Genomic DNA, 102,657 nt, shown 5'->3' on the forward strand with positions numbered 1-102,657 from the left:
TAAGATTAGTATATAGGTTAAGAATTTGTCCATACACCACAATGTTAGTTGTACGCTACAAAAGTACAAATGTACGTAATTTGATTGTTACAGAGTATTATAAGCAACATTCGACAAATTATAGTTCATGTATGAATGTTGTTTACACAATTCTGAACTGGATTGCAAAAGACAGCAATTAAATTAATCAAATTAAAAATTGAACACGGTTGCATAATTATAATTTATACATTCATGATGTCGTATTAAGATTGTGATATTTGTAAAGGACAACATAAATCTTATCAGTAATCTATTTTAATATATTTGAAATTATTAAAGTTTAGTGTGAATTGGAGTACTTTTTTATTTTTAATGCAAAAGTTTGATGAAGTTTAATTTACTGATTATTTATTGAGCTAATTGATCAAAAGCCTTTTGTATCTCGAAATTAAACTAACTTATTTGTTTTTTCTTATTTATTTTCTTAAACTTAATTTATATATAAATTGTCCGAACTTTATTTCTTGTAAAATAAAAATGGATTGTAGATGAGTAAAATAAAGCCTCAACTAATACAAAATGTGTTCTATACTTCTATGCATAGTATATTAGTATCAAGTAGACTCTTTTCTTGTAAAAAAAAAAAGTAGACTCTTTTCGTTCTAGATGGCTATATATGTACTCCCTCCGTCCCCGAAAGAACGATTCTTTTGGGTTGATTTCGCGGGTATTAAAAAAGTTAAATAAAAAGAAGTAAAATTATATTGAAAAGATTTGGAACTAAAATTAGGTCAAAAGGGTCGAATTTTTGGGAACAAAAGGAGTAGTACTTAAGTACATTATAGGTGCGTGTTGTGCTTTGAAATGGTACTTATGATTTAATGGGTGACTATATTTTGCCAATTGATTTAATAGTGTATCTGATTCTTACACAAACTTACAATGGCCTATTCTTTATTAAAATTAATATACTAGTACATGCAAATACTGTATATAATATTCGTAGTATGAACAAGTCATATTTAATTTATATATTCAGATAATGTAATCTAACAATAATAGCTGAATGAATTATTAATTTAATGAAATTTCATTAGTGGACCAGTGAGCCTCGTAAGCTGTTGACAAATGACACTGATCCATCTCTTTAAAATTACAGCAATTATGTATACTAACACTTGCAAGCTATGTAATTTTGATCATTAAAATTCCAAAATATTCTCAAAAGAAAAAAAAAAAAAAAAAAAAAGTAACTCTGATCATTAAAATGTTAAATCAAGTAAAATTACAGACTATAAACTCATACGAAGTATACAATAAAGAATACTTAATTTAGTGATAAGGATTGTATCTCATAAATATGAGATTGTGAGATCAAACCCGATTAGATATAACACAGAACTAGAGATTTCCTTATCCTATCCTCTACTCCCCTTTCTTATTTTAAATACTTCGTACCAAGTAATTTATAAGTACTTGATTATTGAGCCGATTTATTTATTTAATTATTCATTTTGAGATGGGAAGAGGGCGTACAATTGTGTTATTGTGTACACATAAGATTAACGTTGGTTTGACGAACACGTACGGTAACTAACCGTTGAACAAGATTGGTATAATTATGATGTTTGTCTTCTTCACTTGTTCTTCTTGATTTATGTTTGTTCTGTCCCCTCCACCCTTCCCAAATTTTACTTATTATTATTAGAATTTTATTATTATATATTTATCGAAATCATACAGGATTTTTTGTCAGATTTCATCCCAAATATGTTACAAATAAAATGGGAAAGTATCTTAATAAAAACAAATTTAATTAAAGAAAAATATTGTTTACACGTGAAATAAGTCTTTTTCGAACCTAACTTCATCAAGATCGAATTCAAATTGGACCAGACAAATTATGCTCAAACAAAATTGGTTGATCAATATTGTTTTCTTTCCTTTTTTTTGGTACGTGGGTGTGGGAGGTAGTGCCCTAGAAAGTTTTGTGACATAATGTTTACAGTATTTTACAATAATTTTAATAATAATACAAAAAATTAAAGATGAGATATGTGCATGATTTACTTAATGTCACCCATAATTGAAGATATTAACAAAACCACAAAATATTAAGAAACTCTATAGGGCCTATAAGTTTTGAACCACAATTTGGTAATATGTATTTTCATACACTATTATTTTTGTTCAATCATCACTAAATCCAATAAGAAGTATGAACTAAATTAAAGTTTTGACTGTAAGATTGACGGAGTTGAAAATGTTATTCTAATTTTATAACAACTCATGTGAACCAATCTATCTATATTATTTGTGTATATAGTATGGGATTATGTAGTAGTTAAGTAGTCAAATATTATGAAGTTGCGACATTATTGTTCATAGATGCTCAAAACAACGTAATTTTAACAGTTTGAGACTTGGAGTGGGGTCAGAAGGTAAGTAAACTAACACTATGTGGACAAAGATAATTACTAAACACGGCATTTTCTTTTACCTAATTCAAATTCAAATAACACTAACTTCAAGCTAGAGTTGAAGTCGAGAGTTAATTGCATGATAATGGTAGGTAAAATCCATTATTAGCATGATAATATAATAATGATCAATACAACATGATTAGCAAAGTAATAAACAAATAATTAATGAAAAGGCAATTAGTAAACACTAATCAGTAAATGTTTTGTGCTTAGTGAACAACCCTAGAAAGTCCCCCTCTTATTCAAAACCGTCCAAAAAACATCCTACCAAACCAAATTTCCAAGTTTCTTCCTTTTTATATTTTCCCTCTTCTCTCACTCCTTAAAAAGTCTTCCTTCAAACCTTTCCTCCACCCTTTATTTTCTCTTTCAAAAAACCCTCAAAAAAACCCAACAACAACAACAACAAGTTTGTAGAAATGAGCAACAAAAATCATGAAACAGGCTACAAAAGAGTAATAGGCACAACATCAAGGTGTAACAACAGTTTTCGAGGTTTTCGTCTCAACATTAAGAAGCTGTCCATCCAAAGACTAAGGGTAAGGTTCATTCATTTCTTCAGGGTGTTGTTCAAGTGGAGGAAATCCTACGACCGCGTCGTAAAATCTTTCAAGAAAGGGATATCAAGCGGGAGAAGAAATTGTTATACTATTAATCACAACAGCAATACGAATAGCAGTAATCATGGTAAAAGTCGATTAATATCGGAAGATCAAAGAAAATTGGATTGTAGATTAAGGTCTTTGGGTCGGACCAACTCCTTTTATACTGAAGCTATTGCAGATTGCTTGGAGTTTATTAAGCGTAATTCTTATTCTGCTGATGAAAATGAAGCTGCTCCCATTGTTGCTGCTCTTAGATAATTTTTCTTAAACTATATTTAATTATTATTGTTTTTTTTTTTTTTTAATATTTGGATTAGATATGAACAATTTTTGTAGATATTCATGTTTATTTTCTGGCTTAATTACAAGCCCTTTCATTTTTCTCCTTTTTTTAAAAAAAAAAATTAAAAAAATCCCTTAATTTAGAAGGTTAAGTTTTGGGATATGTAAATTTGGTAGATGATGCTTTAAATTTTGTTGAAACTTTGGTTTGAAAAAAAATCATGTAATTTTGTTATAAATGGATATAATTAAGTGAAATTAAATTAGTGTACTGCAATATTTTCAAATATGAACAAGTGCTTACACTTTACAGTTTAGTGACTCATTTTTAGATTGTTTACCAGTTACCACCAAACACCCTACTCTTGCAGGGAAAATAAATAAATAAATAAAAAAATAGAGAGAGAGAAAAATTAATATAAAATAAAATTAGAAAAAAAAAAAAAAAAAAAAAAAAAAAAAGGTAGAAGTTTCAAAAAAGAAAAAAAAAAAAGTAGAAGACAAAGAAGAAAGCTCCATTTTAGCTGCAGTAAGCCAGTAATTAAGTACTTATTATTGTTTCGTTCATTGTTTTATTTTCACTCATCCCTATTTTATTTTTTTTGTTACTTTCAATTCGGCAACGGATGGTCTAGTATATACTGATCAGACTGAATATTTAAAGTATAAATGACGCAAAAAAAATATGATTATTTTTTACTATACAGAGTAGTTTAATTAGCTTATCTTCGTTTTTATCTTAAATTGTCCTTTATAGTTTTAAATGTCTATACTTCATAGTACTAGTACCTCAATAGTTTAAGTGATCATTGTTGGAATTTGAATCAAGTGTCTAGTAGGAGGACAAACTAAGGACTTAGATTTCTAGTTTCTAACAATGATCATTTAAAATATTGAGACAACTTAACTATTTTTTCGCGCTTGATTTTTTAATTTGTTCAATCATTTTCAAATTAATTATGCACATACTCTATAATCTCTAGTACTCTGCATCAGTGTCAATGTATGTGAGCGTATCAAAAGAACAAGATCGAACAAGAGTTTACTAATACGAAGTGATAGAATTAGAAAAAACTTGATTAGGTTAAGCATTGTCAAAGGATTGGACATTAATAGTTAAGTATGAAGAAAAATGATGATTAATGAATAATCATGTTAATGTTGGTTGAAATTTGGGGGCTGCATATGAATTATGCACTAATCTAGGGAAGCAATTGTTCCGGAGTTTAAGGGAGTTTCTGGGTTGGTTGGTGGGAATGAAGAATCAAATAAAGCTGTTTAGCCAGCACCTAATATGGTTGAATTATTTGACTAACCTTTAATTAAAACAATTTTAGTAGTAAATAATAAAAATAATGTATGTACGACTTTACAGACTTATATTTAGAAAATTGAATGATAGAAAATTATAAAGGAAGTGGAGGAACTACTTTTTGTTGAAATTGAATGAAGATTGTTAGAAAATTAAACTATGAATTGTTTTTTGCTTTTTGACTGTTCATCATATCATGATACTAAGGACCATCTTAAAGAATTATTTTTAAATTTGTGTCATATGATCGATTGTCTTTAAATTTACATTGTTACATACATATGCATTTGTATACTTCCTACAATCCTACATGATACATGTCCAAGTTGCTTGTACTCGTATCACTTATCTCTTGTTTATTGTTTACTGTCATGCACAAGTTTTGTATTAGTAGTACGGTTTACTTTTTAATAAAAGAAAAGTTAATAGGATAATAAAGGGTTATTTTTTATAGTTTTGTATCAGTAATACGGTTTCTAAGTTAGCAACGAATTTTAAATTCCGTCCCTGATTTGGAGACGGAATTTAATTCCTCCCTAAATTAGAAACGGATTTTCGATTTCGCCTCTAATTTAGAGATGGATATTTAATTCCATCTTTAATTTAGAAATAATTTTTCTTAGTCAAATTATGCAATTTTCGTTTTTATATTAGAAACTGATTGAATTTTGTCTCTAGTATTCCGTTTCTATATGGACAGTTTTTTGAAGTGATTATTTAACAATATGTTCTTTTCACTCTAGTATATATTTTAATAGTATGTTATTTTCAGTATAGCTATATATTCATGATATTTTAATAATATGTTTTTTCGGCTCACATCTTCAGCAGGCTAAGGTTCGCTATAGCTAGAGGAGTAGGGGCCCAGATTGTATCTCGGCTCCCCACTAATTTCTGGTAAATCTATTGACTTTGTAGGTTTTTGTTAATAGTTTAATAATAATAACAATAACAACAACAACAATAATAATAACAATAATAGTGATGGGTATTAAACATCGGCTTAATGTTGTTCGTGATACCCTTGTTGATATTTGTTTTTGCTCTGGGAGTTCTGCGAGAAAGAAGGTTAACGTTGGGTTAACCGGAGGGAACGAAGAGGCTTTTTCGACCAGCAGATGTGTTGCTTTATTCCCGGGACAAAGGCCTTGATGTATGTGTTGACTTGATGGGGTTTTCTCCATTGACACAATATGGGTTGTTTGACTTCGTTCCTTTTGTGTTGTGTTAGTTACGGCTCCGCGAAAGCAGGATAAGTATGGAATGCGTTGCAGGGCTATTGGCTACGGGTTTCTTCCTTTCTCCTTTTCTTCATTAGGGGAATTAGAGAAGGATGATGTTGCGTTGCTGAAGAGGGTTCAAACGTTCGCAAAGACTCGGGATATTGGTGCTCGTGCAATTGCTCACATCTTCAATTGGATCGGATTCGCTATAGCTAGAGGGGTGGGGCCCAGATTATTGATATGTCCATTTTATATAGTGTTGTACCCTCGTCCCTTGGTCATAATTAGTAGTGTTTTTGGCTCTTTAGAGCCACTTTTATTACTAATTAGTGTTTTCTAGTGTTTTCGTAGTTTTGGTTGAGTTTTGTAGGAAATTGCATCTTTGGAGCTTTTTCCCGGGATTATTGCGGTACAACTACGAGCATTTGAAGGCATGACCGATTGCATTTATTTGGACATCGAGTATTCAAGACCCGAAGTGAAGATTCGAATTGGGCCAAGGATGAAGCCCAATCCAAGTCCAACATATAGCCGGGCCCGATCGAGCGAGATTTGGCCCGATCGGGCGGATGCCCAGAACGAGTGGGCGGAAAAAAAGGCGGGCCCGATCGGGCGCGTGTTTCTGAGGAGAAGTTTAAGCGTCGTTTAAGTTGTTTTAACTTAGGATTTTCGAGCTTAGTATATATACGCTTTTGTTAAGCGAGTTTAGTAATTCTTTTCTCCCTTCCCTTACTTTCTCCTCTTAAACTCTAGTATTATTTTCTCTCTCTACAACTCTTTGTTTAATTCCATCTCTTGTTTCCTTCAACTTTGGTAACGATTTCTTCTCCTTTAATCTCAGTTATTTATTCTCTCTCTTTCATCATGACTTGTTTAATTGCTTTGTTTAGTTTATATTTAATTATGCGTGAGTAGTTTTCTTTCTAGGGTTATGGGGATCCATAAATAATATGAAGGGGTAATTTATTATTGTTAATTGTCAATGCTTGATTAATTTCCTATTGATTGATTTAATACTATGCGGTTAGATTTGGCCAGATTTAATTTGTATGAGTTTAGCAATATTGATTCGAGATTCGAGAGATGAAAATTGATGTTTAGGCTTAGTTTCAATAGGCAGACTAATTTATAAATGGTTAGGTCGAGATTCAAGAGATGAGATTTAATACCGGTAAATTAACTTTGTGATTGTAATACGTAGCGAAAGCCTTTTATGATTTGATTAATTGATGCATTGATGATTGATTGTTATATTTTACCCTGAAATATTATTTATTGGTGAACCTATGCCCTAGGTCTTTTATTATTTGATTTCTCCCTACTTTTATTTCTCCCTACTCATATTCTTCGTAGTATAGTTCCTTTAAATAACAACTTTTGGTTACTTAATAATTTAGATTATAATAATTAATTAGGAATAGAAAGACTCGTTTCCCTGTGGATTCGACCGTACTTCCCTATCTATTATTGGTTAGTGGTTTTAGGAATTACTTTTGATTAGGTGATACGACTTAAGCCTGTCAATTGTATCTCGGTACTCCACTAATTTTTTGTAATTTGATTGATTTTGTAGCTTTTGTTTTTAATAATAATAATAATAATCCTACGTGCCGCTCTACTTAATTTTACAAAACTATAATTTTAAGTACGTAGCGCATTTAAAAAGTATAATCCTACGTGGCGTTCTAAAATCTTGGAAAGATTAGGGTTTAAAGAGATTAGTTAAAGAGATTGAGATTTGATGGATTAAACTTTTATGGTTTAATAGGAGGTGGATGAGGACGAGTATGTATGATAGCATAATTTAGAGGGAAAAAAATTAAACTTTGAATTACTAAATACTTCGTAACAAATAATATAATCGACATGTGACGAGACACGATTTTAACCATCAATATCTTTTAACCAGCTATTTACCAAACAGCTCAAATGTGTTTCAAATGATTAAACTTCTTTTTTTTTTTCCACAAAAAAACTCTTAACTAAACACCCCCAATATATCATTGATCACTCCATAAAAAATGATACGGATTAAAAAAAGACCATAATCCCTACTTGGCTACCTAGATTCGTTATAAATTACAAACAACCCAATAACTTAAACCCAGCCCAAAAGATGTCTAATTTTTAACTTGTTCCACAGGCAACTACCGAATCCAATTCCATTACAACCTTTCTTTCATCCTTTTCCCATTCCAATTACAATTCCAATTCCAATGTAAACGCCGCAAAAACGAAAAACAAAGGAAATGAAAACCCCGTTTCGCGCCTAAACCCAAAAAAGAAACGCGCCCATTTTTTCAAAAAAAATGTCTCCCTCAAATAATTCAACCAACCAAATGTCTCGCTGTCTAAAACTCCGAACTCTCTTTAAAAAATCCTTCAACTTTCTCCCTCCTCTCCTCAACCCTTCTTCTTCCGCCGCCATTTCCACCGCCATTATTAACCCCAGTTCATCTATGGAGGATTTCAAGGACGTAATCCGAACCCGCCTCTGCATCATCGGGTCTGGCCCGGCGGCCCACACCGCTGCTATCTACGCTTCTCGGGCCGAACTCAAGCCCATTCTCTTCGAAGGTTGGATGGCCAATGGGATCGCGCCAGGTGGCCAGCTTACAACCACCACCGACGTCGAGAATTTCCCCGGCTTTCCTGAAGGGATTTCGGGTTTGGATATTACAGATAAGTTTCGCCAGCAATCGGTGTGTTTCGGTACGCAGATAATGACCGAAACGGTGACTGCTGTTGATTTCAAAACGACGCCGTTTAAGGTGTTTTGGGGTGATGCGAAGAAGACTGTGTTAGCTGATTCGGTGATTATTGCGACTGGAGCTGTTGCGAAGAAGCTTGATTTTCCGGGATCTGGTGAAAATGGAGGGTTCTGGAATAAAGGGATATCGGCTTGCGCTGTATGCGACGGCGCGGCGCCGATTTTTAGGAATAGGCCGTTGGCGGTTATTGGGGGTGGTGATTCGGCGATGGAAGAAGCGAATTTCTTGACGAAATTTGGGTCGAAAGTGTATATAATTCATAGGAGGGGTGAATTTAGGGCTTCGAAGATTATGCAAAAGAGGGCATTGGAAAACCCTAAGATTGAGGTATTGTGGAATTCGACGGTGGTTGAGGCGTTTGGGGATGTTGAGAAGGAGAATAGGGTTTTGGGAGGGTTGAAGGTCAAGGATGTTGTTAGTGGGGAGGTTAAGGATGTGCAGGTTTCTGGGTTGTTTTTTGCTATTGGACATGAACCTGCTACTAGGTTTTTGGGAAAGGAGGTTGAGTTGGATTCCGATGGGTATGTGGTTACAGTTCCCGGGACGACGAAGACGAGTGTGAAGGGTGTTTTTGCGGCTGGTGATGTTCAGGATAAGAAGTATAGGCAGGCTGTTACTGCTGCTGGGACTGGTTAGTGTTTGTTTATTGATTTATTTGTATTGTGTTATTACGTACTTGCATTGTTGTTATGTGAATGCTTGTGTTGTGTAAATATAAATTCGATTTATTTGGAAGGTGTGTTAGTTTGAGCTGAGTTTGGTTATTATATATCATTGTGGGATTTGTTAAGACATTACTATAGCGAACTCGAGCCAGAAGATTCTTGAACGTTTTGGGGTTGTTTATATCCATAATCCATTCCAAAATAGCTGTATATATTCATGTGGTCGAAGGGCTCGGGTACTGTTGTCCTATAGGCTATAGGCCCTGGGGATAATGGAAAGAAGCTAGAAATGGTAGAGTGTGCATAAAAGTTTGTTTACAAATCTAAGATTGCAGTGTATATAATATAGGTTAGAGGTGTACTTAACCCTGGAAGAATAGGTTTAGTTGAGCCTTGATTAGGCATACATCTCTGTCCTGTATTTTACTACCAAGACATTGGTGATTTTTCAGTTTGATTTGCTTGTGTTGTTGCAAAATTTGCAATGTTGTGTTTTGATGCTAAAGCTTGTTAAGCTGAAATTGCAATTTTGCCAGAGGTATGATTCACTTTGGGGATGGGTGTAGTTGAGCTTAGGTTGGACATTTGTCATTGTAATTGTTTTTGGTATTAAAATTCTGTTTGTACTTTTGTACAATAAAATTTATAACACCTAGCAAGTTGGGTTGGATGAGTTTTGAAGATTTGGGTTGTTTAACTCTGTTTTTCGGAGAAGGTGTAGGTTTAGAGGTCTGAAGAATTTTGGTGTTTCTTTTGCTGTGTGTGATAGGGAGAATGTGTAGGCTTATAGCCCATTAAGTTTAGCCTTATTTATTGCCCCTGGAGGATGAAATTTGCTACTGATTATATCATTGAGAGGCCGAGTTTCAATTCACTGTATTGCTATGATAGCAATGGCACACTTTGAAGAATACTCTTTGTATGAACCCAGAAGAAATGCCAATTCACATAAGTTTTCTGAGAATTGATTCTTGTTTATTTTAATGATGATAAGTTGATGTCCACTCCCACTGCAATATCACGGGGAGAGTCAAGAGTGTAGGATCCTATATTTTCTGTCAAATATCAGTTCCCTTGGCTGTTAATCCTTCGCATTTGGCTGAATAGTCTGGCAGTGGTTACTTTCTGGTTTTCACCCTTTTTTTTTTCAATGGTGTGGTTTGATTTGTTTATGTGCTGTTATATGTCAAGTAGCTTGCAATATAGCTTTAGATGTATGATGGTCTTTCGTGAGTGGGTTTACTTGAGCTTTGGAAGGAAATATGTCATAATGTTTTTGTCTTGATTTTCTGGTGTCCAGATAGAATGTTGGATTTGCTAAGACGTTCTAGTTGTTAGTATGGTTTGAGAATTCTATAGGTGTTTCCTTGTTGCTTGGAGATTCTGTAGTTTTATATTTATCTTTCCCTGCCCCTTTGTTTTCATGTCAATGGTTCTCTGTTGCTGGTATGCTGTTAGTGAAAGGTGACATACATGTTTTCATGCATTCAATCATCAACCTATGTGATAAGGTGAATGTTAGAATATCAGCTGAAAGAATTATCACTAGAAGTGGCAGTAATGGTTCACCAAGCTCCTCATGGATCTTTATTGGCAACAGCCACTAGGGTTGATTAGGGGAGTAGACATATAAAGCTTTGGACATTATTCAATTCGATCCTGATTTTGCTAGGATAGCTATCAAGCATGTGTTAACTTACACTCAAGGATTTTCCCCTTGTATACACTGTTCCATGTCTTTCATCCATTTTAATCTTCTTTTCTTTCCTTCTGAATTTGAGAGATAATATACACACCATCCCCTCTCACGGAGGCAGAGCTTTTCTTCTCTTTAGTGCGTGTGGGATTCTTTTTTTTTTTTTTTTTTTTTATTTTTATTTTTTTATTTTTATGTGCTTGCCTGTGTGTCTATTTATTTATTTATTTATTTATTTTTTTTTTTGGTGGGGTGGGGGGGGGGGGGGGGGGGGGGGGCGGTGTTAAATGATTTCGAAAGGCTAGTGGACAAGTTGCTGCTTAATTGCCAATTATCACTAATTCTGCCCAAGGGCTGCAAATGAGAGAGATAGCCATATAGGACTTATCCTGTCTATTTCCTTCGACATCCCATCTGTATTGCTCTCTCCATTTATTTTGGATGTTTTCCGTGCTAAAGTCAAAATAACTGCTGCTTGCCTGCTTGTAGAGTTGTAGACACTTGTAGTACTCCGTAAATGATATCTTGATGTGGCTAGTAGAAATAGATTGGTTTTAGCTCAGTAGTAATTGAAAGTGCTTTGCATATAATGAGAGGACTCTAGTGAGTTATATTCTGGGTCTTTTTTTTTTGAAAAAAAACTTAGTTTTGATTGTGATGATTCAGGTTGCATGGCTGCCTTAGATGCGGAACATTACTTGCAAGAAATTGGTGCTCAAGAAGGCAAGAGCGATTGACTATTGAACAACACGGAATGGCTTCCAGTTGAAATTGTTTCTAAAATTTAGCCCCTGATATTAGGCTCCAATTCTTCATGAAATAATTTATGGATTGTAATTGATAGACTCCTTATTTGTAACAGTTCAGTTCTTAATGCTATTAAAGTTTCCTCTTTTTTTTTTTCCTTCCCCAAATAATGTTTTATTTTGTCTGTTGCTTTGGTTTATTCTGCATATTTTGACCTCATGGTTATCGACAGAGTGAGACAGTGAAGAAATAAACAAAAAAAAATTCTCATTATTATTATTATTATTATTATTATTATTATAATTATATTAGACAAGGTGCACGGGGAGCCTACTCCTATCACAAGAGGGGGATGAGATTCGAACCCCTGTCACACGGGGAGAGATGGAGGGAGCTCCATCTCCTAGATAACATAATATTATTTATTTTTATTTTTTTTATTTTTTGAAACCAAGTACATAATATTTAACTTGTCACAAATTTATCGCTTTTCAAAACATAGAAGCAGAATTCTAGCAAGTTCAAGTGTGTTTTTGTTACAAAAATTGTGGTGCCACCATTTCCCTATACACAAAAACATCATCAAATGGCTCAACCAACTTTCCCTAGTAAACTCGAAGGAGGTCTTGACCAGTTTACTTTTGTTAGTGATCATTCCCTAATGACCATTATAATGTTCATCAGGAACTTTCCTACTATCCCTTTCACAACTCTCCATGAACCTTGCCACGTCGGATTCCGGCCCAGTGAGCTGTTGAACTATCTCCCTAAACTTTGAAGAACAAATTGTAACCTTCATGGGGGTTGAGATGTACACAACCTTGATCGCTTCTTTTCTCGACGATTTTCTGCTCAACCTTCCATTTTCTGATCTTCTGCTTCTTTTGTCATTCTGTAGTTCTCTTTCTTGCCAATTGTGACCTCTCTGCATATCCATCTTTTTTCTGATAACTTAATAATATGATATGAAAAGTGTATGTCCGACTTCAAATGAAGATTTATTGCTATGCTAATTCTTTTATATAGGATATTAGAAAATGGAGGTTTCGTGGAACTGTGGAAGGGGTATATAGAAAAATAAACAGCAGGTTGATTCTCTAAATAAGATACTATTATGACCCGTAAGCTTGATGTAGATAATTCAAAAGGCTTGGAAAATTTTCATGTTGATTTTGTGGTTAGTTTGAATAATATCATTATTTTTTTTTTCTTTTTGTTACAATTATTTAAAGATTTTCGTAGGAAAGGAGACAAAGCCACTTGAGATCATCTAGTGGCAAAATAATTCCCAATATCTTTGATAATTTTTTCAGAATTATTACGTAGTAATTTAAATATTTGATGGAATTTACAAGTGATACTCCATCTGTTTCAAATTAGTTGACGTATTTTGATTCTTGACATTGTTCACATATTTTACTTTGACTAGCTTAAGAAAAATATACTAGTAGTTATGTGGATTAATCTATATTACAAAAATCTTTACGATAATTTTCGAGTGGGTTTTAGAATTTAGATTGAGTAATTCAAATTAAGTAACTGATTTCAGATAAGTTTTGTCAAATGCCAGAGTATCTTGAGAAGTCAAAAGGCAAATGACCAATGGGACTATGGGAGGTGATTTAAAGAATGCGGGCTTATATTGGAATGCAATGGAATTTGGGGGATGTACAGTTTATCTGCCATAAAACACAATCAACAAAATTAGTAAGTAAATAGTGGTGGCTGCCAAATAATAGTCTTGTACTTTTATGTCGTGAGAAGTTAAATCATCCAGATTCTGATTTTGATTTATCAAGTGGGAATTCTAATACAGTATTCCAAAGTTGAAAGCATTTATATCTGAATTATAAAGGTTTTTCATATTTCTTGTATACTTCTGTCGTTTCTTAATACATGCAACATTTCGACTTATTTTTTTTACTATTCACGCACATCCAATTAGGATTGTCCATAATTCTAATTAGCGAACGTTAATCAAGCAGTAGTAAGTTGTGATATATGCTTGGTAGATCTGTTGTATTTTAAGTGGCTCTTAACAAGCTGACCAGCTGCAATAGCAGATAAGAGAGAGAGCTCCCCAGCAAGAACAGAAGCAGCTACAATTGTTGCCAAAACCCTTGAATTTTCTCCTTCTTTCTCTTTGTTTGCCCCTTTTACTCCTAGTAGGTTTAAGCATGCTGCTTGTGATGCTAGTTGGGTCCCTCCTCCCACTGTGCCTACCTGAGAAAATTTTTCATTTTAATCATATTATTAATCATATAATCCTTATTATCCTAGTTAAAGTAATTATTAGTAATAAATAATAAAGTCTCTCTCTCTTTTTTTATTTAATATTAGGACATTACGTCACGCCTAAAATTCAATGTTGTACAAGGAAGACATACAACGGTTGCATAATAGTTTCATTTCATGGAGAGTAATTGTTTAATTATTTAATGGGTATTTCGTTGTGCCACGTAAGATATATAACAGTTGCTTGAGATATTTTCGTAATATTATAACAAGGGACCAACGAGGTATATATGATACAATTGTTGTTAATTAGCAGCAGAATTTACAGACTGAACCTTAATAATCAATTATACAAGTGGATGGTTCATGCATGGAAGTACAAGATAAAGGTGTCATTCATGAAATAAGATTTTCATAGTTTTACTAACTGGAATCGTTGTCAGGATATGATCAGGTGGTTTAACACTAATTAAAGCATTAATTTCAACACAAACAAATTGTTCATTCTTCCGAGCAGAGCTACATAAATGGGAATGTGATTATTGTACGTATCAAGTTTTCGATCGATGCATTCTTATGAGTCGTGTACTCGTGTGTACTATAGTACTATATACTCCCCCCATTTCATAATACTCACGAGTCATGATTTTCAAGCTTAAGCTTTGATCGTTGGTTATTCTTGTATTGATAAAATTTACGAGTACTTATATTAAAAGATGTTGGACTGTTGGTAGTTACCTCAATAGAAGGCATGGTAACAGAAATATGGAGGTCCTTGCCATGATTAATAGCTTCGAGCATAGTAATACAATTTGAGCTCTCCACATTTTGAGCAGGATCTTGGCCTGTTGCTATGAAAATTGCAGTAACAATATTGCTTGAGTGAGCATTATATCCACCGAGAGCCCCGGCCATCGCCGATCCGACGAGGTTTTTGAGGGTGTTAAGCTCAACCAAGGCCTCCACACTAGTCTTCAACACATTTTTTACCACCTCTTCATTTATGGTTGCCTCACATACCACTGATTTTCCCCTGCCTTCCACCCAGTTCACTGCTGCTGGTTTCTTGTCTGAGCAGTAATTTCCTGTCCCATATTATGTAAACACCAAATAATCATCAATCATTTTTATTATTATAACTATTTGAAAAAGTGTGATACTACTTTCATCTCAAAATAATTGCAATACTTTACACCTTTTCATGGTCAAAGTTCATCATATTAACAACATATACTTTATAAAAAAACATTATCCTGTAAAATCTCGTTAGAACTCAACAATTATTATAAATAAAAATATAGTCCTAGTTAGATTTTTTAATAACGCATATCATTACGTAATCAAGTCATGTGATAGGATAGTCAAAATATGCCTTGAAAACCATGAAAAGTCAAGTATATGTTTATATACCGGATATGCTGATAACATCCATGTCGGGGAAGTGGGCATGAAGGTGAGCAAGGACATTTTGGACACCCTTAGAGACAATATCCATACCCATTGCATCACCAGTGCTGCAGCTAAACCTCATGTACAAATTCTTCCCTGCTACAATACTTTTTATGCTTTGCAATCTTACAATACCACTTGATCTGCATATATTACAATGAACTTTGTAAACAACTTGAGTACATTTGCTAGTACGAGTAGTAGTTTATATTATAATAAAACCATAAAAACCTGGTAAATATGCCAGCAATGGTATCAAAATTTCCAGGATCCTCCAAGAAGAACTTAACCTCAGCAGCCCTCTTAATCGACCCGAACCGCGCCACAGGGGCCCGAGTCATCCCATACTTAAACACCCTACTGTAAGCCCCACCGGATTGGTACACTGCCTTGCATCCTCGATTGGTGCTAGCCACCAGGCACCCCTCAGTCGTGGCCATCGGAACATAATACTCTTTCCCATCGAGCAACAAAGGCCCTACCACCCCTACAGGCATCTGCACGTACCCCACCGCCATCTCAAGATATTGCCTGAACGCAGCCTCGTAGTCAAAGCCCTTTCTCGTGGTTTGCTCTTCAGTTTTCCATCTATCAGTCACCGCCACCACAGACTCCACATAGTCTGAGGTGGCGGGGACTACAGGTTCTTCAGCATCTACTTTAGATTTACGTGGGAGAATAAAGTAGATGCTGAAGAACCCAATGAAGTAAACAAGAGAGGCAAGAAGAGAGAAAAAAACAATGATCTCAAACAAAGAAATGGATAAAGGGACAGGCATCGTCGTTGTTTCATAATCATGTATGTTAACTCTCCAACAGCAGAGTAGGAAGTAGGCTGCAAAGAAGAACAATGTGAGGAAGAACGCATTGACAAGGTTGTTGAGAGGCGGTTTGCTGGCGGATCGCCAGCGAACAAGGTACATGGTAAGGGAAGGAAGGAAGTAGATAGAGAGATGGATAGTTTACAAGGAAATTGGGAGGATGTAGAGAGCATGAACGAAGGTTAAGGGAGGATTGAAGAGAACAAACTATAGGTTTTTCTACCTTACACGCAATTTAATAATTAATTAAACATAGTATCTTGTGGTTTTGTGAGTAACGTCAAGCTTGTTTTATATAGCTGACCACGTAAACTTCCTGTCAATAAAATAGACGTACTATTATACTTTATTAAGGATGTTAACTATACATGTGCAATGTAACTAAAAGATGATATCCACTCATCTATATAGCGTTGATCATTAAATAATTTGTTAGCTACATCTATAAATCTGGGAGAATTAAATTATATATTGAAACATGTAGTATGACTATAAAAATAAGATAATTGAGCACATGTTATTATACTAATAAGCATGCTGATTAAAAGTCAAACTTCAATATTAATTAATATTAATAAACTAGTCCTATATTGTTACATTTGACATATTTTGACATGGTATCTAGCTTATAATTTTTTGGTCCAGTATTTGTAAAAATACTTTAAAAGTGAGGGAAAATGGTAAGAAATCCCCGTCCAAAAAGTATCTCTAGTGAGAATTAACCATTGAACCTTAAGGCCACATCTATCCTCCTACACCAAACTTAGCTTGGTATACATTTCGATATGATTATGCCACTATAACAAATCGGGTACATGCAAGTCCACCCAAAGGCAATGCCAAGAGTAATGGTACGTACTGTGTTATAATTTGTATTGTCCAAAAGGGATTCCCACCATTAATTAGTAATCACCCTACAATATAAATTCGAATAAAATGTATGGAAGTAAATTAGTTAGGCAAAGGTTCCAACCTTAATAAGTTAATAGATTACCTTTACTAGAACATAAGAGTTATACGAAGCAATAAGGCCACCAAGCCCACCTTTCCATTGTAAGACCACACTGGAAGTGAGTTGGGTCAAGGGAAAAAAAAAACCCTACGATAGTCACATATTTGCTATGATTCACAAAAATAGTTTTATAAGGGCGATTTTATATAAAAACTAGATGAAGCCCATGCACGGTTTGTTTGAATGGTTTAAAATAATTTTTTTTTTTTATATATATATATTTATGTGCTAAAATTTGTTATATATTTAAATAAAATTCCTGACATCAAAAGATAATATTTTATATTTAATTAATTTAAATTGGGAAATCTCATTCGCCAATATTGCTTACGTGTCATTTAAATTATTTAATTCTAAAAGAAATTAAAAATCTCGTATTAATTGGCTACCACTAAAATGTATTATGTTACATGACGCGCTGAAAAAATTAAATCCTACGTAGCTCTCTAAAAACTCGGGAAAAAACTCCCCTATATATATATATATATATATATATATATATATATATTAGATTTCCAAAAAACCAATCATAAATAAGGAATTTTTTAAAAAGAAAATAAATAAACTTTTAAGTGGCTATAGTTATAACATAATTAAATTAACTAATGATAGCCACCATAATTATACTAAATCTCAACCCTTAAACTTTAAGGATTTTTTTTTACCAATTTCCTTTAAATTACTCAAAAATAATTAAAAAAAAAATAAAAAAAATAAAAGTACTTCGATAATATTAATGATTCATAATTATTGCCATAATTTTAAGCCATTGTCAAACTATCCCTATTATATTCATCTAATATACTTTCAAATGTCAACTTATGTTAGAACAAAATTAGCTAGTTTTGCCGGCCAATTTGTCGCTTAATGTGCTTCAAGATAAATTGCGGATACATTTGATCTCTTCTTCCGAACTAGTAAAAACAGTTACGAAAATACCTGATCTTAATCATTCAGTATCATTTTAAAGCCCTGAAAATTTGAAAGATACTCGTCACTAATCTCACCACCAATATACTGTAGCAAAATTTTGAGCCGACGAGAAAATAGAATCAAAATCTTCTGTCCTACTTTTGAGTACCATATGTAGGTCAATTTTATACATACATCAAACCTACTTTATCAATAAATAATTTGTATTTTCGGGTTCGATAATCCTTTTATCTCCATACCTTCCTCAACAATCAGACAAAATATATTCATAGTCAAAAAAACACCCAAAAAAGATACCAAGACAAAAAAAGATGCTGCCATTGTTAAGTTTATTAAACGGGATTTAACGAGACAAAGATTGATAACTGATCAACAGAGAGATTCTTAGAAGATTTCAAAAGAATCTTAAGAGTGGAAAAAAAAGAGAGCCTTTAGAAGAATCTTCAGGAAAGTGTCAGATGAAGTCAAAAAGAAAAATAAGATAACATAAGAATAAAAAAAAATTAAGCAGCATAATATGCACTCCCCAGGTTACACTTACTAAGACACAACTAGTTAAAAATAAAAAGAAATGATGCTGCCTTTACTATCTGCTATTTGTCTGTCTGCCATACAAGGCAGTGCATAACTGCATCTCGTGCAGTAATTGAAGGCATATAGCAACCATACAAGACTCTGCATCTCATGCAGTAATTGAAGGCACATAGCGACCTCACAAATATACAACTAAGTAAGTTCAGATTTTGCAAAGTTCTTTTTAGTGTATATGAACACAAACAAAATCAGAGAGGCAGAAAATACAACGATGAATACATAGTAACAAGAAACAACTGAAACCAATATTAAGCAGATTGTTTATCCTGTACAACATCAAACCATCGACATATTTGGCATCTAATCATTCAAGAATAACACCAAATTGTTCAAAAAATAGAGTTGAAAAGGAAGGCATACAGAATTATACCTCTACAAGCATGGTAAGAGCCCAAGAGGCAGTGATGTTGGTGTTGTGAAAATTTGCCCTCTGTCTACAGACATTTGTACAGTCAAAATCCTAGCTAATTTCTCCCCAGAATAAATCTGTGAATGCCAGATTCATTTTTTCATGTGAGTCAAGATCCTACTAATGAGAGCTTCCTTTTTCCCAGTAACAGGAAGTTTGTGGGCTGAGAGGTAAAATTTAAGCTCTGGCACTGTTAAATCTTTCAACTGCCACGCAGAAAACAGAAGCAAGCAGGAAATCGAGAGTAAGAGACCAAAAAAATGGGAATAAAAAGAAGCAAATATCATCTAAGAAAGTGTATATACGGCAGAGCATTATGATGAACAAGAGGATTTCAAATTAAGATCAAACCTTTCCATTATCAGCAAGATCATCCCAGTCATAATTAGCAGACTCTTGTACTGCCTTTTCAGCGATAGCTTTCCGTTTCTTGGAAGCTTCAGAAACAATACTCTCTCCTTCTTCATACTTATCTCCGTAGACAGACAACTTAAATTCTTCTATTGCATTAACAATACCAGGCCTGTTGTGGATATAACACAGCAGATTCAGGTTATGAATCACAAATGAAAAACAAATAATTCTCTGTGGCCTCAGTCCACTTCTATTTGAGAATAACAAAAAAAAAAAGGTTGGATCTTTGTAGATAATATTCCTTCCCTTTCATATTGATGTTCCTAGTAGGAATGTCTCGGTTTATGAGGAGAATGCACCCTACCAGAGTTGAGTGGTTGAGCCTCGGACTGGTTGTTATTTAGATGAAATACTACAAGAGGGGGGGGGGGGGTGAATTGTAGTATGGAGCTTGCTAGTCATTTTTCGCGGAATTAAAAGAAACTTAACGCAATAGAAAAATAGTGCAAGAGAGATTTTACGAGGAAAACTTCCTAGGCCAAATAGGAAGTGAAAAACCTCGACCCCAAGGGATTTTGACTCAAAACATTCCACTAAAATAGGCCAACGACTCTGTTACAACCTATGAGGAACTAGAGCCTCTACCGAGTTCCTCAACGAACTCATATCCCCAACAACTATTCCCTCTAATAGTTGCTGCTCGAAATCTTCCCTCAAAGACCTCTCTTCTCACTCAAGACTTCACTCAAAGCCTTACTCTTTCTCTTTCTCTCAAGCTTCACTCAAAGCTTTCTCTACATACAACGAACTCACTCAAGTTCTCACCCCAATACAAGAGTTCACTCAAACCCTTATAAATTCCCCATTACAAGAGTTCACTCAAACCCTTAAACAACTCTCAAATACATACAAAAGATATAGTGTATAAAACTAATATGTTGGACACTTTGAGATATGTAAGGAACTTGAAACCTGGAAGAACTGGCTCACCAACGTGGAGAGAAAATATATTTCTTTTCGATCTACTGCTCTACCACTTGGGATAAACTCCATTATGGAATGACTCAAATAAGCCAGACAGTTTGGAATGAATGAAAACTTCTCTTTTTATAGTGCTTCAAAGACAAACCCATTCACCCATGATCTTCAACCATAATAGTAGTGCTTCCTAAATTCTAGGCATTATCTCCATTAACTCCATGAACATAAGAAGTAATGGAAGACATGGATTGGAGTTAAAAACATGTTCTCCATGATCTCCTTATTTTTCTCCAGTAAAAAGCTGTTTCAAATTAAACGTGAAAAGTAATTTTTATTTTTCCAAAAACTTAATAAATAAAAATAGAAAATATAAAACAATTAAATCCTAACCGAATCAGATTTTTATCAATTAAAAACTGATTCGGATTTTATTCATTAAAAATAAATATTTTATAAAAACTATTTTATCCTAAAACAACTAACCCATTTAATTTGAAATATTAAACCAATTAGAGATTAGATAGGAAGCAACTTAAAATAAATCCCTAAAATATAGGAGAAGATAAGGAGAATAAAATATCTTTTTGACTAACAAGAAAATCAAATTTTATTTTAAAAACTTATCTTTTATAAAATAAAATCTATTTAAAAATAAATAATACTTAGTCAAAACTAATTACCTAAAAGGTAGGCATAGATAATGCAATTACTATTAACGTTGAAAACTGACTTTTAGAGCTGTGCAAACTCGCGTTTCTCCTATACACGAATTTTAGACTAACCCGTGAGGAACTGGCTGGTCAGCAACACCCAGTTCCTTCCAGACTGTCAGTTCCTTCGAGATTAAAGTTCCAATTTAGTTCCATAGGCATGTTCCAAACAATTTATCTTGTCCAACATACTTACATGATTCCTAGAAAAATATACTCCTATTTTTTTGTCTTCATGTTTCTTCCGATGCTTCTGTTCCTGTCAAGGAACTTCTCTTTTCTTGTTCCCCCTCAGGAACTGCTGCTTATTCCTTGCAAAGAACATCTTCTCATTCTTCTTAGGAACTGCATGTAAAGTCTAACTATACGTTTGTACGTTTAGACTTCTTCTCTTTGTGTTCCCCTGAGGAACTCAAGCACGATCCATACATTGTATGTAGGGAACCATCTTCTATAATGATCTAACCTGTACTCAATCATCTTCATGCTTCATGACTTGTTCATGCACATCTCAATGAACATATTAGTTAGATAATCATCATTTGTTCATGCACACGGGCAAGGCCCCTTGGGAGTGGGAGGGGGGGAGTAAGGGAATCCCCACCCCCAAGTTGCCTCTACTGGGGATTGATCCCACTACCTCATGGTTATGAGCCAATATGTTGACCATGCATGAATACTGACTGATGCGTAAGAAAAAACATACTCATAGTGGAATGACTAAAGTCTTGCGTAGTTTTCAAATATTAAATTCTCACGAGTTTCAAAAATAAGTAATATGTGTAATTAATGCTCAAAGCAAGCAGGAACAACAAAGTAGAGTAGGAAACAGGAGGGGTACAATATTTTTTTAAATGAAAAAATCCAGCGAGCCTGGCAATTAGGTTTGAAGAGCCGGTGAAGAAATCAAGTTAGTTGCATAAGCTAGAAACCAAATTAGTTTAGCACATTACCTGGCCATGCCCTCTTCATCAGGAAGGGTATCGTCCTTAATTTCTGGTATTTCATCTTCTTCCAGAGCTAAGGCCTGTAATACTGCGTAGTGCTTCTGCAAAGCTGAGAAAATAAACCTCATATTTTGAGAGCCTTTTACTAGAAGCTAGAGCAACAAAAAAATTAAAATGGAAGGATAAATGTGATAGCCAACATATGGCAAAATCGTAGTATGGATATTCCCAGCAGCATACACAATTTTTGCAACAAAATTTGGTTAGTGCGAAGAGATGATGATTTTAGATAAAATAGCTAAAAGTTGTGATGCAACACAAATCTATAGAATAACTAAGAAACATCAAACTCTATGAACAATAATACAATGTAAACTAAGACAATATAGCCAACTGTATATCCTCTAACAAACCAACTCAATCACTGCCATAAACTAGGAAAATAAGTGATCAAGTGTTTCTTCTTGTTCACATGCTTGAATAAATTGAGACAATTTCTGTTTAACCTATAACATGGGGATATCACCTGCATTCACCCCTAAGTTCATGCAGTTTAAAGCTATTAAATATTAAAAACAGCATTGTCATTCTTTGTAACTATTATCTATTGCTTGAGCAGTTGAGCCCTAACTCCCAAGTGACCAGAATGTGCATCAATTAAGAACACGGTTATATAGTGGGCACCGTTTGAATAGTAATTACCAGGATTAGGAAACTGGCATACTGTAAAATCTTTTAAATTTACACGGTTCATAAGAACTGCAGCCTTCTGAATATCTTCATTCGATGCACGAGGGGTCGTAAAAGTGACATCCATATGAAGCTGCAAAAGATTGAAGAACATTTCCCAAACATCAATTAAGCAGAAAATTGAGAGAAACTGGCTTATATACCTACAAATTAATCTACAAAAATTATTCCTTGCCTCTTCAGGGTTTCGTATATCATCACAATATGGTAGGTAAATCATATGCATTCCAGGAGGCTCAACCTGACCACGTGCAGTAATTACTTCATCCTGCTTTCAGCAAGAAAACAAAATCAAACCAGCATTGAGTTTGTTTCATGGCATGCGAAAAATGATAGAGCCCACAGAGGGGATGCGTGGTTTTTTTTTTTTTGCCTTAGGGAGGGGAGTGTAAATGAATGCTAAAAGAGGATAGAAATTGAAAATCCAGATAGACATAAATTTAAGTTGTATAATCCAGCATTTCACAAAAAACTTAATACAGCATAAACTAGTTAGGTTCATAGTTAACTACTGTAGCTTTAGTCTGGATGATGTGCTCTGAAGAGAACATGAAGCTTTTATCGGTACCAGAAAATGAAGCAAACTACTTTGTATATTACTCTATACACTGATGATATGATATCTGCCTTTATGAGTCCACTCTCTTATTCTTCATTTGTTTAGAAGTATAAATGCATAACGTACAACAATTTTAAACTGAAATGATCCAACCAGACTTCACTATATATATTTCAGAAATGAGCAAATCCAAAATAAATAAATTTATAAAGGTTCATTTTAACTCAGAAAACCCTCTACCCTGCTTATTTGAGCAGAACCATAAAAGGGTCAGATCCTGTTAAAGCTGGTAACAAGGAATTTCCTCCTGATGTAATAGTATCTTAGAACTAGAGTTTTGAAGTTCTCATACCTAGGGAATTAAGAAAAATATTACTTCAGATAACCATATATATCTGGAATCTAACTTTAAAAAGAAATTTGAAACAATACAAATGAACAAAACTTACTTGAGCAATAAGTGCAACCAACTGAGGATGTGTTGAACTGCCAAAGTATGCAACTGCAAAGCTGCATCATGAAGACTAAAGACTGAAAAGCTATAACAAGCCAGAAAGCTACAGAAGCAACATTGACACTTATTATATTTGACTTTTACAAACATTTGCTTTTGGAAAATGCACTCTCTGCATGTCTTTCACAAATATCTATACTAGTCTTATCTATATAAAACTTACAATGGAACTTCATATACCTAGCAACTAGTTAGCTGCATTACTTCAGGAAAAAATGTGTAAAAATCAAAACCTGGCAATTCTACAGATGACAGGTCACCAAAATGTGTATTTGTCACTAGCCTTAATCTCATAATCGACGAGTTGTGTCAAATCTACCTCAGTTGAGGTGGTCATGCATGGCAAATTACTACAAGTTGATTGCACAAAGATCAAAGATTAGGCTACTGACCGTCTAAGCCGCAACATAGATCTATGCAACGCGATGAAGATCTTAGTGCTGCCAATTGTATCCTACAAAGCATACACATAATTTATGATGTTTTCTCAAAGAATTTTGAGAAACAAGAATTTGAAAAAGACCAACAAAAACTAAATAGATGAGAGTACCAGAATGCAATGAACTGATGTTAGGGAAGAGAGGCAAGTTAGGGAGTATCATAATAAAGTTTTTAGTAGCTTGAAGGAGAAGTTAGTTAGTTTGTTATGGAAATGCTCTATATATAAAGCTAAATAGAGAGAGATAATCATGCAAAATATAATCAAATGTTTTGGGTTAGCTTTAGAAGGCTAAATTAGGAGAGAATACACCTCTCGAAAGTGGAATTCTCATACAAAAGTGCTGTGATTCAGTTTATTAATCAAAATTCACCATCTTCTTCCTATTTTCTGCCATTTATGAAGCTCAAGCTATGATAATCCATAGCACAAAGCCCTCCTTTTCTTTCTATGTTCATCATTTTGCCATGATGTGTATGAAGACCTCACAAACATAATTCTGAGATTGAGATGTAAAACGCCCAACCATCAGAATTTTGCATAACAAATTGAAGGGAAAGAGAATAGCTATTGTCTGATACTGCACAATATAATCAAAAAAGGATAAGAATAACCTTGAACCAGACACCAGTTTTTCCACAGCTGAAAGTCAGATACTGCAGTACATATTAAGCACCATGCTTAAAGCCAGAGAGCAAAGAGATACGGCCAAGATTTGACCACTTGTTTATTTGGGCTTACAGACATAGTCCCAACTGCCAAATGATCTTTCTACTCTTTTTTCTGTCCAACCAAAACATATCTCTCTCAAAGTGTCACAAATCCACAATGCTCGATTGCCTAACAATTATGTCTTCTTTGCTCCATTCTACTTCCAAAATTATTGGTTGCTTCCCAAAACTAGGCCAGCTCAACAATTCCTTCCTCCTACATTTTGTACACCCCTTGAAACGTTAGCCTGCCCGCGGGGGGGGTGGGGGGGGGGGGGTGGGGGGGAATGACCAAAGAGACAAGACTGGTTAAGTCTGATCTGGTGTCTAATGGAAAATTAAAGCTTTACCAATTATCTACTATCTTAGGAGATTCCCAAATGAAACTCGAATTTTATAAACCCAAGTCCTCCTACACAGACCCAAAGGTAAGTTAAGAGACTCAATGACACAACTTGCCAAGAAGAAAAAGCAAGAGTAAAAGAATATCATTACATCCCGAGTTAATCTTAAGCCTTGAAGCTAGCTCAAATTTTTTTATAAAAGTCAAAACAAGACCAAACTTCTCTATGCAAGCTAGGTTGCACTGATACGGATACGGGGACAAAAACGGATACGGATACGGGTACGGGATACGGCAAAATCAAAATTTCAAAAAACGGGTACGGCTCGGATACGGCAAAAAAATAAATATATAATCCATAAAAAAGTTTTGTTTTAAAAAAAATTTAATCCATACAGCACAACTTTAAAATTAGATTTTTCTTTTTTAGTAAACTTTTAAAATTATTAGACTTTAATTGAAAAGTACTCCATAATAAGCTATCTAACCAAAAAACAAATAAAATGCTATACTGTACACTACCCTCAGCACATAACTAAAAACTAGGCACTAAATATAAAATAAAAATAAAAAGAAAAGATAAACAATTGTACACAGTCAACAATCTCAACATAGAGTAAAACTAGGAGTACTAATAAAAAGAAAAGATAAAAAGGGCGGGGTCCACCACTCAACCATTATGTTTTACTGTAAAAATCTAGTTAGCCGTCAATGACCTTCCTTCTACTCAATTCTTTCTTCATTTTCCTCCATTAATGGACTTTGAAGCTTTAATTAAATCTAAAAAACTTTAGAAAATAGAAAATTATTTCGCCTATAAAAACACGAACCAGATCGCGAACCACCACAAACAAAACGCGTCGTCGTTCCGCGTTCCGTGTATCAATGCTCTGGTCGCCGCCTTGAATCAGATCCAACCGTTGGAGGAACAAAATCAGAGTTTGAAAGTTTTAGGGCTTTTAAGAATTGGGGAAAATCGACAATCAGGTAGGTATTATACTGATTTGGGGTTTTTTTTTAAAAAAAAAATATGGGTGGGTTTCATAGGAAACGTCAGAATTTGGGTTTTTTCGTACCCGATACGTTTCCGATCAAGATGCTAAACGTCCCCAAATTGCCTTGGCGTACCACTTTTGAAGGGGACGGTTTGGGGACGTATCCTAGGCGTACCCGTACCGTACCCGTCCCCGATACGTTTCGGGTACGGGAAACGGCACTCCATTGGCGTACCCGTGCATCATTGTATGCAAGAGATTAATATTGGCCTGGTGCTCTATATTGGCTCTGTATTTTCCTGCATGCATTGTTGTGATGTATATGTTCATATGTTATAGTGTAGAATTATAATATTGTTGTTTTCAAATGGAGTTTGTGGATGAGTAGGATTGTATGATTAAATGTGCAGCCGTAAAGACCGATGATCAACATATACTGCAAGTATACCAAGTTACCTCATCAGTTGGAAACAAAAACGTTGACGGCTTCAGATTATGATGATCCTTCAAGCAACTCAATGGCTTGAATCCAAGAAGGCAAAGTTGTGTTAAAGAGACTCTTTTAATCTGTGATATCTCCTCCCTGGAAAACTTTATTTCTTGACTGCAGGGCACATTTATTCAAAATATTAATCAATATAGTACAAATCATAAGAATCTGAAAAACTAAATCTACTAAACTACAGCATTGCTTTTATATTAGTTGTATAAAGGACCAGGAAAAAACTAATAATAGGTATATGTTTTGGACCTTTTAATCAAAAATCAGTACAGACTTACTCCCTATAAGCTTGAAACTGCTTGGGAGCTTCTTGCATAAGTGCACCAGTATCGGCACAAATTAAGGACCTTTCAGTCTGCACAAAGTCAATTTACAAAATAGTAAACACTACGGATTCCTGTGACAAGGATTTAAAACCCCCTATATTTTTCCAAGATCAATACAGCAGTTAACATACTTCAACTTTTAAAGTTTTAATGAGGATGGCATTTGGACGTCCTAACAACAACATTTATTTGAGCAAATTTTGAACTTAAAAAAGACCCAACAAAAAGAAGAGAAGATGACCATTACAGTAATAAACTTCTGAAGATAAAGAAGATGAATCCTAACTTCCTTTAAAATTGGACCTAAACTTCAAAGTGAAATGACTCGAAAATTAATGTTTTCTTTTACTCGCATGTTTCCTCACATTAGTCACCTAAATTTGGCAATCATATGCTCAATTAACCGAGGTAGTCAAACCACTGAATCATACAATACAAAAAAGCAACTTAAATCTCTAGTTGACATAAAAAATAATAATAAAAACATTAGCTTATTATAACTTGAACATTATCAAACATCCCAAAGTTTTCAATCCTATCTTTCACCGGAGAGACTGATTTATAGATAAGAAAGGGCCCATACACATATCTTCTCAGTTTTCACTTTCATGTTGGCTGAGGCTTTTAAGTTGCAGACTTCACTTCTAAGATAATTGGAATTTCTTGTGATTTTTCATTTCATCATACGACATTTTGCCCTCTTGCTTGTATTCGCTCCATTACAGCTAATATATACTCTTTTCCTTATTTAACACCAACCTCCTCATCCCCCTCCCCCCCAACAAACAGGGTCCACCCCTCCCCACCCCCTCAAAATATAAAAGTGTTGAAAGATAGCAATGCTATAAAACATTTATGCTGATAGGCATTCAATTATTCCACCCTCAATCCTATATTCCTATCTTACAACGAAGCTCATGAGTTCCATGAGTTGTAGACCATTGCATGTAATAACAACTAACAGCTAAAAAATAAATGTTGAATTTTAAACATGCTAAAAGCCCAAGAAAATATATAGTTATAGGATAGCAAAAACAACCTTGAGAGGAAGATTGGTCGTAGAATCCAGCCAAGTAATATTTCCTAGAAAACCAAAGCAAGGTATCATATTAGGGGATAACAAATAGGTTGAGATAAAAGTTTGGAGAATAATTAAAATTTAAAAATTAGGATGAACAAACCTGGAACAGTAGGACGAAGTAGAGCATATGCACTCATTTGTATAGATACACCACTCGCAATTGAAAGTGTATATGTTCTATATCTACGTTTCTTGAATATACGCTTTCTCAGCTGGTCCTTCATGTCTTGCAATCTGTATTTCATAAATACATGAGAATTACGCCATCTGTGTTATGATATACAGAAAACTAATCTCACAATCTCAGCAAATTATTTATAAGTATACATGAGGGGAACAAACCTTCCTTACATAATTTCATCAAAGGTAACATACACACAGGGGGGGAAAAAAAAGCTTTATTGCAATAATATGCCCATAGATCATGCAAAGAATGAGTAAGAAAACCAGGAAAAAGTTTTGATCTCAAACCTCTCTATAGATGAGGGAACGAATTCAGCTAAAGCATCACCCTCCAATCCAAGCATGACCTAAGCCGGCAGTGGTTTTCAGGTATTTATATGAACCAAAGAAGCTAATGGAGAACAATGTAAGGGAAAACATTCACATACAGCATAGAAAAAGGACATGTTGAAATTTCTATCAGGAGTACTCAGGGGAAGAAGTTCAATTGAGATACCAAGATCTTGTGCATCCTGAAAATATGCAAAACAGTATTAAATAACAGCGACATCTCAGCCCACAGCATAATAGTTGCTCAATAGATCCTGAGGATTTTACTTTAGCTCGTTGCAAAGTAGTCCTTGTCATGTCTAGCTTTGTTACTCGGTTCAAAGTCCCAAATGGATCATCCTCATTTGTGAACAGAAGCATACGTTTTTCAGCTGTCTTTGTAGATCTGAAGAGAACCCCTTCAGTCATATTTTCAGTTCAAGAGATACAGGTTGAGCAACAATGACAACGAACTGTTCAGAAGATAATATTACCCTTTGCGTAGAAGCGCTTGAGCAACCCAAAGGGCATTGTAGAGGGAGTTCTCTCGTGATCCAGACACAATGCCATACTGGCTTCCTATGTTTTTCATGAAGAACTCTGAATGAACAAAAAAACCACGTGAGGCAAACATGCTGATCATATTCATATAGGCCCCCAACTATTTAATTGCAATACATTCATAAACAAAAGCAATGTCACTCTACATCTATCCATCCCACACATTTCATTTCCCCCGCTTCCTACATCTCTAGATCCCTCTATGTGCACCTTTATACTTTCTTCCATACATAGTCATGCCTTATCTAACAACAAAGTAAAGGCACTGATACTGAAAGATGCTTGATAATCAAATAACATATATTATCCAAGTGATAAGTTAACTTTGACATGTGGATATGCCTAAAACACAAAGAAATTAGTAACTAATCCTTAAATGAACCAAAACCATATACTTTCTCTGTTTATATTTGATTATCCTATTTGGAATCTTTATAGATTTAAAAGAGATTCAAATGCTTACGGAATCTAATACTTCATACGTAGTATATATACATAGTCATGTGGAATCTTCGTAAATTTGTCTCGATTTTAAGCTTCCAAATATGTAACTTTTTTTTCTTTTTTTTTTATTTTTTTTGGTAATACATAGCTTGAGATATTTTAATTACAATATTGCACTAGAAAATGTGCAAAAAGCAAATAGGGCAAACAAAAAGATTTAGGAGTAAGACTAGACAATGCCTAAACTTATTTTCATTTTATTCTCAGCAAAAGTGTCCCAAGCACGTCAAATCACTCTTAAACATGAAGTGTTGTCCAGAGTATTTAGACGCACAAATCTTATTCCCCGGGATGATTGTGGTCAAGAGGGCATGGCTTATCTTTAATTTTTCATCCATTTCTCTAGGGAAATAACCTTCCATCTTCATGTTGCCAAAGAAATACTTTTCCTTCTATGTTTAATACGGAAAGACCAACTGGCACATAAGAGTTGACAGGGAACAAAACCAGCAGAACAAAATATCCCACAAGCCCCTAGATAAACTTAGATCAATGCTCAAATTGAATAAATTGCTTCCACTTCTAGTGATGAACCAACAAGCCTCCAAAGTCTTAACTGATAGCACACGCAGTACCAAAACAATTCATTCCAACAGGCTTGACAATACTGCCAGACTACCACTAGGGAGAAGCACCAAAGAGAGCAAAAGAAAAAGAATAGTTTTAAACTTTTAACATTACTTAACTCTAAGCATTATATCCCCAGAAACATGAAAACAGAATATCTAAGATAAAATCACTTTCAAACTAAGAACCCTTCACAACCCGTCCAATATATCAGGCACACTAAATACTTGAAATGGTAGGGAAGGTCACACTAGAAGACCCAAGTTAGACAATAGACAGCATGAAATAAGTTTCTTCAGACCTAGGACAATGAGTTTGACAATTGCTACATGAACCTATAATAGCTGATTATCTTCTCATACTTTTCGTCTTCTTGTAACTTGAGAAAAAGTGGAGAACATTGTATAAATGAAAAACCATAAAATTATTAGAACTATGGCGTGGCAAATCGAATAAAAAAAATTAGTGGTTTCAAAAAATAAAATAAAAAAATAAAAAAAATAGTGGCTTTACCCTCAATTTGATCAAATTCTTTTATTAGCCTGGCTGTTGGCCTGCCAAGACCATCTTCACCAGCAACAGTAAATACAAAAACCCCATTTATATCCTGCAAATTCTTCTTTTCTCGCTGCAAATGATGAATCGAAATTTTAAAAAAAAAATAAATAAATAAAGCATAGTTCATATTGAAGCACATAGAACTCATTCAATTCTTGCTACTTGCGATGACCTAGAAAATCCACTGAACCACAAATTACTTAGCACATTAAGATCACACTCAACAATGACCACAAAACGTATAGTATATAATTGAAAAGACTGGAGTAAACAGAAATCACAGAGGAATCACTAGCAAGCTACAGCAATTTTGATATGATTCACATAGAGTTATAACTGGAAAAGACATATCAATTCACTGTAAAAATTCCTTTTACAAATATTGATGGATTTCAGAACACGATGCAGGGCATAATAAACAACCAAACAAAAAACAAAAAAAAAATCCAAAATGGCCTTGATGCACACATAGAAATTTAAAATAACCTTTCTCTAAAATCTCCTATTACAGACCCTAACTCTTTTGCTCCTTGCAAGAGTTGCAGGTTGAGGGTTACAAGGCAACAGGCTAGCAGTATAATCTTATCTCTGACAAACTGAAGGATTGCAGGGGTCAATATCAGTCACATTTTTTATTTCAATGAGCAACCAACTACAGCATATAGAGGTGCAAGTCACAATCTGTTTTGGAAAGTTTAGCTAGTTAGCAACATGTCACAAGAATGTACAGATGCAAGACATTTAAACTTCAATTGACTAATCACTCATGTGAGATAGACAAGCTGTGCCAAATGCATCAGCTACATTCAGGACAATATCCAGTGAAGCATGAAAATGAATGCGCGAACTATCGGGACAAACACTGCAATAGTTTAAATTATATAGTAACAATAGTTCCAAAGATATAGCTCATGGTAGAACTATGGGTCAATACTCAACAGATTTAACCAAGCATTGGAGAATGTCTTACAGTGTTGTAAAAACAAATTGCGATCTCATCATAGGAACTATTAATAATACGAATCTTCAAGGACTCGGAGATACAGCTGATAGCCATTTGAAAATGAGACTGGTCTTTTTTATCTTCCTGCGAGGGGGAAAAAAAAAAAGGTTATGTCAACAAAAATGAAATAAGTCAGTCATAGATGTGTGGTCAACTTAGACTATCACAATGCTCACACTCTACAGATAGATAAAGTCATGGTACACACTAGTTCAAAACATTTCTATGCATCCTAATCTTCTTCCCTTCTTATTTAGATGATAGACATTTTCATAGCCCAAAATTAAAAACTACTCTTTCAATTTTAAGCCATCAAAAAGCAATTACTTTGCAAGATACGACACCCCCACCCCCCCCTCCCCGCTCAAGCTTTTGTAGGCTATGTTGATATGTCCAAGATAATAGGCCATTTTCCATATCTAGGTAGTTATATTACATACAGGCATACAGCTCCCTTTGTCTCAGAAAGATGTTCCGGTACAACTTCATACGCACATCCTATGTTCTTCATTTCACCTCGAGTGCCCATGTTGGACCCTTCATTTTAGTTCAAAACCATGGAAAAGTTTCACAAAAAAGGCGAGTCGGACACTTGGATCCATACCCATGTTGGACATGGGCACTCAAGTCCAAGTAACATAGACACATCTTTGACCATCAATAATTCAATTTAATAAATTTTATGTAATTAAAAATTCAAGACGAATCTAACAAGACCCCCATGTGATTAACTTTTTCTTATATCAATAGGTATTGAGTACTGCTCCAATAACCAAGGTTCTGGATCCTTAGTTGATAGAACTCCAAACAAGAACGTCTTTCTAGATGGGAGTATAAAACTTGATCCGTAGCACTACCTCCGTTTCTAAAAGTTCGAATCATTTACTATACCCAGGAACGGAGGGAGTATATATAAATGAGTATGGTATTTCAAGCAAATATAACTTCCAACGAAAAATCGAGAAAATTAGGCAAACAACACATGCACTAATATATAAATTTGATAAATGAGCTTAATTCTCTATTTATATTCAACAATGAAGAAAAACTTACAGCAGGACAAGAAGTGTCGAACATTTTGGGAGAAGCGTCAACAACGTAAACCACATACTCTTTGCTTGATTCTCTGTCCTACAAACTCAGAAAACCCCAATTAACACAAATATAATCAAATATTGATAAAAATTGTGTTAAAAAAAATAGAGAAAATACAAGAAGAGAATTTGCGTGGAGATCGTCTTCATCGTCGGCGAAAACTTCGTCAGGGTCTAAATCCAATGTTGACATTGATTCAGCTTGCTGTTTAACTCTAACTTTAAAACTCAGAAAATAATTTTTGGAGGGTTTTTGGGAAGAGAGGAAGAGTTCTTCGGGAGCGGAGAAGGCGGGGGGTTTTGTTTTCTTTTTTTTATTGTTAAATAAAAGGCAAAGAAATGGTTTCAAAAAAAAAAAAAGGGCAAAGAATTGGAACATCCAAAGTGTACACGAGAAGATTGGTCACGATTTTTTTTTTTTTTTTTTTTTTTTATTGTTAAAAGGCAAGCCGTGTAAGAGAACCAGCATTCAAGAGTAACCAATAATCCTTTCCCAATTTCTCTCTCCTTTCCTCCACTTGACACATCACACTCTCTTTCTTCCACATCACTTTTCATTATCTTCATCCTTTTACTTATCCTCTTTCTTAAATATTTCCAACATTAATGAGTATCCTTTTCCATATACTCTCTCCTATTTACATATACCCCACCATATATTCTCTCTCCTATTTACACACTTAATTATTATTTTAGTTTGTAAAATATGTTTATTATTATTATTATTATTAATAATCGAACGAAAATACGTCAACTAATACATTTTCACATTAATATAAAAAATTAGTAAAATACGAAATACATGAATTAAAAGACATAAATTAAAAATATGAAATACACGGATGAAAATAAGCAACGAAAATAACACACATAATTTAAAATTATTAAAATGCTAATTTTTAACCGAGCTCCTTGACCTTGCCCATAAAAGCTCAACCAAGTCGTTCTTTAATGGCTCATGAACTTGTCTATCGCGAATCTCCCCTCTTGAAGCTATCAATCTACTAAAATTATCAGGATCATACATCCTAGGAGTTACGGTAAATATTGTTGCATTTCTGGTTGAGGACGACCCTGGCATATTTTCAGGATGTTCTTGGGCGAATTCAAGTGGATCTTTATAGTTTAAGTATGTATCACGCTCGTCTTCAACTATCATGTTGTGCATGATGATGCAAGTCATCATGATTTTCCACATCAACACTACACTCCATGCCAAAGCAGGCTTCCTAATTATTGTAAACCGAGCTTGTAACACACTAAATGCACGCTCAACATCCTTTCTAGCACTCTCTTGACGTGTAGTGAACAATTTATCCTTTAAGATTTGTGGGACTGCAATAGCGTCTATGAATGTCGACCATTTTAGATAAATCTCATCTGTGAGATAATATCCTATGTTGTAATTATTTCCGTTAACAGTGAACAGAACTTGTGGAGCACGATTATTTATTATATCATCAAACACCGGAGAACGTTGAAGTACATTAATGTCGTTGCAGGATCCAGGCGTCCCAAAGAAGGCGTGCCAAATCCATAAATCCCTGGAAGCAATCGCTTCTAAAATAACAGTCGCCGTTTTAGATCTTCCTTGATACATTCCTTTCCATCCAGCTGGACAATTTTTCCCAACCCAATGCATGCAATCAATGCTGTCCAACATGCCAGGGAAACCTCTATCCTCCCCTTCTCTAAGGAGGCGTTGGATATCTTCCAATGTTGGCTTGCGAAGGTACTTAGTTGCAAATTGAGCAATTACTCCGTCGACAAACTGTGCAAGACATTCTCTAGCAGTGCTTTCACCGAGCTTTAGATACTCATCTACTTGATCAGCAGAACAACCATAAGCTAACATACGTATGGCTGTTGTGCATTTCTGAAGGGGTGAAGCACCAAGACGCATGGTAGCATCTGGGTGTTGTTGGAAGTAACGGTTAGTTGCACTTAATGTGTTGACAATGTGAAGGAAAAGGGATCTTCGCATACGAAACCTCCTTCGAAATGTGGTTTCATCGTATACTGGTTGGTCACTAAAGCAATCTGAAACAAAATTGTCGTGAGCTGCTTCACGATTTCTCGGCACAGTTATTCTTCATTTTCTTTGACGTTTTTGTTCATTTTGTTGTACTGAATTTTTTACAGCTACAAATACTGCATTTTGCATTACTTGTAATCGATGACTCTCGTTGATAAAATTCATGACCATTTGATCATAGATTTCATCAGTTGAACTTGAAGACGAAGAAGAAGAACTTGAAGAGTTTGAATCGAAATTCATATTATGTTTATTACCAAACAATATTTGAAATAGAAGGTTTTGGGTTTTTTTTAAAAAAATGCTAAAGGGAAAATAAGGTTGATATTGATAGATGTAATGTTATTAGGAGTAATATTATAAATTTTATAGATAAAAATAGGATAAGATTAATCAGATGATAATATTTATCCCAAGGATATGTGGTCATAAAACAAAGGATGTCAGAAGATAAGATTTCGGTAAGATGAAATGTCATGAGAACAATATGATAAATTATCTAGACAAAAAACAATAAGGTTAGTCAGAAGATTAGATTTCAGATAATGATATGTAGTCATAAAACAAAGGATGTCAGAAGATAAGATTTTGGTTAGATGAAATGTCATAGGAGCAATCTGATAAATTATCTAGATAAAAAATGATAAGGTTAGTCAGAAGATTAGATTTCAGATAATGATATGTGGTCATAAAACAAAGGATGTCGGAAGATAAGATTTTGGTTAGATGAAATGTCATGGGAGCAATCTGATAAATTATCTAGACAAAAAAACGATAAGGTTAGTCATAAGATAAGTTTTCAGATAATGATATGTGGTCATAAAACAAAGGATGTCAGAAGATAAGATTTTGGTTAGATGAAATGTCATAGGTAGCAATCTTATACATTATCACAATAATATAAAGTAACATTAACAGACTTGAACTCAATTTAGTAAACATAAAGTTCATATTAATACGTAGAAATTACATTCATATTAAAAAGGTACATTGACAATAATTCTGCAAAGTTACAATAATAATAAAACATACAACTCATAATTCGTAATAACAAATCATGATTACTCGGTACAATCAGGTAAATTAAATCAAATCGAAAATCTACTAATGAATTCATCTCTAAGTTTCTTATACATTTCTAATTCAACTTCATCAAGAACGGCCTTCTGCATTAATCTTTCTAACATTCTAAACTTCATGGCCTTGTCCTTTTGCCTTTTCTTTTCTTCAACTTGTGCTTTTTTAATTTCATCTCTTTCCTTCAACTGATCCAGAAGTCGCCCACCCAAATCATTCAATTTATCACCAACTTCGTTAAAATTTGTGTTTAACGCTTCAAGATTTATACTTGAAGATGAAGTAGTAGATGCTTTACCTTTCATCTTTGTTTGTTTTATGCCAGCAGGTCTTTTACCTCTTCCTCCAACCTCGGATGGTAAATCAGGTTGTGATCTTTTACCGCTTCCCCCACTTTCGGTTGACATTTGTTGGCCACCGGGTAACATATTCGATTGATCTTTGGCCAAAGATGGATCCCATTTTGGATATTTTCTCAATTCCTCAAAACAGTGCAATAAACAAAACATCTTGTTGTTAGTTGCGTAATAATCTTTGTGAGCAAATTTCTCCAAATTTTGCTCGGACTCACCACTACCCTTGGTTCGATAATGATACCCATATGCATCTACCCATTTACTACAATGTAAATTGATATGATCCCAGCGATTTTGCATAGATTTAATGTTTCTTACCTTTATTTCATCGGGATTTTCTATTCTAGAACGTTCGTAGCAGTTATAGATGTCAACCCATAACCCACTTCTCTTTGTCTTGGTTCCTCTCACTACGTCACCCCCTGTGTTTATGTAGGCCAATACAAGTGCTTTGTCTTCAGCTATGCTCCATGATTGGTTTTTCCTTTCCCCGGTGGTATTGACATTTTGTTCGGAAACAATTTCGACATCAACATCGTTAATGTCTTCTAGATGTTGCGGCCCCACTAATTGTTCCACATGTTCATCACCACTCTCCTCTATTAGAGTTGCATTGCTACCACCAAAACCTCCCGGTGATTGATCCATGTTATGAGTGAAATGTTCAGAAATGGGAAAACCCGACATATTACCAAGAGATTGTTGAGATGACGAGATACTTTGAGGAAAAGGGAAAGAAGGTTGACATTGTGGAATATTATTGACATTTATTGGTCTTGATTGACTATTAAACCATCGCAAAGCAGCTTGAAAATGAGGATTACTCAATAAATTTGGGTCAAAAGGAGGATTATTTTTATTATATTAAAAGTTTAGATTATTTGGAAAATTCATATTATTCCCGTAATTTGAATTATTACGATCCATATGAAGGGTATTTGAAATTGGAAGTGACATTTGTGAAAAAAAATTTGTTTGAGTGATATTAGATGTTTTCGACAGTAGATGAAATTAACGGGGAAAAATGCAAAAAATGAAAGTGTGTGAAAATATGGAAAAAATATACTCATTTTATACAGAAAATTTTTTTATGACCGTTGGTGTTTTTGGTTTTCTGAAATAAGTTACCGTTAACAAGTTATAGCCGTTTTAGAGATTTAAGTCACTAAAAATACGTGACCTCTAAAGCTGTGACAAGTGTCACAACTTAACTTGTGCATGCTTTGCCATTTGACCGTTCTTCTTTGACGTTGGTTTGGCATTTTGCTCCCAACAGTTACTTTTCCTTTTTATTTTTCTTTTTCTTTTGTTTGCTTTGGCACGTGGGTCGAGGCATTATTTCCTTTCCGTGGAAAGGAAATGCTAGTTTCCTAATCAAGAGAGGATCCTTTTAGCTAATCTAGCATTCAAGAGGAAGCTAAAAAGTACATAAAAGGATGGCTAAAAGGAGAATAATCCTCTCCATTGTTGATGCTCTAAGAGGTTATAGAATTTGTTAGACCATCTCCTTTAATGAGACTCAACTTTGAGTATTAAAATACAAAATGAGTTTTTTTTTCCTCTAATGATGATACCCAGAGACGAAGCCAAGAATAAAAATCTAAGGAGACCAAGACTAGATAAAGTTAACCCAAAAAAATAATGAATCAAAAAAAATGAAGGAAGAAAAAATATGCCCAAAGTGGGGGTCAAACTTAAGACCTCTATCACCATGTAAAGCTCATCTTAACAACTGAGTTACATTGACAACATAGTAGTTAAGATAACTGTTTACTATTAATAGTTACTTATGGGGGCCAGACTACATAAAACACATAACACGAGTTGGGCCACGAGGGGTCGGGCCTCCACCAATCCCCCCAGCTCCGCCTCTGGTGATACCCAACCCATTTCTCAATTTAACAACTCATGTGAAATCTAATTTCTCAATGGTGAGACTCTCTAAAGTATATTAATGTCACTTTTTAATTTATGGCGCACCAAATCCATGTTGTAAGTTTTTTTTTTTTTTTTTTTTTTTTTTTTTTAAAAAAAAAAGAAATAACTTAAATAAATTACAAAATATATTATAATATTAATAAAGGGTCCACACTTTTTGTCAAATGAGACTCGAAATTGACTATCTAAACTTAGCAACTTTCTTTTGGAGTTGCTAAGTTTAAATACCAATTTATTGGTATCTTTTGCAAAAAATACTCTCTCTCTAATGAGTTCAGTTCAGTTCAGTTTAGCTCTAATAAGATCAGTTCAGTTCAGTTCAGTTCAGCTCTAATAAGTTGAGTTGAGTTCAGTTCAGTTCCTAATTTCCTTCTCTTATAAAATATTCATTTCAGCTCAGTTCAGCTCTAATAAGTTCAGTTCAGTTCAGTTAAGCTCTAATAAATTTAGTTTATCTCAGTTCAGTTAATGAGAACAGGCTTTAAGAATTAGTGGCATTTTTTAATTTCTTTAGCAAAATGTACTTTTGAATGCTAGTATGAATTCTGTATGATTTTAAAAAATTATTGTTAGGACAAAACGTTGAAAATTTTGTACGATTTGGTTATTTTTATGAGAAATTACAAGTTATTCAATATAACAAAGAGTGTCAATTTAGGACTTCTCGAGTTTTAAGGAAACAAATAAAATAATAATCGACTAGAACCTTAGTGTGAACTTTGGCAACTCACGAGCATATCACTATGCACACAAACCCCTTAAACCATGTGTTCATATGCTTCTTATTTCTATTTACACCTCTTCACATTGTTAATAATGTTAGTTAATTAATGATAAGTATTCCACAATAATCTTGACGAGGTTGATGGAACAATGATGATCACCTTCCATAATTTAGGTTTCTAGTTTGACAAATTGGTAGCTCCTTGGTTATTCTATATTTTAAAGGAAATAAAATTCACCTTTGAAAAACTTGTTCAAAGGAAACACTTGAGTCTTAAGTGAGCTCAAAAAATAATGGTAACATGGAATGTCAAAGTGTGGTTGTAAGCCACCATGAAACTTAGTATCATCACGTCATTTTTTCGATGAAAGCTCATTACTTAAAGATTTTTTTTAAATTGACATAACTTTAAAAATCCGTATATAGTTTGAGCTAAATTTTGGTGTACTAGATAGACTACCTAAAAAAACCACGAGAATTATAGTTAAAACTTGCAACTTTGTATTGTTAATATTTGTTATTATCACATTGTTGATGGTTACAATCGATCTCGAAAAACCGTTCTTCCACAAAGATTATATAACTACGTTTATTAATGATTAAGTTATTATTATCCACTGATAAATTTAAGAATATGAAAATTCTCATCAATTTATCAAACCTCAATGGTTACAATCGATCTCGAAAAACCGTTCTTCCACAAAGATTATATAACTACGTTTATTAATGATTAAGTTATTATTATCCACTGATAAATCAATCAATCAATTAACCTATACTAAAAGCAAACCTAAAGAGACACTTGTCACGATGTCATTACAAAATTTCCAGCCTTTTTTACTTTTTTTTTTTTTTTTTTTTTTTTTTTGTGTGTGTGTGTGTGTGTGTGTGTGTGTGTGTGTGTGTGTGTTTGTTGTTGAAATTTAATGACTTCCATTTTATAACATACAAATAATTCTTATTTCCATTTTGATAGCACATTTAATCCAATCATACTCAATTAATTTTTTTTAACATATATTCTTTCTATATACGAGATATCTATTAATTACAAATATTGAAATATACTATAGATTAAAAATAAGGTATTAAAATACATCATTATCTAAGATTATTATAATATTATCAATTTTTTTTCCAACTTTATCATTTGACAGTCTAATTTATTTAAATTAAAAATAGAAAAATAATTTTGGTAGCATACTTTGAATAAATCTTAAAATTAAATCTAATGTTTACAAGAACAACTGAACAAAATCATAAAATCATTCTATTATATTATACTCCCTCCATTTTTTATAAGCTAGAATTGTCGAGACACAACTTTGACCATCTATATTTTTAATTAGATATTATTAAAATTATGGAAAAATTTTTTATAAAAGTAAACATTATGACAATAATCCAACAACATAGGATGTGTATGGTAACTAGCTTATTTGACCTACATTAGCTTATTGACTATTAAATAGGTCAATTCAAGGTGTTAGAGCTTATTCCACTAAATAAGCTCTTTTTCAAAAAGCTCCTTTTGGGAGCTTTTTCAATTAGCCTATTCAATTCTTATATTGAAATGACACTTATACCCCCATTTAATTAAAATTTCTAATATGAACTACCTACCCTACAATTATTTTATTGGTCAATTCACATAATCAATTAGCTTTAAACAATCAGCTATTTACCAAACACTTTTTTACAATCTAATTACTCTGATCTATGCATTTATGTAATGTAAAACCCCTACTACTCACTAAAAATATATATTTTAAAAAAGTTAATTACATAATACTAATTATCATAAAATAATATAAAATCCACTAAATTTTTATATTATGCCGGTCAAAGTGTGTCAACAAATTACAAGGACAAATGTACATGAGTTCATATATGGGTCAAAGTGTATGAACAAATTATAAGCTAATATTTTCATTTTCTCATGTAAAACCTTATAGCTTCTAAATTTCTATTACTATATTATTTATTTTTTTAATAAAATTCAATTCAATAACCTTTATGAATTTGGTATTAATTGGTATAAATTAAAATTCAAGTTATTTTGTTATAATTTTTTTTTTTTTGGATAAATTATTGTTGAATAATTAACACCATCATTTATAATTTTTGTTGTAAAGTTTAATTATGAACGTACATGACACGGGACTTAACCTAGTTTAAGAATATGACAATTCTCATCAATTTATCAAACCTCACTCGTTTGCATAAAGAAGAAAAATAAAATAAAAATGATTGTGTTGAAAATTATTAACAACACTTTATCTTACTACGTATTATGTTATTGTATCGGATCAACTTTGACTAGATCTCCCCCCGCCCTCACCGCGAGCGTTCACCTTAGCCCCATTTCACAACTCCTGGACCACCATTCACCTTCACTTTCAGGCAAATCAAACTCGGGTCAAATACACCACAACACCCCATTTCTACACTTTCTCTCTCCTCTGTTCATCCAAAATCGATGATTGATCCAACCCCACTTCTCTAAATCACATTCAAACCCCAAATCACCTCAATTCAACAACAATGGAGGAATACCCAGAAGAGCTACGAACACCCCCAGTACCATTGATAACCTTGGTGGGTTGCCCGGAGCTCCACCCCACAATCTCCGCTCACCTCAACGCCGAGAAACCACCGATCAATACCCTAGCATTGCCGGATTTCGACAAGATCTCCGTTTTCGCAAAACCCATCGATTCCGCCGATTCTTCATCGTCGCCGCCTGCCGGCATTCTCAAGCGAGATTGGTTGCTTAAGCATCGCACTAAGATCCCTTCTGTTGCTGTCGCTTTATTCTCTTCTGATCATGTTTCTGGTGACCCTTCTCAGTGGCTTCAGCTCTCTACTCTTCTTGATCATCTCAAGTAATTTCCCTCTTTCTCTCTCCTTTTTGACAATTTTTTGATGAAGCCCTAATTTAATTTGTGAAATGCTTGAGTTTATAGCTGGGATTTGAATATATGATGACAAGTAATGCTAATTTAATTGCAATTTGTGTTATTGTTTGCTGAATGTTGATGGGTTGGAATTGCAATTTAATCGTATGAACTGGTATTCCATAGTTTCATGCTATTCAATATTTCAATGCAATGCTATGACACTTTTTTGCCCTACATTATATTTTTGTGCAGTAGATTAGTAAGTATTAAATCATACCATTATGTAGATTGCTTAGATGGGTATAGTTCGGATTGTTAGGCCGGGCAAGTCATGGTAATTCCACTTTTAAGTACTTTTTAAATGTAGTGTTCGACCTACAAACCTTCTAGCTAAATCAAGAAAACACAGGTGAAACTTAAAATCTTGTTGGTGGCTTTGAGCATAATTTGATCTAGTAGATGCTAGCTACTGCAGCATGCTTGATTATGACCTAGCTTTTCACTCTAGTGACTCTGATATTAGAAAACTTTTTGAGAGAGGATTGAGATATACGAACTGGAAGCATAGTTGGATGTGTTGTGTAAATATACAGTACCGTGGTTGCTATTTCCTTTTGTTTTAATTATTAATTCTAGAAAAATTGCTTAGGTAATTTCTAGTTCGCCCAAATTATATGATCTAAGAGTTTCTTTCTATCAGGATTTTTTTTTTTCCTCTGTTGGAAAGAGGGGCAGAGGAGGAAAAGTTAAAAGGTGAAAGTGAAATGGGATATGTAAGTTAGGAAGAATGCAATGTCAATCTCATTGGTTACTCCTGGATTTCACCATATCTGTTTCTTATGATTTCCTCACTTGAATGTTCCATGTGTATTTTATTAATATCTCATATTTCAACCCTTCTTTTCCTGTCAGTTCTTTCGGTAGTTTGGATGCGTAAATAAGAGTAATTTAATGGTTAAGGACATGATAATTTTTATAGTTTCTTTTTCCTCACTTTGGATTTATTATCGTTGGCAGAACAGTTATTCGTACAAGGAATACCAAACTGGTTGTGGTGGTGGTGCAAACATCTCCTGAAGGTAAAAGCTTGCTGTTGAGGGGTAGATTTTGAATCTTCAGTAGTTGATTTTATACTATGATTGTCTTGAACTAAATGAGCAACAATTGCTGTGCCTCAAACTTATGCCCATAGGAACCATCATGACATGCATTGGAGTCCATGTGACGGAATTGTTATGAATAATGGAACTGTATCTTGAGCCGTGGAGTATCTTATGAATTATTATTAACTTGCTATTAAACAGATGATATGAATGAAGATCGTATGGCTGCCTTGCGCAAACGCGTGGAATTGGATTCCAAGTACATTGTCAACTTTTCTATGAGAGATTCATCTGAAGTGAAGCAGTCCCTTAACAGGCATGATAGTCATCTTGTTTCTTTATCTTGCACATCTTTTTTCATCTTGTGTGTATTCCTTTCCTCATATACTTCTTTTGCAGGCTAGGAAGCGTGTTGGCCGACTTAATACACACATATTACCGGGAGGAAGGAAGACGCGTAAAAACACGGGTTGAAAAGAGAAATTTCAACTCTGCAGAATTGCATATCCGCTGTTGCTTCAAGGTGGATCACTCATCTTTACTTTACTAATGAAAGAGATGAATATGCTTTTTAGCTGTATTATGTTGTTATATGAAATGGATTTTAAATGATCACTACATCACAAATTTCCTCTTTTATCTAGCTTTTACTGCTGCTTTAGTTTGTTGGTAACTACTGTGTGAATGTAAACCTTCTTCAGAAAGTGTCAGATGAAGTTAAGACACTACAACCCTGAACAGATTCACTTGGCTCTGTACATTTTTCCCTGTATAATTCCATTTGAGGATAAGGGAAGTTAGGCTCTGTAAATTTTGCCAAATTCCATTTGAAGAAAAGCTTTTTTTTTTTTTTTTTTTTTTTCAACATGGAATTGATCGCCTTCCTATTATACATTTGTATCCTTTTCAATTAATACCTTATACCTATCAAACGATCATAAAAACAGAGTGATAATTACCAATTTTAATTCATATTATTATGTTCTTTATGGCACCAAAATATTCTGCTAAAGGCAGAGAGTCACTGTCAAATACATCATCGATCAATCTTTGAATTTTAAGAGTTAAAAACAATTTCTATCTAGTTATTGTGTCATTAATTTTGCAGGTTGCTGTATATGCAGAGTTTCGTAGAGATTGGGTTGAAGCACTAAAGTTTTATGAGGATGCATATCATGCATTGAGAGAGGTATTGATACATATACTCCCTTTCCATAGAAGATCCTGTCATATATGTTAAGTTCAATTGCAACTAGTTGCCCTTGAGTAATAAATTGAATTAGGACAACCATTTTACTGTGATAATCAATTGATTGATTTTCACAGCCCTTGTACAGCTTTATTGAAGCTTAGGCTGTAGTAGGTGCAAATGTAACTTCTCTACCAGATATGGCATATTATTTTTGCTATTAACCTTTTTCCTAGAAGAGAATTGCCTATTATGGATCCTCTGACCAATAGGTCAAAGTCATCTTACTTCTTTATCACATGCAGTGATCCTTGCAAAAAAAGCTTTACTACACACTTTGATGGTATAATTGAACATATAAATTGCCTAAGCAATGTTCTGCATGCACTTTTGTTTTATATACTATTTTTTCAAGTTGAAATGTTGAATACTGATGTATCTTTTCTTTCAAATTGACACTTGGTTTAATATACAGATGGTTGGGACATCTACCAGGCTGCCTGCTATACAACGCTTAGTAGAGATTAAAACACTTGCAGAACAACTGCATTTCAAAATATCAACTTTGTTACTGCATGGTGGTAAAATTGTAGAAGCAATTTTATGGTTCCGTCAGCACTGTACCTCTTACAAGAAGCTTGTTGGAACAGCAGAAGCTACTTTTCTTCACTGGGAATGGCTAAGTAGACAGTTTTTGGTCTTTGCCGAGCTACTAGAAACTAGTTCCAAAAACCTTCCAGCCCTTCCAGCCCAAGTTTTGGGCGTCAAAGACAAGGCTCTGACTGAGTGGGAACTTCAACCAGCTTATTACTATCAGGTGATTAACTATATCATTTTGTTGAAAGCGGGTGAGGACTTAAATTATATTATGAAGTCCTGCCACTAAACAGTGTATAAACTCTAATTGAACAATGCTACTATTCCTGTTTGGGGGTGCTCTGTACTGCAGAGGACATCAAAATTCCCAACAGCCCACGTGAGCAACTTCTTATTGTTGCATAGAACCTATGAGATCAGGAAACTTGTGTTTTTCATTCACAAATCCATCTTTGTTTATGCTGCTAACTCTCAGTTTGACCCTTTGCTTCATTTTGGTAAGGAATAAGGCCAATAGGCTTGCATATTGTAGGTTTCTGTCATAAACTTTGCCATATCATGATGATGTGGATCTTTATTCAAGGTCTTGTTGATGTCTCATCATTAGAAGACTGGACAAGTAATGAAGTTATTAAAACTCATTAGTGAAAGAGCCATCCATATAGCCATATGCACCTGCATGTTGTAGAGCAGCATTACTTATGTCCTTGGAGGTGTCTATATGCTTCATTATTCCTTCTTCTTGAGCAAAACCTTGATGCTTTCCCTTTTGTTCTCTTCTTTTGCTTTTCTTTCTGGTACATGAGCTTGTATCAGGTCTCCTTCTACCACCTGTTGATCACATCCTGTTATGGCATTGCCTCTTGCAGCTCATGCATTTGTAATATTTCACTGACATGAGTAGATTCTTAATGGACAATAATGGTGAGAAGAAATTTGTACTCTATATCCTGTTGAATGTGCCGATCCTAGCATGTTGTGCCCATCTTCAAATAGGTTTCTAATGAGGATTTGAAGTTTTGTGGTTGATTTTTTAGTTGTTCTAATATTTGTTACTTCTTGGCAGCTGGCATCTCGTTACTTGATGGAGAAGAGATCTTGCTTGGAACTTGCTCTTTCCATGTGGGAGATTTTTGGTGAAAGTAATAATCCTGCTGAATCAGTTATACCTTCTACTTATGTTGGGCAGTTTGCACGATTACTAGAGCAAGGTCATGAGGAAGTGGCTTTGCAACCGTAAGTTTCAATTGCTGCTGACAGAGTCTTAAGTATTTAGCTATAGTCTATTATACTAATGTTGAATCTCCTTTTTCATTGTTTCTCTGCAGTCTAACGGATGAGGAGTTCATTCGCTATTCTATTGCAGAAGGAAAGAGATTCCAGGATTCTTTTGAAATCATTGCTCTTATGAAAAAGTCCTATGAAGTTTACGCTGGCTTAAAATTTCCAAGGATGGCATCATATTGCAGTTTCCACATTGCCAAAGAATATTATTCTCTCGGTGAGATAAAAAATGCAAAACAATATTTTGATTCTGCTGTAAAATTATATAGGCATGAAAGCTGGACAACGCTGCTTTGGGAAATTTTGGGTTATTTGCGTGAGTGTGCTAGTCAAGATGGTTCTTTAAAAGAGTTTCTTGAGTATTCACTTGAGATGGCTGCATTGCCGATTACATCTGGAGATTCTACTTATAAAGAATGTGGCCCAGCTGGTCCTCCAAGTTTACAACAGAGGGAGATCATTCACAAGGAGATTTTGGGCCTTGTTACTGGAGAATCCGAGTTTGCATTGAAAGGTGCTGATCAGAATCTTAGGGTAACTAACGATTCTCCTCTTCACATTGAAATTGATCTTGTCAGCCCCTTAAGAGTTGTTCTACTTGCTTCGGTTGCATTTCATGAACAAGTAGTCAAGCCAGGCATGCCTACACAATTTACGCTGTCTCTCCTATCGCAACTGCCTCTCCCTTTTGAGATTGATGCAATAGATGTCCAATTCAATCAGTCAGAATGTAATTTTGTCATCCAGAACTCTCAAAAAACTTCATCACCTGCTAATTTTACCAATCAAGCAGGTTATCGAGTAGAGACTGCTCCAGCTTTGGCACTTTCTACTAATAAATGGCTAAGGTTGACCTATGATGTTAAATCTGGTAAGTATTGTAGCATATTTGCTTGTAATTCATTTCAGATGTTACTTTGTGTTTTTGTAATCTGTCTAAAACCTTGTCTTGATTTGAAAATGGGGAAAAAAAAAAGGACTAGAGTGATATAAAAAATGTATAAAACTCAGGGAGGTAAAGGAAAGATGAGTCAGTGTAACACTTTTCTGTATTATTGGAAAATTGACAGTGGCACATGATGTTCACTGTGTCTTATTAATGGTTCTTGAAGTGTTGCAAGGCAGAAGAGATATTGCAGTTTGCTAATTTGATACGAAGTATTTTGTATATGAAATAATCAAACGGTGAATGAATTAAACTCCCAGATTTTATTCACATTCACTTTCCATGTGGATTCTACTTGGAAAATTATCAGTGTCCAAAAGTCTTGTAGTGTATCCTTATTAGAAGTTGTACACGCTTCATCTTCAGACGAGGTTAAAGAATTCTGTTCATTTACAATCTTTGTCAGGTTTTGCACATAATTTACTGTGTCCATAATTGGCTCAATACTAATGTTTCCCTTGACTATGGCCTTTTTTTTTTTTTACAGATCGAAGTGGAAAGCTTGATTGCATATCGATAATTGTAAGAATTGGATCCCACTTCACAATCTGTTGTAGGGCTGAAAGTCCTGCCTCCATGGATGATCTACCACTTTGGAAGTTCGAGGAGCGTTTAGAGAGTTTCCCAACCAAGGATCCTGCTCAGGCGTTTTCTGGTCAAAAGGCGATTCAAGTAGAAGAACCTGATGCTCAAGTTGATCTGAGTGTGGATGCTGACAGTCCTGCATTGATTGGTGAAAACTTCATAGTTCCAGTTACTATATCCTCGAAGGGCCATTCTGTTTACTCTGGTGAATTGAAAATAAACCTTGTAGACACCAGAGGGGGTGGACTGGTGAGTCCAAGAGAATTTGAGCCACATTCAACTGAAAGTCATCATGTTGAGCTCCTTGGAGTTTCTGGACCAGGTGATGAAAATTCTCTTACAATCTCTGACAACATCAGAAATATTCAGCACTCATTTGGATTGATATCCGTTCCATTTCTGAACGGCGGAGAATCTTGGTCCTGTAAATTAGAAATAAAATGGCACAGGCCAAAGCCGATTATGTTGTATGTTTCCTTAAGCTATTCGTCTCAGGGTCATGATGTTAATATGCAAAAAATCCATGTTCATAAGAGCTTGCAGATTGAAGGGCAGACTCCTGTTTTGATTAGCCATCATATGAGACTGCCATTTCGGCGTGATGCACTACTGCTTTCTAGAGTTAAGCCCGCTGCTGATGCTGAGAAGATGCCATGTTTGCCACTGAATGAAACAAGTATACTTGTTGTCAGTGCTAAAAATTGCACTGAGGTGCCATTAAGGGTATTGTCGATGACTATTGAAAAAGATGATAATTCCTTGGAAAACTCTTGTACTGTACATCCAGCCAGTAACCAACACACGGATGCTGCACCACTCAATATTGTTGTGCCAGGTGAGGAATATAAGAAAGTCTTTTCTGTCATCCCTGTGGCTAATACCCCAAGGACGAGAATTGGTACAGTGTGCCTCAAATGGATGAGAGATACAGGGCCACTAAACCAAGGAGTTTCTGGGGTTTTGACCAAACATAAACTTCCTGATGCGAATGTGGAACAATCTCCACTGATAGTGAGCTTGAAATGTCCACCTCATGGTGTCCTTGGAGATCCTTTCACCTACTTCATCATAGTGCAGAATCAGACAGAGTTACTTCAGGAGATAAAGTATTCATTGCTGGATTCACAAAGCTTTGTTTCATCTGGGTCACACAATGATACAATCTATGTCTTGCCTAAGTCGGAGCATATTTTAAGTTACAAGCTTGTTCCACTGGCCTCTGGTGCGCTACAGCTTCCCAGAGTTACTGTGACTTCCTCAAGATACTCAGCTACATTCCAACCTTCAGTCGCCGCCTCTACTATTTTTGTGTTCCCTGTAAAGCCTCAGTTTGAGATGAAAACTATGGAATATAGTGCTGAACCTATGACGCTTGCTGCTGAATAGATTTAGTGTCATCATATAAGTTATACTTTTTACTTGGGATCCATGATTGCGCAAGTACACCATTTTTTCACCTTTTGACATGATGGGTCTTTGAGGTCAAATAATCTGAAGATGGCTGTTGGCCTGTTGTAAGAATCATTTCAGTCTACAAATCAACACTCTGAAGATAGATTCTAATGTGCCACTCTGACCTTGTACTTCATGTCACTTTGTTGCTTATGGTGTTGCTAATGAGTGTTTGAAAGTTGGTATTTCCTTGGCTGACTTGTGAAAATAGTACAAGAAGAAATCATCACCCAGAAAGGTGCAGAACGAACCTTCATTCTTTGAAACAGACAGTATATGCTTAACTTTTCGGAAGGCTTGGTAAGACTTCACGCTGTTATGATGCTTGATTCATGAATTGAATTGCCAAGAGGTTTTTTCAGATTTTCAGAAGGATCTGCCCTAATACATTACGCACAGTTTAGCATGCCTCAATTACCTTAGATACTGTGAAGTAGCCAAGAGTGATGCCAATTGGCACTGGTACTGGCACATTGAGAATCATTGATTGCATGTCTCAGAACCGAAAAGTGTTTCTTGAACTTGGATTGTACTTGGTTACATTTCAATAGTGAATTTTTGTATCATCTGCTTATATCACATTATCACCGAGGAAATGATCGAGAACTGGGGCATTTAGCTGCTTGCTCTTATGTCTGAGCTCGATTTTACTGGTGGTGTCTTGTTATAATTTAATGTTCTTTACTGATAATAACACTTCTTTGTATAGAATGATTTTTGATTTGTAGGATATTAGGGGTCCCCCGTGCTAGGGGGTTATCAAAATTTTCATACGTCGTTGGCAAATGGCAAAAACACCATCTTTGTTATCATATTTTCAATTTATTCGATTTATTAAACCTATTTCTACTATTAATGGAATATTATCTCATGTGCACTTATGTTTTTAGGCTTATTTTTAGTTCAGTTTAACTCAATTTACCACATTCTACGCTTTTTTTTTTTTTTTTTTCCTGTTGACGATTAGCGGTCATTTGAAAAATGACTACCATATTATATTAATGGTATATAATATGATCGGTTCATTTTTTTCACGTTACAAAATGACCACAATTAACCTTATAGTAATTTTGAAAATTTTAATTCAACATAAAATAAATATTTTTTGAGAAATTATAAAATTAGAATAAAAATTACATAAATGACACTAAAAATTTGATAAATCAAAAAAATGTTGATAATACTATTTAACACCATTAATAAAGTAATATAAATAATTATTTGGAAAAAAAATATGTAAACTATGAACTATATAATCATTAAACATTATGGTGGTCATATTTTTAAACAATTGCTGTAAAATTTTCATGCAAGACAAGAAAATAATATACTTCTAATCAGGTTTGATAAAATAAAAATCTCAATATCTATGTTTTTTGAATCCCAATATCTATGTTTTTGTATATGATCAAGAAAGTAACAAACAATTTATCATTTCGTTCTGATTACGTTACTAACCTCATTTGTAATACAACCTATAAATTTATAATCACAATACTTGTTTGGAATAATGACTAGTCTATATGAATTATTCCTCCAAAAAGGAACCTTGAAAATATAGACCTACTTTTAGTTGTACACATACTAAAGACTTGAGGCTTGAACTTGAAATTTTTCAATATGCTTCAATTTTTTTTAAAAAAATATTTTTCATAAAACCACCGATGTACAATCGAACTTAGAAATCCCAATTGTACAACATCAATACGCGTCATTTTCATTTTTTTTTTCTTTGTAATATCAAATCCTCGGTCTATTAACCTTATCTCTCATGCGCCCGCAGACCCGCTACATATAATAAAACCTATAACGGAGTATAAGGTCTATACTCTATAACAATATGTATCTTGAAACTTTGTAAAAAATAAGAATAAAAATAAAAAATATATATGTATCTTGAAAATAAAAGAAAAGAAGATCAATGCAAATTAGAGTATACTCCGTATTATAGTTTTCCTCCACAAGAGAGACCCACCAAATCACAAAATCTTTTCACCAAAACGGTAAATTAAGAAACAAAATAATTTTGTACACTTTTTATCCTCGAAAATCGAAATGATAGCATCAAGATTTTTTCGTATAGCAAATCTTCAGAAAAATAAAAAACACTACCCACATTCCCTAGTTTGGCTCACAATTACCCCAACCACTAAAATTTGCAGAGTACAGTAATATTTTTTTTCTTCTTCTTATTCCTCTATATTCTCACAATTTTCAAAAAAAAACCGTCTTCTTCTAGGGTACTCGTAAAGGTATACATACTTCTAGAGTTCTTCGTTCTCAAGTCTTTTCAACATTTTTTTTTGTACTTTAAAGTATTTTTTTTTATTTATTTGAGTTTTTTTAAATTTTTATTTTATTTTACTCTTTTAGTCATTTATTGTTATTTTAAGTTCTTTTTTGACGGGATATTTTAAGTTCTTGATCTTCAAGAAACTATGTACTTTAAAGTAGTAGTAGTATTGTCAAAGAAAAAAAAAAAAAAAACAGTTTATTTAGAGCCTCTTAGTTTTATCTATAACCCTGTACATTACGAATTTTACAGAATAAGATTCAGAGTAAATATAATCTTTGACTGGTAAAATACATTTTAAATAGTAAAAACAATTTTGATATTTAAAAATCATATTAGTTTTAATTACTTTTTTGATAAATCAACGTGCAATTTTGTTTGACTCGTCTCAACATGGAGCAGTGCCCAGTTAATATGGCATATTGACATAACATGTTAATATGATGGCATTTTTGCAAATACAAGCACTTGTTTCTATTATTTTAATGTTTTCTACTTTTCTGGTGATGTGGCCACTTAACTGGGGGGTTAGCTAAGGGTTCACGTCTGTTTCCCCTTCTTCCTCATCCTTCCTTCTCAACATAACAATGGCAGAATTTTTACCAAGATCTCAGACAACAACCCAACACCACAACATACATGAACCCCTGACCCACCAATTCGGCGACCGTTCCCGGCGGCGGAGCCATTCTACGAAAACCCTGAGGAAAAAGTGAGAAATAAAGGGCATTGTTAACCTTAAAGGGTAGGTATTTTACGTTTTCTTGCGAGCTTTCCCTCCTCCATTGAAATTGCTACATACTACCTTAATAACCTTAAAATTGATGATCCTCGATTAACAGTAGATTGTTAAATTGAATTTTAATATCTAAGTGAATTACGATAAAAAAAAAATCGCAGCCAATCTTCAACCTTGCAATTGAATTGCAGAGCTGCGAATTGGAGAATTACTTGACAAATTCCCAGAAATGCAGGTGCTGCAAATCGGAGAATCACTTGGCAAATTGCTCGAACTACTTGGCGAATTTGATTTCTGCAGTACGGGATTTGAGGAAAGGAGTTATGAAGGGGCTTAACGATCGTTAGACTGTTAACGATGGTGGTCAACAAATTTACGAAACGACCCTTACTTTACTAAGCGAAATGACGTCTATTGTTCCCATATTAACATGTCTCGTTAATATGCCATATTAACGAGTATTTTCTCCTCAACATGTATTGTCATGTCATGAATGTTATTAATATTGACATTCATAACTGTTTTATATAAGGTGATTGAAGATATTAATGTTACTCACTCCGTTTCATATTTTATGTTCTTGGCTGGAATCTTATAATAATTATTAACAATAGGGAATCTGACATTGTCAAGTGGAGTCTTGTTTAAAACTATTGAATCTCAAAATTAAAAATCACATTGAAGGAATATCATTTAGAAACGAAGGGAGTGGTATATATAAGTTTTGTTTATTAAAATAGTTTTTGATTATTAGAATTGATTGAGATTTAGATTAGTTTTTAGTGCTAAAAGTTTTTTTGTGCATAAAAATCAGGTTGAGTTTTTTTAATTTCATCCAATAGCTTTTTCATGGACTTTTAACATGTAAATTAAATTATGCCTACAATGGCGGAGAAAACCCAGTAGAATTTACTATGGTAAATGTTTGTTTAGTTTGAAAAATGGTGGGACTTGGGGGCTTAATGAGTGTGCAAATCTTGATCTTGATATTAGAGATGATTCTACTGAAGATGGAGTATCATGGGGATTGTGTGAATACCAAAGATAGTATTCCTAATTTAGAAAATATTAGATAAGAGACGTTTTAAATTTTTAATACTACCTAGATTTTGATTTTGGGGTGATAAACTAATGAATGCATAGTGTATAGTATCGAGTTGTGTCGTGTTAGGTGTTATAGATATCTTATAATCTCATGCTTTCTGGTGATAGATATGCATGTTTTGCCTATTAGGGGGTGTGTATCAGAGTTCGTTAGCATCAGAGGTGTTTGTCTCTTTAGCTACCTTGGTGTTTTGAGCTTTGGTTTGCTATTATAATAATTGGACTACAATTATCGAAAAGTAATTTATGGTTGTAGAGGAACAAAGCACGGAGATGGACAATGCAAAATATTATTATGGAACAAGCAAATAAGTTAGTTAAATAGACAAGTACTACATAAGATTGGTGAGAGTATATCAAATGTACTTTTAGACTCTAGCTATGCTATTTTTTAAAAAATAATTATCACATTTTTTGGTGTTATTATTATGGATAAAACAAAGTTAGAGTGACAAGTACTACATATGAATGGTGAGAGTATAGTATTTGTACTTTAGCCTCGAGCTAAGTTTGGTCATGTGATAACTAATTAACTATGGTACTTCTTTTCACATTCGTGTTGGTTATTTTATCTTGCAAACATTTTTTTTATGGTCATAACCTAGTACCATTCCCTTGCTCTTGCTCATGCATATTGTATATATATGTATACTTACTAGTTACTACTCACAATATACTCGTGCCTATTTCCAGCTGTAGTTTACATTGAAGATTGAGATGCGTATAAATGAATCATTTTACGTGGAAAGAAATAGCTCTTTGCCAAAAAGACTAAGAAGGAATCAAGGGGATTACATTCAATGGTACCAACAACGAGAGTGTTCAAGTATTTTAGTCCCTATTGATGATCATGGACGCTCTAGAAGTTTTGGTTCTTGGTCCCAGCAGCTAGTGGATGATTCTGAATACCCTGGAACATTTCACCCTGATCATTCTATGACAGTGATAAGACCAATAAATGCAAGACCAAGTATGATTTCTGTTAGAGATTACGTGGAAGAGGATGTGCATCCGGATCAACCTTTATCTCGGTCAGAGTTTCTTCATAGAGGAGAATATCCTGTTGATCCATCTTATATTAGCTGTGAGTGTTATTTCATTAGTTTGTTTTCAATTTACTTTGGATGAGAGAAGCCAAATTAAGTATTACTTCTGCTAGGTTAAGTTGTTGCATGTTTAGTTCAAATTACACTAGTGACAATTGGTTCTTGGATGGAGGGATTATTTTTGCCTTCCTAACTTGTTTGTTAATTTGTTTTAGATCACCCGGAGGAGAAAATGGTTCTAGATCAACAATCTTTACGATCACATATTCCTGAAAGAAGCAGATATGACTCTCCATCTTATGGTAATTGTGAATGTAATTTTATCACAAGTTTGTTTGCAATTTATTCAGACAAGAGAAAGTCATATAAGTATCCTCTTCTGTTCAGTTATACTTTTACATGTTTAATTTAAATTACACTGTTAGTGTGATGTACACTTCTCTCAGTTTCTTTCCCACTCTAATAATGGAACTGTATTATTGATAAAGTATACATTGTAGTGGAAAAGGCTTGGAGATAGGGCTATGGTGCTAGATTTTAATTCATGACCGGCTTGTTGTGGCCTCATGGGTGGAATTTGGGTAAAGGAGGAGTGGAAATAGGGCTGTGTTTGGTTGGAGGAAATTCTTTATTTATGATAACTAATTTTCACATTTTAATGCTACAATTATTATGAAACAATCGAATAAGTTAAAGTAACAAGTATTGCTCGAGCTAAATCTGGCATATTATAGTTAAGGTATGATGTTTCCTTTGGGAATTATGTATGTTGATTGAGTCATTTTACAAATAATATACAGCAATGTTTCTGTTTTGCTCATGCTTATTGTATATAGTAGCTGTGAATGTGCTTTAGATGGGAGAATCCAAATCCAATACTATTCTGTCTGGATATAATTGTAAAATGTTAGCTCAAATTACTCTATTAAGGTGACAATTAAGGAGGGTTCAATAGTTTGCCTTCTTAATTTGTGTGCTGATCTTTCTTAGCTTGTCTGGAAGAGGTGGTTCCGAACCAACCAATTTCACGATCAAGTTATCCTGAAAGAAGAGGCAGATATTCTGATACTCTGGGTCCGGATCAACCAATTTTACAATCAGGTTATCCTGGAAAAAGGAGGAGATATTCTGATAATCCATCTTATGGTAACTGTGAATGTTAATGTATCACAAGTTTGTGTTATTAATTTAAGTAACGCTATCTGAATGATAATACAATTAGATTCTAGACAAAGGGAAGAATTTTTGCCTTACTTTGTTTACTCATCTTTTGTAAATCAGTATAAATAATACCTCCCGTCAGTATTTAGTTTGTCCAACATACAAGTATATGTTTTAGCATGATAATTAAATCTGGTCAGAGAGAGTAACTGTTAGGCTTCTTAATTTGTCTATACTGCTTTCTTTAGATCGACGAGACTCTACAAAGTATGAAGACCCTTATGAGGAAGCTAGACATCCAAGAAATTACAAGAGAAGGAATAATGAATATCATGCAAAACGTTGGGAGGACACAAAAGAACGTGCCTTTCATGGTCGAGATAGATTACCACACATGCGAAGTAGAATCACTACTTCAAACAGATCTTTCAAGAAACCCATGTCTAATTCTGCAAAGTTTGGTGGTACGTCAGAATTCTCCTTCATATGATTCGAAAGGTAACTAATTAATGTATGCAGCTTGCTGATTATATTTGTATGTATTGTTTTTACTCTGCTTTATTTAATTTTTTTTATGTATAGAGTTGATCGTAATGCAGAAAATTTTGTTTTAAAGTGTATGCTGAATGAATGCTTAAATTTGTGCTAATGCTTCAAATGTGTAATTCTAGTCCTTTTGTCGTTGTCGCGGTGTTTGCTGTAATTGGTGGTGGTGCCGTGGTGGTGGATGAAGTAATGTGAGTGACTAGGCCTGATTTTTTTAATGATCTTCGTATCATGACGGAGAAGCGCTATGGAATTGTAGTTAATTGAGATTAATAGCTTTGATGAGTGGATGAAGAATTGATGATTGTTCCATGCAATTGTAGTTAATTGAGAGTAATAGCTTTGAAGATAGGACGAAGAATTGAAGAATGAAGATTGTTCCTCTGTATGTACTTATGTAATACGTGCTAGGCTTTTGAAACTAAATTATGGAGTATTGTAGGGAGTTTTGATGTGAAGTTATTTGTTGTAGAAACGCTGAGATTTAAGAATTTAAGCATGTTATGAAAGCGGACTTATAATTTTTCAGTATCAATACAATTAAAGTTTGATGAAAAATCAGAAGATTTCGTTGATTTATCTCAGTCAAAGCTCACAAGATGTTATGTGAATCTATGACAATCTAGTGTAATTTTGTAAGATTCAAGCGGTGGAGCCGGAAGAAGTGCTTGAGATTGGCCTTTTCTAGTTTATTTTGCTTTATAGTGGTTGTATGCCTTTTATAGTTTTATCATTTGTACATATTTCTACCTCCCTTTTCTCACATGTTTAAGTTAGTGTTTGTAATACTGCGTTATTATGGTCTTCTGCTTGTTTGTTTGTGTGTTAATTTTTCTTCCTAGAAGCAACTCTTGGCAGAAACCATTTGTCTTGATGAATTTTGTTTTTCTAATCATTATGATTAATTTAATTTTATTATTTTTCCTTTCACTAGGTTCTGAAATGATGGAATTGAAGGCCAATTTTTCCTCCAAGAAAGGTAAGTCTTTAATGTGGATTGAGTTGATTTTTATTGAAAATATAGTTGATCAATAATATTGTTTGAAATTTACTCAAAATTTTTTTTTTAAAAAAAACTTTTTTTATGAACTCACTTAGTGATAAGTAATTTGAGGTCTTGAACACCTATCTTAAAATTGGCAAATTTATAATCCCCTTTTTCATTACTTCTAAAATGTGTAATTGTTTTTTATCTGTGGCTTTTGCAGATGCTTCATCATGTTACATTAAATTGAAGAAAGATGGCAAATTTATTTGTTATGCAAAATGCACCAATTCTCTCATTCAACAGTATGTGCATTCTTTTTATTTTCATGTCATGATGAATTTAGTTTGTGTCCTATTGTACTGCATAATAAAGTTGAGCTAATTCACCCCACTTTAATCAATAAATACCTCTATTTAGGGCCAATGTGATGTTCTGATTTATGTGCTATTGCCTATTAGCCTATTAACACTTATTTTTCCTTCTGTTTTTGGATATTGGTCATAAACCCAAGAAATTTTGTCACAAACCCAAGTTATTTGAAAACTCTTGGTCATGCTCATTCTGGTTGGATCTTTGGTGCAATTGCAGAGCTTGTTGATAATTCAAGGGATGCAAGGGCATCAAGGTCAGTTGAAATAGTGTCTTCCAGATAATTCACCCTTCTATTTAATCTTTTGTTTGTGTCAAATGAAAAACTTTTTGAGAAACAACAATATTTAAGCTGATCTTATAGCTAAGTTTATGTATTTTTTTATAACTTTGTGCAATATCATTGATATGAATTTACTTCAGGTATAAAACTTCTTTTGTCCTTAACTAATACTCCCTCCGTCCCCTATTGATAGTCCCTTATGGGCATTTTTCACGGGAATTAATAAACACAAATAAGATTAGTAAAAGTACATTGAAAAAGTAAATTGACATTGGGTATGCAAAAAAGTAGAGAGAGAAAGTAATAAAACTACATGGGAAATTTAAATGTGCACAAATATTGTTGCAAATTGGAGGGAATTTTGGTAAAAAATAATATTAATGGTTGGAAAAAGCAAATGGGGTGAACATTTTGGGACTAAAATTTGCCCATAAGGGACTATCATTTGGGGACGGAGGGAGTATGCCACAGCTTTACTTCGGCTTTCCCAAAATCTGTGCACTTTCTAAATTTTAATCTCTAATTTGTTTGTATTACCCTTAATAATAGACCACATTTGAAACCTATCGTGTGCCAAGGTAGAAGGCCCTGTTACAAAAAACCCCCCCATCATGTAAGAAAACAACAGGGGCATAATTAGCGGTGGCGGGTAGCTTTTAGCAGTTGAGTAGCGGGCAGCTGTGAATTAGTTGTGGATAGAGGTTAGCTGTCAATGTAGCAGTTAATAATATGAATGTTTGGCAAAAATAGCTGTTGAAATTTTTTTTTTACATACATAATTTTTAATCAGGTACACAAAACTTGATTAAGGCTTTGATTGATTGTATGTTTGTCAAATTCTACTTGCTACCTTCAAACGCTAACCTTTTTAATGTTTGAGAAAAGCTACCAAAACGCTACCTCTACCACTAATCGTTACATGAAACGCTACGTTATCAAACACGGCTGAAATGTAATTTGACTTGGTCCAAATGCTACTGCCAAACTGGGCAGAAATGTAATATTTTGCATAGAGTGTTTTGTATTTATAACTTTATTTAATTCTCTCAAAATGACCCAATCAAATGTGGCTTATCATTTAGTCATGGATGGAGTACTACTTTGCATCCTATTATCTGCTATGATTAACATCATTTAAGAAATTTTTAAACAGGCTAGAGATTGCTGTTGAGACTATATTTGATAAGACTGCGGGATCTGAGATTCCTATGCTATCTGTAATTGATGATGGTGTTGGAATGAACCACCAAGAGATATTGAGGATGATTTCATTTGGGCACAAAGTAACTGATGAAGATAATCAAGATTGTATTGGAAGATTTGGTGTTGGTTTCAAGGTACTTTATCATCAAATTGTTTTAATTTTACATTGCCCTTGGGCAACCAGTGGAAGAGATGATATAATGAATACTGTTGTATAAATAGAGGCTGAAATGAATTAGTAGATGAGATTATGTTGAGCCAAAATGCGTATCTGAGCTTTCTAGCCACTATGTCATCTGCTGTACTCTATCTTCAGTTGACTTCAGCATGGATTTTGTATGCTCAATTCCTGCTTGGTAGCTCTAGCTCCCTGATGCATTGTTGTCTGCAGGTGACTTTGTGATGACAGTATTCACGATAAGGTAGGTAGTTAGGATTCCCCATGAGGGGGAGGGGGGGGGGGGGCTTTTTTTGTTGCATCAGAAATTTGAATAGGAACTATCTGCATCATATAGTTAAATACTCTGCAGCCACCACAAACTCTTCTCCCCTCTGCCCCTCATCCACTCCCTTGTGTAAAATCTCTCTGTGAAACTCCCGACTCTTGCTTTGTACGTGTATACAATGTTGTTATGTTGCTTTTCTTTTGCAATCTGGGGTTAAAAATGTACCCCACCAATCTCTGTCTCTCTTTCCTTTAATTCTGTGACTTTGTGTTAACTTAATTTCTTCTGTGTTGCCTATCTTAATAACATCAATCGAGGAAAACCCTCCTCCCCCCCCCCCCCCCCCTCTATGCTTGTGTGTATATGTCATGAAATCTAATAAAAGGTTTTGCTGTATACAGCAGAGTTCAAGTTGGATTAACAAGATTCATATAATCTGTTACAAAATATTATTAGAGTTGTTACTGCATTAGTTGGTAATTTCAGCTGCTACAAATTTTTTGACTTGTATTAATAAGTTATGGTCAATTTTAAAAGCACTTGAAGTAAGAAAAAGACTGTAGTTTCCCAAATTTCCTAGTTTAACTGCCTCATTGCACGAGTATAAATTTTCAAGATGATGCTTCTGTAGCCCATGGGCATTACTTAGTTGTTCGTAATTTTCTTATCGGCATGTGTCTTCCAACGATGCAGAATGTGGAGATACCTGTTGTCAGCTACTGTCGACAAGCTCAGTGCATGGACATTGATACAAGTGTACATTCTGAAGCATTAGCAAAGAACGACCTGAATGCGATAAAGCAATTCTCACCATTCAATGAGTATCTAATTGGTGAAAAGGCTGGCCTGTTTAGAGGAAATACAGGAACGCAAATCTATATATGGAATTTGGATAAATGGGGCGCAGAGTACACTTTGGAATGGCAAGCAGGCTTGTGCGGTGGGAGTACCTTTCACCAGGGTGACATTTATATTCGTTCTAGACGTGTCAGAAAACGTCCTGGACAGACAAGTCTAAAGGTGTGGAGCACATTCTCTTCTAATATTTCTTTCTTCTGATGCTATTTCTAAACAGATTGTAGGTTTAATTTTGCAAATTTTGCTTAGTCTTGTATTCTGACAATAACTTCTTTGTGTTACCGTAACTTTTATTAAAGATTAGATGCTTTTCCTTTTTCTAGAGTATGTTTCTGTTTTATCATTTTTGATGTTGATATTTAAATTATTAGTGACGTACCTGGTCAGCTTTATATATGGTAGTTAAGTGGCTATGCTTTTATAATTACAATTAATACTTATTGCATCTTTTCTCCACCTTGTTCCTTTCCAGGTTTCCTTAGATTATTCACTTCGTTCATATTTGGAAGTCATATTTTTAGAGCCTAGGATGAAGATATATGTTCAAGGCTCACTGGTAATTCCACTTTCTCTTGTTATTTTGTTTTATAAATTTCTTTTTGGTTATTGGAGAACTGTGACTCCATTTGAACAGGTTAGAAGTCGGCCCTTGACCAAATCTCTAAATAATACTGCTCACCATAATGGCGAAATAATGGGCAAACAAGTCCGGCTTACACTTGGTCGCTGTCAGATAGAGTGGGATGAGGCGAACTGTGGAATATTCTTATACTGGCATGGCCGTCTAATAGAGGTCTGCAAGATTTTACTCATCTAAATGTGAATGGCTGGAGATTTTTTTTTTCTTATTGCATGCTTCCTCATTTCCTTATCGTTGAGTTTCAATTTTATGGGTGTATCTTATACGTCATGCTAGCTCTTCTAATCTAGTGTAATTATGTTTTTGGGAGAAAAAATTCATTTTAACACCAGAAGGTGCCTGCTTTTGTTTGCTTTTCCTATGACAGGAAAGTGGTTGATAAATTAAAGTATCGATCTACTTAAAAGCTACAGCAATTTGTAATCATTATAATGCCTACTGTTCTTCTGTTACCCCCGTTCTTCCTCTACCCCTAACCAAAAGCTACCTTATTTTCTCTCTTACCTTCTTTTTTTCTTTCCAGGCATACAAAAGAGTAGGAGGCATGGTTCACAGTGCTGATATGGGTCGAGGTGTAATTGGTGTCATAGACGTTACTGAACTAATGGTGAGCCACTGAGCCCCACCCCCACCCCCCTCTCCCAAATAATTTACACCATGACATCACCCATGCAATTGGAATCAAGTCATTTATAACAGAGTATTATTTGAGCAAATTATAAGTAAATTCGGTTTGGTCTGCTGTAATTTATTTCTCCAAATATTCTTCCTGGCTAACGTTGACAATGCTGTACGTGTCATTATGTAATCATGTATTTTACAGTAAAAAAAAAAAAGTTTGTCTTGCCTGTTTATAATTATAGTGTGCAGCTAAATTATTGTTCTTTCACCTTTTGGGCACAGGATGATGGGAATGATGGTGTTTGGGTTCATAACACTAAGCAAGGATTTAAAGATTGTGAGCCATATGCTTTGCTTGAAGAATGGTTGGGAAAGCAGGCAGATGAATACTGGGATAAGTTTTTTGATCCAGTACAGCTGGTATGTTACCTATATATTCTACTTTTATGATTTCTTGATTTTTCTCTCTATGCCTACACTTGTTATTCCAGATGAACAATGATTACAGTTACATTATTATACTTAAATATTGTTCAAACTGCTTAAATGTGTTGTTGGTATTTTAGTGGCGGTTCATTGATTAGGCTCACTTGAATATTATATGTTGGCTAGCTTGGAAATTTATTAAGCCTTAGCTCGTGGATAAATTAATATAACGATCAAGAAAAAAGAAGAGGAGCAGTCTTAGTTTACAAGACTAAAGGTGGAATTATGGACCTCAGTTATGGCAATTTTTGTGGCATAAAGCCACTGAGTCACTCTGATGTTCTTTTTTTTTCCCCCCTCCTTTCCTTGCTGTACCACTGCAGCTCTACTTGTGCTTTGTCAACTGAAATCTAGTGTCATTGTTGGCTAAGAGCAATATTCTGCCGTGGTTGGAAGGAGTTCAGAAATAATAGTCTTTCATGCAAAATTTATGTCTGAATTCACCTTTTTTTTTTTTTTTAAAGGGTTGTGCCATCCGGCCATCCCCTCCTGGTAGCTGTGTTGGCTATCTTGAAGATGGCAATAAGATTATGGTAGAAACAAATGATGAACTCTCTGGGGAAGGTTTGTTGATGGGGGTTTAAAAGGTGAAGGTTGTAGAATCAGATAGAAAAGGAAGAGAAAGACTATAGGTGTAGGAGTGGTAGCAATAAATGGGCCACAATGGCCCATGATTGGCCTTGGAGCAACTTTACTCAGGCTTTTCAGTGGCCTTCAACCCCTTTCTGATCTATAGCCGGCAGATGGGTTTGGGGGGAGGTAACATTCAACCCCCCCCCCCCCCCCCCACACACACACACACACACAGTAATGAATATTCTATAAGCTAAGTGTTGGAATGCCAGCTGGCTGCTTTTAGTCATTTAAAAAGTAGTCGGACAAAGCTGTTTCTTTTACCTGCTATAAGCGTTATACAATTTTGATGGGCAAAATTGCCTAAAATAATTCCACCTTTGAATTATTTTTAAATAATTTGACCTTTACACCCAATCTGCTCAAAATAAAAAGTTAAATTTAAAAAAAAGTTAGATTTTTGTAAGGAAAAAATAAAAAAACCACCCACCACCCAACAGCTGCAGCCTGAGGCTGATCTCCTGCCCCGCGGCTCCGACCCCCCTCCACCTCCCTCACGAAAACCTAGGCAGTTTTTAGGAAAGCCCAGGCAAAGCTCCAGCGATCCACAAACCATCCCACACGCCCTTTTCCAGCTACCTCCCCTTCCCCACGCCTCAACTTCGGTCCCAATTTCTGTCAAAGGTGTAACTTTGCTCGTTTAACCCGGTATTCGTTAATGGTAATACCCGTAACCTAAGCGCAGGACTGGGCAGCGATGGCTCGCATCGGGGCGGGGTTCGACGCTTCCATTTCTAACCAGGGGATTGAGGATTTTACAATTTCACCAACATCTTGGACCTTTCCCGAGGAGATGGAGCCATCGGAGAAATCAACGGTGAGCTAGGTTCTGGTTGCGGTGGGGATAGATGCTTTGGGCCTCGTCTAGGCGGTGGTAGGGGTGGGGAGATGGTTGGGGTTGCGGTGGGGCTAGGAACTGGTTTGAATTTTATTTTATTTTTTTTAAGAAAAAAGTTAAAAATAGTTCATTATTGTTAATTACTAATTATCATTTTTTAAAACAAACATAAAATTGAAACTTATTTTTTTGACCAATCACGTGATGACACGTGTAAATTAAATTTAATAAAAGAAAATTACTTACTAAACCGGTTACAAGTCACTTGGGACCAGTTTGAGCGAATTGGGTATAAAAGGTGGGATTATTTTGGACGGACGCCCTAAACGTGAGATTATTGCGGGCAATTTTTCCTCATGGGTTTAAATGTCAGTCTGTGGTTTAGTAATTACAGTAAATGATCATTTGACTTCGGCGCTTAAGATTCATTGGAAGAAGAGTTATTACATAATCGTTCCTTGTATTTTGATAATTCTTTTTTTTTTTTTTTTTTGTTGGTAATGTAGCATTTTTAAGATTGTGAACCATGTTTATTTAATCCTTTTATTGTCTGTTAATAGTATTGTCTAGTGAGGTGCTATATGGTGAACTGGCCTGCAGTATGAACTAAGAAGTGTTACTTACCTGGTTTTCTGTATTGCTTTTGCAATGAGACCAGATAAACTTGTTGCACTGCTTGTTTACTGTCCATTTTATGTATAATTATTATATCAACCATCAACTATCTAAATTGCTGACATTATTTATAGACATATAGTGGTGCTTGAAAGCCAATGAGATTTTTCAGCAGTTTAGGTTGTGTAACTTGATTTTTGTTTGTGTTTGTGTCAGAAAAAAGGCCATGCTCGATACAAGCCTGATAATAATTGGGTGCAGTGTGACAAGTGCAGGAAGTGGAGATTATTGAACGCTGATTTTGACAGCATGAATCTACCTAAAGACTGGTATTTTTCCTACAATGATTTCTTTGAATTATCTTATCTTTTGCTTTTCCTGTTGCCCATGAGAATGGTCAAAGTTTCTAAATTAAGCTGTACCAAATTTTTGTAAGTTGTCTTTGTGGAAATGACACTTGCGTAGTGCCGTGGTTGCATAAGTGTTAAGTACAAATTTTAAACAACAAAAATAAGAAAAAAAAATTCAATGATTTTCACTTCTTACATGTTTCAAATTCTAAGGAATTGCCAAAAGGGCAACATTTTTGTATTAATGTATATCAAGTTCTGGTTTTTAAGCATTATGAGAGTTCCTGTTAAATTAATGTCATGTACCCATAGTGCTGAAGGTTTGATGATTAACTGACACATATGTATATGGTTGAGTGATTTTATCCATTGCAATTTCAAACTCTCTTTTGCTCATTTTGAGTAGGGGTAGGGAGTCATCTCTGTGTACTATTTCAACACAACTCCTAATTAATATAAATGCGATCAATGGGACAATATTTCAAGTACGGAAAGAATAGGATTTTTAACCAAGATGAATCGGTCTTTTTTCCAAAAATTTCAAATGTTGTTAATGGTATGGCTCAATTTTATCCTGCCCTTGGCATCCAAAGCCAGAGGTATTGCGATATTGATAATGTGTTCTCATTTCTTCTTTTTTCTCCCCCTTTTTGTTCTATTTTAACAGATTCTGTTATATGGAACCTTTCAATGGAAGATGTGAAATGCCTGTAGAGAAGCCTGGCCATGGGGTAATCACAGTGGGGCTGAAGAGGTCATCTGGCCATGATCCTAGCAAAACTGCTGACTGTCAAGGCTTACAGATTGATAGTGCTAGTCCTACAGCAGAAGGTATGTACTAAGCCTGCGTTGATTTCTTTTTATTATGATGGATAGTCCATTTGAATTGATGGCTTGTTGCCCGATTATTTCAAGAACTTGAAGTCAAAGTTATAATTTTATACTGAAACACAAACACTAAGTTGAACTTCCTTTCCTGTGGGTCCCTTCTGCACCCATTTGTGCAAGTATGCAACACCTTGAGTCTGGGGGTGCTTTGTGGCAGTTAAGACCACAAGGAGAATGGATCTGTTTGGCTGTATTGGTGTGAGAGTGGGCCATGGGGGTAAAGTGGGAGGGTTCCAGAACTCCATTTCATAAATCAAGGTTTTTGATTAGAAGAAATCCCGTCGTCTCCTTCATACTTTGCCACTCACCACTTCCTTCCCTCTCCATCATCTCATACTCTAGTGCTCCTTGCTCCCAAACTCCTGATGATCTCACCTATATGGCCATACCACAACCTAGGAATCCTAAGCCTGAAAGACTGTGCTTTCTCCATAGTGATACTATCTGAAAATATGTGCCTGATGAATTATATTTAATGTGAGATTCAGCCCACCAGCTTGTGGAAATGACTGTACTTCATGTACATTGTTATTCTTTCACTTAAATGTGCTTTCTTGCTTATCCAATCTTGATTTACAATTACATGTGTATTCTATCTTTTAGGAGTGGGTGAAGACAAGTCAACCCAATCAGCAGAGGGTGATGAAAAAACTCCCGTTAAAAAGACCAGAAGAGGTGAGTCGATTGCTTGGATTTATATGCAGGAATTATTAACTTTATCACCTTTTTTATCATTTGCAGGAATTTTGTTTCGTTTTAGAGTATATGCTTATTTTTTTACTCCCTCCGATTTATATTGTTCTTCTCCATTATAATCTCTTAATTTCTTTGCGAGATAATGGTCAAAGTAAGAACAACAATATGAAATGGAGGGAGTAATAAAATGTACTTTTGCATATCCACTTATGACTTATTTGGATCTTATCTTAGGAAAGGGTCAAGACAAGTCAACTCCACCAGCAGCAGATGATGAAGAGATTCCTGTTATTAAAAGACGTAGGAGAAGTGTGCAAAATGCTAGGAAGTACATACAGGAATAGTGAGTTTTAGCACATTTTGAACTATTGATACAGAAGATTTGCTAACACACGTACTTTTTGGGTTTTCTCGTGTATATATGACTATTGGGTGATCTTCTGCTAGATAGTAGTCGCCATTTTGTCTTGATATTTTCCATTTTGGCTTGTGTATACCGCATGGTAGATGAAATTATTTTGTATAGGAAGTTCGTTCACAATTTCTCATGCACATCAAATCAGGTGAAGAATGTAAAGCTCATTGCTGTTACTGAAATTTGTTTAGGTAGAATTTTTTGGCAAGCTCCTCGGTCCTCAGTGAATAATATAGCTTATGATTATGATTGTGAATATAGCTCATTGCTGTTGCTGAATTTTTGCTTAAGACAAGTACAAGCTTATGGTTACGTTATGTATTGAATAGTGGTTAACTACTCAACCTAGTGCTAATTTTTTGTTTATATTCCTAGCTCCACAACTTTGTGTGAAGATAGGTTTTCTTATCGACCTCATCTTAGGGCTTATGTCCTTTGGTAAAGATGGCATTGGTCGTGCGCTCGTGCCTTATCAATGATCCAAGGGCTTAAGCCCTCGTGCATACTTTTGTTTACATGATCAACTGGTCAAGGTCGTCATATTCTGGGCCTTCTGGCACATGAAGAATCTGCCAATTGAGCAATGTTTTTTTTTTTTTTTTTTTGGTTAAACGGATCAGAATTTAATTAATTAAGAAACTACCCCTCCAAGGTAGGAGTAAAGTATACAGAGTCAAAAGCATACAACTAGAGTTAAGATGGTGATACATCACCCAAATAAGCCTGCCATTTCTGGCCAAAAGAACTACAGTTAGCACTTGATACAAGTTCAGTAGTAGAGGGAGGGGGGTTACAAAAGTTAAATTCTGAGATCCAGCAGCTGTCTTCCTTTCTCTTAATCCGAGTAGGCATTAGATGCAACCTGGCTTGTCTGGCCTGGAAATCTGCTTCCTCGACTTGCCTCCTCAGAACTTTCACAATAGAGCTGTTCCCTGAAAGTAGCATTAGGTCCCTGCACCATTTAGAGAATAGATAACCTTCATCAGGGGGAGCATCCCACTCACAAATACTGTTAACAGCACGGTGACAGTCAGACATAATACTAAAGTCTGTCCAGCTATTATCCTTAGCCCAATGTATAGCAGCTAGGATTGCAAATAGTTCAGCCATGTAGGAGTTGGGAGCAAAGCAGTGCCCTGCAAGGCCTTGAATCCACTCTCCAGAAGTTGTTCTACAGATGCAAGCTATGCCCGAAGAAAGTGTAGAAGCAGAGAAGGAGGCATCCACAGTAATCTTGATCTGGAAGGAGGTACTAGGGGAACTAGGAGTAAGAGCATTTTGGGGGGAGAGGATAGATGGGGAGGAGGAGAAGTAGAAAAGTTCTTTCATGGTGGAGATGACAGATGCCCAGAAACTTGGTAAAGGTTTAGATGTTTTTGAAAAAACCCAAGTGTTCCTTCTCATCCAAATGCTCCTTAAGATAATTGGGAAAGAGAACTGCCATGGTATGTTAAATAGATGGGGGGGAGGTGTAATCCAAATTTTGAAGAATCCAAGACTGGACATTTGGTTGGTCAGAATTTGTTGGGGGATTAGCTAGAGCCCAGACTTCCTTTTCTCTGGTACAGTCTCTGAGGACATGGATACCATCTTCAATAGAACCAGGGCAGAAATAACAAAACTGGGTTGGAGTGATGTGCTTAATAAAGAGATTTTTACAGGTAGGAAGTCTGTCCCAGAGGCACTGCCAGAGGAACATTCTTGATTGAGGTGGGAGGTTGGAGTTCCAAAGAGTGTCCCATTTGATGATAGGGGCTGATGTAGTTTTTGAGCTATGCCATAGGGAGGAGTAGGCTTGAGAGGCATCAAAAAATTTACCTTTGGACAATGAGCAAAAGGGGAGATCATCTCCTTCTCCTGTGACAGGAGTGGAAGTGATTAACATTTGAATGTTTGGTGGGAGGTTAACACTTAAATTCTGGAGGTTCCAACCTCCTTCAGTAATGATAGAACTCACAGTTAGGGATTCCTCATGCTTGTTCAGAGGGCCTTGGATTAAGGTTCTAAGGGGGCCAAGGTCTGTCCAATTATGATCCCAAAGTAAACAGTGATTCCCACTCCCAATGGACCATTGAGTGAAGGATTGAAAGACATCCCACCCTTTACCCATGCCCTTCCAAATATGGGAGCCATACTTGAAGGAGTTTAGTTGGGGTCTAGAGCAGTACTTTGTTTTTATAATTTGTGCAGCTAAGGAGTTTGAGTGGCACATGTTCCAGCACAACTTGGCTAGTTGGGTCTTGTTTTGAAGTTCAGAGGATCTAAAACCCAACCTCCCCAGATCTTTTGACATGCAGATGCTATCCCAACTTATCATATGGCACTTCTTCTGGTCTTCAGAAGATCCCCAGAAGAACCTACTCCAGATTTGGTCAATTTTTTTGCAAACAGTAGAGTGGAGGTGGATGGTTTGCATAGCATATTGAGGGATGCTAGCAAGGGTGGATTTGATTAGGACGGCTCTTCCAGCTTTAGACAAGGATTTAGCTTTCCAGGCTGAGAGTTTAGAAGCCATGTTCCTAGCTATGTAGCTGACTTGGTTGGGAGAGGGTCTCTTGTCTGTGAGGGGGAAACCCAGGTAGGTACCTAGGTCAGAGCTAGGAGGGACATTGAATTGAGATGTGAAGAGGTTGATGGTAGCTTGGGTGGCATTTTTTGAAAAATAGAGCTGGCTCTTGGAGTTGTTCATTTTCTGACCAGATATTGAGAAGAAGGTGTCCAGAACATTAGATACAGAATCCAGGGTCTGTTGGCCTCACCAAACAGGATCAGGTCATCAGCAAACATTAAGTGAGAGACAGCCACAGAATTTCTCTTGAACCGAAATGGTATCCATGAGCCCTCATCACAGGAATCCTGAATCAAAGGGGACAGAAACTCCATGCAGATAATGAAAAGGTAAGGGGAAAGGGGGTCTCCTTGCCTTATTCCTCTAGAAGCATGGAAAGTGGAAGAAGGGCTTCCATTTACAGTGACTTGGAAGGAGGGGGTTGTTACACAGCCCATGATTAGATCACAGGTATCCTTATCAAACCCATTCCTAGCCAAACATTGTCTAATGAAGCTCCACTCAAGCCTATCATAGGCTTTCTCAAGATCAATCTTAAAGGCAAACCAAGATCTGTTTCCAAATTTCAACTTCATAGAGTGCAATATCTCAGATGCAGCTATGAAGTTGTTCTGGCAGCCCCTGCCTGGCAGGAAACTCCCCTGAGCAGGGGAGATATTTCCATTGAGGAGGGGTCTTAATCTTTGCACCAGAATTTTGGTGACAATTTTATAAGAAGTGTTACATAGACTAATAGGTCTATATTGCTTCATGGTCTCAGGGAGGGCAACTTTGGGGATGAGGCAGATAGAAGTTTGGTTGATATTAGGGGGAAGGTGTTTTTCTGAGAAGATCTTGTTGGTGAAATCTTGGATATCAGGCCAAATGAGGTGCCAGTGATCCTGGAAGAAGAAGGGGTGGAAGCCATCAGGCCCAGGGGCTTTGAATCTACCCATGGAAAATATGGCTTGATGGATTTCAGCAAGGCTAGGGGGGGAGGAGATACAGATGATAGAAGAGTAAGACAGGGTCATGGACTGGGGGGAGAGGATTTCAGAGGTGAAAAGATTTGAAAAGTAACTAGCAGCATGATCTAAAATGAGAGATTCAGGAACCGGTTCACCAACTTCATTTCTCAGGTTTTGAATCTTATTTCTTCTTCTCATAGTCAAAACAGATTGGTGAAAGAAGGAGGTATTTCTGTCCCCTTGAGTTACCCAGTTAGTCCTGGCTCTAATAGCCCAAAAAGCTTGTTCCTGACTGTACAGTTGAGAAAGATCAGATTGAAGGGATTCCTCCAAGTTGAATAAAAAGGCATTGTTTGGTACTCTTTCCCTAGCTTTTTGGATTCCATTTATCCTCCTGAGGAGTCTAGAGATGCATTTGTTTGGGTCAGGAACATTCACTTTGACCCAATCAGAGATTTTTTTTGAAAGCTGACTCAGTTTGGGTTGTAGTTCTCCTAGAACAGGGGACCATGAACTCTCAACAAAGGCTTTGAAACTTGGTTGGAAATACCAGTGAGGTTCCATTTTGAAATTTTTGGGGGTCTGAATGAGTGAAGGGGGTTTGAAACAACACAGTTTTATAGGGCAGTGATCAGAAGAGTCTCTAGGAAGATGGGTTAATGTTGAATCAGGAAAAGTGGAGAGCCAGTTTAGATTGATAAGAGCTCTGAATTGAGCAATGTTTGCGTTGAAAGTTTATTCATATTAAGCTGTGTCAAATATGAAATAAAAGAACACCATCATTTGTTAAAACTTAAAAGTTTGACATTAATCCAACTTTTAATCAAGCTTATTGATACATTTTATATCCAATTATAGTATCCATTTTATATCAAATTTTAATATACTTCGTACTTTATTAAACTGAAAGTGTAAATGGCATGTGAGTCCTTAAACAATTCTTGAGTTTCAGCTACTAATACACCACCAAACATTCAAAGTAGATCATATTCTATAAATCAAAATTTCTGTTTACCAATAAAATTTAAAAAACTTGCTAATTTAAAAAATGTAGGTTCCAAATGGAGCAGATGTGAGCATAAAAAGGAACAACATCTGTAACGATGAGACCCTGAATTATAATTTACCAGACTCGTAACTGTATCAGCTACTTTGATTTAAAAGTCATTAAATCTGATACTTGACTAACGTCTGGCATTATGCAACATTTTACAGTTTCGACCATGACATCAAATTTCGTCATATGTAATACCAAGGGCTACGTTAAATGGACAAAAAGGTAAAACTATCACCAGCATTTCAAAATTAATAGCCGTTAAAATTTCTAGGCCTAAGCTAACTATCATTAAAACCGGACCATAACAAAATGGGCCTTACCCAACCCACACATCTCACCCACTTAACCACTTGAGCTTCCCTTACTCTCTTTATGTGGGATTAGTGGTTAGAGCTTCCCTCCAGTCCCAGGTGATCCTAGAATCTATTCTCATCATCTGCCTTGTGGCTCTCTAAACACCAAAAAAAAAAACTATTCCCACACTAAAAATTTGGATTAAATCAAAAGAAACTAAAGCTAGACGTTTTCAAATTGATTAATGGAAGAAGGATCAGAAAATTGGCTTGAATTCTCTCAATGAAGAGAATAAAAATAGCTCAGTAATTTCAGCTTCGATCATCTGGGGAAATAATCATCACTTCCAACTCCAATTTTTCACCTTACAATTAAAACCTAATCTAATCCAATTAATTGTTCAGAATCATTAATCATAATCTATTGTTAATGTCCCTCCAATTAGCTCGGGTTGGAATTAAATCAGGTTTCGAGTAACAAAGAGACGGATCAGAAATCTGGCTTGAATTCTCAATAAGAGAATTAAAATAGCTCAGTTATTTCAACGTCGATCATCTGGGGAAATAATCATCACTTCCAATCTCCTTGTCTTATAATTAAATTAAATTAAGTAAATCATAATTAATTATAGGAACGTCTGAATGCATAAACCATTAATAACAATGGAAAATGCCAGAATCTTTAATTCCCATATTATTATTGGCAATGTACAGCGCTAAAAGCGCTATTGTAACTAAGCGCATCAGAGACTCTAATTTATTGCCGCATTTTTATTTTATTTTCAATTCATAATAAAAAATTTTAAACAAATAAATTTGGTTAAAGGCTTCAGCGTAATTAGTGATGTCATCAAATTAAGCTTGAAGCTTTCGGAGTTTGATGGTATTACATAAACATCACAGCCAATTATATTAAAAAAATTAAAATAAAATTAAAATTAGAAATACATTTGATTGTTTTATTGGCCTCGGAAAATTTGTTAAAAATATCATCAATTTCAGATGGTACGGACAATTTGATAAATCCTTGGCCAAAAATTGAAAAAATAAAATGAAACTTGAAAAAATAATTGAAGAAATTTACTCAGAAATAAGGATTTTTATCTCATAGGTTGCAAGCAACCTCCGAAGTCTGACATGTGAATAATTCCATAAATCATCATCGTAAAAAGATATTCAATTAAAGAAATTACAAATTAAAAAAATCAATTTAATATATAGCAACTCTCATAAAAGTTTATGAATGACAACATAAATGATTCAGAATAGCGTATATTGCCCAAAAGGCTGAAAAATCATTGAGCCGCAATAAAATTAAGAAATTTGATTATAATTAATTGAGATCAGAGATGGTTAATTGATATCGGTCACGGTAAATTCAGAAACACGGACCAAAAGTTATTCATCATTTCTCATAAATCTTAAAAAAAAAAAAAAAATTAGGAATTTTGAAGATGAAAATGCTATTTGTTTGGAGAAAGATCAATCATCAGAGACTTAAATACAAAAATCATGAAGATTGAAAATCAATGTCATATTGTTGCAGTATTTTTCTCATCAGATGATTGCAAAGAACTTTGAGATACAACACCTATTTACAAGAATGAAAGAGAAATTGAGAGAAGAATTGTTTACCAGGAGACGGTGAAATGGGCGGCGAAAGCAGCGATTGATGATGAAGAATGAGGGTTTAAGGAATGTAGTTATATGAGTTTGGGATGAGTGTTGAACTGTGAAACCCTAGATCGAACGGCCGTTATGTGTGAAAATGGGGTTTAACGGCTATTAATATTAAGGAAAATTGGGGAATGAGTGGGTGAGATGTGTGGGTTGGGTAAGGCCCGTTTTGTTATGGTCCGGTTTTAATGATAGTTAGCTTAGGCCTAGATTAAGCTTGTCTTCCAAAATTTCTCTACACTACATCACCAGCATTTCAAAATTCAAGAATCCAAACAAATAAAATCATTTTTATTTAAAAACCATCAAAACCCAGAAAATTAAAACCCTAATTTCAGAGGAAAAAGATAAATGTATCAGATCGGGACAACGGTGGGTTGCTAGAGAAAAAACACCCACCAAGTCAGATGATCGAAATCCAATTTGGCTGGTCTCAGGAAGCATCTAACACTGGATTAATCTAGATACCGCTTTTCCAGCAATTTTATTTACACAAAATCGAAAAGAAATAATAGAGATTTGGGGTTTTACGCAATAAAATTACAGAAATATAAATAAATTTGTACGAAATAAAAACAGGATAGAAAAAAAAAAATTATGTTTTATAGATTAAGATGTGAAGATGGAGATTCATGGCGTCGACTGGTAAATTAAGAGAAGTGATTAGCATGTATTTATATGAAGAGAGAGAGAAAGGGGTTTTAGGGTTTTGAAGAGAGGTTTATTTGGGTTTTTGGGTTGTTTCTTGTTAAGGTTGATTGTGGGCTTTGTTTGGATTTGTTCTTCGTCCAATATCTTCATGGGCTTATTGGCGTGGTTGTGCTGATTTTCTGCCAGCAAAACTATAAACACCATTACATAATAAATGGTGAAAATGCTAAGTGTAAGAATGTGGATGAATCCAATTGTTTGTTTGTTACTTACTTACCTGAGGGAGGTGAAAATTCTACAATGTCATTCCTTAAAAAAGGCGACACAATATGTTGACATGGCGAAAGGTTATGGCGTTCTTTTTTTTAGGAATGACAACATTTATAGTTGAGATATTTGAGTTTCGTATGCAATAGGTTCTGACCATGAGGTTTCGAATGAAAGAAAGGGTCGACTATCTAATGGTAATAAATTTTTGTTTAGCTTCGTAAGAAAGAAATCTCCTGTCTTTGTATATTACTACATATAATGGATCACTATTCACAAGCAATATCATGGACATTTGACACAAGTATTATCTTGCAAAAAATATAACGTAAATTTATTGTCTTGATCATTGTATACTATCGCGTAACAAATGAGTCATGTGGATATACTTTTGTTTCCTCTAGTCCCTCTTTCTTAGCATTTGTAAAATACAGAGTATACACTACCAATTTCGCAATTTATCATTTATAATAATTTAAGATTTAAATTGCTAACTAGGTCTTGCAATTTATGGGTCTGCCTTCTTATATCTCTTATTTTTAAATAATTTTCATGATTATAATTAAAAGTAGAAAATAGTCATTTTTCAAAATCGGATAAGATTTTGTGAAGAGCAAGGGTCTTTACTCCATCATTTATGCTGCCTAAAATCAAGCAATATCAACTGAGAAATAAGATGAATAGATAAGAGCGCAATTTAAGACTTATCTGGTTTTAATAAAACATGTAGGAGTAACTAATTTAATTTCGTGATCAATCTACTTACATTTATCTTGAGTTATAGAACAATTAGTCTCCATCACGCCATCACCTATCTACTTGCATAGGTTGCACATATAGTAATCCATTTTCAATAAAATGTACAATTCGTACAATAAACACAATTAGCTGCGTCATTATCTTTGATTATAGATGGAATTTATTTAGTTTGATTTCAATTGAGATCAGAGACGGATTCATTATCAAATCAGAAAACCTAGATAAGATCACTTGATCATTTTTTCAATGTTTATTATAGTGTGTGAAAGAAAGGTATTCTATGACTATAAATATAATTCAAAGGATATAATACTTCTTAGGTAGCGTATAATTCAATGCATTTGGTGTCAATCTCTTTCAAAACGTATACAAATATATATTATGTATTTGATCTTACTCGTAACTCGTGATGTATATATTTGGCTAAATATTGCATGGCGCAAACATGACGCACCTAATATTTATTTCATCATGTACGGTGTATACTTTACTCTATCTCCTTTCAATATAAATCTTAATGACTCATTTAATTCAAAGTTTAAGCTTAGGTAAAGTGTAATGGGTCGTCATAAGATATTCTTGATTTTTTTTTTCTTTTTTTTTTTTTTTAATACTTGTATATATTAGAACTCTGTTGAATATGGTGTGTTAGAAAAATGACAAATTACACTCCCTTGGTTTTATTTCATTTTTAGTTTCACTTTTTTTGCACAATTTCAAACATGAAACCAATAAGTATGCATTTCAAAGATAAAAATAGTAAAATAATTACATTTTGTAATCGCGGTAACTATAATTCACTTTTTTTTTTTTAGGAAAACGGATGGTGTGCCTTATATTATTAAACTATCCATCAAAGCATACGAGGAAACCTCACTAGGAGTATGGTTTTCCCAAATTTGTTCACAGCCAAAAGGCACTAAACGAGCTAAATGATAAGCTACACTGTTGCCCTCCCGTTTTACATGTCAGAAGAGAAAGAATTGAAAAAATTGCATTTTGAAATCACGGTAACTATAATTCACTTTATTTCCACTTATTTTAAGCTTATTAGGAAAAATAAGTTCTGATAAGGTTTACCTAAGTTTAAATATAATAACTAAAATAAGCTTTAATAAGTTCATACATTTAAATAAGTAAAAACTATATAAGTGAATATAACACACCCCTATTTGAATTCAACAAATCATATGTATATTTGTTATACTATTGAACAAGTGACTACAAATAGCTAGCTAAAAAAAAAAAAAAACAAAGACAAAGACAAAAACCAAAAAAAAAAAAAAAAACATCAAATTAAAAAAATAACCAAAAAAAAAAAAAAAAAAAAGTTTATCATAGATAAGGGCCTGTTATATTTACTGAACTGAGCCGAACTGAACTGAACTGAACTGATTGGAGCTGAACTGAACTGAACTGATTGAAACTGAACTGAACTGAATTAAGCTGAAATGAATATTTTATGTGAGAGGGAAATTAAGAGCTGAACTGAACTGAATTGAACTGAACTGAACTGAACTGAACTGATTTGAACTGAACTGAACTGAATTGAACTGAAATTAAATAAATATGAACAGACCCTAAATATATACTATAAGTTCTAAAGGGCTGTCATTAAAGTATAATCTCCATTTTTAATTTTTTATATAGTACATTAACTATCAATACTTTAATTTATAATCTATAAGTTGCATTGCTTTATTAATTTTGTAGAAAAATACATTATTACGTGAGCAATATAATTATGAAGAACAACTTTCCACAATAAGGAAGTTTCCAAGTGTTGACTCAAAAAGTGGTATAGTTATGTGTGAATGTGTGTGTTATGTTGATAATTGAGATATGAATTATGAGAATTGAGTGTGAGAATCGTAGTCGTAATTATTTAAAGGCAGTGCACGTGAGGGTGCATGGGGTGAGATGCACCAGAATAATAATACTCCGGAAGAGATGATGAGTAACGGTTATTCGGGTGGGTGTAGTGTTGCCAGCTCTTTTACACTTGGATTTCGTCATCTCTTCTCACTCTTCCTGTCCTTCTTCCTCCAAGCTTACATCTGGCCCCTCTCTATACTTGACATCTACACGTATTACGCTTTTTTTTTTTTTTTTTTCAGAATTAATAATCGCATATACTCGTACTCCGTACTATTATCTTCGTTTCATATTAGTTGGAACTTTGGAATATTTTATATCTCTCAAATAATACCCAAGGTTGCAACTAATACGAAACGGAGGTAGTATATTATATGTTAAAGGACCATCTTAACTAAAAGCTTAAACTGATGATTGAGACCCAAAAATATGTTTTATACTCTATCATATCCCCTTACATATACGAGAGTCCATTATTAGACTTGTAGTGTGGATGCAACATAGACCTTTCTCACACCCTCCGCTTAATGCCTTAATATTCCACTTAAAAGTGGAGGGTGGATGAAATTCAAACCCTTGACCTTTGTATTACGCTGGCTTTGAAACCACATTAAAGGACCACCTCAACCAAAAGGTTAAGTCTGTGGTTGAAATCCAAGAATATGTTTTTTACTCTATCACTATACAGCTCATTTGACTTTATGTATAATTTTGATATACCTTAACTATATGGAGTAAGTCGTACAATAGCATTTTTAAAACGTTTAGTATGTGGTGTATATGATTTAAAATTAATTAATATTTTTAAATTAGCAAAAGAGGTCGAAGCTTGATTAGTTGATTATGATACGATTGACATGTCTCGCATAAACTCCAATTGTGATAGCAATGTAGCCTTGTTGTCATTAGAATAACAAGTAGTCATCTTAGTTTTCATCGTTTACATTTGGGAGGTGTGATTATTTTGCTAATAGTCAATGACAGATAATATAGGTTTGACTTTGTTGTACTTGTGATAATTCTGCTAAAAGTCAATGATCATAACAGATAATATAAGTTTGAACTTGTTGAACTTATTATACCGTCATAAGATGTGGTATATGCGGATGTTCGGTCAAGTAGATAGTAATGTTTTGGGGACGTATATCCAAATACTAAACTAGATTTATACAAACATCAACATCTTTTAAGACTCTTCATACACTATCGTTAGGTCATATTAAAAACAACACATATGTCAATTAAGACCAATTCCATCGTTGCACGTTGTAAATGGTAGAAGTAGAACAACCCTTACTATTAAATGATCATAAGATCAGATATTGTAGATATATATTTACATGTCATGCTTGCTATATGTCAAAATCCTTAAAGAGATTCTGGACCGAGTCAAGTGATGCATAAAAAGGATTAGTTTATCTAATTTTATTCAAATCGTGCAAATCTAATCCCTTGCGTATAAACATTTGCATTTAATTAAGTTGTCGATAGAAGACTCCGTAGCAAAGTAGCAATATTATTTAACTTGGTAACATAAAAGAAATATACAAATTCATATGCAAATACATGGGTGAATCCACTTGTACTATTAAATTTACCAAAGATAGAGGTCTTGTACTTGTAGTCGTGGTTAAAGAGATTAGTATAAATCATGTGAATAGTGTGAAAGTCAAATATTACAATAAATAAAATAAATAAATAATGAAGGAGATTATTGAGAAAACACTTGTATGTTGTATGAAGTATCTAGTTAATTGTCGATCAAGACAAAAGCAATACTATTTATTGAAAAATATTGTACCTTCTAAGTTATAATTTAGAGGTTGGGGTTCAACTCCCATTAGGGACACTTTGAGGGTGGAAAATCACTTAGACCAACCTTACCTCCTCACTTTCAAAGTATTCAACCCGTATATATAGAACCAAAAAAACCAAAAGCTAGGGCTAAGTTAAAGCTATCATTTGACACTGTTCTACATGACACATGAGGTTCTGCTATTTTGTTTGCCTTATCTCCATTTACTATAGATAGAATATATCCATATTAAGAGAATTAATAAGTTCATATAAGATTATCGTTAATTAGTGATGAACATTTAATTTAAGGATTGTATAGTTACCATTACTATACTACTCACTTCATTGGACTTTTTTCACTATTCATATATTAGTTTTGACTATAGTTTTTCATTAGTATAATAAAAACACATTGTATTACAAACTATGTTGTTAAATAGGTATTAATATAAAGTTTCATAATATAATATTTAAAATAATTTTTATTAATATTTAATTATATAAAAATAAAGTAAAACTAATATATTGACATGTGTAAAATGTTAATTATGTCAGATATTATGGGGCGGAAGAAGTATAATATACATGTAGAAAGTGATATTGGAAGAGGTAATCCAGGTGTTGAGGAGAATGAGGATGAGGTGTGACGGGTCCACGTCGGCTAAACTGATGTGGGTGGGTTAGGGTCCCATTCTTCAGCCCATAATCCTCGTGATTTTTTTTACCCTTTTTTTGGATCATGCATTTATTGCTCCACCCCTTACCTTCTACATTTTTCCAGATCTTTCCTTTTCTGCCCCCATACTCTCTCTCTCTCTTTTTATTTTTTATTTTTTTTCTTTTTTTTTTTCCAAAACGAGTGATTCATAATGAACAGTGGATAAGTGGGCATGAAATACTAGACATGAACCTTAAATTAGTTCTGTTGTACGAAAAAAGAGTACTCACATGTATAAGTACACCTAATAAAATGATTAATTAAAAGGCCTTAAGTGGTTTTATTTAGGTGGCGATAGATGATTAGCTTTAATGAGTCGTGACAATAGAAATCCAACGACTGAAGAGTGAAAAAAATATGAGAATAAGATGATTGGTGGGGTATAAATAGACTTTGCTTACACAGTTTCACAATGATTGCACCATTTTTAATTACACAATTTCAAATAAAAGGAGATACTATGTAAAATGTTAATAAAGAGGATGGAGTTATCCTACATTCCTAGTTCACTCCATCAAGGAACTTCTACGAGTTCTACCATCTAATCGATCTCAACTAACCTTGACCATGGTCTTTTTCTTTGTACTAGTATTAAAGTTCTTTTTCTTTGTACTAGTATTAAAGTTATTACGGAGTAGTACCTTCAATTCAAATTAGTTGCAGTAATTTGACCTTTGTATTATTCATATGTACATATTGTGATTGTATAATTTATTTCAATGTGTAATAGTAGATATTACAATGTAGATTTTGTAATAATTAATCTTATTTACCACTAGTACTCCCTATATATTACTATTGCATTAACTTTTCTACTAGTTAAAAATGGAAACAATGCAACTTTCGTGGAATAAAGGATATACAGTACGTTAAATTACATGAGAGGGAGTTTGGTCCAAGGAGAAACAAGGAACTTCAAATTATATAGGGTAAGCTATGCACATGACATGAGTACCCTTTAGGCTTTAAATGTTTCGATTGTTTAGATTGGCTTAACCTTAAAAGTTTTTTTCTAAATGCTAAAAAAGAAAAAAAGAAAAAAAAAAAAAGAAAAAAAAAATGATTTGTGTAAAATGTAAAATAACATATTAAATGATAGTCCATTTGCAAACAAAGATACATTAGAAGGAAAAAAAATATACTTTCCATATAAGGGTTAAAAATCATGCCTAGTGATTTCATTATGATACAAATTTTACTAATCTTAGCTAAACTCCTTTTCCTTTTAAGTACAACAGTTGTATGTGATGTACTGTTTATTGAGGATATGTTATGTTTACCTTATTTCCACTTATTTAGTCCAGATTAGTTCAGTTAAGTTTGAATAAGTGAAAAATCACGTGAATAAAATGCGCTCTAAATGAATATAACTTGATTTATTAATCTATTGCTTTTGTACAAATAACACTTAATAAACATTATTGTATCGTGTGTACGCTGTTGTATATTTGTATTAATTATGATGTGTATTTCAATAAATAAGGTTTTATGTGAGTCCGTTTCATGTGAGTCCGGTTTATAATGCATACTCCTATCCCCTATCCACTTTCAATGCAGCCCCTGCTGGCAGCCGGCGGCCTTCTCCCTCCCATTCCCTGGTGCCGGGAACCCTCCCCCACCCATCCTTGAGCCACGGCGAGTGCAAGGCGGAGGACAAAGAGAGCGAGTGCGACGCCATAGCAAGGTAATAGTCAGAATATTAGGGGCCAGGCTTATTCCAGCAATTCTGAATGTCTTGGTCCTACAGCCAATCCGTACCATACAGTTAGCTCTAAGTATTGTCGCTATAGATAAGACACTTAGCACTGTACCTGCTTCATATTTGCGACTACTTGTGTATTTATCACAGAATTTTCTTAAATATATTGGCTATCAGTTGTGCAGTCCATCTTTGTTTTTACTACGTTTTTGCTTACTTAGACTCAAGTGTTAACCATGGAAATGATGGCAAGGTGAGGCAGAGACTCCATTGTTTATTAGCTGATATATTTAACCTATTTTCTGACAATTATAATATAATATCTGATATTTATAATATTATATTTGACCATTATAATCTAATTTCTGATCATTATAATCTAATATTCGACTATTATTATCTAATTTCTGACCATTAAGTTTTTTTTTCCCTCATTTTTTTTTACTGGACTCACGTGAGTCCGTTCTACACAAAACTTTTACATTTTGATATTTGTAATTCAATTAATTGTAAACAGTCGATCAATTAGTTTCACTTTTAAAAAGAAAATATAACAAAGGAAGTAAATTATTGTTTGATATCGATTGTTATTAAGGGTATCTTCACATTTACCGAACTGAACTAATTGGAGCTGAACTGAATTTTTTATGAGAGAAGAAAATTAAGAGATGAAGTGAACTGAATTGAACTAGTGAACACACCCAGTGTGAGGATCAATGAAAATTTGTGAATATACTTGTGACTTATCAAAGAGAAAGAGGGAAAAAAAAGATCGAGAGATTAAAAATTTTGTTTTTTCGAATTTATCCTTTTTTTTCGTAAAAGACTCCTTAAAAATGGGAATGGGGTTGAGACTTAATTAATTATTTTATTTTTTTTAAAAAAAAAAACAAAGGGAGAAAAGTGGTCTTGAAATTTGACGCTTTAAGAAAACCAGTGGCGGCTCGCAAATGTGTAATGTGTTGATGAATGAGACAGCGGCAGAGGAACGTTCACGATTGCGAGTGAGTGAGGGTATTAACGTAATTTTGTACAACTTATCCTTTTGACGAAAAATACCACCATAAAAGAGCTGTATCTTGTTATGAGAGCCATAAAATAAATTTCTCTTATAAACTTAAAACTTTCATCATTACTTTCTTTTTCATCTACTCGTAGTATAATATCAATTCCATTAATTTCAATAATTGTTGTAGAGTATATTGCTTGTCCAAGGTGCTTAAGACAAATCACAAATATCTTCCATTATAGTGGTGGAACTAGAAAATTAATAACGGGAAACAACACCAGTAGACGTTTATAATTTATTTTTACACATCTATAAATATTATTAAAATAACAATCGCTGACATCATTATTTTTTTAAAATTGTACACGTGTCAGCTTCTCATTCATTTTTTTCCCGCCTAAACTTTTTTTTCGTTTTAGATTTTTTTTTTTTTTTTTAAATCTAACTATTGATTGCAAAGTAGTTTAATACAGTACATTAAACTTTTTAGTTTTCAATACTTTTTCTTTTAAAAATCTTAAGGAAAACAAATATCAACCTTTTATATATGTGATTACTCCGTCTAATTACAAAGTTTGCAAAATTTTATTGTAGACATGAATTTTCTTTTGTTTATATTATTTTACTTTTTATAGTATGGTTTATGTTAATAATATCGTATGTAATACAAAGATTTTACATATTTTGACTGATATGTGTTTGAAGTTTACACAATTATAAATTCTTTTATTATATCCGTGCATCACACGTGAGTTAATCTAGTACATGAATAAAAGCTATGTACCAATTTGTTTTTTAAATATAATGCTAATACTGTATAATTTTTTTGCATTATATACTTAGGACCTATTTTGATTTACTGAACTGAATTGAACTGATTGGAGCTGAATTGAACTAAAATGAATAATTTATGAGAGAAGGATATTAGAAATTAAACTAACCTAAAATGATTGGAGCGGAACTGAACTGATTGGAGCTGAACTGAACATACCTATAGTATTTTTTTTTTAAATAACGTATAATAAAAAATGCTATCATATTCATGTGGAATATAGGTTATTAGATCAACAATTTATTATTTGTATTAATAAAATTTTTAAAATATTAATAATCAAAATTACATATTGGTAAACATGTTTGGTCAAAGTTTTGCCCTAGAAAAAAAGGGAATATATGATAAACTTTACTCATTTTTTAAGATGCAACACTTTCATTTTTGCCCTACTTATAAATTTGAAATATTTTTTTTGGTGATTTATACATGAGGAAATACTTTTTTTTTTAGTCACTAAAATTCTATATTTACTTGTTGATAATCAAGGATTAAAAAATAGTTGAATTTACGGATTGACAAATAATACTTATATAAAAATAATATCAATAAAAACAACTAACTTTGATAGTTTGTTACTGAACTATTTGAAAATTTACATTTAGACAATTAGACGGATACCTGTATAACAAGAGCAAAATTACAAATATTTCATGTACAATTTTTTTTCTTAAAAAAAATTATTAAATAATTTATGGATTTTCTTAAAAAAAATTATTAAATAATTTATGGATAAAATTTGTAAAGTGTGACACCTAAAAAGTTTTTCTTAAAACACAGATACTTAAATAAGCAATTCTATTATTCTATCAATAAAACAAAAATAAAAATTCAATAATTCATTTTATCTGCGAAAATTATAAATTAGCACAAAGCCCTCAATCAACTGCTGTAATTTGAACTGAAATTCAGTTCTTCTTCTTCGTCTCACATTCTCTCTCCTCATCTTCTTCTTCCTCTCTCTCTGAAATTTCATTCCATTTTCAGTTTCTTCGAATTTCGAGCTGAAATAATAATAATTATAATAATAATCATCCCAAACAACGAGAATTATTAATCTAATCTCGTTTTAAAATCCCGATTTGTCGGTTTCTTATCTCGATTTTTTTTTGGTTATCATCTTCTGCAACTTCTTTCTTTCTTTCTTTCCAATTTTATCTTCTCTCTTCCTCCCATAAATTTCTGCATTTTTCTGGATTCTATATTTGATTTCATATTCTGGGTTTTGATTTTTGTTTTCTTCAAATAGTAAACCAAACAAACCCACTTACTCTATGAAAATTTACCAATATAAATTCTAACAGCTAGCGGCTTTAATGGAAGAATAGCTTCTTCTTTCCATTTCTAGAAACTTCCAGAAAAAAAAATTCATCTGGGTTTGTTTGTTAGTTTATTTGTTGATTTTATTCTAATTTTCGATCTGGGTATTATTTAGTTTTAATGGATAATTTCTCAACAACGGCGGCGAAGACGGTGGATGGGGTGGTGGGGGAAATTATGAAGATGCATAAATCTTTACCTACTCGTCCAGACATTGAAGAAGTTGAAGCTGCGAAAACTCTGATCAGAAACATTGAAAGAGAAGATCAGTTGAAATTGGAAGCCATTGCTAAGCAAACTAAAGGTAGAGCAGTACCAGAGGAGCTGTTCTTTCTGTATCAAGAGATGCAGAAAGCTTTAGTTCAGTTTCAAAGCAAAGAACAGAAGAGGGATGCTGTGAAATTGCTTGATCTTGAGAATGCACACAATGTGTTCGACGAAATGATTCAGAGAGTTTCTCAGTGTATTTCACCTTCTGCTGAATCTGGGCAATCATCTTCTTCAGTGAAGAAGAAGGATTTAAGTGTTGGGCCAACTGGGCCTGTGTTAAAGTCAAGGGATTTGGATTCTTCAGTTGCTTCTACAAGTTTTCATAATTTGGAGAAGAAGGCGCCCGTTAAGAGTGAGCTGTTTACTAGGGATGATAGTTATGTTAAGAAATCTAAAGCTGCTACTGCTACTGCTACTTTCCATGTTGATGGGTTTGATTCTACTCTCAAGATATCTAATTATTCAGGTAAAAAATAAAGTTTCCTTTTTTTTTTTTTTCATTAATTATAGTCTTTATTGTTTTTTTTTTGAGTGGACAATGATATATTTGCTGACTTTGAGGGGTTGGGCAATTGTTTTTATTGCATTTTATTGGTGGGATTTCATGGTAAAGTGTAAATTTTTTGATTTGAATGAAATTGATGATTGTTGTTTGGGGATTGCTTTTTCTGACTTTTGAGGTTGTCTGGATTTGCGCATTTATCAAGAATTTTTCTGTTTTGTTTTCGCTGTTTGTAGCTCAAGATGCTGCTGAGAAATTGAGTTTGATTAAACTAGCTAGCTTGATTGAAGTTTCTGCAAAGAAGGGTACTAAAGAGCTAATTCTCCAAAACAAGTTGTCTGATCAAGTTGAATGGTTGCCTGATTCCATTAAGAAGCTATCAGGTTTAATCACTCTTGATTTGTCAGAAAATAGGATTGTGGATTTACCTGATACTATTGGAGGGCTTTCCTCCTTGTCGAAATTGGATTTGCATTCAAACAGGATTACTGAGCTCCCAGATGCAATTGGGGATCTCTTGAATCTTGTTTGTCTGGATGTCAGAGGAAATTACTTGGTTAAACTCCCTCCAAGTGTTGGTAGGTTGATCCGTCTTGAGGAGCTCGATGTGAGTTCAAATAAGTTACACTCGCTCCCTGATACTGTCGGGTCTTTGGTTAGTCTTAAGAAGCTGAATGTGGAAACTAATAATCTCGATGAACTTCCTCATACAATTGGTCTATGCTCTTCTCTTGAGGAGCTTCGACTGGACTATAACCGGCTTAGAGCCCTCCCTGAAGCTGTAGGAAAGATTGAGTCCTTGCAGGTTCTTTCTGTCCGGTACAATAACATTAGACAGCTGCCTACCACAATGTCATCTCTAGCAAAGCTTAGGGAGCTCGACGTGAGCTTTAATGAACTTGAAGCTGTGCCTGAGAGCTTGTGTTTTGCTACCTCACTTGTCAAGCTGGTTATCAGTAATAACTTTGCAGATCTGCGCTCTCTTCCGAGGTCAATTGGGAACCTTGAGATGCTTGAAGTGTTAGATATGAGTAACAACCAGATCCGTGTTCTGCCCGAATCATTCAGGTTGTTATCGAGATTAAGAGTGTTTCATTCTGATCAAAATCCTCTGGAAGTGCCTCCGAGACATATTGCTGAGAAGGGTGCACAGGTGTGTGCAAATCTCTCCCCTGATCCCTCCCTTAATTTGTGCTGGATAGTGGTGATCAATTGTGTTTTACGTTTACAGTAGCTAATCAGTACTAATTATTATATGTTATGCTATTCAGGCTGTTGTTCAATATATGGCTGATCTTGTAGCAAATAAGGATGTCAAGCAACAACCCACTAAGCAGAAAAAGTCTTGGGCACAGATATGCTTCTTTTCACGGTCGAACAAAAGGAAGCGCGGTGGTGCAGATTATGTCAAGACATGATTCATCTAGACTGAAAGAAAACCAACCTCATAATTCTGCTAGGTATGCAAATTCATTACCTTTTACTACGTCAATGTATTATTATCATCTGCTAATGGGTAAAAACACCAAGCTTAAAGGCTTAAGGATCCAATTGTCACCGATTATGCAGTCCAATTTCGTAGAGTTAGGATTAATTATCGCATAGAAATAATACTTCGTACATGATTACTAGGGATTATTTTCCGCCAATTGTCCTTACATATGCTACGAATAATTAAATGTAATCTATCCTAGAGGGGGGCGAAAAACGGATTCTGTGGTGCACTTTCGGAGATGCACGAACAGGCCGACAGTTAAGGGGTATGAAGGGGTGATGTTATGTTAATTGACAATGATGTATATGAAGCAAAGCTCATGTGCCTTTGCCTTGGTCATGGACAGGGAAGCTGAGCTGTTTGTTGAGTCACATGGAAGGAAGTTGAGGCTCTTCTTATTTACCAACATTCAACAATGAATTCAATCCTTTCACAGCCTTGACTAAGCTGTTGTAAACGTGCCTTTGTCTCTCTCATTGTAGATTTTTTTTTAATAATTATTTTATTTATTATGTCATAATTCAATTGTATTTCTGGAGATGGAGATATACGAGATTGTAAAGCTTTTATATATTTTTTTTTTAAAAAAACCCAGAAAAGTATGAGTAGTTGTAATTAAAAGTTTCACGTTTATTGTTGTTGAAATGAAAGTGTATCTCTGTTCACGTTTCTTCAGTGTGCTGGCAAGTTTTTGTTGTTGATTTATTCAGATATATACTGGTTTTCTGACTTTGGAAATTGAATATTGGATCTGATTATCATGAAGTATTATTTTAGATGCTTGAAAGTATAATGGTTAATTATCATTAAAAACAGATTCTAGTTGTATTCAAGATATTTTACGTGTTGTCATGTAAGAGGGCGGGAAATATAGTTGCACACCTTGTAGCTAGGTGGATTTTGTTGGATTGGAAATCAGTTTGATTTTATATAATTGCGCATCTAATTTCTCCCTAAAAATAACTAAATCTAATGATTGAAATATACATGGGTTTAGGTTTAGGTACCCCATAGAATAGATCCTAAGACAAGGGTCTTAATTTGGGAACCATGAAAGGGATAGTTTGTTTCTAGTAATGTGATTTATCTTCAGCTGTATTAGTCGTTGAAAAATTGAAATACTACTCCTTAATTATTATTGACTTTTCTATACCTTAAGTTTATTGAATTTTCAATACCTTAAATTGTTGACAAGAAAAAATAATCAATACTACGTACAAAATCTTTTATGTTCAGTTGTTTTCTCATTTTGGGTTGGTCTATTTAGTTCATTTTTCTTTTGGGTTGTCTTCAAATCGAAAAACAAAACAAAATTCAAACTTAAAACTTTTTTTTTTTTTTTTTTTTGGGTGTTTAGTTGAGTTTATGCTTTTCAAAGATCGAACCTTCGTGGTTAATTTTCGAGTTTTATTCTGCTTTGCAAAGGTAGTTTTCCAACTGAACGGTTCTTCCAAAATGACGGTAGAAGATGATGTAGTTTGATTTCTATTTTCAAATTGCTGAATTTGCTTGAAAAAATGAACAATTTCTTCAACATGAAAACTTAAGAGTATAAGAATACTATTAACAGTGGGTAAAGTTTGCTGATTTAAGAGACTTTATGTACCACTAAGGAGAATATTACTCAATGTGATTTACGTAGAGAATCTTCTTGGTTAAATCAAGGTTTTAATTAATCAATTCATAAATTAATTAATGATGAATCTACACTAATGGATGTCAGGACCCGTCTAAATTACAGTATTAAATATGAGTAATTTCCTATTTTACCCTTACCATGGGTATAATAATAAGAAAACTAGGCTATCCTTTTGGTAGAGGAAGCATCCTTCAAAAGGCCATAGTTTTTTTTGAGTATTTTTGGTTTCTAAACTCCCACAAACTATTTAAACAACAAATTGAAAAGTGTACAAATCCCCCTTAATTATCTTAAATTAAGTAAAAATACAACCACGAGGTAGGAGGCATAATATTTTAGGTCATGTGATGAGAAAAATGAATGAAAATGAAAACTAATAACAAAATTAAGTAATGTTTCAAGTTAATTTGAAAATTCCTCCATTAAAAAATGTTACATTTACTACTTTGTATGAAAATATGTCTCAAATTAAAGGTACATTATAAAGAATTGCATAGAAATAATTGATTCATTATGTAAGTATATATGGCTATATTTATATAATAACCATGAGTCATTAACGGTCTTCTTTTAAATTTATCATCATAAACAAACAAAATTCAGACTATAAATATTATTAATTTGAAAAATTATAATCCTCCGTATAAATATGCCCTAATATTTAGAGACGGAAAAATAACAAATATATCAATGATTAATAGTGTTATTAACTTATTATCTAATGAAATATCCATTTGACGGTTGTTAAAACAAAATAAGAAAAGAGGAAGCATGTGGGGATGCCCAACATGTGTGGGATTGTCTACATTGATAGGGAGTGCACTAATAATGACACAAATATTGCTCCCTGGCCATCCCTCTCAAGCAGAGTATATTTTTTTAGAATTATTACTGTAAATTTTTTTGTCTTTTTTGTACTTTATTTATTTGGAGGAATTATTATTGGTACTTAATTTATTTTAAAGATATTATTTTTGGTAAGATAAAGCTTATATAAAGTGGCTTTATAAATATGGTGGCTTGAATGGAGCTCTCAAGTGGAAGCTTCTTTGATAGTAAATTACAAACAAAAGTACATCTCATCTGAGAACTTAAGAATATTTTGCATCAAAAAGTTCCTGGAATAAAAAACACTGTTTTCATGGTTTTTATGTTTTACCCTTGAGATAAACAAAACACGCGATACAATCAAGTCAGGAATCCACATCGGACCTCATCTAACTAGATCTCATCACAGAATCAAATATGCCGTCCAGTTTGACTTCGGGAATGTAAAACTGGACGGCATGTTAGATGTTACAGAGTACAACCTATGCACTAACACAGAGACAAGAATCACAAGGTTATGATAGCAAACCTGGTAGACAAAATCCAGCAAATGAATGGGTGTAATGTTAATGTAAAAGGAACTTGAAGTATAGTGTTTGGTTAAGGTTTGTGGGAAGTCAGTCAGTTCTTGCAACTGACATGTTTTGATGCCAAATGAAAGCTTATAGTGCATTTCAAAATGGCTTGAATTCATAATGTTGTCTCCAATTCTCTATTGCAGCTAATATCTCCACTAGTCGGTCTGCACGATTTAACACAAGGAATATCATTTATCAGTAGTAAGCATCATGACATAGGGGTAGTTAACAGAATTTTGTCTTATAAATTGAAATGAAACAAAGGTAGATATAGCTAAAAATTGATAACTTAAATGAATCATGAATTAACAAGGAATGCGTGGAACTAAAATAATTTTGACCCAATTATGCGAAAACTGAAAGGCTCTATGGTTTAACTATGGCAGTAGATTTCAGTTCTACTGTAGTAATTATTAACGTTAGCATTCTTTTTCTTTTTTTTTTTTTTTTGACAAATGAATAAACGCTCTTAGTCAATGCTATGATTGCTATCATTCAGGGTAACATATGAAAACTCAAAGTAAAACTTACTAAATTCAGAAAGTGGCCTTTTACTTTGGGGGTACCTAGAAAAGAATTGTGGTCTATTATACAGAGATAGCCTAGACAGGAGTAAAATATTTGCAGGTCACCTCAGGTCATAGAGGCATTAAAAACTGATTAATTGATCATACGATTATGAACTACGCTGCTTATTAGTAATCAACAATGTAGCCTACATAGTATGATGCAAAAGGGCATGTCAAGTATATAGCCAATTATCGCAAAATCACAATGACAAGTTGCAACACCTATTATTAGAACACATCTATTCTGTATATTGGTTACACTGGTTAGTGGTGACAGGTTAATAAGCTTCCACGACATATCAGAGATCTTGGCTCATAGAAGCATTATATCTATTGTTATTCAAATTGAGTTGTATTTAACTAGCGCACTTTAATACTTTATGGAAGATTGGCATAAGAAAGTGAAGGGTCAGAGTGATAATATTGTGCAATCATAAAAGAGTACTTACAGCCCATTCATGACTTTTATGCAATCATAGAAGAACCACTGCAAGGTGACTACTGGTCCTACTAGTATTATCCTTATGGAAAGGCTTCTTGTGAATAAGTTTACAAGTCCAATTTTCTTTACAGCCTGCAAACACAGGGAAATAATCACGTATGTGAATCAAAGCAAGCATGTATGTGATTTAAACCCAGAAGAGGGAGTAGTATGTCTCACCAATCTCATGGTGTCGGCCTTCTTGTTGTACATCGAAGTGACAATGTTATCTGCCGGATTTGATACAAGACTACCAACTGCTCCAGCTGTATATCCTGCTAAACATGTCACACTGAGTTGCCTAGCTTTGGAACAATCTTCTTTTCTCTTATTGAGAACATTAGAATACAGAAAATCCACAGTATGCTCAAATGTCGAGAACATCACCATAGAAACTGCAGGGAAAAATTCAAACTGGATCAGATTTGAACTAGAGTTTTTGCATATATATCAGAAACTAGGGTTCGTATACAGATCTAGGAAGAAGAGGAAAGTAAATCACAAAACTTGTACATGATTAAAATGCCGTATACATCATCAACTTAAACTCCTTTCCTCTGAAAAAGGATGCTTCATTGTCCTACAACCCTAAATTTGATGTTTTTATTAATCCCCTGACCAATTTCCCATGAATGGCCTTCTGAATACATCACCCCTCCTCCTCCGTGCTCCCTTTCTCAGCATGTCCATCCCACCTCTATGTTCCCTCTAATCCTTTATCAGAACCAAATTAATTAAACGGTTGAGTTCTCATCATTGATACCATAGCTGTCTTCTGCTACAACCAACAATACAAATTTCTGCAGCATGTACACATTGAAATTCACTAGGCTGCTTGAAACAATTCACAACTTTTGCTCACTGACAGTAGACTTGAAAAGTTTACTGAATGGTCAGCTAGTTTGACCCACTTTCATAAGCACTAATAGGCAAGTTCAGAAGAAGGCTTTGAGGGGAAACTAGCTCGATAATCACCCAACCCATATTCACTAAGTAGGTAAGACAAAAGCTTAGTATCTTTAGAAATAGTGGCAATATATCTTGAGAATTGAGATTGTAGTGATAATTGATTATTATTATGGAAATTTGACGATTTTCCTGAACATTCCAAAATAGCACGATTGACTGTAAATCCTGATCACGGGTTTACATAACATAACTATCCTGTGTCAAAGTCTGCATCAGCTGAATTCTAGATATCCTAGTTATTATATGATTGATCCTTACAAGATATAACCCTAATTCCCTATTTTACAAATGACCAATATACCAGTGTCTAATAGAAAAGCAGAATTTACATGGAAGGTTTCGACCCCAAAGTGAAACAAGCCCTCTGTAAAAACTGCAAATTGAAATGAAAAACAACAATCAATCAATAGACAAGCAATTCACAAAACAATTACCATGTAGTAACTGCGGTGGTTAGATTATTACCCATAGACGCCCTCTGATGCATACAGCTTGGGGAATCCATCACGCAACCCTTTGCCAAAAGTAGGTTGTGCTTGCACCCGGACCTTGATGGCTTCAAAAGGACAAAGAACAACGTTGGCAATCACCTCAGCAGAAGCACTACTAGCAAAGAAAACCAGACTCCTGTTGCTATCTGTGAGCACATTTGAATACAGCTTCTTGAAGTACTCGTAGAGACCAAACCTACAACCACCTTGCATCCCATAACCAATACATTTGGTAGCCCACCCTCTCCAAAGCACTGAAGGCCCTTGTTCTTTTAGCAAAGTAGTTAAACATGATGTAATGCTATAGTACTTGACAGGATTCACCTACGAACAAAACGTTTCCAATCAGACTACATCGATATCAGCTTAATTAGTTCCAACCAAATTACATCAACAGGCTAACAGCAACCAGACTCAAACTCGGACAGAATGACTCATCACCTAAATATGACTCGATATGAATTGACTCAAACTGAACCTAATTGATTCGGCACTTCTAAATTTTTAACTATATGAACGAACAAGAGCACACCACATTTCCCTAAACCCTAGATAGAAGTACCACATACACACATACAAGGGCTAATGGAGGTTCAAATTGACAAATAAACCAACAGGAATTTACAGAAAGATTCAACCTTTTATTGCTAGAAGGTACAAGTATAATTTTTATTACCCCAACAAATTGAAAAATAAATGCACGAGTAACAAAATCAAATTAAAGGTCCAAATGTAAGAGAAAGCCAGAAAATTAAATCAAGGAGATACCCAATAAATCATATATAATCAAAATCGAAAAATTGAATTTAAAATAAAAAGGGGGTTAAGAGAAGGAACCTGCATGTTGACTTTAAGAACATCAAGAGGGGTGACGACGACATGGGTGGTTCCAGCGCTCAATACTCCTCCTACTGTGCATAGCCCAATGTACCCACTTCCACTTCCACTTCCACTTCCTCCTCCTTTTTCTTCCTTCATTTTCATTCTTTTTTATGCTTTCCTTTCCACCATTTTTGGGGGTTTTAAGCTATCTCAAGGAACCTACTCCGGTGCCGGCTGGATAGCCTCCAATGTTTTTTCACTTCGTAAAAATGTTCGTTTACGTACAATGTACCCTAAATAGGATGATTCGAGTAGAGTGCGTTTTAATTGAATTTATAAGAACTTAATTGAATTGAACTTGTTAAAACTTACAGAGTATTTTGTAATTTAAATTCAATATCCCTTATCAAAACTTATTTTTCCTAAAGTGAACTCCTTTTTATGTAGATTGTTAAATAGCGCCAACAAAAATGATCATTACTGCCAACATTTGGTGTGAATGGACAATCGTACCCTTACTACTTCACTATCCCTTCATCCTCCCGGCAACCCACAACCCCTTTCAACCGGCGACCCACAACCCCTTTTGACTGACAACCCACCACACCCCCCTCTATGACGACCAACCACCTTTCCTGGCCGCGCGGGAAGGTGGTGGTTTTTTTTATTTCAAGTAACCACGGTAACCGGAGCCCAAAACCGGTTATCGTGCACGGTAACCGGTTTTGAGCTTCGGTTACCACACACGGTAACCGGAGCCACCGGTTACCGTGCACCCTAACCGATTCCATGGTAACCGGAGCCCAAAATCGGTTACCGTGCACAGTAACCAGTTTTGGGCTCCGGTTACCACGCACGGTAACCGATTTTGGTCTCTGGTTACCGTGGTTGCTTGAAATTAAAAAAAAACCACCACCTTCTCGCCAATAAGGGAAGGTGGTGGGTCGCTGGTCTGGGTGGTGGTGGTGGTCATCGCCGGTCAGGATGGTTGTAGTGGTGGTCGTCGCTGGTCAGTGTGGTGGTGGTGATAGTCGTCAATTAGGGTGGTGGTGTCAAGGTGTTAGTGATTGGATGCAAGAGCGAAAATAGTAATGAAGTACTAAGAGCATGGTTGTCCATTTACATTAAATGTTGGCGATTTTATCATTTTGGATGGCGGTATTTAACACCCCTTTTTATCTAATCTGAAATAATTGGATTTAAGGTGAATACCACAGGCCTTAAGTTGAATAGAAATTGACTTTACTATTTTTTTTTTTTTTTTTTACTTTAATTGAAAATTTGAAATTGATTTGAATTGAACCTAAAAGTACCTAACAAAATGAAAGTTGGAAGCGATTTGTTTCCCATGATAAGCTAATTGACCCGACCCTAGCTAATACACTCATATTGAAACTCTTCTTACCAACATAGACGTACCTGATCAAATACACCCACGCTACCAGAATTATCGCTCGATCTAATTCCTCTTTTACCCCAATCACATAATATACCCTTTAAAAATTTATTATCTTCACCTAAAATAAGTTGTTCTAACTTGATTTAAATAAGGTTTGATCTTAATTGATTTGAATTTTTTTAGCTGAAATGGTTTGGTATACTAAATTTTGAGTGTATTTTTACAAAAATCTGTAAGTAAAAATATTATCAAATTGAATTTTGATAAATTCATTTCATAACCAATGTATTATTCAAAAATCATAATTAAGATCAATTTGGAGTATTATTCAGAATCCCTTTTATGTTTGAGGTCTAATTACATACGTTCTAATTTTCCCAAGTAAATACGCTTTAGACAATTCATATTCTAACCGATTTGCTGTAATTCAAATTCAAATTACCAAAATGCAAATCAACTAAAGAGCCAATTTGCTAAAATACTTAATTAGTACTTAATATTCAAGTTGTTCACTTGAAGTACATCCATTACATGTCAACATAATTACTTCATAATTAACTAAAAATTATTTAAAGCTAGCCTTAGGATACTTGTTTTCTAGGCAAACACATACTTAAATATACGCCCTAATTAGTTTTTTAGACAAAGGGCAAACAACTTGCTTATTAGCTTAAGGAACCTTAATTAAATAAATATTTCATTATAATCAGAAATTATCTCATCATAATCAGCAAATAATTTATCATAATCCAAATCATCCACACTATCCTCCACAACAATTTGTGAGTTGATGTTATTGATGCTATTCAAAGCTGTTGCTGGATCAGCATTCGACGAATCATGTAGTCCAACAACATCATCCTGCTTGTTATTGTTATTAGGGTTGTCACTTTGAGGGATACGTTGAATGACCGAATGGCGAGTAGGTTGCCTTGGAGCAGTTTCGACGATGGAGGAGTTCACGATACGAATGTCGTGGATGCTGGTACGACGTTTTTCGACAGGGGTGCGACACTTGAGACGCCTGTAGTACTTCTGCCCGTGGCTAGCTACTTGGGATGCTGTCTTAGTTGGTACGTAGATTTCTGCTATGCTCTTCCATTCTCCTTTCCCAAACATGTCTAGCCCTTCCAAAAATGCCCTGTGTATAGTAGGATTCAAACATCGGTTTTTTAAATAAAAAAAGGTAAATAAAAGTTAAGAAAGTTTTCTCTTATTTAAACATCATAACATTTTAAAGTGTAACCGTACAAAATTGTATTTAAAAGTAAAGCTAGATGACAAATTTAATACGATGTATTAGAGATTTAGGGCATAAAATAAATGAAAAGGCTAAAAATGCATGTTAACTAAAATCTTTAATTCATTCTATAACTGCATATCGATACACGACAACCGTATAGCCTAACTGTGTGCGTGTGACACCTAAAACATTTGATTATTGGTTGATAACTATGCTCTAAGATGTATCTAAAAGTAAAGCTAAACGACAAATTAAATTTAATACGACATAGAAGAGATTTAGGGCATGAAATAAATTAAAGGACCTTACCTGAAATCTTTTATTCTATAATTAGGCAAAATACCTTACATATCTTTTATTCTAAAACTGCATAGAATAAAGTGCACGACAATCGTACGGTTTGATTGTGTGACATCTTAAGTTAATTAATAATGAACAAAATCGTATCTAAAAGTAAAGCCAGACGACAAATTTAATACGATATAATAATAGAGACTTAGGGCATGAAATAAATTATTATGACTGCATTGGGGCACAAATAAAAGATCCGATGAGTTACTTAATTACCTATGCTCTTTTTTTGTCCATGGTGCACCCCTGCATGGCTTGCGATCAACCTTAGCTCCGTAATCATCTCCACCAAAGCCACCAGTTTCATCCTGCTCAATCATCGCGGTATCTGCAACGAGTTTTTCATAGCGGCTCTTGATTTGTTCAAGAGATTTCCATGGCATTATAGCCATGATTTTTTCATAAAAATCAGGACAGGTAACATCTAACTCAGCTAAAGCATTCTCAAACATCTTGTTTTCAAAACATGTCCACTCTTGATTATTATTACTACATTCACTATTATTATTACTAGAATCGGAAGGATTCATTTTTTTTCCTTGAAAATGTTACTTTGTAACTTTGATAGAGATTTAAATGACCAAGCTTGCTTCTTACAACAAACATTCTTATTGTCATTTATAATGTAAAAGAGTATCAGAAAGGATCCTCTATTTCATTACATTTAATTCAATTTCGGCATTATTATCAATAACATTAAGTGAATGAAACCTAGTTTGTGACATATGTCGAATTAAAGCCATGAAAAAAGAGGTGAGACACAAAATGAAACAATAAAATATAGATAAAGGGAGTGTTTGGCAATTGGCTTTTTGCCTGGCTTTTGGCTTTTTAGTTTGGTCAAACAGCCAAAAAATATGTTTGGTAGTTGGCTTTTTTGTTGGCTTTTAAGTTAGCTTTTCTGCCAAAAGCCAAAAGCTAATAAGAGTAGCTTTTTCTATTGGCTTTTGGCTTATTGGCCCATTTTATCACTAATAAACAGCTAACAACCATTAATAATTTTACCACACACTTTTGTAAACAACCAGCTTAAACAATAAGTTAAAAAGTCAACCCATACAACTAATACTTCCAACTAGTCAAACAAGCCAAGCAAACAAGCCAACAGCCAACCGTCGATTGCCAAACAACCCCTTTCAAAATAGGATTCGTCATTTTGTATATTATGGACTTAAATAGGAAATAAATTGTGCTCCAAATGTGCTCGATTTTATATCCATTTGGGTTGCCTTGGATTAAATATAACGTGAATGTTTCATCGGATTTATAGGTTGTTACATTGTGTGTACTATTACTGATGATATACATGTGGCACCTTTGAGAAACCTCTTTGGAACCTTTATATTTTCTTAATAACAAAGATTAGACATTTAGACACTTCATTCTTTATTGTCTTGCTGCATACAAAATATTACTTCTATGTTTGCAAAAGTTGTTACTAAGAGTATTACATTTCCTTTTAGTCATGCAAGCTTATCTGATTCAATTATACTGAGTACAAAATAAAGATACTACATGTCAGTGTTGCGTATTGTGTGTTTATATATATATTTTCTTAGATTTTGTACAATTTTAATCGATAGATCTCTCCTTTTTAATAAGAAGGTAAAATTACACACAAGTATGTGCACTTTTGTAAATAAATGGGAGTAATGATACGATTAACGCGATTGTATGGATAATTTGTACCTAAATTATTCTAATTTTTTTTTTCTTCCATTAATAAAGCATATTTTTAATTAATGATTTGTATTAACATTAAGATTGAGATGTATATACATAGCCATTATGCATCGATTGAGATGAATTCAATTTCATATATTCAATGATAGACACAATAATTGAAGTCTAATTGAAAAACGAACACATAATACTCATTATATCATTGCAATACATTCAAATAGCGAATAAGATTAATTAAGTACGTAGTGAGAAACTAAGGACAATTATACATTTCATGATGAAATGCACATGTGTTTTGCATGCTTAATACTTATATTATTATTCATGGAGGGGTAAACTATATAGAGATTTGCATGGTAGAAATAATAATAATAATAATAATAATAATAATAATAATATATAGTTCCAACTTTGTCTTCAATTTTGTTTTTTGTTAGCATTCTTTTGAAGCTTCTTGAAATACTTTTGGGCATGGCTACCAACTTGTTTGGCACTTTTGGATGGAAGACAAGACCTTGAAATAGAAGCCCAATTCCCCTTTCCATAGTTCTCAAACCTTGTAGGAAAATCCTGCGTTGACATTATTGATCTTCTTCATTAGTGTAAAATAAGGAAAAATAAATAAATTAATGACTATAATATGATTTACGATCTCTTATTTATTTGGGTGTACCTGACTTGAGTAAATCTAACTAAAATTAAGTTTCAATCGGTAAAATAAATCATTAGTAATTATTACTTTAAATTGGTAACTACATAGCGTATGACAAAAAAATCACTAATAACAAATTTATTTTATTTTATGTATTTTTTGAAAAAGTAAAAACAATTTTAATTGGTCATTAGTAAAAGTGTAAAACTACTGTAATTTAGTAAAATCATTTTTAAAATATTAGTTAGCTAAAATAAGGTGAAGAAAACGTGACAGAAAACTAATTCAATTAGTAAAACACTCACTCATGTTCATCTTTAGTCCAACGTTCACCGCCCTTCCTTTTCTGCCCTGGTACAACTCCTTGGCATGGCGGCGGTGGTGCACCATGGGACATCGACGATGATGAGGAATCATCATCATAGATGTCATCAAGCTCTTCATCTAAAAGACCTGCTTCAATCATCACAACATCATGCATCAATACATCAACATGTGTTTGGATTTCCTCAATTGTCTTTCCTGGCATTCTTAAGGCAATCTCTTGAGCCAAATTTTGGCTCTCAAGACCCAATTCTGCTATGGTATTTTCAAATACCTTATCCTCTTCAAAACTCCAACCCATTATTTTTTTAATTAGTTTTGTTTTATTTTGTGTGTTTTAATTACTTTGTATACACTTAACCTCATTACTTATATAATTGAATAAATCATGTATATGAATAAGAATAGAAGATCCAATTGGATGCATGATGCAATCATAGTTTTTTTATTTTTTTTTTATGCAAAATCTCCAAAGCTTTGATATCTTTGATGAATTATTACTAGAAATGTACATACAAAATGACACCTGGTGAAAATCTTCATTGCCAAAAAAATTTCTTCTACTTTTTTTTTTTTTTTTTTTTTTTTTTTTTTTTTTTTTTTTGGGTTGATTTCGTTATCATACTCGGATATGATTTTTTTTTTTTTTCTTTATATTCATATCTTCCATATCCTTTAATATTCTTTCATATATTCCCCTATGCTTTACAATCTACTTAATGTATTTGCAAAATCAAGAAAAAAGTGAATGTAAGGAAGTATATCAAAATGAAATAGAGGGAGCATTTTGATTTGAATCCATTTCTAATTAAAATCTTTGTATGGTAGCATAGAGTTTTGTAATATAGTATGAGTATGAATGTAATGGATTTAATTTATATTTTTATTTTTTTTATGAAAGAAATAATCATGTATTACTTTATTAGAATTTAGAATTATAGAGGTGGAAAGAGTGGAGGAAAAATTGAATGAATATTAAAACGGCGGGTATTAAAAAACTAATTGTAAAAATCATGAAATTGATATAATAATCATGAATCACGCACAAATGTAATTTATTAAATAATCTAATTCTTTTCTTCACTTGAATAAAAATATCTCTATTATACGAATATAACCTAGTAGCTAAGCAAAAGATATACGAGAGTATGTAAGCTTTGAAGCTCATCAGTTGGTTAGAGCTTCCCTTTAAATTTCTTTTATACCACGAAATCTGAATGAATTATTTATGTTGATAATGCTTGAAGCATTTAAAACAACTCAATTACATCCATATATATTATTACAAGAGAACTTGATGTAAGGCAAAAGATCCCAACCATTGTTTTCCAAGCTAAAACATTCTTAAACAAACTACTTAGACTATATATATATATATATATATATATATATATATATATATATATATATATATATATATATATATATATATATATATATATATATATATATATATATATATAGTAGCATATAAAACGTGCACATCCATCAGTTGCAAATTTCAAGTCGAGGAGCTAGCTTAGCTCCTATTTCATCCTAATATATATATGCAACCTTTTGATGCAATATGTTTTGATCGATCGACTTCAACCCTCTCAATCTTATAAACTCTTTTGCCATGGAAAGACCCTCCTTTATGTCGTATAATTCAGGGTGTAACAGCATTGTACTGGCTGGATAAGCCTATAAACCATGAGCCATCCTCAATTCGAATGACTCCACCAGGCCACCAGCTGCGTTTTGGTGGTTTCTACCCCGTAGGTTTCCCTGAGGTAGCAATCTCTTCTACTAAAACGACATACATGATACGTTTCCCAAATGGTAAGGTTAGTGCATTGATATATAGTCCAATTGTTTGACGGTTGAACACTCGAATGACATAACTTTTGAAATTCAAGCATGTACATATATTTAATTTATTCTGTTGGAACATATTAAAAAAATTCTATTACAAAGTGGAAATGTAATGGTTGAAGCATGAAATACATTGTTCCATTATTTATAGAAGCAAAAATAATAATAAGAAGAAAACCCTCACAACTCACTTATTACAATAAATAAAAAATCCCATTAGTATTAATTATTACTTCGTATCATACAGTAAAATAAGAAGTGAAGTTGAATTTGCTTATAATTGCATGTGAGTCAAAGAATGTCAACTAAAAACAAACAAAGGATTGAGTACTATTCTTTTGCATGTATATTTCCCCTCCATTTTAATCTTACAACTTTAACTTCTACATTTTTCAATTCACACATATACACTGTATTACATATAATAAAACTTGTTCTTCTTATCATCATGATTAATAATTTGTTTGTGTTCTTCATATGTAACACGGTTCACTATACACTTGGGTTTATGATCTAATTTGTGGGTTTCACTTATTAGTTGAAAAGCATGTTTATCTAACTACGAAAAGGACTACTGTCCAATTCTCACCTATACATCACATGAAATATGGTATTGTAAGAGACATGCACTGAGTTGTCTGAGTATAATTATAAGGCTGTCTTCTGAATAGGAGGAGTATTCAATGATAAAGCATATGCAAAAAGGTGCTCCATATAATAAGGAGTAGGGCCGTAGGGGCAACTTCTATCAAGTCATCAACATGTGATAAGAAAAGGAGAAAAAAGGTAGGTCAAGTGAGTCAAGTCATGAGTCTTAAGCTATACTATCAATTAATTGACGAAAGTTAGATATCTTTTCCAATAAAGGTAGAAATAACATATTTAATCATGTCAAAGTTTGATTAAAGCCTCATCTTCTAGAATCATATATACCCTCCCTCTATATACCCTCCCTCAGATTCACTGAAGAAAAACGAAGGGAGTATATGGAATATTTTTTTTTTTTTTAAATACAGAATTAATCTTCCTCTATTGCGAGATTACAATAAGTATCAACATACTATGTTAAGACATAATTCTTGACTATAATTATCAATAAGTATAAATTGTAAAAAGTAGATACCTTAAAATTTTATATTGAGCCGATCTAACGAGCATCTGCATGACTTTTTTTTAATTGTAATTTTATGCTTAAAAACCAACATTGGCCAAAGAGAACAAAGGGGATACCAAAAGATTGACCCTTATGGTAAAAGTACTCTATGTTTTAATTAGTAAATTTTTCTTAGTTGTAACCCTATTTGCTCTCTATCTTTCTCCTCATCGATGATTGTACATAATACTCACCTACATGCACAATTTATTAATTTTACATTTACTCGGTACATCTTTTTAAATAAAAAAATTAAGTAAAATTTTAAAGCTATTGTAAAAGTAGAGAGAAGGGGATGAAGTAATAGAGAAAATGGAGTGTATAGAAAGAATGTAGAATATCATAAAACTGTATCTCACATTAATCATCCAATGAAGTAATATATATATACAAAAATAACTACTAAGTGATATTGAACAGACACTATTTTACAACACTCCCCTTGGATGTTCATTATCAAAAACAATATATTACCTACTAATGCGCATGTAATACTGCCTCATTAAAAACCTTACCAAGGAAAAACCCAGTGGGAAAAAAAACCATGGTTAAGGGAAAAAGAGTGCAGCGCGCAAAACTCCCCCTCACATCAACATCATCGAAGATCTTTAAGAGAACGCAATCCAATGTGATGACGTAACTTCTTAATTGTCGCTGTTGGAAGCACCTTGGTAAACAAATTTGCCAAATTTTCACCCAAACGAATATTTAAAACATTTATATCACCATTCTTTTAAAGATCATGAGTGAAAAAGAACTTTGGTAAGATATGCTTTGTCCGATCTCCTTTAATGTATCCTTCCTTGAGCTGCACAATGCATGCTGCATATAAAATGGTTGGTGCTTCTTTTCCGGAAGATAGACCACAATCTTCTCGTATATGCTGAATTACCGATCTCAACCATACACATTCACGACTAGCCTTATGAATAGCTAAAATCTCATAATGGTTAGAAGAAGTAGCAGCTATGGTTTGTTTCATAGATCGCCAAGAAATGGCAGTACCACCATAGGTAAACACATATCCAGTTTGTGATCGAGCATTATGTGGATCTGATAAATAACCTGCATCTGCAAAACCAATCAAATCCTCTTTGGACGATTTAGAAAAGAATAAACCCATATATTTCGTACCTTGGAGGTAACGAAGTACATATTTAATCCCATTCCAATGCCTCTGAGTTGGACGACATGAACTAAACCTTGCCAATAAATTTACTGAAAATGATATGTCAGGTCGAGTATGGCTAGCAAGGTACATTAATGCTCCC

General features: G+C 34.1%; 10 protein-coding genes and 7 non-coding genes across 18 annotated transcripts; 5 read left to right on the forward strand and 12 right to left on the reverse strand.

The window, feature by feature from the left end:
• Positions 1-8,092: 8,092 nt before the first annotated feature.
• LOC145563157 (thioredoxin reductase NTRB-like) lies at positions 8,093-11,914 on the forward strand. The gene is made up of 2 exons (XM_081623587.1): positions 8,093-9,289; positions 11,686-11,914. The coding sequence occupies exons 1-2, from the start codon at positions 8,197-8,199 to the stop codon at positions 11,754-11,756; spliced, it is 1,164 nt and encodes a 387-aa protein (XP_081479713.1). The 5' UTR covers positions 8,093-8,196; the 3' UTR covers positions 11,757-11,914.
• Positions 11,915-13,743: 1,829 nt separating this feature from the next.
• On the reverse strand, positions 13,744-16,689 carry LOC145561958 (3-hydroxy-3-methylglutaryl-coenzyme A reductase 1-like). Its single transcript, XM_081622095.1, has 4 exons — positions 15,682-16,689; positions 15,412-15,593; positions 14,740-15,086; positions 13,744-13,989 (listed from the first exon to the last, which is right to left on the reverse strand). The coding sequence occupies exons 1-4, from the start codon at positions 16,371-16,373 to the stop codon at positions 13,744-13,746; spliced, it is 1,467 nt and encodes a 488-aa protein (XP_081478221.1). The 5' UTR covers positions 16,374-16,689.
• A 2,337-nt stretch (positions 16,690-19,026) lies between these two features.
• Positions 19,027-33,515, reverse strand: LOC145561957 (ATP-dependent DNA helicase 2 subunit KU70-like). Of its 2 annotated transcripts, XM_081622094.1 has the most exons (19): positions 33,328-33,515; positions 33,169-33,246; positions 32,083-32,199; positions 31,068-31,182; positions 29,417-29,522; positions 29,211-29,328; positions 29,042-29,125; positions 28,902-28,960; positions 28,531-28,664; positions 28,389-28,432; positions 27,302-27,378; positions 26,978-27,125; positions 24,427-24,488; positions 23,970-24,030; positions 23,137-23,229; positions 22,914-23,034; positions 22,218-22,320; positions 19,571-19,742; positions 19,027-19,425 (listed from the first exon to the last, which is right to left on the reverse strand). In XM_081622094.1, exons 1-19 carry the CDS (start codon positions 33,400-33,402, stop codon positions 19,312-19,314), a joined length of 1,881 nt encoding a protein of 626 aa, XP_081478220.1. In that variant the 5' UTR covers positions 33,403-33,515; the 3' UTR covers positions 19,027-19,311. The 2 variants fall into 2 exon arrangements, 1 of the variants encoding a protein (XP_081478220.1); XR_014094244.1 differs by lacking the exon at positions 19,027-19,425 and having other exon boundaries at positions 19,608-19,742; positions 21,461-22,320.
• An 8,204-nt stretch (positions 33,516-41,719) lies between these two features.
• On the forward strand, positions 41,720-50,243 carry LOC145561959 (uncharacterized). The gene is made up of 9 exons (XM_081622096.1): positions 41,720-42,224; positions 43,257-43,318; positions 43,544-43,658; positions 43,742-43,865; positions 44,451-44,531; positions 45,007-45,348; positions 46,195-46,364; positions 46,457-47,283; positions 47,846-50,243. Exons 1-9 carry the CDS (start codon positions 41,884-41,886, stop codon positions 49,327-49,329), a joined length of 3,546 nt encoding a protein of 1,181 aa, XP_081478222.1. The 5' UTR covers positions 41,720-41,883; the 3' UTR covers positions 49,330-50,243.
• Positions 50,244-61,091: 10,848 nt separating this feature from the next.
• LOC145563158 (uncharacterized) lies at positions 61,092-65,392 on the forward strand. Its single transcript, XM_081623589.1, has 5 exons — positions 61,092-61,224; positions 61,595-61,678; positions 61,975-62,112; positions 64,481-64,593; positions 65,282-65,392. Coding segments are annotated over exons 1-5 (435 nt in total). The 5' UTR covers positions 61,092-61,125; the 3' UTR covers positions 65,283-65,392.
• On the forward strand, positions 65,313-66,869 carry LOC145563159 (uncharacterized). Its single transcript, XM_081623590.1, has 3 exons — positions 65,313-65,445; positions 66,106-66,177; positions 66,433-66,869. The coding sequence occupies exons 1-3, from the start codon at positions 65,319-65,321 to the stop codon at positions 66,540-66,542; spliced, it is 309 nt and encodes a 102-aa protein (XP_081479716.1). The 5' UTR covers positions 65,313-65,318; the 3' UTR covers positions 66,543-66,869.
• A 4,862-nt stretch (positions 66,870-71,731) lies between these two features.
• LOC145565931 (small nucleolar RNA Z103) lies at positions 71,732-71,830 on the reverse strand. Its single transcript, XR_014095280.1, has one exon. It is a non-coding gene; the product is annotated as a small nucleolar RNA Z103 (small nucleolar RNA).
• A 134-nt stretch (positions 71,831-71,964) lies between these two features.
• On the reverse strand, positions 71,965-72,060 carry LOC145565929 (small nucleolar RNA Z103). The gene has a single exon (XR_014095279.1). It is a non-coding gene; the product is annotated as a small nucleolar RNA Z103 (small nucleolar RNA).
• A 382-nt stretch (positions 72,061-72,442) lies between these two features.
• On the reverse strand, positions 72,443-72,512 carry LOC145565956 (small nucleolar RNA snoR117). The gene has a single exon (XR_014095304.1). It is a non-coding gene; the product is annotated as a small nucleolar RNA snoR117 (small nucleolar RNA).
• Positions 72,513-72,556: 44 nt separating this feature from the next.
• On the reverse strand, positions 72,557-72,650 carry LOC145565935 (small nucleolar RNA R64/Z200 family). The gene has a single exon (XR_014095285.1). It is a non-coding gene; the product is annotated as a small nucleolar RNA R64/Z200 family (small nucleolar RNA).
• Positions 72,651-72,701: 51 nt separating this feature from the next.
• Positions 72,702-72,784, reverse strand: LOC145565934 (small nucleolar RNA U54). The gene has a single exon (XR_014095283.1). It is a non-coding gene; the product is annotated as a small nucleolar RNA U54 (small nucleolar RNA).
• Positions 72,785-72,818: 34 nt separating this feature from the next.
• LOC145565979 (small nucleolar RNA SNORD18) lies at positions 72,819-72,893 on the reverse strand. The gene has a single exon (XR_014095327.1). It is a non-coding gene; the product is annotated as a small nucleolar RNA SNORD18 (small nucleolar RNA).
• A 70-nt stretch (positions 72,894-72,963) lies between these two features.
• Positions 72,964-73,046, reverse strand: LOC145565932 (small nucleolar RNA Z199). Its single transcript, XR_014095281.1, has one exon. It is a non-coding gene; the product is annotated as a small nucleolar RNA Z199 (small nucleolar RNA).
• A 10,588-nt stretch (positions 73,047-83,634) lies between these two features.
• Positions 83,635-87,025, forward strand: LOC145563160 (plant intracellular Ras-group-related LRR protein 4-like). The gene is made up of 4 exons (XM_081623591.1): positions 83,635-84,819; positions 85,092-86,008; positions 86,127-86,315; positions 86,697-87,025. The coding sequence occupies exons 1-3, from the start codon at positions 84,204-84,206 to the stop codon at positions 86,271-86,273; spliced, it is 1,680 nt and encodes a 559-aa protein (XP_081479717.1). The 5' UTR covers positions 83,635-84,203; the 3' UTR covers positions 86,274-86,315; positions 86,697-87,025.
• Positions 87,026-89,120: 2,095 nt separating this feature from the next.
• On the reverse strand, positions 89,121-92,971 carry LOC145563162 (mitochondrial phosphate carrier protein 1, mitochondrial-like). The gene is made up of 6 exons (XM_081623592.1): positions 92,743-92,971; positions 91,880-92,229; positions 91,744-91,787; positions 90,626-90,840; positions 90,414-90,538; positions 89,121-89,559 (listed from the first exon to the last, which is right to left on the reverse strand). The coding sequence occupies exons 1-6, from the start codon at positions 92,887-92,889 to the stop codon at positions 89,508-89,510; spliced, it is 933 nt and encodes a 310-aa protein (XP_081479718.1). The 5' UTR covers positions 92,890-92,971; the 3' UTR covers positions 89,121-89,507.
• A 1,839-nt stretch (positions 92,972-94,810) lies between these two features.
• Positions 94,811-96,250, reverse strand: LOC145562959 (transcription factor SRM1-like). Its single transcript, XM_081623372.1, has 2 exons — positions 95,937-96,250; positions 94,811-95,267 (listed from the first exon to the last, which is right to left on the reverse strand). Exons 1-2 carry the CDS (start codon positions 96,248-96,250, stop codon positions 94,811-94,813), a joined length of 771 nt encoding a protein of 256 aa, XP_081479498.1.
• A 2,106-nt stretch (positions 96,251-98,356) lies between these two features.
• Positions 98,357-98,680, reverse strand: LOC145562960 (protein RADIALIS-like 4). The gene has a single exon (XM_081623374.1). The coding sequence runs from the start codon at positions 98,678-98,680 to the stop codon at positions 98,357-98,359; it is 324 nt and encodes a 107-aa protein (XP_081479500.1).
• Positions 98,681-102,657: the final 3,977 nt, after the last annotated feature.

This window comes from Chenopodium album, chromosome 10, assembly GCF_948465745.1.
Source record: "Chenopodium album chromosome 10, dcCheAlbu1.1, whole genome shotgun sequence".
In the NCBI taxonomy this organism is placed as follows: Eukaryota; Viridiplantae; Streptophyta; class Magnoliopsida; order Caryophyllales; family Amaranthaceae; genus Chenopodium; species Chenopodium album.

Coding starts and splice junctions, on each gene's coding strand:
- LOC145563157 (XM_081623587.1), top strand. CDS start 8,197: ATGTCTCCCTCAAATAATTCAACCAACCAAATGTCTCGCTGTCTAAAA. Junction 9,290..11,685: donor TGTTACTGCTGCTGGGACTG/GTTAGTGTTTGT, acceptor GTGATGATTCAG/GTTGCATGGCTGCCTTAGAT.
- LOC145561958 (XM_081622095.1), bottom strand. CDS start 16,373: ATGTACCTTGTTCGCTGGCGATCCGCCAGCAAACCGCCTCTCAACAAC. Junction 15,594..15,681: donor ATTGCTGGCATATTTACCAG/GTTTTTATGGTT, acceptor TAATATATGCAG/ATCAAGTGGTATTGTAAGAT. Junction 13,990..14,739: donor TTACCATGCCTTCTATTGAG/GTAACTACCAAC, acceptor AAATTTTCTCAG/GTAGGCACAGTGGGAGGAGG.
- LOC145561957 (XM_081622094.1), bottom strand. CDS start 33,402: ATGTCAACATTGGATTTAGACCCTGACGAAGTTTTCGCCGACGATGAA. Junction 32,200..33,168: donor TCGACACTTCTTGTCCTGCT/GTAAGTTTTTCT, acceptor TCCCCCTCGCAG/GAAGATAAAAAAGACCAGTC. Junction 24,031..24,426: donor TCTATGTTGCGGCTTAGACG/GTCAGTAGCCTA, acceptor TTCATGATGCAG/CTTTGCAGTTGCATACTTTG.
- LOC145561959 (XM_081622096.1), top strand. CDS start 41,884: ATGGAGGAATACCCAGAAGAGCTACGAACACCCCCAGTACCATTGATA. Junction 43,319..43,543: donor GGTGCAAACATCTCCTGAAG/GTAAAAGCTTGC, acceptor GCTATTAAACAG/ATGATATGAATGAAGATCGT. Junction 46,365..46,456: donor GAGGAAGTGGCTTTGCAACC/GTAAGTTTCAAT, acceptor GTTTCTCTGCAG/TCTAACGGATGAGGAGTTCA.
- LOC145563158 (XM_081623589.1), top strand. CDS start 61,126: ATGGGCAAACAAGTCCGGCTTACACTTGGTCGCTGTCAGATAGAGTGG. Junction 61,225..61,594: donor GGCATGGCCGTCTAATAGAG/GTCTGCAAGATT, acceptor TTTTCTTTCCAG/GCATACAAAAGAGTAGGAGG. Junction 61,679..61,974: donor TAGACGTTACTGAACTAATG/GTGAGCCACTGA, acceptor TTTTGGGCACAG/GATGATGGGAATGATGGTGT.
- LOC145563159 (XM_081623590.1), top strand. CDS start 65,319: ATGCCTGTAGAGAAGCCTGGCCATGGGGTAATCACAGTGGGGCTGAAG. Junction 65,446..66,105: donor TGCTAGTCCTACAGCAGAAG/GTATGTACTAAG, acceptor TCTATCTTTTAG/GAGTGGGTGAAGACAAGTCA. Junction 66,178..66,432: donor CGTTAAAAAGACCAGAAGAG/GTGAGTCGATTG, acceptor ATCTTATCTTAG/GAAAGGGTCAAGACAAGTCA.
- LOC145563160 (XM_081623591.1), top strand. CDS start 84,204: ATGGATAATTTCTCAACAACGGCGGCGAAGACGGTGGATGGGGTGGTG. Junction 84,820..85,091: donor CAAGATATCTAATTATTCAG/GTAAAAAATAAA, acceptor CGCTGTTTGTAG/CTCAAGATGCTGCTGAGAAA. Junction 86,009..86,126: donor TTGCTGAGAAGGGTGCACAG/GTGTGTGCAAAT, acceptor TATGCTATTCAG/GCTGTTGTTCAATATATGGC.
- LOC145563162 (XM_081623592.1), bottom strand. CDS start 92,889: ATGAAAATGAAGGAAGAAAAAGGAGGAGGAAGTGGAAGTGGAAGTGGA. Junction 91,788..91,879: donor GCATCAGAGGGCGTCTATGG/GTAATAATCTAA, acceptor TTCAATTTGCAG/TTTTTACAGAGGGCTTGTTT. Junction 89,560..90,413: donor ATAAAAGTCATGAATGGGCT/GTAAGTACTCTT, acceptor TAAATCGTGCAG/ACCGACTAGTGGAGATATTA.
- LOC145562959 (XM_081623372.1), bottom strand. CDS start 96,250: ATGAATCCTTCCGATTCTAGTAATAATAATAGTGAATGTAGTAATAAT. Junction 95,268..95,936: donor TGGACAAAAAAAGAGCATAG/GTAATTAAGTAA, acceptor TACTATACACAG/GGCATTTTTGGAAGGGCTAG.
- LOC145562960 (XM_081623374.1), bottom strand. CDS start 98,680: ATGGGTTGGAGTTTTGAAGAGGATAAGGTATTTGAAAATACCATAGCA.